Raw genomic sequence first — 144,179 nt, 5'->3', positions numbered from 1 at the left:
CATCTGTCAGTGTGCCAAGATATGCAATTACTTCATCTCTCCAAAAAAAAGTATATACTGCTTAGTGATTTAACAAAGTGTGTGTATAGACTATCTTCCTTCTACTTTAGTGTTCTAATCTGCTATCTTCATCCTCCTTGTTCCATAAGACCAACAAAAAAAAAAAATGCACCTCACTTACTTTACCTCTTATCCACCAAAACTCCAATAATCATCAGCATCACATAATCTCAATACTTCAATAATACCTCTTACGTCGATACATATAAATCTTATCATCAATATCATTTACCTTACCTCTTCTCCACAAAAACTCCAATAATCATCAACTTCACATAATCTCAATAATACCTCAATAGTACCTCTTCAATACGTCGACACATATAAACCTTATCGCCAATATCATTTCACTTCCATAACAACTCTTTCCCCTAGTCAGTCTCCTCGTACAAGTACAGATAAGATCCTAATGCAAACCTCATCATCCCATACAATCCGAAGACACACTGTCAACACACAACCTCTGTGTAATCCATCTGACCCACATCTTCTGTCCATCATTAAATAAAAGAAATGCATACATGACTTCTAACAGACTTAGTTCGAATAACTCTCAGTAATTAAGCACGATTACGGAGTGTGAATGATCATAATATTTCACAGTATGTACACCACTTCAAGAATTATGGCAAACAGAAGCAAACATGTGGAGTATTTCTTGTGTCAAGTGTCACTTCCTATTTCAATTGCTCACGAAAAATGCAGTGTAATAACTGTCAATGGTCTAAACCTAGTTTTGGTATGTCATGTCGTTAGCTTCCTTCCTATTAGCATAAATTTATACAGCTTTCATAAAACCTCCACCTCATGTGACTTCTATGAAGTTTCTTGTACTAATGTCGTTTATGTCGAATTATAGCAGTTCATTTTCCTATCTTAAAAATATAAGGCACTGAGCGTAAGCAAAACATGCAATAGCGAGTAAATATACCAGTAGAGAACAGAATGTCAACAAGTGGATGCAGCACAATTCTTACAACTAGGCTCTGCCAAGCGAACAATCTATAATTAATACAATAATGTGACCTAAACTCTATGTTCATTCACAGTATATCAGCATTTCTATATACCAAATTAAAGAGTAGTTATGACAACAAAACAGAAATGTGTAAATATGCAATCCATAAGCAAGGCAGCAAATATGTTATCTAACATAATAAACAGGTCATTAGCATCATATCAGCATAAGCAAATAAATGTTCATATGTCATGTTAATAAGTAAACATGAAGGCGCAAGCAGATAAATCACAAAGTATAACTTACATACATATCAGCACAACTAATCAGGTGACAATTACAATTTAAATAAATAAGCACAGCAGGCACATAATAAAAAAAATGACATCAGTGAAAAAGCAGTGCAGCCAAGCGATGCATAATATATACAAATAACAACCCTGTTCATTAATAATCATTGTCAAAATCAGTTAACGTACGCAAGCACGTCGATTCACAAGTAATTTCATAGAACATGAAATTTAGCACAAAGTATGAATCACGTAATCGCGAGCAGCAAATTACGTCTAAAGTACGTACCTAAGTGGAAATATGTCACCTGAAAAATAAACACAATTAATAGTTACCTTTTTAGTTTATTAGTTTCTTCTTGGAAATGATATTCTTTCTGAAATTTTCTCGATAGCAAGTCCTCTTAACGTCGGAGACACACAGAATTTACCCGAAGTTCTTAAATATTTTATAGGACCGTACCCTGAAAAATACTGAATATTAATAACATAATTCATCAAGTCACTACAGCTTTATACTGAATTTAGTCGGAGAAATTAGACTGTGTATTTGCTTACGGCTGTCAGTGCATTCGCACTGAGCGCTCTATCAGCTGTAGGCGCGTGACGTAGGAAGCAATTGTTTGCGGCCAACGACTGCCTTGTGCGGCGCGCAGACTTGACTGTTGCTTTGAGTATGTGCCGCCGCCAAAACACAGCGCGGTATCCTTGTATTCTCTGCATGTTTACATGTAGCTGTTAGTCATTCCACAAAAATTTTAACTTTAGATATATGATGTATTCCCTTAGAGCGTCGAGATTTCAGAGTTTCTACTTCAACAGTGTTATCATGAATGATTTTGCGAATTCTATATGGACCGTTATAAAGCAGAAAAAATTTGTGACACAAGCCTTTTCCTTCGAGAGACAAACGATGAGACTTAATTAACACCTTCTGACCAACTGACAAGATTTTTAAACGACCAGGATGTTTAGCTGATTTCTCTCTTCTAGCAGCCGCAGGTGCAATATTTTGCAGAGCCATGTTCACAACTTCAGAATGCCGCAGTTTCCGTGAAGGCGGAAAAGGAACGATTTCAGATATGCGATTTGTCGGTGCTTTGTTTTTTAATATCAGTATAGGCGGTAAAGAAGTTGAATCATTAGGGAGTTCATTCAGAATGTTTTGAAAAATATGAAGATACTGATCCCACGTTCTGTGATTCTGATGACAATAAAGACGACACAATTTATTGATTTCCTTCATCCATCTCTCTGAAGCGTTAGATTGAGGGTGAAAAAGTGAAATGAAAATTGGTTTAACTTTACGACGCTGTAGAGTACGAAGCCAAATTTTAGAGCGAAACTGTGATCCATTATCTGATATAACCTTATCAACATGACCAACTTCTTTAAGAAAATGTTTGATGAAAGCATTAGATACTGAATGAGCTGTTGCTTTGTTTAACGGTGTAAAACACACATATTTTGATGTCAACTCCACTGCTACGAAAATGTACGCAAAACCATTAGTAGAACGAATCACTGGACCGAACAAATCAACTGCAGCCATGTCCTTTAATTTCGCTGGAATGATAGGAAACAACGGTGCTCTGTGAGAAATTGTTGGCGGCTTAGCCTTTTGACATAATTTGCATTTGGCCAGAACAGATCGAATACGTTTTTCCATATTACTGAAGTAGCAATTTTCCCATAATTTATGAAAACATTTTCTGGGACCAAAGTGTGCATAACTGAAATGCGTATACCAAATCAGCTTATTAACCCACTCATCAGGAATACAAACTAACCAAACAGAGTTGTCGAGCGATTTTCGTTTAAAAAGAACTTTCCAGATAGATCGGAAAAAGGAGGTGTGGCCAAATCGTCCAATCTAACAAAGCGTCTAAGAAAATTACAGACACCAAGGAAACTACGAACATCACGTTTTGTGGTAGGAACAGCATAGTTACGAATAGCGTCTAATTTCTCTGGATCAAGAAGAATACCTTCTGTAGAAATAATGTGACCGAGAAATTTCATCTGAGAACGACCAAATTCAGATTTTTCCAAGTTCTCTGTAATGCCAACTCTTGCAAAATACGTAATAATGAATCCAAAATTTTGTTATGCTCACTCCAAGAACGCTCAGCAACAAGAATATCGTCAACATATGAAGCAACATTGTCACGAAGATAAACAGTTAAAATTTCTTTTAAACTACGAATGAATGCTGCAGAAAATATAGTAAGTCCAAACGGTAAATTCCAAAGTCACTTTTGGGTAAAACAGTCATATCCGGCTATTGTTTATCTACTGTCTAGATAGATTGATAGTCGAAGAGTTGTTTTGACAGATGCAAAGAATAGTAAAAGAGTAGGCAGCGGTGCAGAAAACTAAAAGGGAAATAGCACCACTACAGCTCGGGGCCCTATGCACGCTACGGCACATATTCACTTAGTGTAGTGAATCCCCTGAGGACTTTAATAGCTGCACATAATTTCCAGTTTGTGACTTAGTGGCAGATTTGGCGGAAGCCCGTACGTAAATTGATCTAACCATGCACATGGATGTATGTCATTCTTAGAATTGCGGAAGATCTTAAATTTCCGAACAGTCAAAAAGTGTTTATAGTCAAAGTTTTCTCCTCGTGGCGACAAAGACCTACCGTGTCTGTCCCAGTCCTAATGTCGATTATTGTCAAGTTCGCGCGCCTGGCGCTCTCTTGTTGCATCCCGTAAATGAAACAAATTATTTTCTTCAAACCCCTCTGCTACACTAACACGTGTCAATTTATCTGAGATCTCCTCAACTCTTTCCGATGAGTCACTTAATTGTTCTTTCTGTTTATTTACGTCTTCTGTAAATGTCGCGACTCGGGTTTCGGTGTTGTCACATTTAGTAGTTAACTGTTCATACTGTTGCGTTAAGTTATTTATTCTGTCATTTGGTACGGATTCCTCGATTCTCTCAAATATTTCTTCCTTATCGTGTGCACATTGTAAATTTAACTCTGAAAATTTTTGTACTATCACGTGATCTTTTTCTTCCTGTTCTCGGTCCTCTTCCTCTTGTCTAATCTCTACTGCAATTAATCTATTATTGTGAGAATTCAAAATCGGTTGTACTTCTTCTCTAATTTCTTTGTTTGATTCATCTTTCATGTTTTTGAAACATGTCCGTATTCGTGAACTTAACCATGTTTCCATTGTTCCCGTATCAGTTTCTAATTCAGATCGTAACTGTGATCCCACTGCTTTCATCTCGGCTTTAATTGTTCCTATTTCTGTTTCAATTGTTCCTATTTTTGAGCATAACCGTGTTGTCATTGCTTTCATTTCTGTTTTAATTTCAGATCTCAAAGTTCCCATCTCAGTTTTAATTGTTCCTAACTGTGAATCTAACAGTGTTTCCATTCGTGATCCCAAATTTAATATAGCACCCATCAACTGCTCCATATCTTCTGTCGTTAACCACGTAATCTGTGAATTTTCCGATTGAGAAAAATTTTGAAATGGTTCCGGACTATCTTCCCGACTTATTAAATTGTTTTCCACTTCATTATTCATGATACTGTTTTCCTCTGTTGGCAAGTTCGCCATGTTAACAATTTCGTCATTCTCACTATTCATCATTTTTGCCTTTTTCATCGATCGCATAATCATTATTTTAACATTGATCATTGAAATTTCAGCATATTAAAGTTGATTCATAACTAAGCTGGTGCCTTATTTAGGATTGTGAAAATGTGAGTTTGTAATCTTATGGAACACATCAAATATGGAGCCAAGATTGGGAGACTGCATACAACACTGCATTCATAAAATAACACACGAAGAACATTGAAACATATGCTAGAGCAAATTAACCACAACCAACCGATTCAATTTTCACCTAAAGAAGTTACGTTCGTAGCACAATCCTGTCCGTCATGTAATTACCACACACTGGTATACTAAATTCATACTAACTCTCTGTGAAATCTTCCCGAAAAGAATAGCTGAGGGCTACTTTGATGGTTACACCACATGCTTCACGTGGTCAACTTGGTTTACACAAAGAGCGTAACTCCACAATAGTTTTGATGATTAAAATAAATTAGATCGAAAAGCAATTTACAAAAGAAAAACCTCGAACTGGTTACTATCGTCTTACTATTAACCTGATGGGTCAAACAGTTATATAAGCATGTGGTACTGTTCTCGCAAAGTACACCTCACGTGGGTTGACCATAAAGAAAGGTTGCTATATTGAAAAATATTGTCAAGACGAGACGTTATAATCTCACGCACATTCGCATTTAAGATTGATGATCGTAGTTAGAGTTACTGATCAACGCGTGGTTCCACTTTACTCACAAAGTAGTAACAAAGCAACTACTGGAAGATATTCTGAACTTCACACTCGAATTACACTGTGTTGCAATTTACGATAACATTAGATATTTTAGAGCTAAACCTGAAATAAAGGTGGTTAAATTTTCAGTTAGGCTGAACTTAAGAAATCCACTGTCCTACGGACTTAGCAGACACGCGCTTAGCCGGAGATCTTACCACTTCAGACGCTCGTCTAGGACAGACTGACCTGGGCTCCTACCAAGCGTGCTTCCTGAGGGTGGCTCACAAATACAAACGGAAGTGGCCAGAGGGGCAGCTTCCTATACCAACATGACAACGGACGGACAGGAACATATTAAGCATAGAAACCTCTCTGCTTTTAGAAAGCGTAGCTACCTGTTCCGACGTTGGTCCTACTGTTCTCTAGCAGACAGGCTTGTCTGCTACCATCCAGCATGCAACTAGAAATACATTTGCTCATTCATTCTTTCACACAGAAGGGAAGGGGGGTGACAGTATCTTATCATATACAGTATATAAAAGAAAGCGGATATAAGTTCCGTATGAGACTGTGTGACATGAATTACATATAATCTGTGCTTTAAAGTGTAGTAGTGTGACGGATCGTTCTTGTTTATGTGTAAAAGTAACACGTTTCACTGCTCAGTCTCCTCCCAGATAGTCAGAAACACCACAGTAAAATTAGAAGAGGAATTTATGCTGTAAATGACAACAGATTTAAGAAATTAACATGAAAGGAATCCAACAGAGACCTTTCAACGTATACGTACAAATGTATAAGTACAGCTGCTTCGCGTGTCCAGAACGGGATTTTGTAAACGCCTCCAGGACAACAACATCACTTCTCAGCTCTGCAGACGGCTATCGTTTTCGCCTACAGTGGTTCGCGCTTCGCAGCAGTCTAAAGCGCTGCCAGGTGTCAGGGGTTTCCCTAAGTTGACTCCACTGCAGGAGTTCCTTAGCAGTTAAGAATAAATGTATTACAGATTCATTCATAATGTGGCAGTCTTTCTAACATCACATCTTCTGATCTATGGTTCATACAATGATTATATTTTATAGGTACCTTCAACAGCATATGTTGATGCTGACTGCAAACTGTGTTGGGAATGGAGATAGTAGCAATGAAGTAATAAATTTAAATGTCAGGCACAATGCGACAGTTTTTCACGCATCTCAGTGTTTATGACCTCATTTCTCCTGAAATATGTATGGTACCATGATATACGTTTGTAGGTGCATTGAAGGGCATCTGTGAATACTGCCTGTGAAATTTATTGCGAATACAGTTAGTAGCATAGAAGCGATTCAGGTAAGTTCAAATGTCATTTATGATGAGGTAGTTTTTCACGAATCTGATTTCTTATGGCGTCGTATCTCCTGATACGTAGGTGGTCCTTGTCCCGACAGCGAATGTTGCCTGACAGTGAGGAATAAGTGTATCGAGTTTGGTTCTACATCTACATCTACATTGAAACTCCGCAAGCCACCCAACGGTGTGTGGCGGAGGGCACTTTACGTGCCACTGTCATTACCTCCCTTTCCTGTTCCAGTCGCGTATGGTTCGCGGGAAGAACGACTGTCTGAAAGCCTCCGTGCGCGCTCTAATCTCTCTAACTTTACATTCGTGATCTCCTCGGGAGATATAAGTAGGGGGAAGCAATATATTCGATACCTCATCCAGAAACGCACCCTCTCGAAACCTGGCGAGCAAGCTACACCGCGATGCAGAGCGCCTCTCTTGCAGAGTCTGCCACTTGAGTTTATTAAACATCTCCGTAACGCTATCACGGTTACCAAATAACCCGGTGACGAAACGCGCCGCTCTTCTTTGGATCTTTTCTATCTCCTCCGTCAACCTGACCTGGTACGGATCCCACACTGATGAGCAATACTCAAGTATAGGTCGAACGAGTGTTTTGTAAGCCACCTCCTTTGTTGATGGACTACATTTTCTAAGCACTCTCCCAATGAATCTCAACCTGGTACCCGCCTTACCAACAATTAATTTTATATGATCATTCCACTTCAAATCGTTCCGTACGCATACTCCCAGATATTTTACAGAAGTAACTGCTACCAGTGTTTGTTCCGCTATCATATAATACTATCATATAATCATACAAACCGGTCGAGTGGTTTTAGCAGGAGATGTGGAGCATGCATGCTCGAGCATACATTGATCCATTTTTATAATGTGTATGGACTCCCTGTTTTACAAGTCCACTCAATTTACGGCACGTACCTTTCTTTCAAATGTGTAGCAGAAAGAGGAGCAAAACTGTTACCGTAGTTAACTGACGAAAATCCTCATATGGCACGTCCTTTGCTTACACTTGCTCTCTCGGTCCAACCACATGCACCGAGCGAGGTGGCGCAGTGGTTAGCACACTGGACTCGCATTCAGCAGGACGACGGTTCAATCCCGCGTCCGACCTTCCTGATTTAGGTTATCCGTGATTTCCCTAAGTCGCTCCAGGGAAATGCTGGGATGGTTCCTTTGAAAGGACACGGCCGACTTCCTTCCCCGTCCTTCCCTAACCCGACGAGACCGATGACCTCGCTGTCTGGTCTCTTCCCCCAAACAACCCAAACAACCCACACGCACCCGTGGCCACGGCGGTCCAGCAGGCACAGCGCTACGCTTCTGTCCTGGAGATCTCGCGTTCAACCCGGGTAGGAGCGGGTATGTTTCCTCGTTCCAGTCAGTCCAGGACGGTCCCATGTGGACTCAGATAGAGCGCCGGGCATCTTTCCCGGGGGGATGAGAGGCGGCGTGGGCGGCGGACTCGTCGCCCTCCCCTCCCAGTGGCGCCGCACTCTGCCTGCAGCCAGGCGACAAGTCCGGTCACGGCTTGAGCGCCACAGATAATTTTTTTCCCTAGTACTCCGCTTCTGTAAGCAGACCCTCTTAGTTGCGTCAAGCTGCAGCGTCCCATCACTCTAACGCGCCTCGGCACGAGTTTCACACAGTTTCGCTTTCAGAACTGATCAGTTCTCAGTTCTAAATGTTGTGATTACATCGAAACTACCGATTTGGTATTAAAAAGTGGAATGCCACTTAATGCGTCTGTTTTGGAACTACATCACTGGGAGCAGAAATTACTGTAGACCCAGTCGGAAAAGCGAAGTTCATACCCGATACGCCTGTTATTAACGTCGCTATGAAAAGAAAAAATGGTTCAAATGGCTCTGAGCACTATGGGACTTAACATCTGAGGTCATCAGTCCCCTAGAACTTATAACTACTTGAACCTAACTAACGTAAGGACAGCACACACATCCATGCCCGAGGCAGCATTCGAACCTGCGACCGTAGCGGTCGCGCGGTTCCAGACTGAAGTGTCTAGAGCCGCTCGGCCACAGCGGCTGGCATGAAAAGAAACAATACCTCATTTGTTCAGGATTTTCCCACAATTTATTTACGATGAAATAGAATTCTGGTTTTGTAAACGCATAATGAAATAGTTCAAGTGAACGTCCTATCTGAATCGCCTTGTATTTAAGACAACTGTTCAGAGATTCACTGACTGTGTACCGTAAATTACTTATAACTTAAGTGAAAGACAAGCTGGTGTTAGAATATCGAGCAAAGTTACTAACGGTGTAGTGTGCCAGAACAGCCTTCACCTCGCTTCTGGCAGCTTTCAGCGACTGCGAAGGCTGCGCGGAGTGGCCGTGCGGTTTGAGGCGTCATGTCCCGGATTGCGCGGCCCCTCCCGCCGGAGGTTCGAGTCCTCCCTCGGGCAAGGGTGTGTGTGTTGTTCTTAGCATAAGTTAGTTTAAGTAGTTTGTAAGTCTAGGGACCCATGACTCATCAGTTTGGTCCCATAGGAACTCACACACATTTGAACATTTTGACTGCGTAAGAATACCTGTAATTGTGCTGAAAAGCTGCAAGAAGCGCGTGCCGCCCACCTTCAGCCTTTGCTGACGCCAGCGACACGTGTAGCCCCTTCTGGCCGGTGTGGATTGCACCCAAAATAGTGGAGCTCCATCCCAAATGGGTTATAATAGTCGTTTAAGACAATACTAAATATTAATAGTGACCGACCGAGAGAGGCGGAGCAGTGGTTAGCACACTGGACTCACATTGGGGAGGACGACGATTCAATCCCGCGTCCGGCCATCCTGATTTAGATTTTCCGTGATCTCCTAAATCGCTCCCGGCAAATACCGGGACGGTTCCTTCGAAAGGGCACGGCCGACTTCTTTCCCCGTCCTTCCCTAATCCGATGAGACCGATGACCTTGCTATTTGGTCTCCTCCCACAAACAACCCAACCCCCAATAGTGACCGTAAGTAATCGAAATCAACGGAAATCGTAATATTGGTACCGCCCTTTAACGTTTAAACAGAAGTAGCTATGACTTACGGATATCCACAAATACCCTCGGAACTTTTTATTCGCAAAGCACTTTCGTATTTGTTATCTGTATCTTTGGTTCGCAGTGTAAGCTAGGAATGAATGATCTTTGAGTCTGTACAGTCTGGGTGGACGTAGAACCACTGGCTCGACCCCCACCAACATCGCTGCCCTATCGCAGCGAGAACAACTGCATCTTTGGCAGGTCAGTTCTCTGTAGTACACGAGCTATGCTACACGCATTGTGTATACGCTGCGAGACTGAAAGTATTCATAGCAAGTGACGGGACTGCGAGTGATTATTTATCGTCGTGATTGCCACGCACCCTCCCCCCCCCCCCCCACTACCTACAATTCTATGGACTGTTTATCTCCATGGGCCAGCTGGTGTGGCCGAGAGGTTCTAGGCCCTTCAGTCTGGAACCGCGCTACCGCTACGGTCGCAGCTTCGAATCCTGCCTCGGCCATGGATGTGTGTGATGTCCTTAGGTTTGTTAGGTTTAAGTAGTTCTAAGTTCTAGCGGACTGATGACCTCAGATGTTAAGTGCCATAGTGCTCAGAGCCATTTGAACCGTATTTTTATCTCCATGGTTCGTGTTTCTGTGACATCAAGTGGTGAAACAGTATACTCCTGACTAACCTCTGCGTCGTTTCTGCTAGAATTTGTAAGTAGCTTCATTATCGTTTAAAATCTCTAATCTTAACACGCGTTGATTATATATTCTTGCACCGAAATGAAACTCCAAACAGGTTCAAATAGGTTCAAATGACTCTGAGCACTATGGGACTTAACATCTGTGGTCATCAGTCCCGTAGAACTTAGAACTACTTAAACCTAACTAACTTAAGGACAGCACACACATCCATACCCGAGGCAGGATTCTAACCTGCGACCGTAGCGGTCTAAACAGGTAACTGGTTGGATGCAAAAATAGAAATGTAATGCAATCCGTTAAATGCGAACATTTTATGTTTAAGTTCACCATGGCTGTTCTGGAGATGTAATGAACCAACAAGTTTACTGCTACCAGTCACTGTTTATTTATATCCACAACGCGTTTCGCAGGTGGATTATACTCCTTAGTATGACACATCTATTCTACCTCATGTCGGAGGTTTACACCTTCGAAACGCATTGTGGATATAAATAAACAGTGACTGTTAACAGTAAACTTGTTTCATTCGGTAACGTAATCTGCAGATCCTCCTGAAGAGCAGGCTGTAAGACCTCGAAACGCGCCGTAAAAGAAAATAAAACGTTTCCGACACGGATAGTGGTTTGGTTTGATCTTTTACAGTACTCGTTACTGGATATATCCACGTCCGCACAGAATTGTTAATAGGAAGACTCGGCTAACGGCCGCTCTCCCACCGAGACATGAACAGGGAAGACGGCCGGCCAGCGGCACAGCAAATACCCTCCGCCGCGCGCCGTGTTTTGAGACAGATGTTTTACGAGTGCAAAGGGGCGAGCCCAGGAATGGAACCGGGGACCTGGGAGTGCGCCCCGCGCCGGGTGCCAGCGAGTCTGCGGAACAAAGGGCCCGCCGACAATGCGAGGCTGTTGACAGAGCGTCGGCGCTTTTGATGCGGCGCGCGCTACACGTGTCGGGGTAGGGGGGGCACTAAACGCCGACCCACCGGCCCGTGCGCTGCCGTGGAGTGGAGCGGGCAGCGACGCGCCGAGGCAACGCACTTTAGCCCCGCGGCTACAGGTAGCTGGCTAGCTAGCCATAACAGCGGCGGACAAGTGAATCCCTCCGCTCTCCACTTTAGCCGTCTGCTCTGCTATACATGTTCCCAAATCCTACTCAAAATTGATGTCACTGCTACGGAGCTGTAATTCAGCAGATTGCTCCTATTTCCTTTCTTGTGCATTTTCGTCACCTGCGCAACAATCCACTGTGGGGATGTTCCTGTTCCATCAAAGAATCGATGCCTACTACTCAAATGAGTGGTACTCAAATCATCTATAGAGTATCTACACCTATGGAGTGAGCGCAGTCTACTGTGCGTGTTCTCAACATCAGACCGTGCTGCTGCGCGGGATAGCCGCGCGGTTTGGGACGTCTTGTCACGGTCCACGCGGCTGCCCCCGTCGGAGGTTCGAGCCTCCCTCGGTATGGGGATGTGTGTGTCGTCCTCAGCGTAAGTTAGTTTAAGTAGTGTGTAAGCTTGTAAGTAGGCTGTTTATGTTTTCTCAGGCTGTTTATGTTTTCTCTATGTAAGTAGGCTGTTTATGTTTTCTTATTGGCAACGTTACGTAGCGCTCAATATGAAAATCACTGGCTGTGCTGTGTGCAGTCTGTGGCTAGTTTGCATTGTTGTCTGCCATTGTAGTGTTGGGCAGCGGCAGCTGGATGTGAACAGCGCGTAGCGTTGCGCAGTTGGAGGTGAGCCGCCAGCAGTGGTGGATGTGGGGAGAGAGATGGCGGAGATTTGTAATTTGTCATGAACTGATATATATATTATGACTTGTGATGATATTAAGGTAAATACATTGTTTGTTCTCTATTAATATCTTTCATTTGCTAACTATCCCTATCAGTAGTTAGTGCCTTCAGTAGTTTGAATCTTTTATTTAGCTGGCAGTAGTGGCGCTCGCTGTATTGCAGTAGCTTGAGCAGCGAAGATTTTTGTGAGGTAAGTGATTTGTGAAAGGTATAGGTTAATGTTAGTCAGGGCCCATTCTTTTGTACGAATTATTGAAAGTCAGATTGCGTTGCGCTAACAAAATATTGTGTGTCAGGTTAAGGACAGTCCTGTATAAATTGTTCAAAGGGAAGTTTCATATGTCGACCCTTAGCCGAGGATACCTCACTGGAACCTTCTGATTTTTTCTTGTAGTTTGTGTATTTAGTGTAGATTTTGTTTATTGCTAGCACGTAATTGTAGAGAGAATCTCCTTTGTAGTTGTAGCCTTTCATTGTTGTACAGTAAAACAGTTGTGGCATGCATGTAGATTTGCACCAAGTATTTCGCAGCTGCGCTTGCAATTAACTAGATATTATTTTCAGTGCTATGTCAATGTGTTCTCTTATTTTTGATCTTCAAATTGTGTTTTTCTGTGTTGTCGTGTGAAATACTGTGACAATAATGGCGTGTGAAAAACGTAATACTAGGCTCCAAAGTAAACTGAGAAATGACAGTGAAAATGAAAGCAGTGTGTGAGCGCTACCGAGTAATGAATTAGCTGATGTTCAAAGTAGTAATTTGGTAACTGTTCATAGGGAAATGGAGCAGGCGGCAAACAATGGCGTGGACAGTGAAACAATTAGTGAAGAGGGACGCATTATCGATCGATCGGTCGGCAACAGCTTGCCTCAGGAATCGGGAATGTCAGGACACAATTTTGCGAATACTGTAGACTCAGGTTTTGGGTTCTCGCCGTTTTCTCAAATAAGTCAAGACACATTTTCTGCATGTCAAAATGTCAATGTTGCCGGTGCAAATTCACTGCCGAAAAGCACTGAGGAACATGTTTCAGACACCAGTGCATTGTTATTACAGTTAATGCAACAAATGGGACAAAAGCTACAAAAGTTAGACACAACACTTGAACAAAATCAGAAACAAATGGGACAAAATCTTAAAAAGTTAGATACAGTGGAACAAAATCTTAAAAAGTTAGACACAATGGAACAAAATCAGAGACAAACACAGCAACAGCTTCAAAAGTTAGACTCATTGGAACAAACTCTTGAACAAACGCGTGAAGATTTAACTACTGAGTTACATAACATTGAATCGAAATGTCAAAAAGTCTGTAACGACGTAAAAACACAAATTTGTGAGCATTTTCAACCTATTTTTTCGCGGCATGAAAATGCATTACAGAATCACGAAGCAGCCATAAAAGAGCTGCAAACCATTGTTCATGAAAATCATGAGACCTTGTGGGCTAAATTTGACTCAGTTGCATCTACCGATTCGGTTACGCAACTTGCAAAAGCTCAGGAAAACTTAAAGGACAAAGTAGATACTCTGAAACTTGGTTCAGAAAAACACGCTGAGGAAATAAGTACAGTATCGGAGAAAGTAGCCGAACTTTCTGATCAGCTAAATAATTTATCTACGAAGGTAGATGATAATCTGAATGACGCAAAACCGGTACTCTTTAATGACACAGAACAGAGCGAACAAATTAGGAAACTGAAACAAAATCTGAATCAAATTGATACGCAACACCAAAGAGAAATCCGGGAAGTACAAGATCAGCTGACACAGGTAATACAAGAATTACGTATTTCAGAAGACACTCGCGCTCCAACACGGGAAGAGGAACTTAGAAATACGCAAAAGCCACAAAATAATAATACAGGGCATTTCGGTAATTATGAAAGAAATTGGCAAGGTACACCGAATTTTGAGATGGAACCGCCGACACGACGTAACTATGACCGAGATGCTACTCGCCGACACGATGATTTTGACTATAAGCTGTTCATTACTACACGTAAATTCAAAACGTTTAAGAATTCTGGCAACGACATTCATCCACAAGCATGGCTCCATCAATTCTCTCATTGTTTTCCTCCCAACTGGTCATTGGAGCACAGGTTAGAATTTATGTGTGGCTACTTAGAGAATGAACCAGCTGTAAGAATGCGATCGGTCATTCACGATTGCCACAGTGAAGGAGAATTTTACCATGCCTTCCTCTCAGCATATTGGTCTCAAGCTACACAAGACCGTGTAAAACATAGCATCATGATGATGAAACACTTTGAACAATCTGAATTTTCCAGTCCTGTCAAATATTTTGAAGACATGTTGCATAAGAATCAATATCTTTCAAACCCATACAGCCCCTCAGAACTCATCCGCATTTGCTTACTCAAATTGCCTGAACATTTGCAACATATTATTTTAGCAGGACGTTGCAAAGACGACATTGAAGCTTTTCAGGGACTCTTACAAGAATTAGAAATTGACACTGACAATCGCGGAACGCGAAACCAGGAACACAGCAATTACAGGTCACATCCGTCGCAATTCCGCGATGAAAGAAGTAATAACTTTACACGACAAGGCTATTCTCACAACACAAATCGTGACCAAAACAGACACCACCCGTATGACAACCGTTGGCAGAGTAGTAATAGTTACAGAGAAAGATCGCATTTCCGTAGAAATGAATATGACAGAGATAACCATAGAAATAGACAATATGGTAACCAAAACAATTATTATCAAGGGAGGCAGAATAACTTCAGACGCAACAGTTCGGCGCAGAGTTACGATTCAGGGAGAAATTCTCCACCACATGACCGACAAACAAGAAACTATGTAAACTACCGACATAACGACAGACCTGAATTCCATCAGAACTGGCGAGCTTTAAACAGAGCTGGGCCCTCTCGAGGAGGTGAATTTGTGGAAGTTAGGCCTCCTAATCCCAGTAACGACGCGCGGCAACAAAGAGACAGACAATGACTCGCACAGCAGGCAGCCGCGTGCGCCTGGTGGCTCAGAGAAAAATAACATAGACGCTAACCTTGAGAAAAATTCCAGTATTCTTTACCGACGTATACCGCCTGACAATTGCATTCAAGTTCAAACTCTGAGTACTAGGAAGAGTAAAGGTTTACACCACATTTCACATGTAAAACCATTTATTGACAGATAATCTGTCTTTTAACTTTGTCTTTGCCATAAAGCGTTTCACTTCACGTTACTAGTATGCTTTAGAAACTGTTACCATGCAACAATGTTTGAAGTTAAATATCCAGCCAAGAACCTAGGGAACATTTTTAAACAGAAATTACGAATGCATTGTTATAGTGAACAGACGACACAGTGCTGTATTTGTACATTCTTGCTTGTTAGTTGCACGATTACGTAACGACTATCAGGCTTACATACTTAGGACACATACTATATTGGTACTGCTAATGAAATTTTCATGCAACATTTTGGTTTGCTTGAGAGTGGATCCAGGATTTGAGGTGCTTTCTGTGAAATGTCAGATGACACAGTGGTTAGTTTATGTGACAGTTACACGATTTTATCACGACGCTACTAATGAGTGACAATTTACAATGTTGCTTTTGCAGTGTTTCTGTTTTATATCTGCACAGTTTTCTGAATTCTTCTGGAAAGAAAAACATGTTTTAATAGTAACTTTTATGGTATAGCAACAATGAGACAGCCTTTTTTCGTGGCACAACAATACGTTACTGTACAGTACTTTCTTCATCACGCCAATAAGCATAATAACTACGATATCTATACGCAAAGCATTTCACTTTTGTTTATCATGAGGTAAGTACATTGGCTTCTGCAGAACTTAGCTTTCAGAGGAAAATAACTACGACACTTCCACAGAGATTATCTTACAACAAGATGCACATTTAGCGCTACAGGACACGCATTTCAGTGATCAATTTTATACTTAAAACATTTATTTTTAAAGATTTTTGAATTACAAAGAAAGTTTTCCGTGATATATTTCATTCCATTGGTGTAATCTGTAACACCTGAGGGTATAATTACATTAATCCTCAGGGGGGTACATGCTTACTTTGTGTACCATGTGTGTGGCAACCACAAGGAACCCTAGCTAATATGGTATTTGCTTATACAACTTTACACATCGGTACCATATTTCTCTAACACACAAATTACACAGCTATCTGATCATGTAACTGAGAGATAAACACGTTTTTTACTACGTCAGTGACACATGTTTACGTAATTACACCATTGGATAACTTCACACTTACGAAATTGTATTTTGTCTCTACTGTGTGAACTCTTCATATTTTTTCGGAATCATTGTGATACTATGAGAGCTTTGAATGATGTATTTTGTATGAGATCATGATTTTTAAAGTACGTTTGAGGCAGCTGACACTTTTGACATGAGCAGAGAATTTTTTTAGGCTTAGAAATTATTGGAGGAAGTTACGACGATTTTGAGATTTGACTGAGGTATTATGATGTTATTATTACGACGACGATGTGTATTATGTTGTTGAGGAATGTTTATTATGCTACGTATTTCTCATGATGAAATATTGAAGAAGTGTCGACAAATATGTATATGTATAATGAGGTAAGGAATAATGAGTAGTGTTTAGGGACTCTGATTTATGAAAAGGATGTTGGAAACCAAGAAACGTACTTTAAGAGTTATGAAATGTGTGTGTATATTCGTGAATGTATTACAATGCAGACGAAAATTTTTTTTTGGACACTGTTATATCAATAGCATTTTGTTTCTACAGATTTGTAACGCAAATTCTTGACCTGTGAAATATTTTTATATGCGACTGTCTCTGTAGCGGAAACTGCTGTCGTAAATATTTCCGTAAGAAAGTTAACGGACCACCTACACATAATGCGTCGTGGGCACCCAGCTGTGTCAGACGCCTGGAGAAAAAGCCATTAGCGCGTGCCTTTCAGAGCACAGGAAAACACCTGGAGAACAAGCCATTAGGGTGTGCCTTTCATCGCTAATGCGACACCCTCGTTACTTGAAAACATATGATTACTCGCACTTTGTGCTAATTGCTGAAATGCTTATGAATTGATGGGAAATATTCGTACATCTGCACACCTGATTATGACAAGTGTCTTTCTATGAGAGTTGAGAGCTACTGACTTACGAAATGCCACATGACTATTGAATGATGTTTTTATGCTTTGGTTTGCGTAATTGCTTATTTCACTTGATATCTGGTTTCCAGCTGTGTTGCAGCATTGCTTTTATAAAATAAAATGCATTTGCTAATGTGAACACTTTCTGTCAACAGATCTATTAAATAATTATTTTATGATCCACATTCTTTAAAAAAGGAGCACTTGGAAAGGAAAGAACAATAAGAAGGAACTAGTAACTGCATACATAATATTCTTTTCAAGTACATGGTAATATTTCTTTTACAATAAGTTGTTGTGGTGCACCACTTTAATTACATAGATATTAAGATGTGAATATACATTTCCCTTATCTGCATTGTTGTTTTTACTGTATTATTTTTTCTGCTTGAGCTATGTCATGTTTAGATATAAGTTATTGCATTTGCTGTTGCTGTTTGCCAGGCATAGTGCTACTACATTTCACATTACATTACTCTGTTAAGCCAGTTTTACAACTGATTTTTTTTGTTGCTGCTCATTGGCTCATATTAGTTGTAATTTTGCATTTTATCTGTTAATTTAGATTTACTGTAGCTTGCTTTGCAATTTTCCAATTTTTTGGTCATTGCTGTTTGTGTTACTTATTTTGTGCTGCTGCATTGCCTCGTCCCTTAGTTTAGCATCTGAGCTCAGTAGATTTAAGTTAGCTTAAGAGGGGGTAGCCTCTAAGAGAATGAGTTGCGATGAATTGGAAGAAATGCATTGAGAAAATAGGTTTAGGTAGGATTTTCTTGGAAATAAATGATGAGGTAAGATAATGGAAAATAAAAATGAGGTAAGAAACGTGTGAACATATAAACACAGAAAGCATGCTTAGTTAGAATTTTTTTTGGTGGAAACAAAGGATGAAATAAGAGGAAAGATATATGAAGTTTTGGGTTGGACTGCAGTACCAAATGTTACACTGAAAACGAACCCTGTCCTTTCCTATTGGTGTTATCCCACTATGAGTTCGTGTACCCTTGAGTATTTGTTTTCTTCCTGTCTCTGTGTAGTTTCATAGAACTTTTTCTTCTTTTAATATTAAGCTACATTCACTATGATGAGGAATACTGTTATCCTCAAATATAATTGGCATTAATAATATGTTATTTACTTTGTAAAGATATTAGACATTATTCATTCTGTTTAAATGCTCATGTGTGAAGTTGATGTTTTGCAAGTTATTCTGATCTTCTATGTATGTACTCATGTCATAATTCCACTGATGTATATGTTTATTTCTATTCTTTTGTAAAGCCCCTATTACTACAAATGTTATCTGTATTATTATGTTTTTAATGATGTATTTTGTACCTTTGTTATTGTATTCTTATGTTATAAAATTGTAATTGTCACCAGTTCATGATATTATTAACTTGTTAGTTACATTTCATTGCACACGTTTCTGTTGGTCATAGTATATGGATAATATGTGAGAAGTTGGGACTGTGAGTGTTTGCACGTGTGTTAATAACTCAGCAAGGGACTGGATAACAGCATTGCTGGATCTAAGGACAATTCCAGAAACTTTGTGAGTGCACAAGTGGTGGTTTATGGACTTGCTATATTCTCCGCAAGACTCTTCGATGGTGAATGTGCACCTGCACAATCGCAACAGATGGCTGCTGGCCATTTCTACAAGGAGTGCAGTGGGTCTGCACCTCTGGTGGCCCACCAATACCACAATCTCTACCAGGACTACAATGGGTCTGCTCTGTGATGACCTACCTACCAATATTCTTCCAAACTACGACTGACTCTGCTGTGGGTTTGCTCTGTTGTGGCCCATTACCTGCATGCATGTCGAGAGTCAGCACTGTCTTTCCATTGGAAGGACAACACTACTTCTTCAAGACTGCATGGAAATCCACTACTTCTGTGTGCATTTTCTTTTACTGCTCAGACTTTGAGAAAAACACTGCTATTCTCCTGTTATGTACGATTAGGACTGTCTTTATGGACTGTGAGAAATTTTGATCTTTTGACCAACATAATATTAATAAGTGTGTGCATTTTATATCTTTGTTACTGTAATTGTGAAAAATTTTTGTCAAATCTGTATTGGCCAGTGCCCAACACCATTTGTAAAAATTTTTGTGGGGAGCATGGGGGCTATGTAAGTAGGCTGTTTATGTTTTCTCAGGCTGTTTATGTTTTCTCTATGTAAGTAGGCTGTTTATGTTTTCTTATTGGCAACGTTACGTAGCGCTCAATATGAAAATCACTGGCTGTGCTGTGTGCAGTCTGTGGCTAGTTTGCATTGTTGTCTGCCATTGTAGTGTTGGGCAGCGGCAGCTGGATGTGAACAGCGCGTAGCGTTGCGCAGTTGGAGGTGAGCCGCCAGCAGTGGTGGATGTGGGGAGAGAGATGGCGGAGATTTGTAATTCGTCATGAACTGATATATATATTATGACTTGTGATGATATTAAGGTAAATACATTGTTTGTTCTCTATTAATATCTTTCATTTGCTAACTATCCCTATCAGTAGTTAGTGCCTTCAGTAGTTTGAATCTTTTATTTAGCTGGCACTAGTGGCGCTCGCTGTATTGCAGTAGCTTGAGCAGCGAAGATTTTTGTGAGGTAAGTGATTTGTGAAAGGTATAGGTTAATGTTAGTCAGGGCCCATTCTTTTGTACGAATTATTGAAAGTCAGATTGCGTTGCGCTAACAAAATATTGTGTGTCAGGTTAAGCACAGTCTTGTAGAAATGTTCAAAGGGGAAGTTTCAAGCTTAGGGACCGATGACCTCAGCAGTTTGGTCCCATAAGACCTTACCACAAATTTCCAATTTTATTCAAACCGTGCTAATCATGTGATTTTGGAATGATAGCCGGCCGAAGTGGCCGTGCGGTTAAAGGCGCTACAGTCTGGAACCGCAAGACCGCTACGGTCGCAGGTTCGAATCCTGCCTCGGGCATGGATGTTTGTGATGTCCTTAGGTTAGTTAGGTTTAACTAGTTCTAAGTTCTAGGGGACTAATGACCTCGGCAGTTGAGTCCCATAGTGCTCAGAGCCATTTGAACCATTTTTTTTTTTTTGGAATGATATTTGCTTGTCTGCAATTTGCGGTAATAGCGAAACTTGAACATTACATGTATTCACTCTGTTTTACGTACGTCTCGGAACGTTTGACCTTTAGTAACAGCTATAGTGCAGTATTGTAGCTGCTCCTGATGTAAAAGAAAAATGTGTGAAAGGAGGACAAGTTAATTTACATAGATATGTACAACAAATGTATAATTGTAAATTTCATATTGATGTGAGGCACTTTGTATGTTGAAAAGCATTGTTAAGATAATTTCTGCGATTTTACGTCCGTGTGGTTACGAGACAAATCCTAGATACATTTGCAAGAGCGTTTGAGTAAGTTGCAAGTCAGTGTAAACATACCGGTGCAATGTTCGTATACAGATAAAATTTATACATGACAGTCTGGTTACCTTCCTCCAATTTAAGCATGTTCTGAATCTCTTGTGTGTATCGAAGTATTTCTGCATCACACGGTTTTCTGTACAGTGTCTTTGTAACGTAATTAATTAGAACAGATTCGACAATATAATCAGTGCAGTAGAAAACGCAAAAAAGTGTTGTTGACTGTCACTTCTTTTATTACTCCAAAATTTGAGCATTTATCTTGTACCTTTTACTTTTTTTGTGCCAGTAGTGTATGGCTTTACTTTCGTGATGAGATGGCTAAGAAATGTTGTAGATATTTTACTTGTCTATGAAAAAGCAGAAAAGTAAATGAAGAAAAACTAAAAACCACAATGGACAAGCACGAGAACCAAATCATTTGCTGTGTTTACTGTAACAGTTTAGTAGTTCCAAACGTGGTTTCTCTTTTTTTTTTCGTGAGATTTCGGTGCAGTCTACAGTGTCATGGTGACATAATTAGTTACAGCAGGGATTCGACAGTATGAATAAGTGCAACAGAAAACGTGAAAAAATATTGTTGGGTGCCACTTCTTAGCTCGTTACCGGATGAACGTAAATAAAATGGAATTTGAGCTACGATACTGTGGCGAAAAAGCGGAGTATCATTGCTCTTCAAGTCTGTAAGTTCCTGCTATCAAATCCTTGCGATGTCAGTAAAACGAGTTTACGAATTTCCACTGTACCGTTGCAGGCAATTTGTTTGGAGTAGCAAAGTAATAACATCCAAAATACGCCAAGGGCTATACGGGCTAAAATGCGCCGTCCCAAAATCACGTGATGAGAACAGATGTTGAGAACAGAATTCTTGATCTGTGCATCCGAATGCTCACTCCATAGGTACTTTTACTCCATGAAATTGTCCTGCGATACCACTCATATTAATACTTCAGACTACCCATATTTACACATACCTACACTTTTTCTTAAATTTTTTACGCAGATGATCTGATAGGTTTTACGCAGGGACTGAGAATATGTGTCGCAAATTCGGAAAATATGTAAAATCGAAGTTTCACTGTTTTCGTCGAAAGACGACACTTTCCAGCACCATATGTTTTACTTTTGTTTTCCGACATGTTATATTCTCAAAGCATCTCGTGACTTCGAAACACAAAATAACAATTTCTCGTAGCTACATAGTGAATGAAATTAAGTTACTGACAAACGTCAACCTCTTTGTTCCCTCGGCCCACGCATGTAGACTTTCCATCATTATTTATCCCGTAAAAAACCCGTTTCTTGAAGTTCCTCGTACCTGGATAATTGCATATTGGCTACAGTAATTTCATTTAGTCTTCGATAGTGGGATGCACAAATAATTGTTATTTCTACGCTCTACAGAATGCATAAAATATTAACTGATGAACAGTTAGAAGCTTCTTTTAATCACATCAATGCGGGATAATCTGATTGGGAGAAAGTCGAATTCTCGTTTTTGACTGAAGATTGTTCTGCTGACCTTGATGAAACTGACTGGTAAACAATGAGAACCTTCAGATGTGCCAATAGCTACAGTGAATTCTTCGGACAGTGAAGGTGTAGATGATGTATAAAATGTGAGCAGAAAGATAAGAAGAGCTGTATTGCAACCAATATCGAAGTTGGGTTTTACAATTTTCGCCAACTTCCAAAAAATGTTGAGGCAAGCAGTGTCTCAAACCGTAGGAAACTTGGCTGCAGATTCAAGATAATAGACACGTGCATCAAATGTGGACTAAATTTATGTATTGTGAAAAATATTTATTTTGAAGCTTCTCGCAAAAAGTACCGCAAAGATTTATTTACTGGCAACAGAAAATTATTAATTGCCTGAAGTTATTTTGTGACTATAATTTTCTGTCATTTATGAAGATGATTTAAAACCATCAACAAAAACCAATATTGGAAATCGTATATTTGCAAAATATTAACAATTAATACATGCACTTTACTCTTTCATATATATATGTTCTGTTGACCTTGATGAAACTGACTGGTAAACAATGAGAAGCTTCAGATGTACCAATAGCTGTGAGAACAGGACGCCTTCTACAGCGAATTATTCGGACAGTCAAGGTGTATGTGACGCATAAAATGTGAGTAGAAAGCCAAGAAGAGCTATATATATTGGTAATTCAGCAGTAGGTGTACTAATGAATAAATAGAAAATAGGAGCCCAAATAAGCTACTACGCCCAGCATTGCGAACGCATTGTTGTAGCCAAGGTAGACACGAAGCTCACGCCTACCACAGTAGCGCAAGTTAATATGCCAACTAGCTCCGCAGATGAAGAAGAGAATGAATAAATGTATAACGCGATAAAACAAATTATTCGGATAGTTAAGGGAGACGAAAATTTAATAGTCATATGGGACTGGAATGCGATAATAGGGAAAGAAAGACAAGGAAAAGTAGTGGGTGAATATGGAAAGGGGTAAGAAATGAAACAGGAAGCCGCCTGGTAGAATTTTGCACAGAGCATAACTTAGTCATAGCTAACACTTGGTTTAGGAATCATGAAAGAAGGTTGTATACGTGGAAGAGGCCTGGATACACTGGAAGATTTCAGATAGATTATATAATGATAAGACAGAGATTTAGGAACCAGGTTTTAAATGGTAAGACATTTCCAGGGGCAGATGTGGACTCTGACCACAATCTATTGGTTATGAACTGTAGATTAAAACTGAAGAAACTCCAAAAAGGTGGGAATCTTAGGAGATGGGACCTGGATAAACTGACAGAATCAGGGCTTGTAGAGAGTTTCAGAGAGAGCATAAGGGAAAGATTGACAGGAATGGGGGAAGGAAATACAGTAGAAGAAGAATGGGTAGCTTTGAGAGATGAAATAGTGAAGGTAGCAGAGGATCAAGTAGGTAAAAAGACGAGGGCTAATAGAAATCCTTGTGTAACAGAAGAGATATTGAATTTAATTGATGAAAGGAGTAAATATAAAAATGCAGTAAATGAAGCAGGTAAAAAGGAATACAAACGTCACAAAAATGAGATCGACAGGAGGTGCAAAATGGCTAAGCAGGGATGGCTAGACGACAATTGTAAGGATGTAGAGGCACATATCACCAGGGGTAAGATAGATATTGCCTACAAGAAAGTAAAAGAGACCTTTGGAGAAAAGAAAACCACCTGCATGAATATCAAGAGCTCAGATGGAAAACCAATCCTAAGAAAAGAAGGGAAAGCAGAAAGGTGGAAGGAGTACATAGAGGGTCTATGCAAGGGCGATGTACTTGAGGGAAATATGATGGAAATGGACTGGACGTAGATGAAGATGAAATGGGAGATATGATACCGCCTGAAAAAATTCACAGAGCACTGAAAGACCCAAGTCGAAACAAGGCGCCTGGAGTAGACAACATTGCATTAGAACTTTTGATAGCCTTGGGAGAGCCAGTCATGACAGAACTCTACCATCTGGTTAGCAAGTTGTATGAGACAGGTGAAATACCCTCAGACTCTAAGAAAAACGTGATAATTCCAATCCCAAAGAAAGCAGGTGTTGACAGATGTGAAAATTACCGAACTATCCGTTTAATAAGTCATGGCGGCAAAGTACTAACACGTATTCCTTACAGACGACTGGAAAAACTGGTAGAAGGCGACCTTGGGGTAGATCAGCTTTAATTCCATAGAAATATTGGAACACGAGACGCAATACTGATTCTACGACTTACCTTAGAAGATAGATTAAGAAAAGGCAAACCTACGTTTCTAGCATTTGTAGAATTAGAGAAAGCTTTTGACAATGTTGACTGGAATACTCTCTTTCAAATTCTAAAGGTGGCAGGGGTAAAATACAGGGAGCGAAATGCTATTTACAGTTTGTACAGAAACCAGGTGGCAATTATAAGAGTCGAGGGGTATGAAAGGGAAGCAGTGGTTGGGAAGGGAGTGAGACAGGGTTGTAACCTAACCCCGATGTTATTCAATCTGTATATTGAGCAAGCAACAAAGGAAAGAAACGAAAAGTTCAGAGTAGGAATTAAAATCCATGGAGAAGAAATAAAAACTTTGAGGTTCACCGATGACATTGTAGTTCTGTCAGAGACAGCGAAGGACTTGTAAGAGCAGTTGAACGGAATGGACAGTGTCTTGAAAGGAGGATATAAGATGAAGATCAACAAAAGCAAAACTAGGATAATGGAATGTAGTCGAATTAAGTTGGGTGATGCTGTGGGAATTAGATTAGGAAATGAGACACTTAAAGTAGTAAAGGAGTTTTGCTATTTGGGGAGCAAAATAACTGATGATGGTCGAAGTAGAGAGAATATAAAAAGTAGACTGGCCTTGGCAAGGAAAGCGTTTCTGAAGAAGAGAAATTTGTTAACATCGAGTGTAGATTCAAGTATCAGGAAGTCGTTTCTGAAAGTATTTGGATGGAGTGTATACACGTATGGAAGTGAAACGTGGACGATAAATAGTTTAGACAAGAAGAGAATAGAAGCTTTCGAAATGTGGTGCTACAGAAGAATGCTGAAGATTAGATGGGCAGATCACATAACTAATGAGGAGGTATTGAATAGAATTGAGGAGAAGAGGAGCTTGTGGCATAACTTGACTAGAAGAAGGGATCGGTTGGTAGGACATGTTCTGAGACATCGAGGGATCAGCAATTTAGTATTGGAGGGCAGCATGGAGGGTAAAAATCGTAGAGGGAGACCAAGAGATGAATGCACTAAGCAGATTCAGAAGGATGTAGGTTGCAGTAGGTACTGGGAGATGAAGAAGCTTGCACAGGATAGTGTAGCATGGAGAGCTGCATCAAACCAGTCTCAGGACTGAAGACCACAACAACAACAACAACAACAACAACGTAAAGAAATATGAATGCTTTAGTTGGACCACTTTTTTCGCTTTGTGATAGATGGTGCTGTAATAGTCACAAACATATGGCTCACAATTTTGCACGAACACTTGGTAACAGGTAGGTTTTTTTTAAATTTAAAACACAGAACATAGGTACGTTTGAACATTTTATTTCGGTTGTTCCAATGTGATACATGTACCTTTGTGAACTTATCATTTCTGAGAACGCATGATGTTACAGCGTGGTTACCTGTAAATACCAGCCGGCCACGGTGGCCAAGCGGTTCTAGGCGCTTCAGTCCAGAACCACGTGACTGCTACGGTCGCAGGTTCGAATCCTGCCTCGGGCATGGATGTGTCTGATGTCCTTAGGTTAGTTACGTTTAAGTAGTTATAAGTTCTAGGGGACTGATGACCTCAGATGTTAAGTCCCATAGTGCTCAGAGCCGTTTGAACCATTTTGTAAATACCACATTAATGCAATAAATGCTCAAAATTATGTCCGTCAACACAATGCATCTGGCAATACGTTTAACGACATTCCTCTCAACAGCGAGAAATTCACCTTCCGTAATGTTCGTACATGCATTGACAGTGCGCTGACGCATGTTGTCAGGCGTTTCGGTGGATCACGATGGCAAACATCCCTCAACTTTCCCCACAGAAAAAAATCCGGGGACGCCAGATCCGGTGAACGTGCGGGCCATGGTATGGTGCTTCGACGATCAATCCACCTGTCATGAAATATGCTCTTCAATACCGCTTCAACCGCACACGAGCTATGTGCCGGACATCCATCATGTTGGAAGTATATCGCCATTCTGTCATGCTGTGAAACATCATGTAGTAACATCGGTAGAACATTACGTAGGAAATCAGCATACATTAAACCATTTAGATTGCCATCGTTAAAATTGGCGCCAATTATCCTTCCTCCCATAATGCCGCACCATACATAAACCCGCCAAGGTCGCTGATGTTCCACTTGTCGCAGCCATCGTGGATTTTCCGTTGTCCAATAGTGCATATTTAAGCCGGTTTACGTTACCGCTGTTGGTCAATGACGCTTCGTCGCTAAATAGAACGCGTGCAAAAAATCTGTCATCGTCCCGTGATTTCTCTTGGGTCCAGTGGCAGAACTGTACACGACGTTCAAAGACGTGGCCATGCAATTCCTGGTGCATAGAAATATGGTACGGGAGCAATCGATGTTGATGTAGCATTCTCAACACCGACGTTTTTGAGATTCCCGATTCTCGCGCAATTTGTCTGCTACTGACGTGCGGATTAGCCGCGACAGCAGCTGAAACACCTACTTGGGCATCATTATTTATTGCAGGTCGTGGATGACGTTTCACATGTGGCTGAACACTTCCTATTTCCGTAAATAACGTTACTATCCGGCGAACGGTCCGGACGCTTGGGTGATGTCCAGGATACCGAGCAGCATACATAGCACACGCCCTTTGGGCATTTTGATCATAATAACCATACATCAACACGATATCGACCTTTTCCGCAATTGGTAAACGGTCCATTTTAACACGGGTAATGTATCACGAAGCAAATACCGTCCACACTGGCGAAATGTTACGTGGTACCACGTACTTATACGTTTGTGACTATTACAGCGTCATCTGTCACAAAGCGAAAAAAGTGCTCCAACTAAAACATTCATATTCCTTTACGTACTACACTAATATGTAATAAAAAATGGGGGTTGCTATTTAAAAAAGTGCAGCTGACATCCGTTTGACCTATAGCAGCGCCATCTAGCGGACCAACCATAGCGCCATCTGGTTTCCCCCTTCAAGCTAGACAAGTTTCGTTGTTTGTAGTTTTTTCGTTCGACGCTTATTTCGTGAGACATTTGGCCCGGTCACGATCAATGGACCACACTGTATAATGTTGTATCACGATCACTTGACAAAATTCGTTTTGTTACGTTCGTTGCAAAGCAAGAGGGCAGAGGAAGTGGCACAGCATTTAGCAGATACATTTTTGACATTTGGTGCTCCATGTATTTTACACTCTGACAACGGCAGAGAATTTGTTAATTCTGTCATAAACGAGCTGGCTGTATTTTGGCCTGAGTGTAAACTGGTTCACGGAAAACCGAGGCACAGCCAAAGTCAAGGTTCTGTTGTGCGCGCCAACGAAGACGTTGAAGAAATACTGGCTTCATGGATGCAAGACAGCATTACCACCAACTGGTCAAACGGTCTGCGCTTTGTACAATTTATGAATCGGCATATCATTCTGGTATCAAGCAAACACCTTACAAAGCTACGTTTGGCACAGAGCCACGGGTAGGGCTTATGACTTCGAGTTTGCCTCTAGATGTTATTAAGGAGATAGAACATGAAGACGATCTTAAAGAGGCTTTAAATAAAATTAATGTGGTAGCCGCAGTAAATGAGACATCCGATGAACTGGAACTATGACACGACTGAGGAGAAAGCGGTTATGCCTAGTAGCAATGGACAGATTACAGCTGCAGCCAGACAAGATGATGCAGGAGCTTTGCCCAGTACAAGTATACAGTCTCCAACAACACAGCAGCCAGTCAAAAGGATCCAGAAGCCGTAGCTAGTACGAGTGCAGAGCCTCAAATAACTCCAGCTTGGTACTAATGTCCAGAAGCTGAAGCTATTGCGAAAACACAAATATGAACAGCTAGACAAAACGCTCATGAAAACCTAAAAGGTATTTCGGGGCTCTTATCGTAGCAACATATTTTATCTCGTATATTAGTTGCCTGGTAAATACAATTTTAGAAATGAAATGACCATTTCCAAGAACTCTGATGTGGTCCTACAAAGAGACTGATAGTTTGCTGCTCTCATGTTGATTTAGATGAGTCACCAACAAGAATGTTTCTGTAATAAATAATTTTTGAACTATTTATAATAAGTTGTGATACAGTAAACTAGATATATTATTCATCATATTTAATTATTATTAATTATTTCGAAACATGGCTATGCTCATTTGTAAATAATTTTTCATTTGATGAAAGAAGAAAATATAAAAATGCAGTAAACGAAGCAGGCAAAAAGGAATACAAACGTCTCAAAAATGAGATCGACAGGAAGTGCAAAATGGCTAAGCAGGTATGGCTACAGGACAAATGTAAGGATGTAGAGGCTTATCTCACTAGGGGTAAGATAGATACTGCCTACAGGAAAATTAAAGTGACCTTTGGAGAAAAGAGAACCACTTGCATGAATATCAAGAGCTCAGATGGAAACTCAGTTCTAAGCAAAGAAGGGAAAGCAGAAAGGTGGAAGGAGTATATAGAGGGTCTATACAAGGGCGATGTACTTGAGGACAATATTATGGAAATGGAAGAGAATGTAGATGAAGATGAAATGGGAGATATGATACTGCGTGAAGAGTTTGACAGAGCACTGAAAGACCTGAGTCGAAACAAAGCTCCAGGAGTAGACAACATTCCATTAGAACTACTGACAGCCTTGGGAGAGCCAGTTCTGACAAAACTCTACCATCTGGTGAGCAAGATGTATGAGACAGGTGAAACACCCTCAGACTTCAAGAAGAATATAATAATTCCAATCCCAAAGAAAGCAGGTGTTGACAGATGTGCAAATCACCAAACTATCAGTTTAATAAGTCACAGCTGCAAAATCTAACGCGAATTCTTTACAGACGAATGGAAAAACTAGTAGAAGCTGACCTCGGGGAAGATGAGTTTGGATTCCGTAGAAATATCGGAAGACGTGAGGCAATACTGACCTTACGACTTATCTTAGAAGCTAGATTGAGGAAAGGCAAACCTACGTTCCTAGCATTTGTAGACTTAGAGAAAGCTTTTGGCAATGTTGACTGGAATACTCTCTTTCAAATTATGAAGGTGGCAGGGGTAAAATACAGGGAGCGAAAAGCTATTTACAATTTGTACAGGAACCAGATGGCAGATGTAAGAGTCGAGGGACATGAAAGGGAAGCAGTGGTTGGGAAGGGAGACAGGGTTGTAGCCTCTCACCAATGTTATTCAATCTCTATTTTGAGCAAGCAGTGAAGGAAACAAAAGAAAAATTCGGAGTAGGTATTAAAATCCATGGAGAAGAAATAAAAACTTTGAGGTTCCCGATGACATTGTAATTATGTCAGAGACAGCAAAGGACTTGGAAGAGCAGTTGAACGGAATGGATAGTGCCTTGAAAGGAGGATATAAGATGAACATCAACAAAAGCAAAACGAGGATAATGGAATGTAGTCGAATTAAATCGGGTGATGCTGCGGGAATTAGATTAGGAAATGAGACACTTAAAGTAGTGAAGGAGTTTTGCTATTTGGGGAGCAAAATAACTGATGATGGTTGAAGTTGAGAGGACATAAAATGTAGACTGGCAATGGCAAGGAAAGCGTTTCTGAAGAAGAGAAATTTTTTAACATCGAGTATAGATTTAAGTGTCAGGAAGTCATTTCAGAAAGTATTTGTATGGAGTGTAGCCATGTATGGAAGTGAAAGATGGACGATAAATAGTATGGACAGGGAGAGAATAGAAGCTTTCGAAATGTGGTGCTACAGAAGAATGCTGAAGATTAGATGGGTATATCACATAATTAATGAGGAGGTATTGAATAGAATTGGGGAGAAGAGGAGTTTGTGGCACAACTTGACTAGAAGAAGGGACCGGTTGGTAGGACATGTTCTGAGGCATCAAGGGATCACCAGTTTAGTATTGGAGGGCAGTGTGGAGGGTAAAAATCGTAGAGGGAGACCAAGAGATGAATACACTAAGCAGATTCAGAAGGATGTAGGTTGCAGTAGGTACTGGGAGATGAAGGAGCTTGCACAGGATAGAGTAGCATGGAAGAGCTGCATCAAACCAGTCTCAGGACTGAAGACCACAACAACAACAACATTAGTTGTTATGCGAGTAATAGTAAAACAAAGCAAAAATAGTAGAGCCAGCGAAACAAGTATGTGATCATAAAAATGCAAGATACCAGTGTCATCACCAAATGCCAATAAGGGAGCAGGCTCGAAAGTTTGTTAGTGGACCAATGATTGTGTCATGGATGAGTTCACATAAGGCAATAGCTTTGTAAAGTTGTAGTCACAGTAACGAGCAACTTTGTAAAAATTTCAGTAACCTAAGTCAAGGCAAGAAAATTAATTAATAAGCGCTAAAATGCAAAGGGGGAAAAAGTAATTACGGATTAATATCATGTTGTTCACTAAAATACACAGTTACCCATAAAATACATCTGTATTTTGATTAATGGTCTTGTCAGTCATATTGTGCCCCCCTGCCTAGTTTCGTCATAAAAACTTGTCATTCAACGGTGCATCCTCTGTGCAATTGTATCTCACAAATCTGGAAGATATGCAGATATATATGTATATTATCGAGCCTGTCATAATCTGTCCTGAGGACAAAAAGGTGTGTAGCTAAATGCTCTCATATGCCATATGCAACAAATAAAAAAATCACGAAAGATCATAAATACCATAAATATGTTAGAAATACCTGACGACCCAAAAAAGTCACATAAAAAAAGTCTAGCCTTTTACTATTCTGGTGTTACAATTTCAGATTTCTGTTGTGCTACTGTAGAACTGTTCATCACTGTGGGCAGTTTAACGTCGTGCCTGGGAAGATCACTTGATGTCACAGATAAGTAAAAAAAGTGTAGTGTTATAGAAATGGTACATTTTGAGAGATGTGACGCATTGCTTACTGCCGGAACTGCAAGTCGCAGTTCTGCAGAGCGGTCGAAATTCAATAAAACGCCGCTTGTTTTCCTTTACGTCTATTGCTAACTGGATTATATGTTCATAAAACGCGAGTAATTTTTCTTTTAATATCTTTTTAACCGAGTCAAACTTTGTTTCTCTCACGAAATGCGTGAAATCGAAGTTTTCAGTTTGTCAGTATCGGAAAGCACTTTGTAGCCAATATGATGCGTTCTTAATCACAGCTCGTATGTCACTAAAATTACTTCCAACATACAGTATTTACATTAGGATAAGAGAAGAAAATTCTGTGTACTTATCGACTGAAAAGAATAGTTGGAGAAACAGAGTGTACCAAGTAACTGTAACGTAGTTGACACCCAGTCGGGGAGGCATCGTTCGCCAATAGATGTATCTAAAAAACGTGTAATGGATCCGTTACCTGCATCTGAAACGCATGGAGTCCAGATTCTACATCTACATCAGGATGTTCATTTCTGGAACACAACCTACGACCAGCTTAGAGACAGAAGTGATGACACTTTCTGCAGGACCTGACCACCATTTTGCAGGACAATGCTCAAGCACATACAGTGCAAGCTGTTATTAATTTGTTTGACTGATGGGGCTGCTAAGTGCTATACCACCTACTGCACTCCCCTGACTTAAACCATCATGAGTTCATCTCGATTTATAAACTGAAGGAAACACTTCACGGCATTCGCTTCAGAACTGCTACAAATTCGTCAGGCAATAGACCGCACTGCTCGAAAAGTAAGCACAACTTGCACTGCTACGAGTATCCTACGACTTCTGCATCGCTGGCAACGGGTTATACACGATGCTGGTGACTAGTTAGAAGTTCAGTAAAACTTTGTAATACGTATATATTTTGTACGAGCTGTAAATAAATAGTTGCCGCTATTAAAGTTCTAACCCTCATATATTGAGAACAATAAGGGACACATGACTGAGCCCTGTGGGACACCATTCTTGATACCTCCCCAGTTAAAGGATTCTGCTGATCTTTGCAGACTATCTGTACTGGTAGTTTCAGCCTTCTACATTCTTACAGTTAAATATGAATTAAACCATATGTGCACTGTCCCACTCATATCACAATACTACCTAGAAAAATTTCATGATTCATACAGTCAAAAGCCTTTGAGAGATCACAAAATATCCCAGATGGTAATGTTCAGCTATTCAAAGAATTTAACACTTGATCAGTCAGAGCATATATAGCATTTTCTGTTGAAGAGCGTTTCTGAAAACCAAACTGACATTTTGTTAGTACTTCATTTTTACAAATATGTGATGCTACTCTGGAATACATTACTTTTTCAAGGATTTTGGATAAAGCTGTCATAAGTGAGATTGAGCAAGTTATTAGCATCAGGTCTATCCCCTTCTTTATGCAATGGTTTAACAACAGCATATTTCAGTCTATCAGGAAAAACACACTGTTTCAGTGAGCTACTACATATCTAGCTGAGAATCCCACTTAACAGTTGGGAACAGTTGGGAACAAGCTTTTAGTTCTCTGTTGGAAACGCCATCAATTCCATATGAGCTGTTACTTTTGACTGAATTTTTTACTTTCCCATTTTCACTAGGAGAGGTGGGTTGAAACTCAGTTTCCTCAAATAGCATAGGTATTCCCTCTTACATATACTGCCTTGCATTTTCCAGTGAATAGGTGGATCCTATTTTCTCTACAACACTTAAAACTGATTATTAAAATATTTTCTGCTTCTGACTTCTTATTAAAAAGTTTTTCATTTAGTTTGATAGAAATACAGTCTTCCTGTGCTCTCGGTTGCCCTGTTTCCCTTTTAAAAATATTCTAAATTGTTTGAATTTTATTTTCAGATATGCTAAACTTAGACATAATGCAAAGTCTTCTGGAGTTTTTAATAACTTTTCTTAATACAGTGCAGTAGTTTTTATAATGTTTCATTGTTTCTGGACCATTACTCCTTCTAGCTACAAGATACATTTCCATTTTTATCCCTTTAGTAAGCCATGGCTTTTTAGATGGTTTCTTACAATTATGTTTCGCTTTTTCCTTAGCGAAATTGTTTTCAAATATACTCACAAAGATATCAAGAAATAGGTTAAATTTTAAATTAGCATCAAGTTCCCTGTACACCTCATCCCAGTGTAACTGTTGCAAGCTTTCCCTAAAATTTCCAGTTGTTTATAGTTAATTGAATGCACTATTTTGGAGGAAAGTTTTGCATTATTGTATGGAGTAAAAGTTTTTATTTGATTAAATTTGCCTCAGTCTATAAAAACATTATCTGTCAGTGTACTGATTTTTTGTATTGCCCATGTAGGAAACTCAGTAACTGATGTCTAATTGAAAGAACCAAGTAATAATTCAGGGTCAAGCTTTCTATCAGACTCTTTCAGAAAATCTACATTGAAATTCCCTCTGTCTGACAGATAGCACAACAAAGAATCCAAGTTTTTCAAAAATTACTGAAAATTTGCTAATGGTGACATACACATGGCTAAAATTGTAAAAGTACCATTATGTAGTTTTAGCTCACACACACTTACTTCTACATGCTTGCTCTACACAAAATTTTTTAGTTTCTAAGTTTTTCACACTATGACAGATTTCAACTCATCCTCTCTCCATACTGTCTCTACTTATATGTGCTGAAAGCTTATATCGACGTACATTTACGCTTCCATATTTGTGACTATATGATGTTCAGACTGGCACAGCAGTTTCTAAATCTTCCAAACAAACAAGAAGCTCATCTACTTTATTTTTTAATCCTCTGATATTCTGATGCAATATACTAACATTATTTTTCACTGTGCTTTTATTAAAATCTTGTGACATGCTGACATTATTTTTCATTGTACTTTTATGAGAATCTTCTGATATTTTAACATCTCTAGTACCTGCCTGTCTGAGCTTCTCATTAAGCTTAATTTCATTCGATGTTGAACCATTTGACATAATTTCATTCAATATTGAATCATTGGACACTGATCTTTGCTTAAAAAAGGGGTACCCCCATGAGTTTCAGTGCCTCCCGTTAAATATTTTGCTATCATCCCAATCAATTGGCCCTTCCCTTTCCTAATAAACTGGCTGACATGTCTTGTGAAGTCCCACCTACCAATACCATCAACAGGAACCAAACCATTGCCTGAGAAAGTAGCCACCCAAAGCAGCTGATCTATATCTATACTGACCCTGCTGACAGAGGTGTTCAATTGGCTGATCATACTGCATATATGGTTCGTTGCAGATGCTATTTTTACCAGGTCACACTCAATACTGTAGCCCCGATCCCAATCAATGCTGCTTCCTACTCCACCCACTAGCACAAAATGATCCTGCTTTGTAAAACACTTGCACATTGATCCTACATCCTCTATCACTTGGCTACGACATCCACCGGGCCTGAAAAAACTTGAGGTCTGGTACATTCACCCAATTTATCCTGCACCTCTTCCATGGCTACTACCTAGCAATGGAACTTTACTCCTACTTTCTACTCTTTATGAAACAGTTGGTTTCCTGGTGAAAGTCTGTTGATCGCTGACTACATGTACATCTACCTGAGCCTCTTCCTTAGTTAACTGAGGCAGCAAGCACATATGTTATTTTTGCCAATGATGAAGCTGTCAGATATTGCTGTCTTACTGCAGTTCCTGTTCCTTGCTACCATCTCCTACCTGTCTTCACCCTTCTCCATCAATATAAAGAACAGTTATCGATGAAACACATACATCATTATATTTTAACTAAAGTTCAGTCTTGATCACAACATTTATGTTATTGAGACATAAATGTTGTGATCAAGATTGAACTTTAGTTAAAATATAATAATCTATTGATCACTGTATTCCAAAAATGTTTCCCAAAATTGTACATACATCATTATGTAATATTCTACAGTATTTATTATCTGTTACATGAAACAGTTTTTAGCTGTTAACCCATCATCAGGTACAAAGAGAAGTATGTGATGCAGTGAAATTTTATTCGATCAAATATTTTAAACAAGTGCATGTACAAAATATCTCCACTTCCAGAGATGACTAATGTTTATGTTAGAATTAGGAATAAAACAAGTGGGATTATTTCAGTGTAAATGTGATGTAAGATTATTTAACTAAGATAAAATATGTGACCCACTGACTAATGAACTATAGACAAATTACAAGAGTTGTATATAGAAGAACATAACTGAACAATAAACTTCGTTGGTATATTACAAAGAAGTGGTTGAACAAAATAATCTTGTCTTTAATTGATCCTAAATTACAAACAGAGGAGATAAATAAAAATGATATTAAGCAGATGAGAGAAGCAGCTGTGGTTATGCAAATTAATAATTTTAACCACATTGAGAGAAATTATAGTAACTGAAATAAAGGAAAAGGGGCATGTGAGTAAAAGGGGTAATTACAACATGGCCTGGATGGGATTATGAGTAGTATCTGCAGTTAGGAGTGGCGGGTAAAGGAAATGTATCTGATCATTCAGTACTAAACCTGGGCTGAAGGACATGTGTTTATTAATTTCCATTCTTTCTAGGTTGTTCATCTTCTTTCCTTTAAGGATGTGATGTAATCTTTCATGTTTTACCTTCTAACTATGCCATTCTTTAAGCAGGTGGTATGTAAAAGTAGAACCTCCTTTTCTAAGTTTCCAGATTCTGTGGTGTTCTTTCAAGCGGGTAGATACTGCCCTGCCACACTGACCTATACAGAATTTGCCACAGTTACAATTAATTTTATCGATTCCACTCATTCCAAAAGTTGGACTGCTGTCTTGACCATTGGGAAAAAAGTGTCCAACAGTGTTGTACACATAAAACAATGTACTTACGTTCCTGGATTTAAGCTTTCTGTCTACATCAAGCGAGACTTTTCCTAAGCATGGAATTGTTCACCATGTATTGCATTCTTAAGGTGGCGGGGCAAGGATAGGGTGAAGAAAAGAGTAAACCAATTGTTTCTGCTTCTTGTACGTTATGGACTCCACTAAGGTACAATGACAGCCACTGTTTGATGTTATTTGTTTGATTGCATTTAATTCCATTTGGAAGTCGTCTTCATTCATAGAGATGGATATTAGGTGATGTATCATAGAATGAAAGACAACACGTTTACGGGGCACCGGTCGTTGAGAACTGATCGGTATTATTATATATGTGGTGGCAGGTTTCCTATAAATCTTGAAAGTATGAATACAGTCACTGATGTCTATCGTTAGATTCAAATAATTTATGCAGTTACTGCCAAACTCCATTGTGAATTTTGTAGTGTTGTGTTTAGAATTTAGTTACTTGGGAAAGTTTTGAAGTTGTCTGGTAGTGCCTGTCCATAAGCACAACACATTATCAACATACGTAAACCAGAATGCAACCTTGGAAGAGAGTGGATTATTTTCCAAAAACTGTGTTTCAACATTGTCCATGAAGATTTCAACAAAGACGGGACGGAGGGGGGATCCCATTGCTAGGCCATTCAACTGTCTGCATATCCTATCATTGAAACGGAAATAATTTTGTGTTAAACCGGTTTCTGTAGCTGGTCTTTTGTCATCTGTGACGAGCAGAGTAACTCCTGATTCATCTATGAAGTCTATGACAATGTTTAAACACTCCTGAATGGCTGTATTAGCGAATACGTTGCTAACATCAAAAGAAACGACATGGGATCTGCATGTATTTTAACTTGATCACTGAGTACGCTGAATTACGTAGGCCATGACTAAGTTTGAAATTGGTTTTGATCTTGATCAGGTCATTTAACTCTCTGGCTAACTCGTAACATGAAGTTGAGAATGGAGGCAGCACAGGACAAATTGGGACATTATCTTTACGGAGTTAAGGAAGGGCCATAAAGCGTGGAAGCTACTGGATTCATGCTGGTAAGGAAGTAGGCATATGAGTCTCATATTATACTTTTAACACAGTTAGAAAACGCTTCTAATTTTATCATTATAGGATCGTGTGAGGTCTTTCTTTATCTGTTGGAAGTTGATTGCATCCAAGAAATCTTTCACTTTGTTAACATAGTCAAATTTGTTCATTAAGATAACAGCATTTCCTTTGTTTGATAGGACTGCTATGATATTAATATCAATAATTTGTTTTTTGAAATTGTTTAATACTTGCTGTTCTGTAGCTGGTGGGGCACTAGACACGAGGTGGGCAATAGACATGAGGTTGTGTATTTGCAGTTCATGGCCTACGAGGTGTTTAGTGGAGATGTCCTCACCTAATGCACATTCTAGGTTTTTTTTATTATTACCAGTTTTTTTCGGAGGCTGTTTGTGGAGGAGCATATTTGAAACCTTTTCCCAGTACAGTGAGCTCTTCACTAGTCGTTTACAAGTCCGAAATATTAGTTACAAGATCTGCAAATTTTAACCTTTTAATATGTTTTGAATGTGGTTTACCACTGAATAATTTATTAATTTTATCCTTCCGTCTTTCTTACATGGTATGCATATCTTCCTGTTTCACTTCACTGTCCAACATATCGAACAACTGCTGCGTGTAACAGGGCCGAATTCATATGTGCTCACTTGATCAAAAGTGCTGAATCATTATTTAATTTCTTCTTTGATCTAAGTTTTTGTGCGACGTCTACTTCCTTTTCAGAAGCAGCAGTCTGCGATTTTACTCTTACACACGCATAGTTCGGATAGATATTCTTCTGGATACACTGACTGTTGAACCAAATATGTTGACTAGCCTTTGCTTTTTGTTTTATTAACATCTAGTACATGACGTATAATTGTGCTATGTTGCCGCATTAAATTGTATTGGGTGACATTCTCACAGACTACCTAGATAAATCCAGAATTAACCCGGTTGTCACAGATGACACAAGATTAGCTCAGAAACTTGTCTAATATAAAAATATTGTTTAGTTTTAGTGATAGGATACACAAATAGTTGGATGGACGAGCAATGGGATTCTCCCTGAGCCCAATCATTGCTGAAATCATCATGGACAATTCTGAAACACAGCTTTTGGAAAATAATCCACTCTCTTCCAAGGGTGGATACTGGTTTATGTATGTTGATGATGTGTTGTGCTTATGTACAGGCATTGCCAGACAACTTCAAAAACTGCACAAGTAACTAAATTCTAATCACAGAAATATAAAACTCAAAATGGAGTTTGGTGGTAACTGCATAAATTGTTCTGATCCAACCATAGACATCAGTGGCTGTATTCATACGTCCAAGATTTATAGGAAACCTAACACCACAGATATAGTAATGTCGCCCAATTCTCAATACCCAGTGACCCATGAACATGTTTTGGGTAGGTGCTTGGTTCGCAGCGTTTTTCTGCGAGTTTAATAAACACAGCTGATACACGTAACACAGATTTTAATCACAATGATATATCCTCCTTCACTATTTACAACAGTCTCCCAACGCTGAGGTAACTTTTAGATTCAACAAGTGTAGAAATCACGTGATTTAGAGGTGAAGAACTTGTCGAGCCATGTTCGGAGCGTATTTTCGACCGGAAAGGAAGTTCCTTGAAGGCTATTCGATAGACAGCGGAAATGGGGAAAAGCTGAGTGCGGAATGACTTCCCAACCCGACTCCTGTGCAGTGTTATTAGCCGGCAGCAGAATGCGGGCGGGTGTTATCGTTTCTTCACGCAGTCTTCCCGCTCGCTGTTCACCCATTTTCTAGCGTCCACAGTTCCATTCTCTGTCACGACAAAAGGACAATATCTTAAGTCGTATAGCAACAGTGAATTATCAATATAAAATGACAATTGATAAATAAACCCATAGCAAGCGGAATATCTTCATGCAAAACAAAAACGTTAAGGACTTACGCACCAACATAAAAATAATAGCACACTGCAGGCGACAAAGGCGACAAAGGATGACACACAACATATACAACTCCTTTATAGATCCATACCAATGGGCAGTCCAAGACAGAACAGCGGACGTTATTCCGAGAATGTTGCAAGAAGAATACCCAAAGGACAGGACGTCTACACTCGGACACAGACTAGACAGAACCATCACAATGAATGGCGGCAGTAATGATACAGAAACCGAAACACCGTGAAGTAATGCAGAAGTAGAACATGAAGTAGACAGAAAACAAGGTAACAAATGGTTCAAATGACTCTGAGCACTATGGGACTTAACTTCTGAGCTCATCAGTCCCCCAGAACTTAGAACTACTTAAACCGAACTAACCTAAGGACATCACAAACATCCATGCCCGTGGCAGGATTCGAACCTGCGACCGTAGCGGTCTCGCGGTTCCAGACTGTAGCGCCTAGAACCGCCCGGCTACTGTGGCCGGCGAAAACAAGGTAACACAAAACACTAAGTTAGCTACAAAAATACGTTGAATAATATTAGAGAAAGAGATATATACAAACACGACCATCGGTATACAGAAAACTACGAATAAAGACAACGCTGGTGATAAATGAATAGCTCGATGATCCCATTCATACATCTGCCTTCCTGACAAGTCCCACCCTAAAGAATTGGCACCAAGAAGTATTACAATAACGATCTTAAAAATGTATTTCTTAGTAATTTGTACACAGTGACCAGCATTGGTTGTCTGAAGGTCGCTTTAAAAATGTGCCTAATTAAGAGCATTCGCCACATTTTATGTATAAAAGTGATCGGCTTTTGTAGCCTATGGGTCACTTAAAAAGTGTAACTAATTTTCGAAGCTAACCCTGAATACATCGTATCTAGTAAAATTATGGTAAAACTTGTGACGTCAAATCGAATGGCAACGACCAGCTGCAAACTCCGAGCCTTCCCTTGCGACCGTTGACTGTGGCGGGGAACCATCTTACTTATTCCTTCCTATCTTCTGTTATTTTACTCTAAATTAGTAAAATTTTTACCTAATACGGCCTGTATACTTTAAGTAATTTGCAGTTTACATCTTAACTCACTGTTATTACTTTGACATTTCTATGCTGGAAAGAATATTTGCTTGCAGTAAGGAACAGTTTATGTTATTACACGAAAATGTACAATCTGTTTTAAAATACTAGGTAACAAGTGTTTATATATACGACAAATGAAATTAAAAGAGGCAAAAATTTGCCATACGTTAGAGCGCATGGTCTGATAACAAGTACGAGGGCCGTTCACTGAGTCATGTAACACTTTTTTTTTCTAAAAGCAGGTTGGTTTTCAGAATTAAATTCACTCTGCAACGGAATGCGCGCTGATCGGAAACCTTCTGGCAGATTAAAACTGTGTGATGGACTGAGAGTCGAATTCGGGATCTTTGCCTTTCGCGGGCAAGTGCTCAAGTTTGGAAGGTAGGAGACGAGGTACTGGCGGAAGTAAAGCTGTGACGACGGGTTGAAACTTCTTTATTTAAATGAGTGTGTCTGCACTTAAAAAATGGTTCAAATGGCTCCGAGCACTATGGGACTTAACATATGTGGTCATCAGTCCCCTAGAAGTTACAACTACTTAAACCTAACTAACCCTAATCTAAGGACATCACACACATCCATGCCCGAGGCACGATTCTACCCTGCGACCGTAGCGGTCACGCGGTTCCAGACTGAAGCGCCTAGAACCGCACGGCCACAACGGCCGGCTGTCTGTACTTAAATTGCAGAATGACAGAAGATTAAACTTCTACGTTATTTGATTTTGAAACAGCTGAGTAAAACTGAACGTACTGAACCTACTTTCTCTTTACTTTTTCTTATCATGTCAACACTGACCCACGATATTCAAGTGTAACGCAATCCGACTGCTCAAAAAATTACAACCTGACTTGAAATAATTAATTCAAAAGAATGGCACTGACTAAAAAGAAATCTTAACAATAACCTATACATTTGATGAAGCACTTTCCTCACAAAAATGTTTATTACGCAAACTACTGCAATACAGAGAGTGTCAATACTGCCAGCTAAATAAAAGATTCTAACTACTAAAGCCACTAACTACAAATAGGCATGTGGTTAGCAAAGGAAAGATTTTGTTGCAAGACAAATCATGTATTTTTTTTTTTACCTTAATAATGTGACATCCAGTTGAAACACGAATATAAATCGTCATTGACATGCAGTGCAAAGATATATAATCATGAATAACTTCCAATCTCCAAGTCGGATACGTCCAGACCGTTAGCCTACGCTAACACTTCAGACCTCTACCCTCCATCAATGCTAACTTCTCACATTTAACATCCATCACTGTTACGTCTGGCACAGTCGGCCCCTGCCAGGCAGACTACACTCAAGACACCTCTGTGTACCGTATAACATACACAAGCACTTGCAGGCGCAACCAAGAGGAAAACAATTCTTCAAAACAAACAGAACTTGCTAGAGACTAATGCGAACCTTTTTCTGCAGAGGCCGCCTCACAGACACAGGGAAAGTTGGAGTACTCCGCCGACCTCCGCTGGCTTTATAAGGCCAGCGCAGCAGCAGTACAGCCAGTTCCTCGCTGAGCTAAGACCAGCTCCGACGGACCTCAACCGACACTCTAGATGAATGGTCTTGTTTTTGTGTGTATATAGTGATTGTTCGAGAGGTGTAGCTCAGTTTCAATAAACTACATTACACTGAGTGTTCTACAATACTGAGTATTCTTCAATCACTGCAGGCTGTTCACCTCCAACTGCTCAATAGTACTTCCATCACTGTTGGTGACTAACTTCCAACTTCCCAACAGTACTGGCGATTAACTTCCAACAACGAGTCCGACCAGCCACAAAGAAAGCACAGTCAGAGATCCAATGCAAATAGCTCCACAGCGCTGGCAACACAGAAGGAGCCGACGTACAGGGTCTTTAGTCGTACTCGGGTAGCTCCGTCGGTGGAGCACTTGCCTGCGAAAGGCAGAGGTCCCGAGTTCGAGTCGCAGTCAATCAGTTTTATATGCCAGGAGGTTCCAGGTTTTTTTTCAGACTTCCATTACGCTATATTATTCCCCGCTCTTTTGGCTACAAAACCCTGTTTTCCAACATAATCTCCGCTCAATGCGACGGCCTTACGCCACCTTACTGGGAGGGCCCGTATGCCCGCATGGTACCACGCTGCTGATCGACGTCGAGGCCAACGTCTTTCTGCATCAGTAACGTCTCCAAGTACTGCTCCCCGTGAAGCGCATCATTCCTTACGCCGAACAGATGGAAGCTGGAAGGTGTGAGATGTGGGCTGTAGAGAGTATGAGGAGGAACAGACCAGTGAAGTTTTGTGAGCCGCTCTCAGTCCCACAGGCTTGTGTGACGCGTTGCGTGTCATGGCGAACGAAAAGTTCGTTTTCATTTTTGTGCCGACGAACACGCTTCAGTGTCCCGAGGGTAGCGCAGTGCTTTCCAGATCGTTGCGCTGTGAGGGAGGACATCAAACAGATTAACCCTTTCAGGGTCCCAAAAGACCGTCGCCATGACGTTACCAGCTGCGGCTGCGGCTTTGAACTTTTTCTTTGGAGGAGAGGTGCCGTGGCGGTACTTTACTGATTGCCGTTTTGTTCCCGGTTCGAAGTGATGAACCCATGTTTCATCGCCTGTGGCGATGTTCGACAAAAAGCTGTCACGATCGGCTTCGCGACGCGCAAGCAATTCAGCAGAGATGGTCCTTGGTTGCTCTTTATGGTCGTCTGTTGGGCGGCGCGGAACCCAGGGGCACTCACCTTTGAGTATCCCACCTGGTGGGCGAGTGTGTCAGCACTACCAGCAGAGACGTCCTGTTCAACAGAGACGTCTGGTTCCGCACCGCCGTTTCTGATCATCTCGAGTGAGAGTGTCCGCACGTTCCAACGTTGTAGGGGGTCACACCTGTGGGCTGCCGACCGGCGTGCGGCAGATCGGAGAGGCTTGAGCGACCTTCTTGTGATGATGGCAGGCGCCTAGCCCAACGATTCCCAGTGCTTTGGTCCACTGCCAGACCTCTGTAGACATTCTGCAAGCGCCCATGGGTGTCTGCGATAGTTTCCCGCAGAAAGAAAACTCAATGACAGCCCTCTGCTTGGGACCCATCTCTGTTATGACGTCGTTTTGAAGGCTAAGTATAGCGCCGCCACCTGTCGGAACTTCATGAAACTGCAGGAGCTGAAGCGGGAATATTCCACTACGTCCCGCAACAAATTTCGCATATTTTCAATTAAAATTGGCCGACAGAATAAATGTGTTGCGTTGCTTATTGAATGCCCGTCGTAACACTAAGTCGAGCCTAGACTTTAAATAGCTGCTAACTCCACCTTGGATACATCATGCCTCAGTGCGTAGTGGATCTGTTACGAATTTATACACAGTATGTTACACACACTGTATTTACGTTCAGAGTCGAATGCGAGCCCTTCTGGCCTTGCAGTTTTCATAGAGACGACGTACTCTGCGAAAAGCCTCACTCAGCCAGATCTTAATACACAGTGGTTGACAAAGGAACTGAAGCAGCCATAACACACGTTCGAATGCCAATGTAACTTCGTACATCTGCTCACCATCGACGGGTATGCCGACTATTACAGTTGCAATTTCCTGTGCCTGGCAGATCTGCCATCAGAGTGTTCTAGTGTGCTTCGTGTCTAGGGTTGTTGCCAGGGATGCTACGGCATACAAGTGGTGTGAACAGCGTGAGATTTTGAATGATCAGAGACAACGTTATCAGCCCCTGTCAGAGTTTGAAATGGGCCCCATTGTTGGTCTCTACTTGGCTGGCAGGTTGAAACTTCCAGTATCCAGATTTATGGGGAACACGGACGTGGCAGTGACTCGATGCTGGACTGCATGGTAACGTGACGGCAGGCACATTCGCCGTCGAGGTTCCGATGGACCACGTCTGAGTACCACACGGTAGGACCGTCGTCTCATGAACCGAAGACTTCGTAACCCCCCTTCACAGCTGCGCCTGCCGTCCGAAAACAAGCGACAGACACGGTTCAACATTGTGTGTCACTCTGCACCACTGGATCCCCACTAGCAGCAATCAGGCTAGTGATGTACTGATCCGGGCGGCGACTGCCGTTGACACCACAACGCAAACAGCTGCGTTATAACTCGTGCCGTGACCGGAAAGCATGTCCTGCTGATGAATGAGGCCGCAGTGTATTCAACGACAAATCGTGGTTCTGCACTGCCCCAAATGACCAACAAGCATTGCGGGAACCTGTGGAGAGGAACCACACATCCGGTGTTCTGGAGATGCACAGTGGCGTTGCTCCAGGCTTCTCAGTGTGCACAGCCATCGAACATTACTTGAGGTCACGGCCGGTAGTGACTGGGGGAACTCTGATAGTACGATGGTACATCACGGATATCCCACACTTACCTCTCAGACAACAGTATGATGACGCCATCTTCCAGCACCGCAATGCTCGTCCACTCGTGCAACGCTTCTTTGAGAACTGCCTGTGTGATGCTGAGGCGCTCCTCTGGCGATCAACATCGACAGATGTCCCACGATAGAACATGTGCGAGGTCAGCAAAGACATCAGCTCCGTTCCAGTGCCATTATCGAGTACAGGTATGCGGAGCTACCGTTACAACAGTTGTGGGCTCCAGCTTGCCCAACGGTTTTAGGAGGTGTACCGGTATGAAATGAGTGTTAAGATACAAATGTGTCGATAGCGAACATTTGTTGTGAACGAGCCTTAATTTTTTTTTGTTTGGTTCGTATTACATCTGTCAAAGATATTTAGTATACATCCAGTCATGGAACAAACAACATCATATGTTTCCGACGTGTTAACAATGTCGAATTTTGTAGCAGAAAGTGATGATTTGCGGAAAGCATTAATTTTTTGCTTTCATTTGAAAAAAGAAGTGCTGCAGAGTCGCCTCGAATGCTTGTCGAGGCATATTGTGATCATGCTCTATCAGAAGCAACATGCAAAAGATGGTTTCAACGGTTCAGAAATAATGATTTTGATGTAAGAAATGAAGAACGTGCAAGACCACCAAAAAAGTTCGAAGACGCCGAATTGCAAGCAATATTGGATGAAGATGATACTTTGTGTTAGAAGCAAATGGCAGCAATGCTAAATGTTGCACAACAAACAATTTCTGACCGTTTGAAAGCTATGTGAAAGATCCAAAAGTGTGGAAAATGGGTGCCACATGAATTGAATGAAAGACAGGTGGAAAACCGAAAATCCGTTTGTCAAATTTTGCTTCAAAGACATGTAAGAAAATCAATTTTGCATCGAATTGTTACTGGCGATGAGAAATTGATTTATTTTAAGAATCCTAAACGGGAAAAATCATGGGTTAATCCGGGAAAACCATCAACATCGACTGCAGAACCAGATCAATTCGGCAAGAAGACAATGCTCTGTGTTTGGTGGGATCAGAATGGTGTGGTGTATCATGAGCTTCTAAAACCCGGTGAAACTGCCAATACCAAAGACAACTATTGATCAATTTGAACTACGCATTGATCGAAAAACGACCACAATGGGCCAGAAGACATGGCAAAGTAATTTTTTTACACGACAATGCACCTGCACACAAAGCAAAACTGGTTCAGGATGCAATCAACACACTTGACTGAGAGCTGCTACCCCACCCGCCGTATTCACCAGACTTGGCCCCTTCCGACCACCATTTGTTTTCATCAATGGGACACGCATTGGCTGAGGAACACTTCGATTCCTACGAAGAAGTCGAAAATTGGGTGTCTGATTGGTTTGCTTCAAAAGACGAACATTTCTATTGGCGTGGTGTCCACAAATTGCCAGAAAGGTGGTCAAAACGTACAGAAAGCAATGGTAAGTACTTTTAATAAAATGTTTTTACTTTTCAATTCAAAAGCAGTGTTTCATTTTCACAAAAAAAAACGCTCATTTGATTCCGGTACACCTGGTATGACGACACCCCTCCCAACCGAATCAGTCCATTCCATCTAGGCCAGAGGGTTGCAACATCATACTGATAAGTGGGCTCATACTGACAAGCTCTTTTTGAATTCGATTCGTACTCGATTTTGTAATCACTAAAATAACAACACATACCCTCTCAACCACTGAGGCTCCTTATCGTTTTATCCTGCCCTTCTGGGTGCTAATGTTTTTTTATATTCTTAGACAAAGTACGCTCAGGTAACGAAAAGCTATATGCCCGTATACAGAGTGAGGTAGCTCCGCGTACACAGGGTACAAAAGGGCACTGCACTGTCGGAGCTGCCATAGGCACTCCCGTGATTCATGTGAAAGAGTTTCCGAAGTGATTATAACTGCACGACGGCAATTAACAGACTTTGAAGGCGGAATGACAGTTGCAGTTAGACGCATGGGACGTTTTCTTTGGAAAATCGTTAGGGAATTGAATATTCCGAGATCCACAGTGCCAAGAGTGTGGCGCGGATGCCTAGTTTCAGGTACTACCACAGACAACGCAGTGTGGCCGACGGCCTTCACGTAACGATCGAGAGCAGCAGCTTCTGCGTAGAGTTGTCAGTGCTAACAGACAAGCAACACTGCGTGAAACAGCCGCAGAAAACAATGTGGGGCGTGCGACGAAAGTATCCGTTAGGACAGTGCAGCGAAATTTGGTGTTAAGGGGCACCAGAACGCCCTATACTTGCAATGTTAAAATAACGCTTATAAATTACATCTTTCCTCACAAAGTATTTGAGGCAGGAAGTTGAACTTTTTACAGATTATTTATTGGAATATGGACTACAACTTAACACAGGGATTTTACAAAATTTTAGTTCAGTTATTAAAGATGATTTTTTTTTCAATTGTAATGAAAATTCACAACATTTTTTTGCAATTTTTTATTTTTATATTCAAAAATATACAGTTTTTTTGGAAAAAGGCTGTGTTGAATTATGCAGAAGGTACTGTGTAACATTTACTGAAAGTTTGAAACAAATATGTTTGGAAGATCCTTAGAAAACATGTAATTAGTATGAGAAAATAAAGTTTTGGGAATCGAGCGACAAAGATTGGATTAACTTTTTAGTGCATTCCAGGTCCATAGGATGGATTATCTTCATCCTCTGCAAACTCCTCCTCCAGCTTCCTCTTGTTCCTCCTCCTTTTTACTCTTGCTTGTATTTCTAGACTCTTTACAGCCCTGTCTGCAGCCCGAAGGCGTTCCTTGTCTAAAGCAAGCATCGCTCGTTTTTGTGTCCGTAGATTTTGCTACCATTTTCTTCAGTTGCAATTACTGCAACACTGTTCCAAAAGGTGGTCATGTATGAACACTTATCACATTTCAGTTGTATTTCACTAGCAAGTCCTACGTGCTTTATTATGGAGAGTTCCAGACCAACTTCACTACAATGAATACATCTTACACAGTTTGAAAAAATTCCTTTGAGAACCGACCTATCAAATATTTCATTCACATCCGATTCGCCCATAAAACATTCATAGTTTTCACTCATTTAACCAAGCTTCTTCTGTGAAGTATTTTCTTTCCCGCTTTGACTGCTATGGACAGGTGTACTTGAGAGGTTAGGTTCACTCACTTGGTTATCGTCTTTATTGTTTACAGTAATAACACATACCTTTGGCTTTCCAACATTTCTCCTTTTCTTAAAAGCCTTCAGAGGATTTCTAATAACTTTACTTTTACTCATTATTATACTTCAACAAAACAGAGACTTAAGAAACAGAATTAATTACGAATATTTTCGAGATAACGACAGAGTAAATAAACATGAAACAATCGACAATCACACCAGCGATATATATTGAACCATCACAGGTTAGCCACAACACATACTTTATCTGACATCGCTAAAATGTACCTGATGAACACGGACGTTAATAATAACACCATTTGACAGCAGTTTAACAGCGCCACAGTGGGTCACGCCCATGTAGAACACATTTCCAAAAAAAATTTAAAAATAGTTGTAGTCTACGGAATTGAATAAATTATATATCTATTAAAAGGTAATAGTCTGCAGATTCAGAAAACGCAAAAAAGTAAAAATTGAACTTTTCATGATTTTGAGCCTTTCCGGAGCCCCTTAATGTGTTACGGCAGCAGACGATTGATGCAAGTCCCTTGGGTAACAGCACGACATCTGCTGAAGCCCTTCCCCTGGACTCGCGACCATTTCGGTTGGACCCTAGACCGCCGGGAAACTGTGGCCTGGTGAGGTGAGTGACGAATTTAGTTCGTAACAGCTCTTAGTACAGTTCCAAGGTGGCACAGACCCCGCAAACGCGTGGATCCGAGTTGTCAGCAAAGCGCTGTGGAAGCTGGTGGTGACTGCATAATGGTGTGAGCTCGGCTAGCGTGGAATGGAGTGGGTCCTCTGGTACAGCTTGTAACCTCGCCACAAAAAAACTTCCGTAACCTCCTAATAGTAAAAACAATATAATTATTTATATATACGAAGACAGTAACTTGTTCTCGAAAGAACAGTTACTGCTGATGACCGTGCAGCTTTTCCCTGGAATAAATGATGACTAACTGACAACCTAAGCTGCCGACAGCTGTTGTTGATGTACCTCGATGTGGACAGCTGAAAACGTGTGCCCCGACCGGGACTCGAACCCGGGATCTCCTGCTTACATGGCAGACGCTCTATCCATCTGATCCACCGAGGACACAGATGAATAGCGCGACTGCAGGGATTTATCCCTTGCACGCTTCCCGTGAGAGGTATATCAACAACACCTGTCGGCAGCTTAGGTTGTCAGTTAGTCATCATTTATAATTATTTATTTCATTGACATTCAGCGTAACCTCCCAATAAATGAATTCCGTAACCTACCAATAATACAATGTGACTAATCTCTCAATAAAATTGTGGCTCACTTATAACCTTTCAATAATTGAGTATGAATTGAAACTGGTAAATTTTGGACGTCAGCAGCGCTGCATCATGGCCCTGAATGATCATTCTAAATAAAAATGAAAATTCTTACCTCAATTAAGTCGCCGGATAACGCGTATATATCTGCTCCTATAAGAAATTTTTCTGGCACGGCTCAGTGCAATGGTAGCCGATAGATTTGTCATGTATAAAAAGAAACAACTGATTTTTCTTTGCAATAATCGGGATGACCGTAGATTGCAGAAATTAGTAAATTCTTTAAATTGAGATGAATAATTGTCAAAAGTTAATTTTTATAAGAAATATTATTATTAAGAGATTTTTTAAAAACATTTGCATGGGACTTCATATCAAAATAGTACATATACGCGAGGCTGCTTTTACCTTACATTACAACGCTCAGGCACCGCCATCGCTCCATACGACCGGCTCAGCCAACTCCATACACCACACACGACTGATCGCTACTACTTACTCCTACTGCCACACAGTTCCTACTGCATACAACACTGCTCTCTGGTCTGAGATTCTCTTACAGCTTACATCTCACATATCGCAGGCAGCGCGCGAGCAATCCATCGAAATTACATCTGCTCGAGTGCGCTAGCAACAAATTGTTACAAGTTGAACCAACCATTCAGTGGGAATGGTTGCGATCGGCTACCTGGAGACCATCTGGAGCCATTTGTGGACTTCGTGTTCCCTAAGAAGATTGCTGCTTTCATAGATCAAAGTGCGCCATGTCTATGAGCCACAGTTATTCGCGATTGGTTTGAAGAAGATTGTGGATAATTCGAGCGGTTGATCTGGACGCCCGTCAAACATTTGTGGGACATAACTGACAAGTTAGTTCGTGCCCAAGATCCTGCACCGCCAACACATTCGCAATTATGGACGGGCATACAGGCAGATTGCCTCAATATTTCTGTAGGAGACTTGCAAAGGCTTGTTGAGTCTATGCTACGTCGAGTTGTTGCGCTACGCCGGGCAAAAGGAGGCCCGACACGGTATTTGGGAGGTGTCCTGTGGCTTCAGCCACCTCAGTGTATTTTTTTTAATCGATTTTGACCGCCTAGGGACCGCGTTAAACAACTATTTTTCAATGTACATTTCTCCTATTGCGCTCCTCCTCTTTTCTCTTCTGCCAATATGTCTTCATCCTCTCTCTGTGCTGCTCCCTTCGGTCTTCTGTCCACACTGTTCCTCCAGTTCTTCTCTTCTTCACTTCAAATCCTTCAAAACGTTGAATTTTGTCTCTCATTAAGTCTCTGTTGGTTATATCATCTTCTCCTATACCCATCTCCTCTAAGTCTGCTTTGACTTCTTTGAACCAGGTAATTTGGGTTCTGGGGCTCTTGTCAAAAAGCATGAATATTTTCTTTGTCAGCCTTTCATCATTCATTCTTTTCAAATGGGCGTAAAAGCTTACTCTTCTCTTCCTCATAGTATCACCCACTTTCTCAATTTTGTCATACACTTCTCTATTACTTCTAAGCTTCCAAGTCCCATTCTCAAACCTCGGCCCAAGTACTCTTCTAATGATTTTTCGCTCCTTTTTTGCTATAGCTTCCATTTCCTTGTTAGTGTTCATTGCTAAACATTCAGATGCATACAGACACTCTTGCTTAATCACAGTGTTGTAGTGCCTTATTTTTGCGTTAATTGATACTGACTTCTTGTTGTACACATTCTTTGTTAGCTGGAATGCCATTTCCATTTTTCTTGTTCTTGTTTTATTTCCTTCTTTATCTGAAGCAATGGGCTGGATGATTTCCCCTAAATATTTCAAATTAGAAACCTTCTCTATCTGGCCATACTTTGTAATCATATTGTTCGGTGCCTCTTTTACATTGGTTAGGTACTCTGTCTTTTCAAAGGAGATTTTCAGTCTTGCTTTTTCTGCTGTTTCATTCAGAATATTGATCTGTTTGACTGCTTCTTCCAAACTTCCTGCCAGAATCACTAAGTCATCAGCAAAAGCGAGGCAATCTACTTCTAATCCATCCTTTATTCTTTCTAATCTGATTTTTTGTATTCCTTCTTCAGTCGTTTTCTTCCTCCACTCTCTAATAACTTTTTTTAACACACAGTTGAATAGGGTAGGTGACAACCCATCTCCTTGTCTTAATCCTGTTCTGATTTTGAATGGTCTGGATACCTCACCACGGAACTTTACTTTTGCATAGGTATCCGTAAGTGTTTGTCTGCTCCAAACTCACTAAGGATGTTAACCAAGGTTGTTCTGTCAACGGAGTCGTACGCCTTCTTGAAGTCAACAAACGTGATAAAGATGTCTTTTCCTCTTAATCGTCTATATTTAATAATTAACTTCAAGTTTAAAATTTGCTCCACACAAGATCTTCCCTTCCTAAAGCCTGCTTGGTATTCACCTATTTCTTGATCAAGTTGTTTCTCCAATCTGTTTTGTAGGGCCTTAGATAGAATTTTATACGTTACCGGAAGTAAAGATATCCCTCTGTAGTTATTTGCATAGGTTTTATCCCCTTTCTTGAAGATGGGGTGGATTAATGCAGTTTTCCATTCTTCCGGTATACGTTCCGTTCTCCAAATCTCATTGATTATTCCCAGTAGTTTTTCTTGAGTTGTATTATCCACACTTTTCTACATTTCTGCAATTATCATGTCTTCCCGTGGTGCTTTATTGTTCTTAAGGTTTTTAATGATTTCTCTGATTTCTATGAGGCATGGGGGTTCAGAATTATTGTTTACTGTGTTTGGGATGTTGGCTGGTAATTTTTCAATAGGTTACTGACAGTTGAGGAGTTGTTCAAAATATTTTGCTAATATTTCACAATTTTCTTCATTATTCATTGCCAGTTTTCCACTGGTATCTTAAAAACACAGATTTGGTGCTACATATTTTTGTAGTTTCTGTCTGAATGTGCTGTAAAAGGATCTGTTATTGTTTCTCTTAAAATCTTTATCCATTTGTGTAAGTTGGTTCTTTTCAAATAGTCTTTTTACTGATCTAATGAGTTTTGCTGCAGAAGATCTTTGCTGTTTGAACTCCAGGTAGTCCTTATCACTTTTGGTTGAGTGCCATTTCTTCCATGCCTTCATCCTTTGTTCTATTGCTTCCTCACATATCTCATCCCACCATTCGTGTTTCTTTCTCTTTTTCATTTTTGCGACTTCTTGAGCAGATCTTATCATTTCTTCTTTTATATCTTCCCATTTATCCCAACATATAACTATGTTTTGACAGAATTCTTCTCTTTTCTCTTTCAAGATGTTTGCGTCTATCTTTTGAGTTTTCCTGTTTTGTATTTGTTTCTTTCTTTGTGGTATGAAAGAAACAAATACAAAACAGGAAAACTCAGAAGATAGACGCAAACATCCTGAAAGAGAAAAGAGACGAATTCTGTCAAAACATAGTTATATGTTAGTGTTTACAATATACACCTCAGTGTATATTGTAAACACTAACGGTCCTATAACCCTTGCGGTATAAGCGAAATTACGCACGTCGATTTTGTTACTATTTTGTATCGAGCACTTAACTGGACCGTAAAAGGTCGACTGTGGGAATATGAGGTCATTGCTTCATATAAAGAGCGACACGGCTGGTGCGTGACGTCAGAAGGTGCCAGGTGTGTGAGCGAGGCGGCCTGCCCCGTGCGTGGCTTATCTGCGCGAGCATCGCGCCTAATTACGGCGGCCGATGATGACGGCTCCATCGCGACGGCGCAGCGTGTGGGCGGTCGGTGGCGGGCGTCGGCCTAAAAGGGCGGCGGGCGGCGGGACGAGTCCCCATAAAGGGAGGAGGGAAAGGGCGAAAAAGTAAGAGGCGAGCGCCGGGCAAGGCAGCGCGGCGGCGGTTTATTGGAGGCAGTAAAGCAGACGGCATTCCTCCGGTAAAAGCCTCGACCCGCGCCGCGGCGGGGGCGGCAGCACGCGTCACCACCTGAGAGAGAGAGAGAGAGAGAGAGAGAGAGAGAGAGAGACAGCTGCCACCGCGACACGGCGGCTACCGGGCCGAGCTGGTGGCGAGCTGAGGGTGGGTGGGGGTGCGGGTGCGGGGGTCACGCCGGCTGACCGAGAGATCCGTCCGTGCCTCCGCTTCTGCCACCTTGCTACAGATGGTACTGCGCGGCAGCTGTCTAGCCAATAAAGACACCGCGTGTACACAGCTGGAACGTCGTCTGAGGCAGGTAATGTGAGGAATCCCTCACGGTTCCAGTCACACAAGTTTACATCTACCTACGTATGTTCCCCACACACCGAATTACCGTGTGTGCTCAAGGGTACTTCGTGTACCACCATCAGTTTTTGTTGTGTACATAGTTCCGCGTAGTTAGCGCGTACACAACATTCACAATAGAGCACAACAGCGCAGGCGCAGCGCTCGTCCGTCTCCGCACTACGAGATGGCGCTGTCTTAGAGACGCACCAAATTCTGCTCCCGCCGATCCGCGTATTAATACGTAACGCAGCCAATGAGATTGCTGCTAACGTAGAACCGTTTCTCCTCGCGGATCACACTCGCGCAGTGATACCTGAACGCGCGAGGTATTATAACGAGTGTACAGACCTCAGATTAGCCAGTCTGCATTTGTCTGTACCAGTGTATAGTCAAGTTTCAGTCTGCGCCTAATAAGATTACCATATTCCTGTACATAGCCATGAAGATAAATGAATAGACACTTTGTCAAGTATCAGAGATATGTGAGAATAAGATTAATGTACCAAGATCAAAGGTACTTCAGATTGTCAGTTGTAAACAGCATCCAGAATCACATTAAGTAATTTCTATGCGTTTCATTATTTTAATAAATGTGTGTGAAAATTAATAAACTTCTGTTTAAAGTTGGTCATCGTCAATCTGCTACTCTAAGCGTGCAAGAGGCATTTCTATCATCTGACCTAAAGGCAGAAGATAAACACGCCACGATAAGACCACGAGACATATTTCTGACACTTGCCTACTTCGTTAGAGCGACAAGTCAAATAATCTGATGGTGTGTGTACCGAAGGTCTTACAGTACGCACACCACAGTTTTGACTAGCTGTGAACGCTGGAAAATAGAGAACCAGGTGGAGAAGTGGGAACATTTCCGACATATCCTTCTGCCTGAGTTCAATAAACGGATGACAGCAGCGGAGGTAGCCAGAAACATGAGGCCGTATATGGGGATAATGCCACTGGACAGAGCACAGCAAGAAAATAGTTTTCTACTTTTAATGACGATAGGCTGTGGCTCTGAGCACTATGGGACTTAACATCTGAGATCAACAGTCCCCTAGAACTTAGAACTACTTAAACCTAACTAACCTAAGGACATCACAAACATCCATGCCCGAGGCAGGATTCGAACCTGCCACCGTAGCGGTCGCGCGGTTCCAGACTGAAGCGCCTAGAACCGCTCGGCCACACCGGCCGGCTAAGAACGATAGTTTTGATATTACGGCTCTCGAAGTTACCCTCTGCCAGGCGCTTAAAAGTGATTTGCAGAGTATCCATGTACATGTACATGTAGAAGTTCACGAAGACGTTTGGGAATTGATGAACATCGTTCAAATGCATTAATCGACGGTGATCCACGTCAGTAATGTACTAGAGAACTGGCAATTTTTTTAATGAATTGCGATCATTCCACCAGTGTGCGACATTTGCATGCAATATGTGTATGAATACCGCATGCTCTGAGTCAATATCACAAAAATCTGCGGATAGCCAAGTATTCACCTCTACTTGATCGTCAACAATTAGCTCGTCAACAACAACGACTATTCCTATAATGTATCGTTGCTGGTGACCAGAAATGGTGCGTTTATGCTGACATAAGGATAAGAAAAAATGGCTGAGCCCAAACAAAACTTTCCGTACGGAGATCTGCGCGCATCCGCACAAGACAGCATTAGGCATCCAGTGGAACAGCGACGGTGGGGTGTCTACGAACTGCTTCTACACCTACATTCTACATTTATACTCCGCAAGCGACCCAAAGGTGTGTGGCGGAGGGCATTTTACGTGCCACTGTCATTACCTCCCTTTCCTGTTCCCAGAGGTGTACCCATTGTTGCTGACATCTATTGTCAACGGCTGAGGCGTCTTGCAGGCGCAGTCCAAGAACACAGAGGAAGAAGACTGCGTGGTGTGATGCTACTCACGGTCACATTCTGATACACTCACAAAAAGACTTTGCAGGAGTTTGGTTGGCAAGTTATTCCGCACACACCTTATTCAACGGATCGTCCGCCCTCAGATTTTCACCTCTTCCGCTCTCTATCCAGCAACCTCCAAGGAACTTTATTTCTGGAAGAAAATGTGCTGCCGGCCGGGGTGGCCGAGCGGTTCTAGGCGCTACAGTCCGGAACCGCGCGACCGCTACGGTCGCAGGTTCGAATCGTGCCTCGGGCATGGATGTGTGTGATGTCCTTAGGTTAGTTAGGTTTAAGTAGTTCTAAGTTCTAGGGGACTGATGACCTCAGAAGTTAAGTCCCATAGTGCTCAGAGCCATTTGAACCATTTTTGAAATTCCCGTAGAGTTGTTCGGTCACATTCGCCGTGTTAGGTCGGACATTATCGTGGAAAAAACACAACACACTCTAACCATTGAATCACTTATAGCATTTTGTCCGTAAATCTCGCAGATTTGCCGATGACTTTCCTTTGGTTTAACATTCCTTGCATTTAGAAAACGAATCAGAGTTCTTATTTGACACGCGGCGGCATTTTCAATTACGGCTGACATTATAAAGAAGCACTACAAAGCACACGTCGGCAGCAGCGATCTGAAAATGGCGTACATGTCTCCTCCTCGAGTCAGAGTAACTGCCGCGGATAGAAACAGAAACGGAACTTACTTTGTGGAAGACCCTCGTAACTGAAGAAAAAACGTTGCATACCTTAAATGGCTACAAGTCAAGACAACAGAAATCAAAGATGAATATAAAAGACTAACAACTGAAGCGCGGTTCTAGGCGCTCAGTCCGGAACCGCGCGACTGCTATGGTCGCAGGTCCGAATCCTGCTTCGGGCATGGATGTGTGTGATGTCCTTAGGTTAGTTAGGTTTAAGTAGTTCTACGTTCTAGCGGACTGATGACCTCAGAAGTTAAGTCCCATAGTGCTCAGAGCCATTTGAACCATTTGAAAATGTGCTCCGGATATGTCTCGACGAGTTCTTCTTAAAACCACTGTGATTTCTACAGTCGCTGCCTCGAAAAGATACCGAGGCTTTGTAGACTGTTGTAAATAGTAAGGGAGAATATATCACTGATGAATAAAGTCTCTGTTACGTGCATCTGTTGTAAACGTAGCGAGAAAGGCTACAACCCGATACATAATTATAAAAATTCGTAGAAATAAGAAAAATAATCTATTTATCTTGTGCAGTTCAAAATTCCGTACTTTCTTCAAAATTTTAGTCAGAAGCATTTGTGTAACATACGAAGCATCATTATTTACCAGGTAACACTAAGTGAAAAGTTTCTTACCACTTACTACACTCCTGGAAATTGAAATAAGAACACCGTGAATTCATTGTCCCAGGAAGGGGAAACTTTATTGACACATTCCTGGGGTCAGATACATCACATGATCACACTGACAGAACCACAGGCACATAGACACAGGCAACAGAGCATGCACAATGTCGGCACTAGTACAGTGTATATCCACCTTTCGCAGCAATGCAGGCTGCTATTCTCCCATGGAGACGATCGTAGAGATGCTGGATGTAGTCCTGTGGAACGGCTTGCCATGCCATTTCCACCTGGCGCCTCAGTTGGACCAGCGTTCGAGCTGGACGTGCAGACCGCGTGAGACGACGCTTCATCCAGTCCCAAACATGCTCAATGGGGGACAGATCCGGAGATCTTGCTGGCCCGGGTAGTTGACTTACACCTTCTAGAGCACGTTGGGTGGCACGGGATACATGCGGACGTGCATTGTCCTGTTGGAACAGCAAGTTCCCTTGCCGGTCTAGGAATGGTAGAACGATGGGTTCGGTGACGGTTTGGATGTACCGTGCACTATTCAGTGTCCCCTCGACGATCGCCAGTGGTGTACGGCCAGTGTAGGAGATCGCTCCCCACACCATGATGCCGGGTGTTGGCCCTGTGTGCCTCGGTCGTATGCAGTCCTGATTGTGGCGCTCACCTGCACGGCGCCAAACACGCATACGACCATCATTGGCACCAAGGCAGAAGCAACTCTCATCGCTGAAGACGACACGTCTCCATTCGTCCCTCCATTCACGCCTGTCGCGACACCACTGGAGGCGGGCTGCACGATGTTGGGGCGTGAGCGGAAGACGGCCTAACGGTGTGCGGGACCGTAGCCCAGCTTCATGGAGACGGTTGCGAATGGTCCTCGCCGATACCCCAGGAGCAACAGTGTCCCTAATTTGCTGGGAAGTGGCGGTGCGGTCCCCTACGGCACTGCATAGGATCCTACGGTCTTGGCGTGCATCCGTGCGTCGCTGCGGTCCGGTCCCAGGTCGACGGGCACGTGCACCTTCCGCCGACCACTGGCGACAACATCGATGTACTGTGGAGACTTCACGCCCCACGTGTTGAGCAATTCGGCGGTACGTCCACCCGGCCTCCCGCATGCCCACTATACGCCCTCGCTCAAAGTCCGTCAACTGCACATACGGTTCACGTCCACGCTGTCGCGGCATGCTACCAGTGTTAAAGACTGCGATGGAGCTCCGTATGCCACGGCAAACTGGCTGACACTGACGGCGGCGGTGCACAAATGCTGCGCAGCTAGCGCCATTCGACGGCCAACACCGCGGTTCCTGGTGTGTCCGCTGTGCCGTGCGTGTGATCATTGCTTGTACAGCCCTCTCGCAGTGTCCGGAGCAAGTATGGTGGGTCTGTCACACCGGTGTCAATGTGTTCTTTTTTCCATTTCCAGGAGTGTACATACAGAACTGAAGGCTACATTATCCAGCCGAAGTATCTCCATATTATTTCGTCAGACCATGATGTGGCCAAGATTTTCACTAGGATATGGTCGTTTTAATTTCACAGCATAGAGCTCTATAGTTTTATCCTTCTAGGAAGAGTACATCACACCCTCTGTGACTATGAGGACTAAAATCGCGTTACGTTTTTACGTCAATATCTACCTCTATATCTAAATGGATACTCTGCAAATTATACGTAAATGCCGGGCACACGGTTCATCGAGCTACCTTCATACTAATTCTCTATTATTGCACTTCTCAACAGCTCGTGGAAAAGAAGGACACCTATATCTTTCCGTGCGAGCTCTGATTTTACTTATTTGATTATGAACATCGTTCCTCCCTGTGTAGGTCGGCGACAACAAAATATTTTCGCATTCGGAGGAGAAATTTGGTGATTGGAATTTCGTGATAAGATTCCTCCGCAACGAAAAACTTTGTTTTAATGATGCTCATCCCAGACACTGTATCATTTAAGTGACACTCTCTCCCCTATTTCGCGATAATACAAAACGTGCTGCTCTTCTTTGAAGTTTCTCAAAGTACTCCGTCAGTCCTATCTGGTAAGGTTCCCACACTGCGCAGCAGTGTTGTAAAAGACGGCGGACAAACGTAGTGTAGGCAGTCTCGTTAGTAGATCTGTTACATTTTCTAAGTGTATTACCAATAAAACGCAGTTTTTGGTTAGCCTTCCCCACAACATTTTGTATGTGTTCCTTCCAATTTAAGTTGTTCGTAATTGTAATTGCTAGGCATTTAGTTGAATTTATGGTCTTTAGATTTGACTGATTCATCGTGTAACCGAAGTTTAACGGATATATTTTAGTGCTTATATCGATGACCTCACACTTTTCGTCATTTACGATCAGTTGCCAATTTCCGCACTAAACGGGTATCTTATCTAAATCATTTTGCAATTCGTTTTGATTTTCTGATGACTTCACTAGACAATAAACGATTGCATTATCTGCAAACAACCTAAGACGGCTGCTCCAATTGTCTCCTAAATCGTTTATACAGGTAAGGAACAGTAGAGGGCCTATAAAACTATCTTGGGGAATGTCAGAAATCACTTCTGTTTTACTCGATGAACTTTCGTCAGTTACTACGAAATGTGACCTCTCTGACAGGCAATCACGAATCCAGTCGCATAACTGAGACGATATTCCATAGCCACGCAATTCGATTTCAAGCCACTTGGGAGGTATGGTGTCAAAAGCCTTCTGGAAATCTACAAATACGGAATCAATTTGAAATTAATTGTCGTTATCACTCAGCACTTCGTGTGGGCAAAGAGCTAGCTGTGTTTCACAGGAACTATGTATTCTAACTTCGTGGTCACTATATGTCAGTAGACTGTTTTCTTTCACGTGATTCACAGTGTTCGAGCACAATATGTTTTAGAAAATCCTGCTGCATATCGACGCTGATGACGTGGCCTTTAATTAAGTGGATTAATCCTACTACCTTTCTTTAGTATTGGTGTGACCTGAGCAAGGTTCGAGTCTTCGGGCACGGATTTTTCTTCGAGTGAGCGGTTGTATATCATTGTTAAGTACGGACCTCTGCGGATTTCAACACATATTTTCGCCAACATATCGACGATTAATTGAAGTCTCCACTAACTGTAGTTGTATGAGTGGGGTACTTGTTTGAAATTAGACTGAAGTTCTCTTTGAACCTTTCATCAATTGTATAATCTGATTCTGAGGTCGGCAAAGGGATCCAGTTATTATTATATTCCGATCTCCATACTTACTCACAGGAACTATCTACTTCAGCTTCGCTACAAGATAAATTACTTCTGACAGCAACAATCAAGCCACCGCAAACTTTATTTAGCCCATCCTTCTGAACACCGGTAGGACCCGCTCAAAAATGGCGGCTGAACGTATCTCCGGCTTTAACAAGCTTTCAATGCCTATAACGATTTGAGCATCAGAACTTTTATTGCGCTTCGAGCTCTGGCACTTTCCCAACACAGTTAAGAAGATTTACAACTGTTATACCGATGGTTCCTAGATGTACGGTCTTCCTGTGTCCGACCTGCGCCTTTTGAGACTGAAGCCCTTTTTATGTCCCGGGGACCCCTCGATTACGTCATCAGGGGTGCAAGGGTGCTGGAAAAAGACTCCCGAACAGCTAATCAGAGGGCACTCGGCGCTGTGGATGTTTTTCAGCGTAGAGCACACGGGCTCACAGGCTACGTCCAGTCGCTAAACCATACCACAATATCATATCTGCGACTTGTCGAGTAGTAGATATTCACTGGTAAGCAGTGACGGAAGAGAGAAAATGTAAATGTGCTATGCCTTTTGTACGTACAAACAGAGCAATAACAGTAAACACATAAGTGAATTTGAGATTGAAGGAAGGTAAACCATCGTGATACATACGCAGAGTGGACAGTGCTGTACAATAAAGCACACAAACACGACGAAAATTAAACGTAGCCTGCAACACGACTCGAACCACACAACTGTCTGCATATTTCCTAACGGTAGGCAGAGTACTGTGAGCAAGACATCGCAACACCCGACCGACGCGATCGATGGAGCGCCAATGCAACGAATGTGCTAATATCCGCAAACAATCGTCGCGCAGCACTTCCTGTAAACACGTGTTTATTTCGGGAAGTTTGCCCTCCGGATCCACGATTATTGCATTTATTTTTCTCGCTTCGGTGAGTACTACCAGTTTCTCAAAGTATTCGACACTTATTTTGAACACCCTGTATGTTGCTGTTGTTGTTGTGGTCTTCAGGCCTGAGACTGGTTTGATGCAGCTCTCCATGCTACTCTATCCTGTGCAAGCTTCTTCATCCCCCAGTACCTACTGCAACCTACATCCTTCTGAATCTGCTTAGTGTATTCATCTCTTGGTCTCCCTCTACGATTTTTACCCTTCACGCTACCCTCCAACACTAAATTGGTGATCCCTTCGTGCCTCAGAACATGTCCTACCAACCAGTCCCTTCTTCTAGTCAAGTTGTGCCACAAACTCCTCTTCTCCCCAATCCTATTCAACACCTCCTCATTAGTTATGTGATCTACACATCTAATCTTCAGCATTCTTCTGTAGCACCACACTTCGAAAGCTTATATTCTCTTCTTGTCCAAACTATTTATCGTCCACGTTTCACTTCCATACATCGCTACACTCCATATAAATACTTTCAGAAACGACTTCTTGACACTTAAATCTATACTCGATGTTAACACATTTCTCTTCTTCAGAAACGCTTTCTTGCCATTGCCAGTCTACATTTTATGTCCTCTCTACTTCGACCATCATCAGCTTTTTTGCCTCACAAATAGCAAAACCCACTTACTACTTTAAGTGTCTCATTTCCTAATCTAATTCCCTCAGCGTCACCAGACTTAATTCGACTACATTCCATTATCCTCGTTTTGCTTTTGTTGATGTTCATCTTATATCCTCCTTTCAAGACACTGTCCATTCCGTTCAACTGCTCTTCGAAGTCCTTTGCTGTCTCTGACAGAATTACAACGTCATCGGCAAACCTCAAAGTTTTTATTTCTTCTCCATGGATTTTAATACCTACTCCGAACTTTTCTTTTGTTTCCTTTACTGCTTGCTCAATATACAGATTGAATAACATCAGGGACAGGCTACAACCCTGTCTCACTCCCTTCCCAACTACTGCTTCCCTTTCATGCACCTCTTCTCTTATAACTGCCATCTGGTTTCTGTACAAATTGTAAATAGCCTTTCGCTCCCTGTATTTTGTCCCTACCACCTTCAGAATTTGAAAGACAGTATTCCAATCAACACTGTCAAAAGCTTTCTCTAAGTCTACAAATGCTAGAAACGTAGGTTTGCCTTTCCTTAATCTAGCTTCTAAGATAAGTCGTAGGGTCAGTATTGCCTCACGTGTTCCAACATTTCTACGGATTCCAAACTGATCTTCCCCGAGGTCCGCTACTACCAGTTTTTCCATTCGTCTGTAAAGAATTCTCGTTAGTATTTTGCAGCTGTGACTTATTAAACTGATAGTTCGGTACTTTTCACATCTGTCAACACCTGCTTCCTTTGGGATTGGAATTATTATATTCTTCTTGAAGTCTGTGGGTATTTCGCCTGTCTCATACATCTTGCTCACCAGATGGTAGAGTTTTGTCAGAACTGGCTCTCCCAAGGCTGTCAGTAGTTCTAATGGAATGTTGTCCACTCCTGGAGATTTGTTTCGACTCAGGTCTTTCAGTGCTCTGTCAAACTCTTCACGCAGTATCATATCTCCCATTTCATCTTCATCTAATGGTTCAAATGGCTCTGAGCACTATGGGACTCAAGTGCTGAGGTCATTAGTCCCCTAGAACTTAGAACTAGTTAAACCTAACTAACCTAAGGACATCACAAACATCCATGCCCGAGGCAGGATTCGAACCTGCGACCGTAGCGGTCTTGCGGTTCCAGACTGCAGCGCCTTTAACCGCACGGCCACTTCGGCCGGCTCATCTTCATCTACATTCTCTTCCATTTCGATAATATTGTCCTCAAATACATCGCCCTTGTATAGACCCTCTATATACTCCTTCCACCTTTCTGCTTTCCCTTCTTTGCTTAGAACTGGGTTTTCATCTGAGCTCTTGATATTCATACAAGTATTTCTCTTTTCTCCAAAGGTCACTTTAATTTTCCTGTAGGCAGTATCTATCTTACCCCTAGTGAGATAAGCCTCTACATCCTTACATTTGTCCTCTAGCCATACCTGCTTAGCCATTTTGCACTTCCTGTCGATCTCATTTTTGAGACGTTTGTATTCCTTTTTGCCTGCTTCATTTACTGCATTTTTATATTTTCTCCTTTCATCAATTAAATTCAATATTTCTTCTGTTACCCAAGGATTTCTACTAGCCCTCGTCTTTTTACCTATTTGATCCTCTGCTGGCTTTACTATGTCATCCCTCAAAGCTACCCATTCTTCTTCTACTGTATTTCTTTCCCCCATTTCTGTCAATTGTTCCCTTATACTCTCCCCGAAACTCTGTACAACCTCTGGTTTAGTCAGTTTATCCAGGTTCCATCTCCTTAAATTCCCACTTTTTTGCAGTTTCTTCAGTTTTAATCTACAGTTCATAACCAATAGATTGTGGTCAGAGTCCACGTCTGCCCCTGGAAATGTCTTACAATTTAAAACCTGGTTCCTAAATCTCTGTCTTACCATTATATAATCTATCTGAAATCTTCCAGTGTCTCCATGCTTATTCATGTATACAACCTTCTTTTATGATTCTTGAACCAAGTGTTAGCTATGATTAAGTTATGCTCTGTGCAAAATTCTACCAGGTGGCTTCCTCTTTCATTTCTTCCCCCCCAAGATATATTCAACTACTACGTTTCTAATTTAATAGTCTTGAGTGACTGGAATTCGATAGTAGGAAAAGGAAGAGAAGGAACACCCTGTATATTAGAAATAAATCCCCAAATAGCTCGTCAGATTGCCTTTCATAAGTTAAACGATTCCCATTTAGTTTTTCTTACTCATAATACTATAAGGCGAAAAGTTCACTATAATCTATAGTGTATCAATGGAGTATTTTCAAAAAGAGATTGTGAATCAGCATGGCTTAAACGTTTATAAGTAAAGCTTCAGGCTAGAGTATAGAGTTTGCATATTTATTCTGTTACTTAGCACTGTTACATTCCTATTTTCATAGGCGTTTGCCAAAGCGTTACTCATTCAGTCAGGTCTCTAATAAGACTGCTATTTAGTTTCCAGCTAGTGTCTACAATAGTCGTCTTGCTTCCCTTTGTTTTAGGTAAGGCTGTATCTGCTCTACCTCACAGATATTTCGCAAAGTACTTACACACATGGTTATTTGCTCATCAGTTAAATTTCATACCTTACGGAAGGTTGATTCTTTCGTCCCCTGCAACAATTCATACCCCGGCCAAACTGCATTTAATTACTTACTTCGGCCCTAACTCCGACTTCCCTGTATGAACCCGCCCTTAAACCACAGAGCACGCAGTACCAGTCTGTTCACCACAACCTACTCGTACTAAGGAACAGCAACTGGTTACTGATACGTCCTGCAGCTGGGTCGGCGTAAGCTGATGTCCCCGACAGCTGCAGTCTGCTTTCCTCATCCAGCGACGTGACGCTATGGTGTGTGCGTGGCAACGCCTCCGTGTTGTCACAGGTCTGTACACGGCTGCCGTTTTCTCCTGCAGTCGTCAGCGCTTCGCAGTTGAAAGTTAGCAACGGTGTGGCCAACTGTCACGGATTTTCTTACAACGTCGCAGCTATAGTTACTTATAAAATAGCATTATTACTAACACAGAGAAATACACTCCTGGAAATTGAAATAAGAACACCGTGAATTCATTGTCCCAGGAAGGGGAAACTTTATTGACACATTCCTGGGGTCAGATACATCACATGATCACACTGACAGAACCACAGGCACATAGACACAGGCAACAGAGCATGCACAATGTCGGCACTAGTACAGTGTATATCCACCTTTCGCAGCAATGCAGGCTGCTATTTTCCCATGGAGACGATCGTAGAGATGCTGGATGTAGTCCTGTGGAACGGCTTGCCATGCCATTTCCACCTGGCGCCTCAGTTGGACCAGCGTTCGTGCTGAACGTGCAGACCGCGTGAGACGACGCTTCATCCAGTCCCAAACATGCTCAATGGGGGACAGATCCGGAGATCTTGCTGGCCAGGGTAGTTGACTTACACCTTCTAGAGCACGTTGGGTGGCACGGGATACATGCGGACGTGCATTGTCCTGTTGGAACAGCAAGTTCCCTTGCCGGTCTAGGAATGGTAGAACGATGGGTTCGATGACGGTTTGGATGTACCGTGCACTATTCAGTGTCCCCTCGACGATCACCAGTGGTGTACGGCCAGTGTAGGAGATCGCTCGCCACACCATGATGCCGGGTGTTGGCCCTGTGTGCCTCGGTCGTATGCAGTCCTGATTGTGGCGCTCACCTGCACGGCGCCAAACACGCATACGACCATCATTGGCACCAAGGCAGAAGCGACTTTCATCGTTGAAGACGACACGTCTCCATTCGGCCCTCCATTCACGCCTGTCGCGGCACCACTGGAGGCGGGCTGCACGATGTTGGGGCGTGAGCAGAAGACGGCCTAACGGTGTGCGGGACCGTAGCCCAGCTTCATGGAGACGGTTGCGAATGGTCCTCGCCGATACCCCAGGAGCAACAGTGTCCCTAATTTGCTGGGAAGTGGCGGTGCGGTCCCCTACGGCACTGCGTAGGATCCTACGGTCTTGGCGTGCATCCGTGCGTCGCTGCGGTCCGGTCCCAGGTCGACGGGCACGTGCACCTTCCGCCGACCACTGGCGACAACATCGATGTACTGTGGAGACCTCACGCCCCACGTGTTGAGCAATTCGGCGGTACGTCCACCCGGCCTCCCGCATGCCCACTACACGCCCTCGCTCAAAGTCCGTCAACTGCACATACGGTTCACGTCCACGCTGTCGCGGCATGCTACCAGTGTTAAAGACTGCGATGGAGCTCCGTATGCCACGGCAAACTGGCTGACACTGACGGCGGCGGTGCACAAATGCTGCGCAGCTAGCGCCATTCGACGGCCAACACCGCGGTTCCTGGTGTGTCCGCTGTGCCGTGCGTGTGATCATTGCTTGTACAGCCTTCTCGCAGTGTCCGGAGCAAGTATGGTGGGTCTGACACACCGGTGTCAATGTGTTCTTTTTTCCATTTCCAGGAGTGTAGATCCAGAATATAAATAAGATGTCTTTCATTTCATAGCAGTCAGACAATAACGCACTATGGGACTTAACTTCTGAGGTCATCAGTCCCCTACAACTTAGAACTACTTAAACCTAACTAACCTAAGGACATCACACACGTCCATGCCCGAGGCAGGATTCGAACCTGCGACCGTAGTGGTCGCGCGGTTGCAAACTGTTCCAACTCTGGTGTTCCGTTGTTTGGGTAACGTGTCATAGCGTGTGTAACACGTCGTACTCAGTGTATTGTGTCATAATTGGGAGGACAGTAACCATTTGGATTTCCGTCAGTGTCATTTTGTTGATACAAGGCAGACCGCACCCGGCGTGTCCTGTATATTGCAGGGTCGCGTCATTGCTTGCGTCACAGAACTGACGTCTCCGTCTTGTGAGTAGCGCCCCGACAAACCTTTACACGCAGCTGCGAGAAATAACTCCCACCGCAATTGTAATTGCAGTTTTCGCCATTGTCATTATTACTGCTTGACACAAAGGTGAACATTTGAAGCTGTTTGTGTTTTCGTCTAATCGAATCGAAGAAACAGGTTCTGTCCCCTTACTCCTACCTATGTGGTTTTGTGGCAGCTGATTACCACAATGTGTTTCATTGGATTATGTATTTTCATTGGGCACTGGACTATGATAAACGTCAGAAGTCTCAGCTACCCGAGGTGCCAATGACGTGTCATTCCTAACCTCTTGCTTTCCTGCGTTTCATTCTATTTCTATGCTACCTATCTGATCATTAAAGTGACTTTGGATATTTCCTTGCCATTTAGGCAAATCTTGTGTGAAAGTTTTTTGTGTAAGTCCTAATACATCTTCAGCAGCCTGTGCAGAAGTGCTCTGTTCGGCATACATTTTGGTAACAGTTTGCTGCACGGCTTTCTGTAAATCTGACTCTAATCTTTCTGTAATTAGCTCGTACTTTTCCTTCAAAAATCCATCTAATTTTCTATCATAATCAGGAAAGAGGTCTTCTACTTGGGTTACTACGTGTGCGAGGATGGATTTCAAAGTATGTGCTAGTCGCAAAGTACTAAGGATCCCAATCAGTTCGTCTACGGATTCAGAAAACCTCTAACAGAGATCTCATTAGTTATGGTTTCTAGATCAGCTCACAACTCGTTACTCACGTGACTAGCAACCGCGCCCTTTATAGCTAGCCACGATATCTAGTTTTGTAAAAGTAACGTGATAGAATCTGGTTCCACACGAGAAGGTTCAGCAACAGCCACGTCTGTAGCCTGCGACGCAATTTCTATCGCCGCATTTGTGACGTTATTTAAATTTTCACTGGTGAATTCACCCTGTGGTACCTGAATAGACTCACTTTCTGGATGTGAAGAAGTCGTTATGCTGAACTGCTGACGGGTATAACTATACTACCATGAAACAGAGTTAGTCGAATCTGTTAAACATCGTAACGCTGCCAACATATAAACAGCTTACAGACGGTATTGTGCGCACCTCAACACTACGAAATACTTCTTTGCAAGACGTTAATGGCTGCTACAACATGCGCGCGCCTTATTATAAATATCCGCCATCCTTTGGCCTTCTCTTACAAAGTATACAATAATTAAATAATAATTATACGTTTTACCAATGACTAAATTTTTTACTCTTAAAGCCTCAAGTATACAAATTTTACAAAATGGTTCAAATGGCTCTGAGCACTATGCGACTTAACTTCTGAGGTCATCAGTCGCCTAGAACTTACAACTAATTAAACCTAACTAACCTAAGTACATCACACATATCCATGCCCGAGGCAGGATTCGAACCTGCGACCGTAGCGGTCGCTCGGCTCCACGCTGTAGCGCCTAGAACCATACGGCCACTCCGGCCGGCCCCAAAATTTTACAACTACAGAAACCAGAATTATGTGTAATGACTAATGTACTATCTTACGTCGTGTAGTCGCCGCTAACAAACATTTCTTCACAAGTATTTATTAATTGTGTTATTTCATTTTATATTCCTTCCTTCGAATTCGTTGCTAATTTCCAGTAAATGTCGTTCCCTTGTGATGATTATGAACATGTCAGTATTAATATGAGCATCTCATTGGATTACATGAAAAAGAAACAGCAGTGAAATGGGTATCTTCTGAAATAAAATTACATGTGTAACATATTACTGATCTACTCTGATAATCGGACAAGCGGTCACCTGTCTAACTCGGCGTAATTAGAATCGGGCGAGTTAAATTGACGAAAGGTTTACGGATTAAAAATTGTAAGACATGAAATAGTATTCTCTCGGAATAACTGTGTTGGTTTCGTGTTTTCGTCACCGTGAAGATTTGTAATACGTCAAGCGCACTAATTTGATTCGCACTGGGCAATCTGACTTTTTTTAATCAAATGGCATGCAGGTTCCGCACGGTCTAGGGCGTCTTGTCACGGTCCGCGTCGCTCCCTCCGTCGGAGGTTCGAATCCTCCCTCAGGCATGGGTGCGTGTGTTGCCCTTAGTGTAAGTTAGTTTAAGTTAGATTAAGTAGTGTGTAAGCTTAGGGACCGGTGAGCTTAGCAGTTTGATCCCATGAGACCGTACCACAAATTTCCACCATGCAAGTTCTGAGCATTCAATACAATTCGTAGCTCTCTTGGCGAGATGGCCGCAATGGCGACTAAACACATATCGGCCAAGCCGGTTATTCGCGCTCATACAGCAAGACTCACGCACATTTCCACTGTGGAAACTGTCCGTAACGTATTAGAGAGATTAATGTTAAGAAATAACACAGAAGAATAATTACTTGAGAGAAATCAATAATTAACCGCACTTATATGTATTTACAATGATACATATATCTTAACAGACCAAGGCCAGGAGGGGGAAAGGTAACGAAGGATGTGACAGGAAGAAGGACAGACAAAACATAGGAATCACATTTCCAAGTTATTGAAAATTATAGCCCTTCTTTCAGATTTTGAAACATAATGCACTCATGTTTTATAAATAACACTCCTTTCCTTGTCATTAAGGGCTCAGTGCATAATTAATTCATAATATTGGGTAAAAGTAATTTTACTTGCGCAAGAAGAACAAGAAGAAATACTGATATATCGTTGCAGGAACATTAAGACAGAAATGAAAATGGGGCATAGACATTTGCAAGCATCTTATGAAAATACCTACAGGCTTGTGGTGAAGGAAGCTAAATCCACGAGTTTAGAGTGAGCAGTAGATTTCAGCAAGCTAGTTAACAGATTATGCCCGACAGAACCCACCTAAACTTCAAACGAGCAAATGCAAAGGGTAAAAAATATATCAAGAAGTCCACGAGCTTATATTTTTACGACCTAGATTATTACAATTTTACAATTCTGTTAAGTAACATATCACATTTGTGTGAAGACTGTTCCGGTACAACCTTCGAAAAATATTATAAGGTCCAATAGCTTGCGTGGCGGATACCACCAATCCTTACATTAAGGAAGACCTTATTCATCTTTTAACTAGTGTTGATCACCTTCGTTTTCGTTTTCTCTGTGCTTAAGAGGCCGGCCGCATTGGCCGAGCGGTTCTAGGCGCTTCAGTCCGGAACCGCGCTGCTGCTACGGTCGCAGGTTCGAATCCTGCGTCGGGCATGGATGTGTGCGATGTCCTTAGGTTAGTTAGGTTTAAGTAGTTCTAAGTCTAGGGGACTTATGACCTCACATGTTAAGTCCCATAGTACTCAGAGTCATTTGCCCTTACGAGGGAAATCTGTTTTTGCCACACTATGACGATATGAAGCATTAGTATGACCTGCATGTTGACGTGAGGTAATACACTGACGCGAAAAAACATCGCAACTCCGAGAAGGAGTTGTGCGACATAAACGAAAGTGGGTAGGCGTCTTTCTGCATAAGAAAGATTACGTCTGTTCATATTTCGTGGCAGCCGCTTAAGGACGCAAATCAGATTTGCTTTACATACTCATTGTAAGGGTCATGAGCGTTAGTTACGTTTGAGATTGGACGTGGTGAGTGGATGTTAATCAAGAATGCCCGTAAAGCGACAAAGACGCCATTATCAACACCGCACTGAGTTTGACCGAGGTTGTGTAATAGGGCTACAAGAAGCTTTGTGTTCCTTCCGCGATATTGGTGAAAGACTTGGCAGGAATGCAGCCACAGTACACGCCTCCTGGTAGCTGTGGCCACGGGAATGTATGGTCGCAGTAAGGCCGGGCTCCGGACTGCCACGTGGCTGTGTCGAGAGGGAAGACCAGCGTGTGCGGAGGATGGCTCTTGCGCACAGTACAGCATCTGCAGCAGCAATCGGAGCAGCAGTTGGCACCACAGCGACACAGCGAGCTGTTACAAGTCGATTACTTCAAGGACAGTCCTGTAGCGTGCATTCAACTGACTTCAAACCACCGTCATTCGCGACTTCAGTGTTGTCAAGCGAGAGCTCATTGGAGGTCGGAGTGTACGTCTGTTGTGTTTTCCGATGAAAGCTGGATCTGCCTCGGCCCCAGTGATGGCCGTGAGTCGGTTATGAAGCAGCCAGTTGAGGGCCTGCACCCAACCTGTCTGCGTCCTGGACACATTCACTTACTCTTGGAGTTATGGACTGGGATGCGATTCGCACATTTGTACGTTAATATGGGGATCCGATTTGTTGGGTTGCCATTCATGAACAGCATTCCAGGGTTTTTTTTCCAACAGGATAACACTTGCCCCCATTCCGCTGTTGTAACCCAATATGGGAATTACAGAAGCGTCCGATTCCACCCATCTACTTTGATTCATGACGTCACCAATATGGCGGAAACGACCATTCTCAATGTCTCCCATATGGAGTCTATGACGTCATTACACAAACAGTACAACAAATACGAAAATACATATAAAACCAACAAACACATCTCCCTCCAAAAATATAATCAAACTAACTGGACCTGCGTGGGAAATTGGGGGTTTTGGGGTGGGGGCAAACTAATTATAAACACATACAGACACACACTATGTAAAGTACTGGTTCTCCACTTCTAAAAAATTTTTTTTAAATAATAAAACATGACCTATACAAGGAATCTAATTACCCCTGTTAGTCATGAACGAAAAAAAAATTAGGTAACTCAGTATAATTATTATATAGATGTGATAAATCACTTTAACGGGGGGCCAAATGAACAATTACAGTCAATATAATTCCAATAAACCTCCAAAAGTAAAAACAAATTATTGTAGGGACCTACATAGACAAAGCACATCTGCTAGATGCCCACGAAATACGTAATTTTGCTTTGAAGCTGACAGCCAATGAGAAAATAGGTGCAGTTTTCAAGCAGTAATGGCGGACAGCATCAGCGGGTAATACAAGTAATTTTATGGTAGCTAATTTTACTACACAAAAAATAAAATATGTACTCCCTCCAAAAGAAGTTACAAACAAACATTAAAATAAAATTATAATGAGCAGCAAAATGTCTGAGAAAAATTTTGAAAGAAAATTATTAATTCACCTTTAATTTGGCGGGTTTTCAACACTGTCAACAAGACGAAATAATGGAAAGAATATTTACTGGGACTAAACAAAATTGAGGTTTTGTGACAGTATTTTTAAAATACTTAATTTAACTGCAATTGTCTTTAATTTTGAAATGAGAGAGAGAGAGAGAGAGATCGTAATAGTTTTCTTTTAAAGTCTTAACTGTTGCTGCAGGCAGTGGGATGACGTCAACGGTGGTCCGCGCGGACGACGTGTGAAGTTAATCCTCGTTCGTGGCGAGAAGATAATGATGGATCGTCCTGTTTCTTCAATATTCCAGTTGCGGCGGTGGCCCACGTCTCCGTTGTAGTCGAATCAGCTGGCAGCACGATAATAATAGTTCGAGTATGTGCGTTGTCGTCGCGCGCGACGTTTGCTTATTAAAAATTTATTAATCACGCGGTGCGGGTAGGTCGGAATTATGCAATGTCTTTAGTATTTACGATATATAGCCGGTTAATGCCAATACTTCGCATAATTCATTCACCGTGTGGCACAGGAAAACAGTCACATGTGTTTATCACTGTAACAGTCCGTTAAACATCAGCTCATTTTACGACGTCGTCTTTAAGACAGTTTGGATGATATAATAAATGTTTCTTGATCAAATCACAGCACTGTTCTTACACTTGACATTTTGGTTTGTTCCACTTTCACGCAGTTCTAACAGTTAGTGTCTCCGCACGACAATGGTGTCTGATTCATGGCTAGATGTCACAAGTTCACACAGTTTATAAAATCGTCACCGCAAACACTCGATGTACTTCTCAGGTTTTACTGTTCACTTAATAACGCACGATCTCCTATTAACACAGCGGACGCACTGTAATTAGTTGTTCATCCGCGTATCACCGTCTTTCACGCCGAACTTTGCAACGTTTTACACCCGCGAACCGACCACGAAACCCAACAACTCGCACGCTCTCTATCAATAATCGTTTTCTCTCTCTCTGACACGTTACTTCTCCGAGCCTAACCAAAGATTTACAAAGCATATAGAACCAGAACATTCATATTCATACAATATAAAATATAAAACAGTAGCAAAATGAATGAAGAAACAATGTGACGTTTTAACAAATAAAGAATAATTGAAATAAATGATACATACGTACTATATGACAAGGTAATGCACAACAGAAAAAAAAAAAAATATCGACTTTCGGGGAAAGCAATGTCTTTACAACTACAATCCCAAACCACACAAAACGACGACATAAAAATCCCACAAAATTCCCAAATTCCGCTACACTTACAATATCGACAGGAATTGGCCACTTCCCTTCACCTACATAGTTCAACCGCAATTGTCGATATCACAAAACCAACTCCTAAAACAACAAAAATTGGATTTGGACACTGGACACTTCCCTTGACCTATATAGGTCAACAGCAGCTCACGATACCAAAACACACATAGCTACGACGACAAATTGGAATCGGTCGCTTCCCATGACCTACATAGTTGAAATACAACCGACGATATCCAAAAAATTGAAATCTAGTACTTCACCTAAGATACATAAATTAACCACAAGTGCCGATACCAAAACATCAACCACCAACACATGCAGTAAATAACACCACCCCAACAACATATAAAAACCCCACCGAACATCATAACACGCAAATAATAGACCCAAAAAAACCATCTACACAAAAAAGTTCCGGCGCTACACCCCAATGTCTCTGTCTCTCTCTCTCTCTCTTTCTCTGTCACACACACACACACACACACACACACACACACACACACACACACACACACACATTTAAACAAAAAAGAACACAGCCAAAACGAACCCTCAACTTGCATATTCTGCTTGCATACGCCGCATTCCACTATCTTCGCCATAAGCCCCAAAAGTTACAGAAACTTAATGGCGGGCATGTCGTCCCTCATTTCTGCCCACAGACACGCACTAGTAAACTTAAAAGTCATATCCATACCTAACAAAAGAAGCCACAAATTGAATTAAATGACTTACCGCACGACAAATAGGAAACAAATAACATCAAGCGACACCGCAATAACGTAAACACAACGGAAACTTAATTATTAACTTACTGAAAATAATTTCCATTCTTCCACAACAGTCATGACCGATAAATGCACACTTCAAGCACCGGCTCCCAAACGAACCCAATACACCTCATAACACGCGGACCATACCCACACCACCAGAGGACGCCACCAACCCCAACAAGAGGACATCTACAAACACAACACACTCATCAACTAAACTCCGCGCCGTCATGACGTCACATACCCTTACGTCACTGGTCAAAGCCGACGGGTGGGATCGGACACCCCCGTTGACCCCCCACCATGCTCTACTGAGTGTCGACATGTTGACTTGGCTGCTCGATCACCAGATCTGTCTCTAATCGAGCACATTTGGGATATCATCGGACGAAAACTCCACCGTCATCCACAAACAGCATTAATCGTCCCTGAATTGACAGACGCAGGTCAAACATACGTAGAAATGCATCCCAGAAACTGACACCCGGCACTTGTACATCACAATGCATCCACCTTTGCATGCTTGCATTCAACATTCTGGCTCTTACAGTGGTTGTTAATGTGCCAGAATTCCACATTTGGGATGGCTTGCGTCGAACGTGCTTGGTATCTTGCAGTGTTAATCAACTAAATATGTTACCTAGACAAGTGTATTCCCGAATTTTCGCTGTTCTATATGAATTATTTTTTGGTTTTGCCCTTTTTTCGTCAGAGTATGTTAACAAAGGAAAATGGCGAGACAGTGACCTGCGGGCGGGGCGCCCTGGCCGCCGGTACGGGAGCGGCTGCTTCTTGCACGGCTCAGCAGCCACAGCGGAGAGCCGAGTCGGAGGCGCAGGCGAGCCGCCGGTTCCCACGGCAGTGCAGGTGTTAAACGCGAGCTGCGGGAACAGCGCGCCCGCGTTTGGTCCCTCCACTCACAAAACTCCTTCGCTCTGAATGGCATCTTACCTTTGTCACGTTCGGATGAGGAGCTAATTTACACTGTTCGTGGAGAGGAGCCGGCCGATGTGGCCGAGTTGTTCTAGGCGCTACAGTCTGGAACCGCGCGACCGCTATGGTCGCAGGTTCGAATCCTGCCTCGGGCATGGATGTGTGTGATGTCCTTAGGTTAGTTAGGTTTAAGTAGTTCTAAGTTCTAGGGGACTGATGACCTCAGATGTTAAGTCGCGTAGTGCTCAGAGCCATTTGAACCATTTTTCCTGGAGAGGAGTTTATCAAGAACGTACAGCAGATCATAAATCTTTTCCATAAAAATATTCTTAGATCACGATCGCGGTTTCATTGAAAAAGGGTCAGAAAAAATTGTAGCAAAAACGTATGAAAGGAAGGCTAACAGCTGTGAGCAAAGTATCTTGCGCTACGAGGAGAGACCTTTATTTAATGCAAAATACTAAACCAGTTCAAGCCTTAAAAACGAACCGAGAGTAGTATTGTAAACCTCTTCAGCGCGTCACTAGACCAGCAAAAACCACGCAGAAGAAAGTGAAGGAATAGTGTGGACTCATACGCAAATACTATTATTTTGGCACACTCGTTACAGGGTGTTTATGAAAGTAACCTTTATTTGTGGGAAGCGTAAATAACTTACAGGAAACTTGTTACAGCACTAAATCCAAGTTTTATTGCCGCCTAACACTGTTAGTTTCCGGCGTTCCTGCTAGGTGCAGAGCGTGCGCAGTGTTCTTTATCGTTTCAGGTATACAAGTCCGCAGAGAGAAGTCTGGACTGAACATCGCAAGCCACAGCCTCAAGGACAAACTGTTGTTAATTGTTACAGCCGTTTCACCTAAACTGGCCGTGCATCTCGCAGAGCGTTGGGTCATGCTCGGCCACCAATCTCTGGCACAGCAATGGAACAAGTTTCAGCAGTCCTATATTCGTAGTCCGAATAAATCAACGAGACGTGCCAGCTCAGAGCTGAATACGCCTAGTGTTACAGAGTGGATGGTATTACGCAAACGCCTGGCTTTGCAGCCCTGCAAACTGGAAGCGTTGCAAGCTTTATCAGAAAGTGACAAAGGAAAACGAGCTGAGTTATGAATAGAAATATTTAACAGAATGCAAACTGAAGATGATTTTGTTAATAAAATTGTATTCGTTGACGACTCGCCGTGTCTGCGCTAACTGAGCACAAACCACGTCACGTAGTCGAATATGTATGGGACTTGCCTGAGACGAAAGTATTCCCCACTGTAAGCTGTAACAAGATTTATGGTCCTTAGTGTTTTGGCGAGTCAACTGTGACTGGCGTGTCACACCTGGACAGCCCTGAACATTATCTGATGCCTCAATTACAACACAATGTGGGCACAGAATTTACACTCCTGGAAATGGAAACAAGAACACATTGACACCGGTGTGTCAGACCCACCATACTTGCTCCGGACACTGCGAGAGGGCTGTACAAGCAATGATCACACGCACGGCACAGCGGACACACCAGGAACCGCGGTGTTGGCCGTCGAATGGCGCTAGCTGCGCAGCATTTGTGCACCGCCGCCGTCAGTGTCAGCCAGTTTGCCGTGGCATACGGAGCTCCATCGCAGTCTTTAACACTGGTAGCATGCCGCGACAGCGTGGACGTGAACCGTATGTGCAGTTGACGGACTTTGAGCGAGGGCGTATAGTGGGCATGCGGGAGGCCGGGTGGACGTACCGCCGAATTGCTCAACACGTGGGGCGTGAGGTCTCCACAGTACATCGATGTTGTCGCCAGTGGTCGGCGGAAGGTGCACGTGCTCGTCGACCTGGGACCGGACCGCAGCGACGCACGGATGCACGCCAAGACCGTAGGATCCTACGCAGTGCCGTAGGGGACCGCACCGCCACTTCCCAGCAAATCAGGGACACTGTTGCTCCTGGGGTATCGGCGAGGACCATTCGCAACCGTCTCCATGAAGCTGGGCTACGGTCCCGCACACCGTTAGGCCGTCTTCCGCTCACGCCCCAACATCGTGCAGCCCGCCTCCAGTGGTGTCGCGACAGGCGTGAATGGAGGGACGAATGGAGACGTGTCGTCTTCAGCGATGAGAGTCGCTTCTGCCTTGGTGCCAATGATGGTCGTATGCGTGTTTGGCGCCGTGCAGGTGAGCGCCACAATCAGGACTGCATACGACCGAGGCACACAGGGCCAACACCCGGCATCATGGTGTGGGGAGTGATCTCCTACACTGGCCGTACACCACTGGTGATCGTCGAGGGGACACTGAATAGTGCACGGTACATCCAAACCGTCATCGAACCCATCGTTCTACCATTCCTAGACCGGCAAGGGAACTTGCTGTTCCAACAGGACAATGCACGTCCGCATGTATCCCGTGCCACCCAACGTGCTCTAGAAGGTGTAAGTCAACTACCCTGGCCAGCAAGATCTCCGGATCTGTCCCCCATTGAGCATGTTAGGGACTGGATGAAGCGTCGTCTCACGCGGTCTGCACGTCCAGCACGAACGCTGGTCCAACTGAGGCGCCAGGTGGAAATGGCATGGCAAGCCGTTCCACAGGACTACATCCAGCATCTCTACGATCGTCTCCATGGGAGAATAGCAGCCTGCATTGCTGCGAAAGGTGGATATACACTGTACTAGTGCCGACATTGTGCATGCTCTGTTGCCTGTGTCTATGTGCCTGTGGTTCTGTCAGTGTGATCATGTGATGTGTCTGACCCCAGGAATGTGTCAATAAAGTTTCCCCTTCCTGGGACAATGAATTCACGGTGTTCTTATTTCAATTTCCAGGAGTGTATTTTCCAGCAAGATGGCGCGCCACTACATTGCCGTCATGAAGTTATTGCGAATCTCTGTAGGAATGTGCCGACCTGGATTCGACGTGCTGGAACAACATCGTGGACACCAAGATTAGCTGATTTGACCCAATGGACTGCTGTGTACGAGGTTACACCGAAGAATGGAAAACGCCCACGAGCTGCAACAACGCATAACACAAGCAGTTCCCTCCACAGATCAAGACTTGCCTCACAGGGTTTGCCAGGAAAATAATTAGAGATGGTACATTTGTCGTCTTGCAAAAGGTAGCCACACTGAACATTTGCAGATAAAACTTGAAGATACACTGCTCCATTGCAGTATCAAATATTTCTAAAACTTATTTACCCTTTTGCCAGTTAAAGGTTACTTTTGTATAACTGATTTATATACACCATATATAAATAACCTACAACTAACTGTATGTAAGGCTGATAAAGTTTCATTACATCTACAATCCTAAATCAATTTAAATGTAAAAAACTGGTACAATGAATATCATTTACAGTGTCTGGGTTTAACGGTCAACTACGCAGTGTCCTTGAGACATGAATGCATGTGTGAAGGAACAGGAACTGCCGCAATATACAACTGTATTAAAAACAAGAAATGTATTCAAGTTCCACCCGTGATGTCAGGGTCGACTTTGATTACCTCAGTGGTGACGCTGAGAGGCCGACATGGAGGTTCTGATTGTTTGGCATGTGGTATTGTGGTGAGAGGTGTTAAGGATGATTTGAAACCAAAAGAAACGTTGAGGATTTTGGAAGAGAGGTCAGTGTGGAAGTTGGACATCAAGGACTTTAGAAATACAGAGTCTTTTCTTCGGATGATTTGTTGGATATGGGAACTTGGTATAATTTTTTTGATTTCGGAGGTCAGAGATTTGGGTTTTGAGGACTTTTATGTCTGTATTGGAGAGGATGTAAGTGTGAATGGTAGGGGAAGATATTGGAGCGCGGCCTTGTGTCTATAAGCTGAATGTCGTTGGACTGGATTTGCGTTTTTTTATCCCTTTTTTCCTGTGGAGGTGAGAGAGATGATGGCTTCTTTTAACGACTGTTGGAGGGAAGGATGTTTGTGCGATCTGCAGTGGCAGAATATGACGTTGGCGATGGTTACTTGAGAGTTGCGCAGATTCTTCAGCACGGCATGCAATGGCTGGTGAAGGATGCTCGATGAAGTGATGCTTGTGATGTCATCTGTGGCAGCTGTTGCACAGCAGTGGTGGATGTCGTGATTGACTGAGTTGTGGCTGAAAGAGAAAATATAGGAGCACTGGAGACGAAGAGGGATGCATGGGTTTCTGTAACAGTGGGAGAGGATACTGTCGGAACCGCAGGGTAGGGGTAGGGGCGTGGCTCAGAGGACGTGCTCCATGTGGTAACGGTGGAAGCAGTAGAAGGACAGGTATAGATGATAGCTGTTGTGGGATGATCCGTGATGGCAGACACTGATGAGCGGCATTGATTGGTGTGGGCGGCTGCCGAAGCGGCGCTGGGATGACGGTGGGGGCTGTAGTGGAGTTGTGGACGATGCCTCTGATGTGACAGGGATGGAAGCAGCTATGTCACGGGTGATTCGGGGATGAGAAACAGGTGGAGATGGCGGCGGCGGCGAGATGGAGAGGCGGCAAGGACGATGCCACACAAAATATGAAGAAGAAAACACAAACACACACAGCAGCGGCTGTCTCGATGACGCAAATAACACTCAGATGGAAGTCTCAGCGACAAAAGCAAACTACACAGACGAACAGGTTCTGGCGCAAAGCCTAGGGAGTACCTGTATCAGTCTATGCAACAAGAAGGACAGCAACAAGCGAACTAGTGCTATGCAGTACTTCAAACGATCTAGTCAGCTGCTGCTGGGGAAAGCTGCAGCTTGCCTTTTTTTTTCTTTATTGTTATTTCATCCCCCCCCCCTCCCCATGCCCCTCATGGGTGGAGATGCGTGGACCGGCAGTCTTCATCCAGCAAATCTGAACACTAACTTTGATACACAACAAGCAGCAGGGAGACATATATACTATGAATTTAAAATAATTTGAAAAGGTGATGCGAACAGGAAAAATATAAACAACATAATGCTGTCACCATAAAGAGATAAAAATGTGGACAGATAGTGCAGTTAAGAACACTTCAGCAATACTTGAGGATCACTAAGTACTGAGAAGAAAACACTGAAAAACACTGAACACAACAGAAGATACACTGAAAATTAAAAACGGAGCACCATGAACTTTCACTAAAACTGGAAAAGGACCTGCCCTGTGGCAATAGTTTGTAGATGAAAAGAAGGGTGGGTATCCAGGGAAAGAGGAGAGTGGTGTTAATTAGGACTGAGGACTGGTAAGAGGTAGTGACAGGACAGGCGTGGCTTTGGGGTACAAGGAGAGAGGGGTAACTGGACATGGGATCTATAGATTGGATAGGAAAAGTGGGTGGATGATGCGACAGGAAAGGGGAAAAGGAGAAGGGTGAGGAGGAGGAGGGAGCCGTTGGGAGAGGGGGGAGGGAAGAGTGGGGAAGGTAGGTTGGGTTCAGAGTTGGTAGGACGGATATACACTGGAATAGGGTTCGCGGTCTGGAAGAGGGAGACGGTTGAAATTTCTTTGGGAGAGGATGTGGAGGGTACGCAGGTGAAGAGTAGGCTGGATATGTAAGTAGAGACACGGCAGCACACTAGGACTGGAAAGGAAAGGGGTCACAATAGGATTGTAGGAGTTGAGTCTATAGATGGCGTAGGTTATTTGGAGATGTTCAGTGTGAATGAGGAAAGGTGAGACCTTTATTAGTTGATAAGGGAAACTTGTGGGAGACGGTAAGTGGATACAGAAAGCAAGGCAGAGAGCACAGCGTTAGAGGATTTGAAGGAACTTATAGAACATGAGAGGGGCGGATATCTATGCAGCATTTGCAGAGCAAAGGATGAGGCAGCATGTGAAGGGTAGTGGGTGAGGGGGTGGGGGGTGGGGGAGGGGTGTGTAGTCCCTATGTTCAGCCAGTTAGTAGTTTTAGTCTATTGTGGGCTTTCTGTTGGTTAGTTAGTAGGTGAGGTTTCCACTTAAGTTGCCAGTCGAAAGTTAGTTCAAGGTATTTTAGTGTTTTAGTTAGCTGGATGGGATGGTATAGCGTCCTATACTTATTGCCTGGGTTTTGGGGGGGGTGAATCTTAAGGAGCCATTGGTTACACCAGGAGGTAGACTGATTGACGTGACTTTGGAGGAATCGCTGGGATTTCTGGAGTGTAGGACAGAGTGTGAGGGAAGTGGTGTCACCAGCATACTGAAGGAGGTGGCTGGAAGGAGGTGGTTTGGGCATATCTGCATTGTATGAGAGATAGAGGAGAGGGGAAAGAATGGAACCATGAGGCACTCCTACAGGGAGGGGGGAGGGGGGGGGGGGGGTCGGAAGTACAGGAATTGGTGTTGTTAACAATGACAGAGAGGAAGATGCAATCAGATCAACATAGTTGATTGGAAGTGAATAACTGTGAAGTTTGAAAAGGAGACTGGAATGCCTTATATGGTCATATGCTTTCTCTAGGTCAAGGGAGATAAAGATGGTGGAGTTACAGTTGTTGAGCTGTTGGGGGAGAAGATGGGTGAGGTTCAGGAGTTAATCATCAGCAGAGAAGGAGGAACAGAAGCCACACTGGGTAACAGGAAGCAGACAGTGTTGACAAAGTTGGTGTTGGCGCTGATGGCGGTGGTTGTGTCAGGAGAGGACGGATTGCAAGTCTTGCCTAAACACTGAGGTGACACAGGTAGGGTGCTATGAGGACGTATCAGAGGGAGTTGTGTTTGGTTCGAGGAAAAGTTTGGTTTTGGAGGTCAGGATAGTAGCCTGTGATATTTAGGGTTCCAAGAGTGATGAGAAACGAGATAGGGCATTCTTTTAAGGGACGATAGGTAATACAGTCGTGGCCAGGAGATGTGTTGCGTTTTCTTTGAAGTACTTGTCTTAGGTCCTGTACTGTGATTGGGATCTTCAATTCTGTTTCTAGTATGTTGTTGTAGTACAGACAGCTGGGAGCTGGGAATGGGCGTGTTGTATCTGTGCGTTCAAGGACAGGAGGGAATTAGAAGTTGTCAAAGCGAGGAACATCATGGTTGGAGAAGATGTCAGAGAGATCGGATGCAAAATTGATTGGCTTTGCTCAGGTCGGCAGGTAAGGGAAGGCTGCTGTGAAGGATCGGGTTGTGAGGGATGGGACTGATGCCAGTAAGTTGGTTGAAATCCTTCTGGTACTTGAAAGAGTTAACAGGGAGTGTGGCACTGAGTCTGACACATCTCTGGCGCCAGTCTCAGCATTTTTTGGCATTAAATAAATTTCTAACGTGTCGCTGTATTTGCTGGTGGTGTGTGAGTGTTTCCTGTTCATGAGTCTGGAGGAAGGAGTGGTATAAGCGACGTCATTCACAGAGAAGGGTTACAGCTTTTGGTAGGAGAGTGGGGCAGTGAGGATGTATGGCTTTAGTAAGGATATACGTGGAGGTAGCATCTGAAGAGGTCTGTTGCAGGAAGACAGTAGCGTGGAGGATATCATTGGATTGCTGGAAGGTTAGGGAGTCGCTTCCAATCTGGATATCTATTGATTACCATTCCATTTGGCATGGGAGTAGTTGTGGACGACTTTTGGACAGATGGCATTCATGGGAATAGGGAAGTGTGTAGGATGTGGTAGGGATGTCAGGTAGGTGGTCACTTCCAATTGGATCAAAGACTTCTGCAGTAAGGCATCCAAGAAGGTTGGGAGATGCTAGGACAATGTCAGAGGTAGTGTTGGTTTCAGGACAGGCGTGCTGTGGGATGGGGAGAATGTCACCTTGCTGGGATCTGGTAAACTGACGCCACCGCCAGACTTCTACTGGGGATCTACTACACATATTGAGGCCAGTGGCAATAATACAGGAGGAAAAGGTACGGTCGAGGTGGGTGAGGAAATCGTAGGGGATGGGATAGTTGGGTCAGATGTAGAGGATAGCACAGGTAACAGTGAAGGTTTAGAAGAAGAGGCTAACGATAAGTACCACATTGATTTCTGCGGTTATTTCACGCAGTGTTGCTTCTCTGTTAGCACTGACAACTCTACGCAAACGCCGCTGCTCTCGGTCGTTTAATGAAGGCTGTCGGCCATTGCGTTGTCGATTCGGGAGGTGATGCCTGAAATTTGGTATTCTCGAGCACACTGTTTGACACTGTGGATCTGGGAATATTGAATTTCCTAACGAATTCCAAAATGAAGTGTCTATCTCCAACTACCATTCCGCGTTCAAAGTCTGTCATTTCGAGTCGTGCGGCTACAATCACCTCAGTAATCTTTTCACACGAACCAGCTGAGCAGAACACGAATGACAGTTCCGCCAATGCAGTGCCCTTCCTCTCGTATACCTTGTGTGCGCGATGCTACGGCCATCTCTACATGTGCACATCGTTAACACGTGACTTTTCTCACTTCAGTGTAAAGTTAAATATAAAGGGAGGTAACTAAAAGACAGGTAAGTTATATTCACTTACGTAAGTTCCAGTAGATGGCAATTTGTTTTGACTTACATACAACTGTTTTACATTACATCTAAATATATGCAAGCTGCTTATAAAGTGGCACTAAATATTCAAATATTCATGTTCAGTGTGGGGGCAGACCAGATAGTGTTGACCAAAATATCTACGTAACTGAAAGTATTAGCCATGTGACGATGAACGCAGTAGTCCGAAACCGGTTACGGCACGAAGATAACAACTTTAAAAATTATATGTGGTTGGTTGAAATACTGACCACCTAATGAATATAATTTTACCGTGGTATCCATTCGAGTAATCACTAATTGCTAGGATTTTATGCCATTCACTACGCCTTGTAATATGATGATAGTATCAGTGACGTACCGTCTACATAATGAATCGTTACTACCCAGAACAGCAAAAAAGGAAAGAAGACTAGAGTTTAACATCCTATCGACTTTGACGTCATCAGAGACAGAACACGGAGTCTGAATATTTCAAGCACGAGAAATGGAATCGGCCACGTCCTTTTCGAAGGAACCGTCCAGGTATGTGCCTGGATCGACTTAGGGAAATCACGGAAATCCTAGATCTGGATGGCCAAATGTGGATTTTAACTGTCGTCGTCCCGAGTGCGAATGCGGTGTGCTGACCATTGCATCAGTTGGTAGCCATAATGGAGCGAGATTTAAACAAGCTGCTTTCAGAACCACTAATGGAGGTGTGAGCTAGAAACCCAGCGAAGCAGCTCCTCCGGTGACACCTATATCTTAGTATCATATAGACGACCACTGAGACTGAAGTACTCATATTTACACTTATCAATAATTCTAAGAAGTGTTATAACATCTTTAACTTTGTCACACACCGTTGGGTGGCTTGCGGAGTATAAATGTAGATGTAGATGTAGATGAAAATGGCTCTGAGCACTATGGGACTTAACATCTGTGGTCATCAGTCCCCTAGAACTTAGAACTACTTAAACCTAACTAACCTAAGGACATCACACACACCCATGCCCGAGGCAGGATTCGAACCTGTGACCGTAGCAGCACCACGGCTCCGGACTGGAGCGCCTAGAGTCGCACGGCCACCGCGGCCGGCTGATGTAGATGAATTCAGTTTACCGGCCGGAGCGCCCGAGCGGTTCAAAGCGCTACAGTCTGGAACCGCGTGACCCCTGCAGTCGCAGGTTCGAATCCTGCCTCGGGCATGGGTGTGTGTGATGTCCTTAGGTTAGTTAGGTTTAAGTAGTTCTAAGTTCTGGGGGACTGATGACCTCAGAAGTCCCATAGTGCTCAGAGCCATTTGAACCATTTTTTTGAATTCAGTTTATTGTAGTTAGCGATATTGTGATCGATTGTAAGGCTCCTTTATTCTATTGCAATATTAGTGCTAAGATTTGCGACACTATGCAACGCAATTATATGGCCGGGTGTTTGAAAATCAGTGAAGTGAAATCAAAATTTCTGCGCAGCTGACGGCTGATTTTCATTTTGGTGAAAAGAGTTCACACAGCGGCTGCCGAACAACAGCTGTGAACACAGCCACAAATTAGTCCCTCGAGACCTTCCAGTAAAGTGGCATTACTGGCTGGGAAATCACATCCTGAGCTGCTGGGCCGCCTCGCGCAAATCATTCTGCTTCACGCCTGGTCATCACCTTGCGCATCCTTCCACCAAAGGACTGCAGATGCCTGGAATGTCGACCAGAAGTAGGTCTAAACTTTAAGGAATCACTTCACCAAACTTCCGTACTGCGTTAACCGCCAGTAGTCAAAACTGAATGTTTATCGTCAGTGTGCTAGCAAGTGACATACATTATCTTATATTGGGATTGATCTTGACAGTTTTCGGGCGAACTGTTTTCACACGAGATACCAGGTGTACCGGTATGAAATGAGCGTTAAGATACAAATGTGTCGATAGGGAACATTTGTTGTGAACGAAACTTAATTTTTTTTGTTTGGTTGGTATGACATCTATCAAAGATATTTAGTATACATCAAGTCATGGAACAACCAACATCATATGTTTTCATCGTGTTAACAATGTCGAATTTTGTACCAGAAAGTGATGATTTGCGGAAAGCATTAATTTTTTGTTTTCATTTGAAAAAAAGTGCTGCAGAGTCACATCGAATGTTTGTCGAGGCATATGGTGATCGTGCTCTATCAGAAGGAACATGCAAAAAATGGTTTCAATGGTTCCGAAATAATGATTTTGATGTAAGAAATGAAGATCGGGGAAGACCACCAAAAAAGTTCGAAGATGCCGAATTGCAAGCAACATTGGATGAAGATGATACTTTGAGTCAGAAGCAAATGGCAGCAATGCTAAATGTTGCACAACAAACAATTTCTGACCGTTCGAAAGCTATTGGAAAGTTCCAAAAGTGTGGAAAATGGGTGCCACATGAATTGAATGAAAGACAGATGGAAAACCGAAAACCCGTTTGTCAAATTTTGATTCATAGACATGAAAGAAAATCAATTTTGCATCGAATTGTTACTGGCGATGAAAAATGGATTTATTTTAAGAATCCTAAACGGGAAAAATCATGGGTTAGTCCGGGAAAACCATCAACATCGACTGCAGAACCAGATCGATTCGGCAAGGACACAATGCTCTGTGTTTGGTGGTATCAGAAAGGTGTGGTGTATCCTGAGGTTCTAAAACCTGGTGAAATTGTGAATACTAATCGCTACAGACAACTAATGATCAATTTGAACTATGAATTGATCGAAAAAGACCAGAATGGGCCAGAAGACATGGCAAAGTAATTTTTTAACACGACAGTGCACCTGCATACAAAGCAAAACTGGTTCAGGATACAATCAAAACACTTGGCTGGGAGCTGCTACCCCACCCACCGTATTCACCAGACTTGGCCCCTTCCGACTACCATTTGTTTTCATCAATGGGACACGCATTGGCTGAGGAAAACTTCGATTCCTTCGAAGAAGTCGAAAATTGGGTGTCTGATTGATTTGCTTCAAAAGACGAACATTTCTATTGGCGTGGTGTCCACAAATTACCAGACAGGTGGTCAAAATGTGTAGAAAGCAATGGTCAGTACTTTGAATGAAATGTTTTTACTTTTCAATTCAATGTTAGTGTTTCATTTTCACAAAAAACACTCATTTCATACCGGTACACCTGGTATTCAAAATTGTATTTCAACATTCTGCGAATGGCATCTATCCTGTGTCACTTCACGAGTTAAAGTTTCGGATGCAACTGGCTTGGTTAAAAGAGAATGAAGCAGCGGAGTCCAGTTTCTATTCTGCATTCTACTTTTTTTCTTTGTGCAAAGCACATGCAGGAGAGCCGCAGTCGCTTTCCACTCTACTGCTCGCTTTCGACCATTTTGAGACCGTAGTGTACCCCGTGTAAACACTAATAGCGCGAAAACGTATTGCTACAAAAATTGTCGAGCAACAGTGGCTGGCATTGTTGCCGAACGTGTGGTCGCGATGAATGTCGATAGCAGTACTGCCAAGTTATATTGCCGAGCTTTGTTGCCAGCAGTATGCAATTTTAATGGACCATGTGAACGTGCCTTCAAGAAAATATTATTGTGTCACGAAAGAAGTGGCTTAGACCGATACCTGAGTACTGTTCATCACTCTGCCGCGCTTACAAAGTAGCATTGGTACAGGAGACAGAGGAGATGCAACGAAGGACGGAGCGGTTCGTCACGAGGTCGCTTAATCGGCGCGAGGGCGTTGCTGAGACTCTCAAGAAACTACAGTCGCAGGGGCTACAAGAGTGGCGTTGTGTATCATGGGGAAGTTTGCTATCGAAACTCCGAGAGTGAAAATTTCACGAAGCCTCCAGTTACAACTTGCTTCCTCCCACTTGCGTCTAGTGGATGATGACAACGAGGATAAAATGACAGGTAATGCGGAGCTCCGGCGACATCCATTCCTCCCACGAGCCATTCGCGAATGGAACAGGGAAGGTGGGAGCAGGTAGTGAGTGGTGCCGGAAGTACGCTCCACCACACGCCGCCAGGGGGCTTGCCGGGTACAGACGTGGCACGCGGAACGTCCAGCGGAGTGCGTGGCGGTTTCCAGTGCGCCGCGCCAGCCGCCTCTGGGAAGACCTGCCCGCGCCACACACCGCGGTTGAGACACCGCCGGCTGTGGTCCGGCGTGACCGACAGCCGGGCGGCCTGTTTGCACAGCGCCGGGCGGTAATTAACGCTCGCCGGCCGTAATGAGTTCGTCACGTGGGGAGGCCGACCCCCGAGCCGCTGGTGCGCGTCCGTCACACCGGCAGGAATGGAACGACTCGCAGAAAGCACAATTCTCGATTCCGTCCGTTCACTCTGACCAGTGACGTCATAGCAGACCCCGCAATGCAACGCAAACCCGATTTCAAAATGGCCACCAGTGATGTTATCCGTTTCCATGGCGCCGAAATACAAACATGTAGTACAGAATCACTAAATTTTTAATAACATGCAGGGCTTAACCCTTTGTTTCCTGACATAAGAAAATTTTTACTTTTTAACATTTTCTTTGCAGAATTTATGCTATTGTGGCCTCAAATGACGGTAGGATTTTTTGTAAAATTTTATTTTATTTTTTGCAACTTTTTTCTCTCCTGGTACTCAGAAGTACTGTCAGACTCCATGGACAGAATCACAACATGCGCAGAAAAATGCTCCAATTTTTATAACTTGTACTTTATTCCACATAAATATTAAATATTTTTACATTAGAAAATTAACAGAAATATGATATTTCTGATTTTTTTTAAATTTCGCATAAATTTATTCTAGCGCAACTTCACAATACATAGTAACTTGGCTATACATTTTTGACAGTATATACATATCACATATTTAGTGATACCTCATGAAATTGTAGGAAACAGTTCTTTTTCTCATTGCAGCACAAATACACTTTACATGTACTACATTGTGAATGTGGTCTCGACTGAATTTTATTTTCTGCACACATTTCGCATCGTCCTCTTTTACAACTGAACACTACAAAATGATTTCCTCGGTTGCCAAGACGTACATCCTTCGGAACAGAAAAGTTATCCTTCCTTCTCTTTGGGAGAGTTATTTCATCTTTACCAGAGTTTCTCTTTTTGAGATTTGGCACTTGCTGTTCATTCATTAGCCCTAGTGCCACAGCACGCCTGAATTCCAGCAGTGGCAGTGCCCCATGTAGATCACTGAAAATGACGTAAGCATTGACAAAAGCAATTTCTATTGCTCCCCAGAAGAGACGGTGCCACCATTTCTTTGATCGCTTGTCAAGACCATAAGTTGAACGTAATCTGTCTGTATGATCCACACCACCCATCTTTTTATTGTAATCACATACAATAACTGGACATGGTATAGTCATACTAGTTCCATCTTTCCGTTTTCTTGTCACTACGCTCTGTTCGGTGCTATGGAAGTTTGACGCAAAATACACTACTTTATTTTCCTTCCATTGAAATACTGTTAGTTCTAAAGATGACACTCTGTGATTTGATTTAGACATTTTTCTTTAGGTAAATTCCCTGGCAAGCCTTTCCTGTTTTTTCTAATTGTTCCACAGGCAAATGTATTTACGGATTTCTGTGTGAGAAAAAGTGGACAGAACAACTAGTGAGAGATAACGCGTTGCTGCTACAATAAAGTGTTCGCACAACCTGACGGTACTAATAAGTCCGCCTTATGTTTTCCACTTTATCTCATTCACATGTAACGTAATGCTTCAAACTGTTATAAAAAAAAACAAAGAAGGTAAGTACGTACAATGGAAAACTCAACGGAAGTTTCAATAAATTGCGCACAAATTCAGGCAACACCATGCAAACAAGCACATACAATCTTCTGTTTTCACAGCAGCGCGCGAAAAACAATTTCAAGCTCTGACCGCCAGAGAGGTCTATGTATTGCACAATAACAACTATGAAACAGTAGAGCAGAGTTACTGTTACGCACCGACAGGCTCTCAGATCACGAAACAGCTCCACGAGAAAATAATGAGAGTCAAAACTTACTGGTACTTTTAAGTACCGTCAGGCAACAAAGGGTTAAGTGATAACCGTTTACGACGTACCGCAGAGGCGTAGAGGAAGTCGAGACGAACAGTTTGTACTGGCACCTGCGGTCTGTAGAGCCGGCAGACAGCCGCGTATTGGCCGCCTACGCTACAGAACACACAGGCCGCATGAGCTTTTGTCAGAGATTATCCTTGGAAATTAGAAACACCTCGTTTCTCGAACAGGTAACGTGGAAGGTGCGTCAAATACCCTCCGCCACACACTGTAAGGTCTACTGCAGAGTGTAGATGTGACTGTAGATAAGCGTGTAATCCTGTTTATCGCCATTATCCAATTACCTCTGATGCCTTAGGCAATCCGTGGCCATCACGAAATAGACTGCAGTAAGCGTACAAAAAGGCAACAGTATCTCTGTAACATCCTGCTCATTACTATTAGTGGGGCAAGAGAGTAAGGTAAACCAGCTGGATACTCACTCATACGTCAGAATAGAATTAAATGTGTATGGGAACCAGTGTGATGAATGCAGCAGCATGAACAGAATGGGTAAGATATGAAATTATCGAAATCGAAATCAGTGACATTACAGAATATACGAACTCTTCATTGGCCAATGGTTATCGTAAGTGCGTAAACTGAATTATACTTTCCATCATACGACAAAGAATGCTGACTCCGTACACAGGGTGTTTATTAGGGAAGGACAGGAGATGCGTGTTAAGGAGGATTATACAAATCTATGTGCTTGCCATCTGATCTGAAGTACGATAACAATGGCTTCTACACTTCACTTTCCCACTGTATTAGAGACTTAGGTAACCTCTTTGTTTTAAGCAGGCACTTCATCACGAACTGGTACCACACTCACTGAACGCTGGTATGTCAGTGCAAGGGAGACGACAGGTTACATCCCAACCGCCAATACAGCTATTACACATGTTCTGAAAATGTTCGAGAACAAATGTAAGGTAAAGTACTAACTGTTGTTGCTTATTAACACTCTTGCAATTCGGTTGGTGCGTCAGTTTAAAAGAACAGATGGTTTTGATGAACAGAAGTTACTAGGTTGCGGCGTCGACTTGCTCGTATAGTAAAAGAGGCGATTGCTGTGCGAAACACAGCGCCGTCAGTTGTTTTCCTTGCTTCTAATCACATATGACCGCACGCATTACGCTACTAGTAGATAATAGATTAAGTGAAGAAATAAAGATAAAACTCAAAGACACGTTCCCCATACGCGTTGGTCTTACTGAACAAAAGAGTACTCTGCCGCATTGGCCTCTTACCTAGCTGTGATTCATCGTGACTCTTTCACCCAGCCCCAGTCCCAAGCGGCTGCAAAGAAGCGCAGGTGACTTCAATACATAGGAACGCTAAAAACGGACCAGCAGAATTACAGACCAATAGCGCTGCCATCGGTTTGCTGCAGAATCCTTCAACATATTCTCAGTTAGAATATAATAAACTTTCTTGAGGCTGAGAAGCTCATTTCCAAGAATCAGCACAGTTTCACAAAGCATCGCTCGTGCGAAACTGAGCTTCCCCTTTTCTCACGTGATATCCTGCTAACTATGGATGAAGGGCAACAGCAAATTTCATGAAACTTCCTGGCAGATTAAAACTGTGTCCCCGACCGAGACTCGAACTCGGGCACACAGTTTTAATCTGCCAGGAAGTTTCATATCAGCGCACACTCCGCTGCATAGTGAAAATCTCATTCTAGCAAATTTCATGTTTCTAGATTTCCGGAAAGCTTTGGTTCAAATGGCTCTGAGCACTATGGGACTTTTGAGGTCATCAGTCCCCTAGAACTTAGAACTACTTAAACCTAACTAACCTAAGGACATCACACACACACATGCCCGAGGCAGGATTCGAACCTGCGACCGCGGCGGTCGCGCGGTTCCAGACTGTAGCGCCTAGAACCGCTCGGCCACTCCGGCCGGCTTCCGGAAAGCTTTGAAACGGTGACCTATTGCAGGCCGTCAACGAAAGTACGAGCGTATGGAATAAGTTCACAGATACGTGAGTCGCTTGAAGACTTCTTAAATAATAGAACCTAGTATGTAGGCCTGGACGCCGAGTGTTCATCAAAGACAAGAATATCATCAGGAGTGCCCCAGGGAAGTGTGATAGGATCGCTGTTATCCTCTATATACATAAATGATGTGGCGGACAGGGAGGATGGCAATCTGCAGTTGTTTGCTTGTGATGCCGTGGTGTACGGCGAGGTCTCGACGTTTGAGTGATTGTAGGAAGATAGAAGACGACTTAGACTTAATTTCCACTTGGTGTGATGAATGACAGCTAGCCCTAAACGTGGAAAGGTGTAAGTTAACGCGGATAAGTAGGAACATCAAACCTGTAATGTTCGGAAACTGTATTACTAGTGTCCTGTTTGACACATGTTTGACACAGGGAAGTCGTTTAAATATCTGGACGTAGCGTTGCAAAGCGGTAAGAGGTGGAAAAAGCATGTGAGAACTTGGTAGGGAAGGCAAATGGTCGACATCGCTTTGTTGGGAGAATTTTCGGAAAGAATGGTGTAAAGGAGACCGGATGTTGGACGCTGATGTGACATATTCTTGAATACTGCCCGAGTGTTTGGGATCCCTACCAGGTCAGATTGAAGGAAGACATCGAAGCAATTCAGAGGCGGCCTGCTAGATTTGTTACTGGCAGATTATAACAGCACGCAAATGTTACTGAGTTGCCACGGAACTCAAATGGCAGCCGGCAGGGTAACTCAGCGTGTTCGGTCAGAGGATTAGCTGCCCTCTGTAATAAAAAAACTGAGTTAATGGATGAACGACGAACTGAAACGGTTGTCTTGCGAGCCGGTCAGAGGTGATGCAACGAACGAAAACGAACAAAATGAAATTAAAAAAATAAAAACAAAAATTTAAAAAAATGGTCAGCGCGACAGAATGTCAATCTTAAGGGCTCGGGTTCGATTCCCAGCTGATTCGGAGATTTTCTCCGCTCAGGGACTGGGTGTTGTGTTGTCCTAATCATCATCATTTCATCCCCATGCACCCGTAAGTCACCGAAGTGGCGTCAAATCGAAAGACTTGCACCTAGCGAACGGTCTACCCGACGGGAGGTCCTACTCACACGACTTTTCTTTGGAGTGAAGACGTCGTTCTTTTCGAGAAACACTATTAAGAAAATTTAGAGAACCGGTATCTGAAGCTAACTCTCGAACGATTCTATTGCCGCGAACATACATTGCGCATAAGGATCACGAACATAAGATACGAGAAATAAAGGCTCATACGGAGGCATACAGACAGTCGTTTTTCTCCCGCTCTACTTTTGAGTGGAACAGGAAAGGAAATGACAAGTAGTGGTACAGGATTTCCTCCGCCACGCACCGTACGGTAGCTGCGGTGTATCTATGTAGATGTAGAACTGGTGAAGTCAGTGTACATAGGAGACGATCACTCGTTTGTCTCTCTCGTGGGAGATCGTCGTGCGAATGTTGACAAACCGGAACTGCTGGCAAACGCTTCAAGATGGACGTCAGCTCTCCTCGGGACAGCCTGTGGAAGCAATATACCAAGGCAGCGAACTGCGTGGACGGGACTAGACACTACATCACGGAACAGTCATTCTCGCCACGCTTCATACTCGAACAGAACGGGAAGAAATCCCAACGCGACCCGCAGTGGAAAGTACCCTCTGCTGTGCACTTCAGAGGGGTCTGCAGACTTTGCGCCAGTGTTTTCCTTCAGGCCCGTGACGTGGGCAACGGCTCCCGCGTACCTCTCCGTGGCATTCCCTCGGGCCCTCCAGCCAGCCCGTGTTTTTCCCACACACGGAGGACAGACAATGCGACGCTTTGTGGCACCACCAGTCAGTCACACACGGCCAGCCGCAGGCGAACACGCGCCACTGACTCACTCCGTGCGGGCCGCGCACTCGTCCCCTGTCTGCCGCTCTCCTGGGCTTCCACTGCACAAATATCCGACAAACAGCCTCTGCCAGTATCTGCGGTCACACGGGCCGTACATTGCGCGAACACGGCGTGAAGACTATTAATAAAACGACAAAGAAGATCGCAGAGTGTCTCAGGTTGACAAAGGAAAAAAAGGGGACCCACTTGTAATGTCGGGGGTGTACGGCATAGCATGCACATGTGGATTATGTTGGAATGCTGCACGATCAGTCAACACCAGGATCGCAGAACATAAGTTGCATTGCGGGTTGGAGGCAGGTAGAGGAATCGGTCGTGGCAGAGCAAGTGCTGTGTGAGGCCGACCACGTAGTAAAATTTGCCGACACGGAAGTTCTGGCTGTGGAGAAGAACTATAAGACCCGCTTGTTCAGAGAAGCTATAGAAACGCGCAAACACGAGAACAGCTTCAGCAAGAAAGAAGAAAGCCTCAAGGTGAACGGATCCTGGATTCCCGTGCTGCAGCGAACCACCGTTGCAGGTAGCACGAGGTGTACCGCACCGGAAATGACCACGGAAAAGCCCGCGGACACGTAGTCCGCGGCCGCGAGCTCGGCTCCAGTCCACCACCAGCAATGGATGGCGAATCTCTGACAGTGCCAGCCACTCGTGCTTCAGAAAAACCATCAAACAAACGTCGGCCAAAGAACCTGGAATAGAAGTAGTCCATGGAAAATGAGCTAACCGCCTATAGCTGACCGCCTATAGACAAACGGCCTGTTGGCCAGCAGGCAGTTTGTCTGCAGGCGGTCAGCTAGTTAGCTCATTTTCCATGCACCATTTAAACGATTTTTTTATCGAAATGATGTGCGAGGAGTCATTTTACAGGATATGTAAAAATGATTAGTGCTAACATCGATGAACACATTATCATTTTATTCCTACTCATGCAACTACACTTAAAAACAAGTGTTTTATATATTTTTACTGGTTACCAGTTTTACATCGAAATTCCTCAATACATTCGAATGAGTTATCCAGGAGAAATGATTTTAAATTACATTTAAAAGTTGCTTCTTTATCTGTCAGACATTTTATGTTATTAGGCAAATGATCAAAAAATTTTATTGTGCATACTGAACTCCTCTCTGAGTCTCTTAAAGCTTTAATAATTGACAGCCTGCCGTGGTGGCCGTGCGGTTCTAGGCGCTTCAGTTCGGAACCACGCGGCTCCTACGGTCACAGGTTCGAATCCCGCCTCGGGCATGGATGTGTGTAATTACCTTAGGTTAGTTAGGTTTAAGTAGTTCTAAGTTCTAGGGGACTGATGACCTCAGATGTTAAGTCCCATTGTGCTTAGAGCCATTTGAACCACTTTCAATAATTGGCAATAAACGTCATTTTTGCCCCCCTAGTGTTGTACGCATGTACATCACGGTTCTTCTCAAACTGTGATGGATTATTTATGACGAATTTCGTTAGGGAAAATATGGTTTGTGACGGTGCAGTTAATATGTCTAGATTCTTGAAGAGGAATCTACATGATGTCTGTGGGTTAACACCATATATTATTCTCACCCCTTGGCTCTGAGCACTATGGGACTTAATATCTGAGGTCATCAGTACCCTAGACTTAGAACTACTGAAACCTAACTAACCTAAGGACAGCACACACATCCATGCCCGAGGCAGGATTCGAACCTGTGACCGTAACAGCTGCGTGGTTCCGGACTGAAGCGCCTAGAACCGATCGGCCACAACGACCGCCTCTCACTCCTCGCTTTTGTACAAGTGATAAATTGCCCTAGAAAATTATTCCGTGCATTATTGAGTGGAAATATGCAAATTATGTCAGGAGATTATTACATGTGTTTACAAGATTAGCAATTACACGAAGAGCAAAAGTAGCTGAACTTAATTGTTTGAGAAGCTGGGTAATATGCTTATTGCAGTTCAAGTTTTAATCAAAATGTACACCCAAAAGTATGGAGCTTTCTACCCTACTTACTGACGCCTCCTCATATGCTACATTAGTTGTTGGTGTGACTCCACTTATTGTATAGATCTGAATGTAGTGTGTTTCTTCAAAATTTAGGAACAGTCCATTTTCAGAGAACGACTTAATAATTCTTTGCAATACATCATTTATTAACACTTCTGTTCTTTCCTCCCTAATGGAATTTATTATAACACTAGTGTCGACTGCGAAAAGTACCAATTCTGCGTGTTGAATGTTAAGTGGAAAGTCATTCACAGAAAAAGGGTGGTCCATTGATCGTCACCGGGCCAAATATCTCATGAAATAAGCGTCAAACGAAAAAACTACAAAGAACGAAACTTGTCTAGCTTGAAGGGGGAAACCAGATGGCGCTATGGTTGGCCCGCTACATAGCGCTGCCATAGGTCAAACGGATATCAACTGCGTTTTTCAAAATAGGAAACCCCATTTTTATTACATATTCGTGTAGTACGTAAAGAAATATGAATGTTTTAGTTGGACCACTTTTTTCGCTTTCTGAGAGATGGCGCTGTAAAAGTCACAAACATATGGCTCACAATTTTAGACGAACAGTTGATAAGGGTAGGTTTTTTTAAATTAAAATACAGAACGTAGGTACGTTTGAACATTTTATTTCGGTTGTTCCAGTGTGATACATGTATCTTTGTGATTACCTGTAAGTACCATATTAATGCAATAAATGCTCAAAATGATGTCCGTCAGCCTCAACGTATTTGGCAATACGTGTAACGACATTCCTCTCAACAGCGAGTAATTCGCCTTCCGTAATGTTCGCACATGCAAGGACAATGCGCTGACGGATGTTGTCAGGTGATGTCGGTGGATCACGATGGCAAATATCCTTCAACTTTCCCCACAGAAAGAAATCCGGGGACGTCAGATTCGGTGAACGTGCGGGCCACGGTATGGTGCTTCGACGACCAATCCACCTGTCATGAAATATGCTATTCAGTACCGCTTCAACCGCACGCGAGCTATGTGCCGGACATTCATCACGTTGGATGTACATCGCCATTCTATCATGCATTGAAACATCTTGTAGTAACATCGGTAGAACATTATGTAGGAAATCAGCATACATTACACCATTTAGATTGCCATCGATAAAATGGGGGCCAATTGTCCTTCCTCCCATAATTCCGCACCATACATTAGCCCGCCAAGGTCGCTGATGTTCCACTTGTCGCAGCCATCGTGCATTTTCCGTTGCGCAATAGTGCATATTATGCCGGTTTACGTTACCGCAGTTGGTGAATGACGCTTCCTTGCCAAATAGAACGCGTGCAAAAAATCTGTCATCGTCCCGTAATTTCTCTTGTGCCCAGTGGCAGAACTGTAGACGACGTTCAAAGTCGCCGCCATGGAATCCCTGATGCATAGAAATATGGTACTGGTGCAATCGATGTTGATGTAGCATTCTCAACACCGACGTTTTTGAGATCCCCGATTCTCGCGCAATTTCTCTGCTACTGATGTGCGGATTAGCCGCGACAGCAGCTAAAACACCTACTTGGGCATCATCATTTGTTGCAGGTCGTGGTTGACGTTTCACATGTGGCTGAACACTTCCTGTTTCCTTAAATAACGTAACTACCCGGCGAACGGTCCGGACATTGGATGATGTCGTCGAGGATACCGAGCAGCATACATAGCACACGCCCGTTGGGCATTTTGATCACAGTAGCCATACATGAACAAGATATCGACCTTTCCGCAATTGGTAAACGGTTCATTTTAACACGGGTAGTGTATCGCAAAGCAAATACCGTCCGCACTGGCGGAATGTTACGTGATACCACGTACTTATACGTTTGTGACTATTACAGCGCCATCTATCACAAAGTGAAAAAAGTGGTCCAAGTAAAACATTCTATTTCTTCACGTACTACACGAATGTGTAATAAAAAGGGGGGGTTCCTATTTAAAAAAACGGATTTGATATCCGTTTGACCCATTGCAGCGCTATCTAGCGGGCCAACCATAGCGCCATCTGGTTTTCCCCTTCAAGCTAGACGAGTTTCGTTCTTTCTAGTTTTTTCGTTTGACGCTTATTTCGTGAGATATTTGGCCCGGTCACTATCAATGGACCACCTTGTATAAGGAATACGAGTGAACCAAGAACTGATCGCTGCGTTACTCCGTTTGTGATTTTTACCCCAGTCATTTACCCGAGTGATTAAAATTTTCTGCCTTTCCGACATTGTCTCTATTATTCAGCATAACCTCTACGCATAAATCTGACAATCCTTGAGTTTTTCCTAATGACACCAGCAACACCATTCTTCGTGGCCGGAAACTGAACCCAGCTACTTTTACGACGAGAGTATTGTCTTCTGTCAGAACCTACGATAAACGCTAGGCGGTTTACTGGCGCGCTTCTCTTTGGTATGCTACAGTTTGGCGGCATGGCTTGGCACTAACGAGCAAGGCAGGCCACTGCCGCGCACCAGATAGCGCCCGGAAACAAAGGCCGACGCCAAGTCGATGACCGAAAATACCGCAGAGAGCGAACCGATACGACTCTGAGTAACCTGAGCCCCAGTCAGAATTGTCTTACACGCCATCACACAAACCAACACTTTTCCAGGTACAGAAATGCGAGGTTTATATTTACGTAACATCAGTGGTCTTCCATTGGTCCCACGGCCAGTGATTGCTATCAGGGATGTGGAAAGAGGCCGAAGGTATACGTGTAATTTAACTCCTATACACTGAAAAGATATCACGTTACTGTATTAGATTTCTAATTATAAGTTAGCCTAAAACGTTAAATGTAAGAGTTTGTCTGAACATACCCTTTACTGGAGCTCTTTATTGGAGTTTAAGGAGTAATCCAACAGAAAGTTCTTTAATTTAATCTGAAACCCGACTACATTAACTACGCGACATTTAAATTGCTCTCGTACGTGTATACTCGTGTGCACTCATATATATATATTATTATAAATTTGTATGGATTCTTTATATTTGCTACAAGATCTCTCTGTTTGACGTTACAAATGAACAATTTTTTTTTAATAAAGCCTGAATTAAACACTGACAAAATCAGTTTTGTTATAAATGCTATTTACTCCTAAGTAACAGACAGGAGGATAAATGTATAGAACAAAAGCGTTCCATGGGTTACCTGGCGATTTATGTACTCTCACTCAGCTTGTAGAGGTTCATCGCTTCCAGTTTTTATGGGAATCTGGTAAGACACTGATCGCATACGTAAATAAAGGGATCGTTATGAGGTAACGCCCAATACATATGCAACACACCTAACACACAGGTAACCCGGGCAGGATGTCAATTGATCAGAACTACTAGGAAAAATACGCTAATCTATTTAGTACTGGAGGGCCGCATGGAGGGTAAAAATCGTAGAGGGAGACCAAGAGATGAATACACTAAGCAGATTCAGAAGGATGTAGGCTGCAGTAGGTACTGGGAGATGAAGAGGCTTGCACAGGATAGAGTGGCATGGAGAGCTGCATCAAACCAGTCTCAGGACTGAAGACCACAACAACAACAACTATACTTAGTTACGATATTCTGCATTAACATACGTTAGTTTTAGAGCTCTACAATCGAGGAATAACCCAGAATGGGTCGCATAGGTGTTCTATATGCAGTCTCTTCGATAGATGAGCCACGCTTTCCTAGAATTCTTCCAACCAACAGAAGTCTACCATTTCCCTTCTCTACACATCTCCTTCCGTGCTCGTTCCATTTCGTACCACTCTGCGACGTTATGCCCATATGTTTACTAGACGTCACCGTGTGAACCAGAACACTACTAATGCTGTATCCGAGCGCTATAGGATTGCTTATCCTAGTCATCCGCGTGAATTTACATTTTTCTAAATTTCATTTCAAATAGAAAGTGTGTTTAAGTCGTCCTGCACCCTCCTACAGTCACTCAACGACGACATCTTTCGATACGCTGCAGCGTGATGAGCCAACCGTGGCAGACAGTTGCTCATCCTGTGCGTCACACAGTTTATGACCCTATATATGACAAGGCACGTCGCTTAAAGTGTTATACACTACTGGCGATTAAAATTGCTACACCAAGGAGAAATGCAGATGATAAACGGGTATTGATTGGAGAAATATATTACACTAGAACTGACATGTGATTACATTTTCACGCAATTTGGGTGCATAGATTCTGAGAAATCAGTAGCCAGAACAACCACCTCTGACGGCAATAACGGCCTTGATACCCCTGGGCATTGAGTCCAACAGAGCTTGGATGGCGTGTACAGGTGCAGCTGCCCATGCTGCTTCAACACCATACCACAGTTCATCAAGAGTAGTGACTGGCGTATTGTGACGAGCCAGTTGCTCGGCAACCATTGACCAGACGTTTTCAATTGGTGAGACATCTGCAGAAACTGCTGGCCAGGGCAGCAGTCGAACATTTTCTGAACCCAGAAAGGCCCGTACAGGACCTGCAACATGCGGCCGTGCATTATCCTGCTGAAATGTGGGGTTTCGCAGGGATCGAATGAAGGGTAGAGCCACGGGTCGTAGCACATCTGAAACGTAACGTCCACTGTTCAAAGTGCCGTCAATGCGAACAAGAGGTGACCGAGACGTGTAACCAATGGCACCCCATACCATCACGCCGGGTGATACGCCAGTATGGCGATGGCGAATACACGCTTCCAATGTCAGTTCACCGCAATGGCGCCAAACACGCATGCGACGATCATGATGCTGTAAACAGAACCTGCATTCATCCGAAAAAATGAAGTTTTGCCATTCGTGCACCCAGGTTCGTCGTCGAGTACACCATCGCAGGTGCTCCTGTCTGTGATGCAGCGTCAAGGGTAACCGCAGCCGCGGTCTCCAGGCTGATAGTCCATGCTGCTGCAAACGTCGACGAACTGTTCGTGCAGGTGGTTGTGGTCTTGCAAACGTCCCCATCTGTTGACTCAGGGATCGAGACGTGGCTGCACGATCCGTTACAGCCATGCGGATAAGATGCCTGTCATCTCGACTGCTAGTGATACGAGGCCGTTGGGATCCAGTACAGCGTTCCGTATTACCCTCCTGAACCCACCGATTCCATATTCTGCTAACAGTCACTGGATCTCGACCAACGCGAGGAGCAATGTCGCGATACGATAAACCGCAATCGCGATAGGCTACAATCCGACCTTTATCAAAGTCGGAAACGTGATGGTACGCATTTCTCCTCCTTACACGAGGCATCACAACAACGTTTCACCAGGCAACGCCGGTCAACTGCTGTTTCTGTATGAGAAATCGGTTGGAAACTTTCCTCGTGTCACCACGTTGTAGGTGTCGCCACCGGCGCCAGCCTTGTGTGAATGCTCTGAAAAGCTAATCATTTGCATATGACAGCGTCTTCTTCCTGTATGTTAAATTTCGCGTTTGTAGCACGTCACCTTCGTGGTGTAGCAATTTTAACGGCCAGTAGTGTAGATACTGCGACACGTCACGGGAGCGTCGGACGCGAAGGCCGTTGTCAGCCGGGGTGCAGCGCTTCACTTTCGCACGGGCCGGCGTGGCGACGTTATTTTCCTCACACTAGTGTTGCTGCCGGGTGGGAAAGCGGAGCGGCGGCAGGGTACAAGTGTAGGAGAGTGCAGGCAGGCTGGCGGGCAGCGAGGCGCTGTCCGGGCAGCCAGGGGGCGCTAATTGGTCGCGACAACACGGCCGCGCGGCTCGGCCCGGCTCCGGCACACACAGTTACGCGGCCACAGACGGCGCTGCGGGCCGTGGAATGCTGCGCCGCGGCGGCGGGCTGCAACGATGCCAATACTCGGGGAGGGGTCTGGCGGCTGCTGCGCCAGCTCCGGTCGCTTCTCGCCCACCTCCGCTAGTGGATCACTAGGCACTCGCTCCTGGACACACTCCACGAGCAATTCTAGGAACTAGTGTCAATAATTATACTGAACTAGTACAGCGCGTTTCTAATTGTTTATTTGACCTTTGGTATCTAACTGTACTTTAACGACCTGAAACGTAAATAACTGACACAGAGTACAAAATATAAATTGATAACACAACAGAATCCTGGAGAAATGCGGACACGGAGATATGAGGACAGCAGGGTTTGCCGGAGATTTGCGGAAACCACGTGTGCTGCCAGGTAGACTGGGTACCAGTCCTTCGGCATGAGGGACGGCCTTTCTCGAGTTCGGGGTGTCCCCAAGTCTCCCCTTTCGAGCCATCATGTTCGCACCTTTCCCCAACACTCTCAGTACATAAGGGGCCCACACACCATCAATATTTATTAACAGTACCATTATGACAGTCCTTATACACAGAATGTTCCACCCAACTCTGCCACCTCATTTACTTCCAAAAAGAAACAAAATGTGAAAAATGCAATCGACCAGAGATGCACCTATGTCAGGGGCGCTGACAATGGGCAGGAATGCACAATCCATAAATTTAACCAAACATCACTTTGAACACAAAACTATGTTTGTCTTTTTTATGGTGCATGTGTCTTTTTGCTTCGTAAATGAAAACCAGGAATACAATTAGTGACAGAAGACTTGTTTTCAGTGTTCTAAGCCTCATACCTTACGGAATACGTAAACTTTAAATGATGCCAATGGCGCCACAGTTTCTGCAATAACGCGCGAACAAGAGCTTCCTATAACAGGACTTAGGACACTCCAGGCAACGCGCATTACAGCATTACGGCAGAAACTCTGTCAAAATTTCCATTATTTAAAGTTGAAGTATTCCAAGAGGTATGAGGTTTAGAGCAATGAAACCATTTCTGCTGTCACTAATTCTTCCTCTAGTTTCCATTTCGATACAAAAAAATGTACGTATGCCATTTGTAAAACCTAACAGAGCTGATTGGTTGGTTGATCGATTTCGTGGAGGAGACCAAACAGCGCGTCATCGGTCCCATCGGATTAGGGAAGGGTCGGGAAGGAAGTCGGATGTGCCCTTGTGAAGGAACCGTCCCGGCATTTGCCTGAAACGGTTAAGGGAAATCACGTAAAACCTAAATCAGGATGGCCAGCCCCGTGTTTGAACCATCGTCCTCCAGAATGACACTGCGCCACCTCGCTCGGTAACAGTGTTGAAAGTGACGTCTGTTTAGTAACAGGAATTGTCCATTCCAGCCCATTGTGTGAGCCCCTGACATTGGTGGAATCCTGGCCAATTGCATTTCTTACATTCTGTCTCATTTCGGAAGTATATGAGGTGGCAGTGTTAGGGGCGACACCCTGTAGATCGTAGACACCGCCACACAAGCAACAGAGACGTCAGTATTTTCATTTAGTAACGCGATGTTAAGTAGTCAAGTTTTCGAAGAACGATTAAACATCGCTGTTGCTATTTCATTAACTGTGACCGTAAAAAAAGGAATAAAGGAAGAAAAATAGATACGTGAATGGTTGAGATAAAAGAATGCCGTAATCCACGTCAAGTTGCTCACTGAAATCTCACGTCTTTAGGTTTATAAGAACTTATTAAATGATTTGACGGGACCCGCCAGGGTAGCCGAGAGCACTAACGCTCTCTTTCCTGGACTCGGGTGGGCGCGCCGGCCTAGGATCGAATCCGATCGGCGGATTAACGACGAGGGCCGGTATGCCGGCCAGCCTGGATGTGGTTTTAGGCGGTTTTCCACATCCCACTAGGTGAATACCGAGCTGGTCCCCACGTTCCGCCTCTGTTACACAATTCACAGACATTTGAAAACGGTCGCACTATTCCACCACGGCTTGCACTAGACGCAGACAGCTGGGGTACACTAATTCCGTCCCGGGGTGGGGGTGGGGGTGGGGGGGGGAGGTCTGGGGTGGCGGCAGGAAAGGCATCCGGCCACCCTCTGCAACTAACGCTGCCAAATTAAGAGTAACACGGCCGACCCCTAGTGACGCGGGACCAAGACCCCAACAAAGAAAGAAAGAATTAAATGATTTCACAGGACAAAACAGCATGGTAATCAGAGAAAAAGTGCTGAAGGAAGCAGAGGAATAACAGAAATTTCTGTTGTAATATCAGCAAACCCAGGAGTAGAATTGTCGTGAAAACCCGCAAAGCAATTATTTCTGTCATGGCCTAACATCTTTAATTATTTAAACAAAAGTAAAGAAACAATTTTTTATGTTTTGGATTATTATTTTGTAAGGCATGAAGATCAGTGCCAGTGTAGAGTAATATGCAAATGTAAACAAATAAGTATAGAATCCTTAAATAAATAAATAAATAAATATATATATATATATATATATATATATATAAATAATGATCGGCACGTAATTATTCCATAGTCATACGTGATAATTTCGTGAGACTGACGTACATTTTGCACAGTAGCAGTTACTGCATGAATACGATGTACTGTTCGAACTGGAAGCGGTTTTCTGCATCTACAATGTGGAATGGATCTGTGACTTAATTCCACAAGCTAAGACTGTCTTTCAAAATTTTAAATGAAAACAGTGTCGAATGGAATCATAACCACACATTCCAACGTGTCGTATATAAGGGTCACTCAAATGAAAATCCTGCACACGCTACAACAGGAACATGGAATGGTTCCACTCTAAAGTGATCACTACACACGTTAATGCACTTATCTAGCTGAGGGACGAGACGGTAATTCCCGTTTCGGAGAACGCACCCGGCCGCTGGCGGACCCATAACCGCACCCACTCATGCACTTCCTCGCCTGAGACCACACGGCGAAAGATCCGGGCTGTACGCAGGGTGGTGCGGTCTTTCTGAATCAAATCGCTGAAGTGCAGCCCTCGTCCGACAGGCAGTGTTGGGGCGGGAGTTATCGTGCGACAGGGTGATCCTGTCCAAGAGCGTTCCTGGGTGTTGCGACTTCATGGCGCGCCGCAGTTTCAGGAAAGTGTCTTCATAGCTTTGCGCATTGACTGTGGTTCCACGTTTGAGGAACTCGACGAGCAGAGGATCGCTGCAAATGGAGAAGAAGATCGTCATGAACTTATCGGAACTTGTGTGAACAACTTTGGATCCCTTTGGCGGAAGAGATAAGGGTTGTTTCCACTGTTGGCTTTGCCGTCTGCCCTCGGTCTGTTGGAATGTTGTCGGACGGGATCATCCTGTTGCACAGTAACGCCCGCCCCCACCCTGACAGGCGGATGAAGGCTGAGCTTCAGTGGCCTTGGTGAGGAAGCATCCCAACATTCTGCGTACAGCCCGGCTCGCTCACCCTGTGGTTTTCACATCTTTGGCGACGTGAAGGAGAAAATGCATAGACGTCGGCTTCAGTCGGACGAAGAACTGCACTAGGGGGCGCGGCCGTGGGTTCGTCAACGGCCGATCGCATTCTGTTTCTGTTTACGAACAGCCCATGCAGTTCTCGAAAACACGCCATATTACCAAAAATTATTTGCCAACTATCTTCGAGGGGTCTTTGTTAGACCCCCACTAAGTTGCGGGGTGCCTGTAGCTGAGGCCATCTACCCCTCCCCCGACGGTGTCTAAGCCGCCTATGATCGATTCTAGCTCTGGCCTCTGCAGATGGTAGAGCGCGTCATCAATTGCGCGGATTTTCTCTCTTTTTTTTGCCTTCTTCATTTGTTTTTCTTTACCCAGCATTATATTTCTTTCTCTGTCGCTGATGTATGTTCCACAAAATTTCATACTAATAGTGAATATTACAAAAATAAAATGCAGATAAATAAACGCCAACAACGCCTTCCACTTCCGTTAATTCCTGCCCCCCCCCCCCCCACTTCAATGTGCTCCACAGGCTCGGTGGTGGTGAGGGGGACGCTGTTGCCAGGCCTTCGCTCCCTGAGCCCCCAACGGTCCACTAGCCAAGAAAAAAATTAGTGGTAACGTGCGTGCTTGCCTCCCACGCACTGGACCCGGGCTGGATTCCCAGCCGGCTCGGAGGTTTTCTCCGCTCGTGGACTGGGTGTTGTGTTGTCCTCATCATCATTTCATGCTCATCATCGGCCGCAAGTCGCCCAGTGTGGTGCCGACTAAAATAAGACTTGCACTTGGCGCCCGAACCCGAATGGGACACGCCTGCCAACAATGCCAAACGACCATTTCATTTTCATCATTAATGTTTAGTCTATTTTAGGTAAAATATTTTGCATCTTCTTCGTTTCTGTGACCATATTGCCCGTAGTTGTTCTTTGATTACTGGAGGTATTTTATATCCGTCCGTACATCTACAATAAAGTGCTTATCTTCGTCACCAAGCGCATTCGTTTTTTGTTTTTTCCTTTGACGCCCTACCTCCCCCGCCTCCGCCCCCCCCCCCGTCAACCTGCTCCCCAGCTCCCCATTTATGTCTTCAACTCCATCGGTACTCCTTTTTTATTTATTTACATACTAAATAAGTACATAGTAACATAATGAAACGTATGATACACGTATGACAAATCACAGAGGAAGTGAATATTCTTAGATCAAATCAAAACCAAAAACTGGGAACATTGCTCACACGAAAATACAAACACACACTTTTAAGCACAAGTACCCAAACTAACAATGGCGGTGCTATATTGTGGTATTTCACGTCAAGATGTATGTAGTGCAGCAAAAAATAGAAGGGCCAGACGATGGATGGTATGCCTCAAAAAACGTGCAAGCGGGTAACACTTCGTGGTGTGAGGGGAGATCGCACACAAAATACGGTAAGCGAAAATCAAATTTCTATAGAGTATCAAAAATTTCAACAAGTATTCAGTAGTAAAGCAACTGCGCAACCATTCGCAGAGAGTGGCGAGTATAGAATCACGTTCAGTCACCGTGCAAAAGTTTATGTCGGTCAGTCAGGCACGAATGTGGCAATAAACTTACCGGAAAGTGCTAGAAGGTGGAGATTAAGCAAGCAAGATGCTACGTTTGCCAGTCACCTTGTACTAGAAAATCACACACGTGACATAGAATGTCAAGTTTTACTGTGTTCAGAAAAGCAGAAACATGACGCTATTGGAAATATTGGAAACCAACAAACATATGACAAAGACTGCCAGCTTAGCGTTAAAGAATCGATGCCAATTGTTTTTTCCTCAATGAAATTAAGTTTTAGTTACAGATACTAGGTAAAAATTGTAAATTCAACTTTATTTCTCATCAGTCGTTAAATATATCTCCTCATAAGAAACTTTGTTTCTCTTTTTTTTTTAATATTGAATGGGGCGCCTCCACGCCCACACCAACGTGGTGACCAAACCAAAAGTTCTACTGTCACCTCCGTAAACATGTTAGTTTTTGAATCAGGCGTCACAGGATGCGGGCTGTGATCAGGAGATAGAAGTGGTCGAAAACGATCGAAGGGTAGCGGTTGTAAGGGCAGAGGAAAAAAAGTGCCAAGGGAAAAAAAAAACCTCTGCGACAGTAGGACGGGTAGTAAGGGCGGTAGCGGCTTGCTATCTGCGACAGTGCATGCAAGGTGTGGTTGTGTTAGTTCGACGTATCGTGCATCGTTGCCTTTACCGTTGTTGGAGCTTGTTGCGGCGCTTGCTGCTGTTGCTGCGTCCCTGCAACAGTTCAAGGTCGTTGTACATTAGTGGGCGATCGGTCATAGATCGGCTCACAGACGGTGTAGGGGGTGTGTGTGGTTGGTTTGCGTGCTGTGTACAGTACGGTTTCCCTGCGGTTGCCTGTTTTTCGGCTAGTCGCACATCTGGGTTTCCAGTAATAACTGTGTTGCAGGGGCTCGCCAGTACTGTCGTGTTAGCGTTCTATGGACCATAGATGTTTAGTTCCTAGCCAGTAATGTCTTTGGTCTGTTAAGCTTCCATCTATGGTTGTGGTCGTAGTTACCCAGAGAAAGGATAAACGGGTTGCACGAGTGTCTCGTGTTATTGCACAGTCGTGTGGAGAGTTTTTGGAATACCTGCAAGATGGTATCTAGCCGATATTCCCGGTGAAGGTCCGCGATGCGTGTGTAGCGCGGAGCGTTGCTCATGATTTTGAGTACTTTGTTCTGTATGAGCTGCAGACGGCGCAGGCGAGTTGGCCCAGCGTATCCCCAGACAGGGGCTGCGTACGTCATCAGGGGTCTGATAAGTGTCATGCACATGGACCTAGACACCCTCCTGTTTAGTGTGCTACGCCTGTTAAGCATAGGGTAGAGTTGTTTGAGCCTCGCGTTAGCTTTGTTGGTCACGTGTTGAATGTGGTCCCCCCAGAGTAGTTTCCTGTCCAGCCAGACACCGAGGTATTTGACCATCTCGCGGAAACGTATTGGGCGTGTGTGTAGTGTTATTGGGTTGCAGTGCTGATGTTTGCGCAGTTGCTTCGATCGTCTAGTGAATAGAACGGCCTCGCACTTGTCGACGTTTACTCTAACACGCCATTTCACCAGCCAAGGCTCCGCCGTTCTGAGTGCAGTCTGTAGTCGTGAGCCGGCCGAAGTGGCCGTGCGGTTAAAGGCGCTGCAGTCTGGAACCGCAAGACCGCTACGGTCGCAGGTTCGAATCCTGCCTTGGGCATGGATGTTTGTGATGTCCTTAGGTTAGTTAGGTTTAAGTAGTTCTAAGTTCTAGGGGACTGATGACCTCAGAAGTTAAGTCCCATAGTGCTCAGAGCCATTTGAACCATTTTTGTAGTCGTTAGTTAATGTTAGACGGCTTCCAATCTTGCGCAAGGATGGCAGTGTCATCCGCGTAGATTGCTACCGTCGTGTTATGTGTAGCTGGGAGGTCGTTAATGTAGAGGTTAAACAGTAAGGGCCCTAGGATACTTCCTTGGGGTACTCCTGCCTGTATACCATGTCGTGTCGATTGTTTGCCCTGCACGTCGGTGTTGAAACTCCTGTCCATAAGATATGAATGTATGAGACGTACGAGCCCGTCGGGGAACCCTGCGTCGCTGAGTTTGCGTATTAGGCCGTTGTGCCATAGACGATCGAAGGCCTTTTCGATGTCCAGGAACACCGCCCCAGTTGCCTTGTTTGTGTTGTATCCGTGTGTTATGTATTCAACGACGCGGAGGAGTTGTTGTGTTGTTGAGTGGTGATTCCTGAAACCGAATTGCTCCGGTCTCAGGGTGTCGTTTCTGATGCAGTGCCTGGTGAGTCGTTTTAATATTACCTTCTCAACGATCTTGCTGAGCGCGCTCAGCAGACTGACGGGTCGGTAATTTTGTGGGAGGGAGTGGTCTTTCCCCGGCTTCCTGAACATCAGGACCTTGGTTTTCTCTTTAGGTTTCCTTACGACAGCCAGTTATAGGGCAATCACCTTCTCCGTCTCTCTGTCTGTGTGTCACTGCCTCTGTCCGACTGTCGGAAACCCCTTTTCCCAGGAACACGTGGAAGTATCAACTTGAACTTTGTGCCACATACTAAGGTCTAGGATCCCTTGGCGGTGTAAAAAATTGATGCTCTAAGTCAATGCATTTGTGTCGCGTATTGTGATACTCGCAAACTCCCTCATCAAAATCTATCAGATACTTCCCTTTGGCCTAAAATCATGAAAACCGGAAGAAGCAAAGTTCCACAACATAACTGACGAAAAAAATCATAAAATTGTTAATTCGTAATTATGTCACACGTAAAAAATATTTCTTTTGTCATTTGTTATCCGACTTCAGACTTAAAAATAAAACACCATCGAAATTCTTGGAACCCCTCGGAACGACATCTTGCTGGTATCAATGTCGATAACAGGCAAAAATCATCGATATTCTCGGTTTCCAGAATGGATGGACTGTCTATATACGAGTAGATAATTAAGTTTTTACGAAACTCTCAGAGCGCGGTTCCTAATGGCACCTCACTGGGAAGTTTAACCTTTGGCCCGAAAAAGGCATGTTCTTTGAGAATTTTTTCTCTGAATGTGTTATAGATATCAGTGTCAAATTTAGTCAAAATGTTTATTGATATTACCTCTACAAACTGGAACTTTTTCGACCGGAAGTGTCGAAGAGCAAAGGCGGAAGTGCCGTCGGAACGAAACAAAATTTCGACGTAGACCTCCACGCGCGGTATGTCACAGGTCAGCCGGCTCGTCTGAAACCAAAATTGAGTTGACGTTAGCGAAGTATATGAGATTCTTTAGGAGTTGCACCTCGCTTAAGTTATTTGGACCATAAGAAACAAACTGGCGGCCATTTCAAAAAAATAGGGTTTTTTCATCGATTTTGCGACTTCGTCGGCCAGGTAAAAATATTTATAGTTGATGCGTCGGAATAAAAGTGGTACAACTCCTAATTAGCTACGTCGGAAACAAAGAATCGAGCCAATCGGTTCAGTAGATTTGAAGTTACCATACTGCGCGACAAAAAAAAAGTCATTTCGAGATAAACGCGTTTGAAGTTTTGACTACATATAAATGCAATATTATGCAACTTACGTTCAATCTGCTATTCCGGGTCCATAAAATAGTCCTTCCTCTTCCTCATAGAGGGCGTTCTGCTCGATCTGGGCCATCCTGCGCTGCTCCAGAGCCGCTCGTACGGCCGGTGACAAGCGGTTTTCGGCCGCTTGAATTCGGTGGTCGTGCGAATGCTTGGAGAATTGCGTCGAATAGAGTCCCAGGGTGACGTCCATCGTTGTCATGGTCTTCAGAATTGCTGAATACCCTTCGTTGAAGCAGCTCACTGCCAGGAAAGTCGCAATCTCCACAGTCTTCGCACCAGAATGCAAATGCTTGGGGGCGAGCTTCCAAACACACGCGTTCAAACTTTCATTTGAATTTTGTGTGTTTCCTCCCAAGCACCGATACGATAACTCGTCCTCCTAAAGAAAAAAAAACTGGTGCTTGAAAAAGGCCGATTTCAGACAGGTGCATTTTTTTGTTCAACCGCGAATAAGAAACATTTCAGTTCCGTATTCGGAAAAACCGTTTCAGGGGTGTAATCTAAACACTTTTCTGGATCCAAAAATGCAATTTTAAAAAATCGATTTTTTGAACCAAAAGTTAGTAAACCTCCGCTTAATTGAACTATTTGTGTGCGACCTAAAACACTGTAATACCTTGTAAGGTGGTCATGCCAATTTGATTCTGTATGTTGCCGATGTGCGCGTCAGAGAACAAGTTGTGTTGCTGTTAAGCAATCTTCGGTCTTGTGGTGGCACAGCCTTTGCCTCTGCGCAGTCTGATACATTCTCAGTTTAAGTGTGGTCGGCGATGGACGTATTCAGTAGTGCGGTGTTGACTTGTGACTGTATCTGTTAGACAAAGAAAGGTTTACTGTTAAAGACATCAAGGATGAGTATTGTGGAGGGCGAAAAGGATATATATTTTGAATAATGCTGTTATTTTTGAAGAGATCAAGATTGAGGTAAGACTGCAGCACTGCGATGCTGGGAATGATTATTGTCAGCTAGTTAACTTGCTCAGAGCTGAGACAAAGACCTCCCCACTGCCTGAGTCATGCATTAACATGTTAATTGATTAAGCTGTTTGAGTTTTATAGACATTCTCTGTTAAAATTGTACCCTCTCTAAATCATTCTTCACTTTGTTAATGATACTACTGTTCAGACCTATGTTATGTGTGAAGGTCACGCAAAGTATTGCTCTGTCCTTTTGAATATACACTTCATTCTCAAATCGTTGTCTTGGCATATCATTTGATAGGCATAGTTACTCTCCCCACCCCACTGTTTCTCATTACGCGTCACCACTTGCAGCAGTTCGAATATGTACTTAGCAATAGAAATCTAACTTCGCCGCTGCTGCTTGCTGTCTGCTATCGTGATTTCGAGAAATCTGCAACAATGTTGTCAAGATGCGAGGTAAGTGGAAATTTTGATTAGGACCAGATAATTGCTTTCCGTCAGTTGCGCATTTAATATAAAGAGAAGTTGCATTCAGAACAGTTCAAATTAGGTCCTGTCTAGTCGTAGATTGGCATACGAGTTTAAGTTGGATAACAAACAATGGTTCAAATGGCTTTAAGCACTATGGGACTTAACATCTAACTTAAGGACATCACATACATCCATGCCCGAGGCAGGATTCGAATCTGCGACCGTAGTTGGATAACAGTTTGTGCGTATAAAGTTTGGTAATGTACGTAGACTTTTATAGAGTGGGAGGTAAAGTTGGGCTAAATTTCAGAAAGAAACAAATATAGTGGGGACGATACATCTTTCCTACGCAAACACTCTACGTGCCAACATTTTTGTATCTTCTGTACAAATAATACCTGCGTAAGTCGCACGTCATTTTATCTCTATTTGCGACATTCAGTTCTCATCCGACGACAGCCTAAGAAGCTGACAGCTGGTTTGTGAAACATAGTATTTGGGAACATTGCGAAGTGTTTCATACGTAATGTTACTATCGTGTTGTGCCAAGCGCCGAAGGAACATTTAATTAACGTCCTCAGTACATTTAGTAGTCGACTGATTTTCATCTGGGAAGCAAATCGAATTCTAAATGTGTTTCATTACGGGCCACTGACGATGATTTACGTTAGTACAGTGAAACGCTTTTGGAATTATCCTGTAGTTGACAAGACGTATTTAAAATACGTTTTATGAATTTGGTATCGCATTTTATAATTTGAAGCACACGAGGGACTAACCTGCCAGCATCCCCCTCCCCATTCACCCTTTACAGCTAGTGGAGCAGGAACGCGTTCCGGAACACGGCCGGCGAGAACGGCCTCGTCCCAGCGGCAGTGCACAGCGGAAGGGTTCAGGTGAGCCGGAGGTGGTGGGCTCCCCGCTTCCGGGGTCAGGTATATACAGACTGCCCGGGGCCGGAGGAAGGAAGGGTTGGGGCGGCTGCAGCAGCGGCGGCGGCAAACAGTAAACACCGCCACTCACCTGCCGCCTGGCCCGGAAAGCCGGTGTAAAAGCCGAGCCGCGCGGCCGAAACGGGGGCACCGACACGCGGGAGGCTGTGTGGTCGCGTCGGCAGCGGGGGCGGCGGGGGCGGCGGCGGCGGCGTTTAATTGGAAGCGAGCGGAGCCGCGCAGCGAGGAGCGCGTGTGGTCCCGCTACTCGCCACTCCCTGCTCCTACTCGCCGGCAGAGCCAGCGCCCGGCAGGAGCCAGCGCGTCGCTGGACCAGCGGCTCGCGCACCTGCTGTGGGCAGGCGCGAAGTCTGGCGCCTCTGTCGATGAGACGAGTCAGAGTGACGGTTGGGCCTACGTGTGGGGGACACCTGAATTCTACTGTGTAATGAGGTGACAAAACTCATGGGACAGCGATATACACGTATAGAGATGGAGGTAATACGGCGTATACAAGCTAAGAAAGGTCAGTGTATTGGCGGAGTTGTCATTTTTACTCACGTGATTCACATGGAAAGGTTTCCGACGTGATTATGGCAGCAGGACGGGAATTGACAGACTTTGTACGCGGAATGGTAGTTTGAGCCAGACGCATGGAGAGTTCATTTCGGAAATCGCTAGGGTATTCATTATTCTCAGATCTACAGTATCAAGATTGTACCGAGAACACGACATTTCAGGAATTACCTCTCACCATCAACAAGGCAGAGGTCGACAGCCTTCACTTGGCGACCGAGAGCAGCAACGTTTTCGGAGAGTTGTCAGTGCTAACAGACAAGCAACACTGCGTGAAATAACCTCAGAAATGAATGTGGGACGCACGGCGAAGGTATCCGTTAGGAGAGTGCGGCGAAATCTGGCATTAGTGGGCTATGCCAACAGAGGACCGATGCGCCTTTGGTAACAGCACGCGAGATAACCTGCAGCGCCTCCCCTGCGCTTGCAACCTGGTCAGACGAGTCCCGGTTTGAGCTGGTGGCAGCGTTCGAGTGTGTTGTAGACCCCACGAAGCCGTGGACACAATTTGTCAACAAGGCACTGCGCACGCTGGTGGTGGCTCTATAGTGGTTCAAACGGTTCAAATGGCTCTGAGCACTATGGGAATTAACATTTATGGTCATCAGTCCCCTAGAACTTAGAACTACTTAAACCTAACTAACCTAAGGACAGCACACAACACCCAGTCATCACGAAGCAGAGAAAATCCGTGACCCCGCCGGGAATCGAACCCGGGAACCCGGGCGTGGGAAGCGAGAACGCTACCGCACGACCACGAGCTGCGGACTTGTTCTCCATAATGGTGTGAGCTATGTTTGCATAGAATGCATCGAGTTCTTTGGGTCAAACGAAACGATCCTTGGTTGTAAATGCTTATGTTAGGCTACATGGAGACATTTTGCAGCCATTCACGGATTTCATGTCCCCAAACAACTACGTATATTTATGGATGGATCACTAGGGCACAACTGTTCGCGATTCGTATGAAGAACATTCCGAACAACTCGAGCGAATGATTTGGCCTCCCGGATGGCTCTACATGATCCTCATCGATCATTTATGGGACATAATCAAGTGGTCAGTTCGTGCACAAAATCCTGCACCGGCAACACTTTCACAATCGCCGGAGGGCTGTACAGACAGCGTGGCTCAGTATTTCAGCAGGGGGCTTTCAACGACTTGTTGAGTCCACGCCACGTCAAGTTACTTCACTAAGCAGGGCAAAAGGAGGTCTGAGACGATACTGGGAGGTGTCCCGTGACCTTTTTCACCTCAGTGTGCACTGTGTGATCGAAAGTATCCTGATACCTCGGTGTAACGCCAAACTGACCGCCAGATGTCAGGAGAGGCGCTCCCGCCTGTATGAGAGGAGGCCAGGAGTGCTGTGCTGTCAGCAGGGGAGCAGTGGCAGCGGAATGCGCTGGTCAGCAGCGCTCAGGGGCTTCAAACGTGGAGCAGTCGTTCGATTTCAGCAGAGTACCAAGGCCGCCACGAACATCTGAACCCTTCTAAAGCTGCTCACTTCGGCTGTTGACCATGTGTTTGTGATGAAATGATAATTAAATCAAGACCCTAAGCTGTCGACAGGCGTTGATATACATCTACAGGGACAGTTGAATATGTGTTCCCCAACCGTGACTCGAACCCGGGATCTCCTACTTACATGGCAGACGCTCTATTCATCTGAGCCACCGAGGGCACAGAGGATAGTGTGACTGCACGGACAGATCCCTTGCATCCCCCTCGTGAGGCCCACATTCGCAACTTAATGTCCACACACTACATTCGTAGTACCACTGCCCATTACACTCATTACTCGTGGCAGACAATCTTACCAAGTCCCATAAGAGTTCGGGCAATGGGTGTGCATCCAGCATGGAAAAATAAGGTCAGTGCCCGGTTAGCCTTAACTACATGTAGACGGTCCATTGACCTTCGTCTTCTGTGCTGGATGCACACGCATTCCCCGAACTCTTACGGAACTAGGTAAGATTGTCTGCCGCGAGTAATGAGTGTAATGCGTAGGGGTACTAAGAATGTAGTGTGTGGACATTAAGTTGTGAATGTGGGTCTCACGGGCAGGGTATAAGGGATCAAACCCTACAGTCGCACTATCCTCTGTGCCCACGGTGGCTTAGATGGATAGAGCGTCTGCCATGTATGCAGGACATCCCGGGTTCAAATCCCGGTCGGGGCACACATTTTCAATTGTCCCCGTTGATGTATATCAACGCCTGCCGACAGCTTAGGGTCTTCATTTAAATATCATTTCATTCTAACAGAGGGGCATGTTCAACGACGGTATCTGTTCTTTCGGACATGTCCGAAAGAACAGATACCATCTTCATAAACTTGATTATGAAGTGGAAAAGTGAAGGAAGAACCACAGCTAAACCAAGACCAGGCGGATCACATACTAGTGGACAGGGAGCGGTGATGAGTGATTGTGAAAAAAAAAGAAAGTTCGCAAATTCCAAAGTGCGTCACTTGACCCCATAGCTGTCGCCCACAACACTCGGGCACATCGGACGATTCCCTCTCATGTTATACTCGTATGCTCGTTCCGTTTTTCTAGTCATGTCGTGAACCTGGTTCTGTACCTGTGTCGACGAGATACGGGCCTGTGACTTTGTCCTTACAGGTAAGTGTACGATTCGGGAGTCGTTCTAAAAGCACAGAATATACTGTACTACTGTAACGAGACGCGCATTTCTGCCTACGCAGACCTCTTTTCATGTATGGTACCAACAGCGAACAGGAACGGTCGTTTTCTGTTTTTAGGATTCTGAAATGTTTGACAAAACTAATTGTCCCGCCACGGGTCAGGTTCGTAGTGTAATATGGTTTCCGTACGCAGAAAAATTGGCCATGTGCGAGCAGGCCCCTCGCACTGAGGGTTCCATAAACACTTCACTAGGTACATGAGACGCGCATTTCTGCCTACGCAGACCTCTTTTCATGTATGGTACCAACAGCGAACAGGAACGGTCGTTTTCTGTTTTTAGGATTCTGAAATGTTTGACAAAACTAATTGTCCCGCCACGGGTCAGGTTCGTAGTGTAATATGGTTTCCGTACGCAGAAAAATTGGCCATGTGCGAGCAGGCCCCTCGCACTGAGGGTTCCATAAACACTTCACTAGGTACATGAGATGCGCATTTCTGCCTACGCAGACCTCTTTTCATGTATGGTACCAACAGCGAACAGGAACGGTCGTTTTCTGTTTTTAGGATTCTGAAATGTTTGACAAAACTAATTGTCCCGCCACGGGTCAGGTTCGTAGTGTAATATGGTTTCCGTACGCAGAAAAATTGGCCATGTGCGAGCAGGCCCCTCGCACTGAGGGTTCCATAAACACTTCACTAGGTACATGAGACGCGCATTTCTGCCTACGCAGACCTCTTTTCATGTATGGTACCAACAGCGAACAGGAACGGTCGTTTTCTGTTTTTAGGATTCTGAAATGTTTGACAAAACTAATTGTCCCGCCACGGGTCAGGTTCGTAGTGTAATATGGTTTCCGTACGCAGAAAAATTGGCCATGTGCGAGCAGGCCCCTCGCACTGAGGGTTCCATAAACACTTCACTAGGTACATGAGACGCGCATTTCTGCCTACGCAGACCTCTTTTCATGTATGGTACCAACAGCGAACAGGAACGGTCGTTTTCTGTTTTTAGGATTCTGAAATGTTTGACAAAACTAATTGTCCCGCCACGGGTCAGGTTCGTAGTGTAATATGGTTTCCGTACGCAGAAAAATTGGCCATGTGCGAGCAGGCCCCTCGCACTGAGGGTTCCATAAACACTTCACTAGGTACATGAGACGCGCATTTCTGCCTACACAGACCTCTTTTCATGTATGGTACCAACAGCGAACAGGAACGGTCGTTTTCTGATTTTAGGATTCTGAAATGTTTGACAAAACTAATTGTCCCGCCACGGGTCAGGTTCGTAGCGTAATATGGTTTCCGTACGCAGAAAAATTGGCCATATGCGAGCAGGCCCCTCGCACTGAGGGTTCCATAAACACTTCACTAGGTACATGAGACGCGCACTTCTGCCTACGCAAACCTCTTTTCATGTATGGTACCAACAGCGAACAGGAACGGTAGTTTTCTGTTTTTAGGATTCTGAAATGTTTGACAAAACTAATTGTCCCGCCACGGGTCAGGTTCGTAGTGTAATATGATTTCCGTACGCAGAAAAATTGGCCATGTGCGAGCAGGCCCCTCGCACTGAGGGTTCCATAAACACTTCACTAGGTACATGAGATGCGCATTTCTGCCTACGCAGACCTCTTTTCATGTATGGTACCAACAGCGAACAGGAACGGTCGTTTTCTGTTTTTAGGAATCTGAAATGTTTGACAAAACTAATTGTCCCGCCAAGGGTCAGGTTCGTAGTGTAATATGGTTTCCGTACGCAGAAAAATTGGCCATGTGCGAGTAGGCCCCTCGCACTGAGGGTTCCATAAACACTTCACTATGTACATGAGACGCGCATTTCTGCCTACGCAGACCTCTTTTCATGTATGGTACCAACAGCGAACAGGAACGGTCGTTTTCTGTTTATAGGATTCTGAAATGTTTGACAAAACTAATTGTCCCGCCACGGGTGAGGTTCGTAGTGTAATATGGTTTCCGTACGCAGAAAAATTGGCCATGTGCGAGCAGGCCCCTCGCACTGAGGGTTCCATAAACACTTCACTAGGTACATGAGACGCGCATTTCTGCCTACGCAGACCTCTTTTCATGTATGGTACCAACAGCGAACAGGAACGGTCGTTTTCTGTTTTTAGGATTCTGAAATGTTTGACAAAACTAATTGTCCCGCCACGGGTCAGGTTCGTAGTGTAATATGGTTTCCGTACGCAGAAAAATTGGCCATGTGCGAGCAGGCCCCTCGCACTGAGGGTTCCATAAACACTTCACTAGGTACATGAGACGCGCATTTCTGCCTACGCAGACCTCTTTTCATGTATGGTACCAACAGCGAACAGGAACGGTCGTTTTCTGTTTTTAGGATTCTGAAATGTTTGACAAAACTAATTGTCCCGCCACGGGTCAGGTTCGTAGTGTAATATGGTTTCCGTACGCAGAAAAATTGGCCATGTGCGAGCAGGCCCCTCGCACTGAGGGTTCCATAAACACTTCACTAGGTACATGAGACGCGCATTTCTGCCTACGCAGACCTCTTTTCATGTATGGTACCAACAGCGAACAGGAACGGTCGTTTTCTGTTTTTAGGATTCTGAAATGTTTGACAAAACTAATTGTCCCGCCAAGGGTCAGGTTCGTAGTGTAATATGGTTTCCGTACGCAGAAAAATTGGCCATGTGCGAGTAGGCCCCTCGCACTGAGGGTTCCATAAACACTTCACTAGGTACATGAGACGCGCATTTCTGCCTACGCAGACCTCTTTTCATGTATGGTACCAACAGCGAACAGGAATGGTCGTTTTCTGTTTTTAGGATTCTGAAATGTTTGACAAAACTAATTGTCCCGCCACCGGTCAGGTTTGTAGTGTAATATGGTTTCCGTACGCAGAAAAATTGGCCATATGCGAGCAGGCCCCTCGCACTGAGGGTTCCATAAACACTTCACTAGGTACATGAGACGCGCATTTCTGCCTACGCAGACCTCTTTTCATGTATGGTACCAACAGCGAACAGGAACGGTCGTTTTCTGTTTCTAGGATTCTGAAATGTTTGACAAAACTAATTGTCCCGCCACGGGTGAGGTTCGTAGTGTAACATGGTTTCCGTACGCAGAAAAATTGGCCATGTGCGAGCAGGCCCCTCGCACTGAGGGTTCCATAAACACTTCACTAGGTACATGAGACGCGCATTTCTGCCTACGCAGACCTCTTTTCATGTATGGTACCAACAGCGAACAGGAACGGTCGTTTTCTGTTTTTAGGATTCTGAAATGTTTGACAAAACTAATTGTCCCGCCAAGGGTCAGGTTTGTAGTGTAATATGGTTTCCGTACGCAGAAAAATTGGCCATGTGCGAGCAGGCCCCTCGCACTGAGGGTTCCATAAACACTTCACTAGGTACATGAGACGCGCATTTCTGCCTACGCAGACCTCTTTTCATGTATGGTACCAACAGTGAACAGGAACGGTCGTTTTCTGTTTTTAGGATTCTGAAATGTTTGACAAAACTAATTGTCCCACCAAGGGTCAGGTTCGTAGTGAATATGGTTTCCGTACACAGAAAAATTGGCCATGTGCGAGCAGGCCCCTCGCACTGAGGGTTCCATAAACACTTCACTAGGTACATGAGACGCGCATTTCTGCCTACGCAGACCTCTTTTCATGTATGGTACCAAGACGAACAGGAATGGTCGTTTTCTGTTTTTAGGACTCTGAAATGTTTGACACAACTAATTGTCCCGCCACGGGTCAGGTTCGTAGTGTAATATGGTTTCCGTACGCAGAAAAATTGGCAATGTGCGAGCAGGCCCCTCGCACTGAGGGTTCCATAAACACTTCACTAGGTACATGAGACGCGCATTTCTGCCTACGCAGACCTCTTTTTATGTATGGTACCAACAGCGAACAGGAATGGTCGTTTTCTGTTTTTAGGATTCTGAAATGTTTGACAAAACTAATTGTCCCGCCACGGGTCAGGTTCGTAGTGTAATATGGTTTCCGTACGCAGAAAAATTGGCCATATGCGAGCAGGCCCCTCGCACTGAGGGTTCCATAAACACTTCACTAGGTACATGAGACGCGCATTTCTGCCTACGCAGACCTCTTTTCATGTATGGTACCAACAGCAAACAGGAACGGTCGTTTTCTGTTTTTAGGATTCTGAAATGTTTGACAAAACTAATTGTCCCGCCACGGGTCAGGTTCGTAGTGTAATATGGTTTCCGTACGCAGAAAAATTGGCCATGTGCGAGCAGGCCCCTCGCACTGAGGGTTCCATAAACACTTCACTAGGTACATGAGACGCGCATTTCTGCCTACGCAGACCTCTTTTCATGTATGGTACCACCAGCGAACAGGAACGGTCGTTTTCTGTTTTTAGGATTCTGAAATGATTGACAAAACTAATTGTCCCGCCACGGGTCAGGTTCGTAGTGTAATATGGTTTCCGTACGCAGAAAAATTGGCCATGTGCGAGCAGGCCCCTCGCAATGAGGGTTCCATAAACACTTCACTAGGTACATGAGACGCGCATTTCTGCCTACGCAGACTTCTTTTCATGTATGGTACCAACAGCGAACAGGAACAGTCGTTTTCTGTTTTTAGGATTCTGAAATGTTTGACAAAACTAATTGTCCCGCCACGGGTCAGGTTCATAGTGTAATATGGTTTCCGTACGCAGAAAAATTGGCCATGTGCGAGCAGGCCCCTCGCACTGAGGGTTCCATAAACACTTCACTAGGTACAAGAGACGCGCATTTCTGCCTACGCAGACCTCTTTTCATGTGTGGTACCAACAGCGAACAGGAACGGTCGTTTTCTGCTTTTAGGATTCTGAAATGTTTGACAAAACTAATTGTCCCGCCACGGGTCAGGTTCGTAGTGTAATATGGTTTCCGTACGCAGAAAAATTGGCCATGTGCGAGCAGGCCCCTCGCACTGAGGGTTCCATAAACATTTCACTAGGTACATGAGACGCGCATTTCTGCCTACGCAGACCTCTTTTCATGTATGGTACCAACAGCGAACAGGAACGGTTGTTTTCTGTTTTTTGGATTCTGAAATGTTTGACAAAACTAATTGTCTCGCCAAGGGTCAGGTTTGTAGTGTAATATGGTTTCCGTACGCAGAAAAATTGGCCATGTGCGAGCAGGCCCCTCGCACTGAGGGTTCCATAAACACTTCACTAGGTACATGAGACGCGCATTTCTGCCTACGCAGACCTCTTTTCATGTATGGTACCAACAGCGAACAGGAACAGTCGTTTTCTGTTTTTAGGATTCTGAAATGTTTGACAAAACTAATTGTCCCGCCACGGGTCAGGTTCGTAGTGTAATATGGTTTCCGTACGCAGAAAAATTGGCCATATGCGAGCAGGCCCCTCGCACTGAGGGTTCCATAAACACTTCACTAGGTACATGGGACGCGCATTTCTGCCTACGCAGACCTCTTTTCATGTATGGTACCAACAGCGAACAGGAATGGTCGTTTTCTGTTTTTAGGATTCTGAAATGTTTGACAAAACTAATTGTCCCGCCAAGGGTCAGGTTCGTAGTGTAATATGGTTTCCGTACGCAGAAAAATTGGCCATGTACGAGCAGGCCCCTCGCACTAAGGGTTCCATAAACACTTCACTAGGTACATGAGACGCGCATTTCTGCCTACGCAGACCTCTTTTCATGTATGGTACCAACAGCGAACAGGAACGGTCGTTTTCTGTTTTTAGGATTCTGAAATGTTTGACAAAACTAATTGTCCCACCAAGGGTCAGGTTCGTAGTGTAATATGGTTTCCGTACGCAGAAAAATTGGCCATGTGCGAGCAGGCCCCTCGCACTGAGGGTTCCATAAACACTTCACTAGGTACATGAGACGCGCATTTCTGCCTACGCAGACCTCTTTTCATGTATGGTACCAACAGCGAACAGGAATGGTCGTTTTCTGTTTTTAGGATTCTGAAATGTTTGACAAAACTAATTGTCCCGCCACGGGTCAGGTTCGTAGTGTAATATGGTTTCCGTACGCAGAAAAATTGGCCATGTGCGAGCAGGCCCCTCGCACTGAGGGTTCCATAAACACTTCACTAGGTACATGAGACGCGCATTTCTGCCTACGCAGACCTCTTTTCATGTATGGTACCAACAGCGAACAGGAACGGTCGTTTTCTGTTTTTAGGATTCTGAAATGTTTGACAAAACTAATTGTCCCGCCAAGGGTCAGGTTCGTAGTGTAATATGGTTTCCGTACGCAGAAAAATTGGCCATGTGCGAGCAGGCCCCTCGCACTGAGGGTTCCATAAACACTTCACTAGGTACATGAGACGCGCATTTCTGCCTACGCAGACCTCTTTTCATGTATGGTACCAACAGCGAACAGGAACAGTCGTTTTCTGTTTTTAGGATTCTGAAATGTTTGACAAAACTAATTGTCCCGCCAAGGGTCAGGTTCGTAGTGTAATATGGTTTCCGTACGCAGAAAAATTGGCCATGTGCGAGCAGGCCCCTCGTACTGAGGGTTCCATAAACACTTCACTAGGTACATGAGACGCGCATTTCTACCTACGCAGACCTCTTTTCATGTATGGTACCAACAGCGAACGGGAACGGTCGTTTTGTGTTTTTAGGATTCTGAAATGTTTGACAAAACTAATTGTCCCACCAAGGGTAAGGTTCGTAGTGTAATATGGTTTCCGTACGCAGAAAAATTGGCCATGTGGGAGCAGGCCCCTCGCACTGAGGGTTCCATAAACACTTCACTAGGTACATGAGACGCGCATTTCTGCCTACGCAGACCTCTTTTCAATTATGGTACCAACAGCGAACAGGAACGGTCGTTTTCTGTTTTTAGGATTCTGAAATGTATGACAAAACTAATTGTCCCGCCAAGGGTCAGATTCGTAGTGTAATATGGTTTCCGTACGCAGAAAAATTGGCCATGTGCGAGCAGGCCCCTCGCACTGAGGGTTCCATAAAGACTTCACTAGGTACATGAGACGCGCATTTCTGCCTACGCAGACCTCTTTTCATGTATGGTACCAACAGCGAACAGGAACGGTCGTTTTCTGTTTTTTAGGATTCTGAAATGTTTGACAAAACTAATTGTCGCACCAAGGGTCAGGTTCGTAGTGTAATATGGTTTCCGTACGCAGAAAAATTGGCCATGTGCGAGCAGGCCCCTCGCACTGAGGGTTCCATAAACACTTCACTAGGTACATGAGACGCGCATTTCTGCCTACGCAGACCTCTTTTCATGTATGGTACCAACAGCGAACAGGAACCGTCGTTTTCTGTTTTTAGGATTCTGAAATGTTTGACAAAACTAATTGTCCCGCCACGGGTCAGGTTCGTAGTGTAATATGGTTTCCGTACGCAGAAAAATTGGCCATTTGCGAGCAGGCCCCTCGCACTGTGGGTTCCATAAACACTTCACTAGGTACATGAGACGCGCATTTCTGCCTACGCAGACATCTTTTCATGTATGGTACCAACAGCGAACAGGAACGGTCGTTTTCTGTTTTTAGGATTCTGAAATGTTTGACAAAACTAATTGTCCCGCCACGGGTCAGGTTCGTAGTGTAATATGGTTTCCGTACGCAGAAAAATTGGCCCTGTGCGAGCAGGCCCCTCACACTGAGGGTTCCATAAACACTTCAGTAGGTACATGAGACGCGCATTTCTGCCGACGCAGACCTCTTTTCATGTATAGTACCAACAGCGAACAGGAACAGTCGTTTTCTGTTTTTAGGATTCTGAAATGTTTGACAAGACTAATTGTCCCGCCAAGGGTCAGGTTTGTAGTGTAACATGGTTTCCGTACGCAGAAAAATTGGCCATGTGCGAGCAGGCCCCCCGCACTGAGGGTTCCATAAACACTTCACTAGGTACATGAGACGCGCATTTCTGCCTACGCAGACCTCTTTTCATGTATGGTACCAACAGCGAACAGGAACGGTCGTTTTCTGTTTTTAGGATTCTGAAATGTTTGACAAAACTAATTGTTCCGCCAAGGGTCAGGTTCGTAGTGTAATATGGTTTCCGTACGCAGAAAAATTGGCCATGTGCGAGCAGGCCCCTCGCACTGAGGGTTCCATAAACACTTCACTAGGTACATGAGATGCGCATTTCTGCCTACGCAGACCTCTTTTCATGTATGGTACCAACAGCGAACAGGAACGGTCGTTTTCTGTTTTTAGGATTCTGAAATGTTTGACAAAACTAATTGTCCCGCCAAGGGTCAGGTTCGTAGTGTAATATGGGTTCCGTATGCAGAAAAATTGGCCATGTGCGAGCAGGCCCCTCGCACCGAGGGTTCCATAAACACTTCACTAGGTACATGAGACGCGCATTTCTGCCTACGCAGACCTCTTTTCATGTATGGTACCAACAGCGAACAGGAACGGTCGTTTTCTGTTTTTAGGATTCTGAAATGTTTGACAAAACTAATTGTCCCGCCAAGGGTCAGGTTCGTAGTGTAATATGGTTTCCGTACGCAGAAAAATTGGCCATGTGCGAGCAGGCCCCTCGCACTGAGGGTTCCATAAACACTTCACTAGGTACATGAGACACGCATTTCTGCCTACGCAGACCTCTTTTCATGTATGGTACCAACAGCGAACAGGAACGGTCGTTTTCTGTTTTTAGGATTCTGAAATGTTTGACAAAACTAATTGTCCCGCCAAGGGTCAGGTTCGTAGTGTAATATGGTTTCCGTACGCAGAAAAATTGGCCATGTGCGAGCAGGCCCCTCGCACTGAGGGTTCCATAAACACTTCACTAGGTACATGAGACGCGCACTTCTGCCTACGCAGACCTCTTTTCATGTATGGTACCAACAGCGAACAGGAACGGTCGTTTTCTGTTTTTAGGATTCTGAAATGTTTGACAAAACTAATTGTCCCGCCAAGGGTCAGGTTCGTAGTGTAATATGGTTTCCGTACGCAGAAAAATTGGCCATGTGCGAGCAGGCCCTTCGCACTGAGGGTTCCATAAACACTTCACTAGGTACATGAGACGCGCATTTCTGCCTACGCAGACCTCTTTTCATGTATGGTACCAACAGCGAACAGGAACGGTCGTTTTCTGTTTTTAGGATTCTGAAATGTTTGACAAAACTAATTGTCCCGCCAAGGGACAGGTTCGTAGTGTAATATGGTTTCCGTGCGCAGAAAAATTGGCCATGTGCGAGCAGGCCCCTCGCACTGAGGGTTCCATAACCACTTCACTAGGTACATGAGACGCCCATTTCTGCCTACGCAGACCTCTTTTTATGTATGGTACCAACAGCGAACAGGAACGGTCGTTTTCTGTTTTTAGGATTCTGAAATGTTTGACAAAACTAATTGTCCCACCAAGGGTAAGGTCCGTAGTGTAATATGATTTCCGTACGCAGAAAAATTGGCCATGTGCGAGCAGGCCCCTCGCACTGAGGGTTCCATAAACACTTCACTAGGTACATGAGACGCGCATTTCTGCATACGCAGACCTCTTTTAATGTATGGTACCAACAGCGAACAGGAACGGTCGTTTTCTGTTTTTAGGATTCTGAAATGTTTGACAAAACTAATTGTATCACCAAGGGTCAGGTTCGTAGTGTAATATGGTTTCCGTACGCAGAAAAATTGGCCATGTGCGAGCAGGCCCCTAGCACTGAGGGTTCCATAAACACTTCACTAGGTACATGAGACGCGCATTTCTGCCTACGCAGACCTCTTTTCATGTATGGTACCAACAGCAAACAGGAACGGTCGTTTTCTGTTTTTAGGATTCTGAAATGTTTGACAAAACTAATTGTCCCGCCATGGGTCAGTTTCGTAGTGTAATATGGTTTCCGTACGCAGAAAAATTGGCCATATGCAAGCGGGCCCCTCGCACTGAGGGTTCCATAAACACTTCACTAGGTACATGAGACGCACATTTCTGCCTACGCAGACCTCTTTTCATGTATGGTACCAACAGCGAACAGGAACGGTCGTTTTCTGTTTTTAGGATTCTGAAATGTTTGACAAAACTAATTGTCCCGCCAAGGGTCAGGTTCGTAGTGTAATATGGTTTCCGTACGCAGAAAAATTGGCCATGTGCGAGCAGGCCCCTCGCACTGAGGGTTCCATAAACACTTCACTAGGTACATGAGACGCGCATTTCTGCCTACGCAGACCTCTTTTCATGTATGGTACCAACAGCGAACAGGAACGGTCGTTTTCTGTTTTTAGGATTCTGAAATGTTTGACAAAACTAATTGTCCCGCCAAGGGTCAGGTTAGTAGTGTAATATGGTTTCTGTACTCAGAAAAATTGGCCATGTGCGAGCAGGCCCCTCGCACTGAGGGTTCCATAAACACTTCAGTAGGTACATGAGACGCGCATTTCTGCCTACGCAGACCTCTTTTCATGTATGGTACCAACAGCGAACAGGAATGGTCGTTTTTTGTTTTTCAGGATTCTGAAATGTTTGACAAAACTAATTGTCCCGGCAAGGGTCAGGTTCGTAGTGTAATATGGTTTCCGTACGCAGAAAAATTGGCCATGTGCGAGCAGGCCCCTCGCACTGAGGGTTCCATAAACTCTTCACTAGGTACATGAGACGCGCATTTCTGCCTACGCAGACCTCTTTTCATGTATGGTACCAACAGCGAACAGGAACGGTCGTTTTCTGTTTTTAGGATCCTGAAATGTTTGACAAAACTAATTGTCCCGCCAATGGTCAGGTTCGTAGTGTAATATGGTTTCCGTACGCAGAAAAATTGGCCATGTGCGAGCAGGCCCCTCGCACTGAGGGTTCCATAAACACTTCACTAGGTACATGAGACGCGCATTTCTGCCTACGCAGACCTCTTTTCATGTATGGTACCAACAGCGAACAGGAACGGTCGTTTTCTGTTTTTAGGATTCTGAAATGTTTGACAAAACTAATTGTCCCGCCAAGGTTCAGGTTCGTAGTGTAATATGGTTTCCGTACGCAGAAAAATTGGTCATGTGCGAGCAGGCCCTCGAACTGAGGGTTCCATAAACACTTCACTAGGTACATGCGACGCGCATTTCTGCCTACGCAGACCTCTTTTCATGTATGGTACCAACAGCGAACCGCAACGGTCGTTTTCTGTTTTTAGGATTCTGAAATGTTTGACAAAACTAATTGTCCCGCCAAGGGTCAGGTTCGTAGTGTAATATGGTTTCCGTACGCAGAAAAATTGGCCATGTGCGAGCAGGCCCCTCACACTGAGGGTTCCATAAACACTTCACTAGGTACATGAGACGCGCATTTCTGCCTACGCAGACCTCTTTTCATGTATGGTACCAACAGCGAACAGGAACGGTCGTTTTCTGTTTTTAGGATTCTGAAATGTTTGACAAAACTAATTGTCCCGCCATGGGTCAGTTTCGTAGTGTAATATGGTTTCCGTACGCAGAAAAATTGGCCATGTGCGAGCAGGCCCCTCGCACTGAGGGTTCCATAAACACTTCACTAGGTACATGAGTCGCACATTTCTGCCTACGCAGACCTCTTTTCATGTATGGTACCAACAGCGAACAGGAACGGTCGTTTTCTGTTTTTAGGATTCTGAAATGTTTGACAAAACTAATTGTCCCGCCAAGGGTCAGGTTCGTAGTGTAATATGGTTTCCGTACGCAGAAAAATTGGCCATGTGCGAACAGGCCCCTTGCACTGAGGGTTCCATAAACACTTCACTAGGTACATGAGACGCGCATTTCTGCCTACGCAGACCTTTTTTCATGTATGGTACCAACAGCAAACAGGAACGGTCGTTTTCTGTTTTTAGGATTCTGAAGTGTTTGACAAAACTAATTGTCCCGCCAAGGGTCAGGTTCGTAATGTAATATGGTTTCCGTACGCAGAAAAATTGGCCATGTGCGAGCAGGCCCCTCGCACTGAGGGTTCCATAAACACTTCACTAGGTACATGAGACGCGCATTTCTGCCTACGCAGACCTCTTTTCATGTATGGTACCAACAGCGAACAGGAACGGTAGTTTTCTGTTTTAAGGATTCTGAAATGTTTGACAAAACTAATTGTCCCGCCACGGGTGAGGTTCGTAGTGTAATATGGTTTCCGTACGCAGTAAAATTGGCCATGTGCGAGCAGGCCCCTCGCACTGAGGGTTCCATAAACACTTCACTAGGTACATGAGACGCGCATTTCTGCCTACGCAGACCTCTTTTCATGTATGGTACCAACAGCGAACAGGAACGGTCGTTTTCTGTTTTTAGGATTCTGAAATGTTTGACAAAACTAATTGTCCCGCCACGGGTCAGGTTCGTAGTGTAATATGGTTTCCGTACGCAGAAAAATTGGCCATGTGCGAGCAGGCCCCTCACACTGAGGGTTCCATAAACACTTCACTAGGTACATGAGACGCGCATTTCTGCCTACGCAGACCTCTTTTCATGTATGGTACCAACAGCGAACAGGAACGGTCGTTTTCTGTTTTTAGGATTCTGAAATGTTTGACAAAACTAATTGTCCCGCCACGGGTCAGGTTCGTAGTGTAACATGGTTTCCGTACGCAGAAAAATTGGCCATGTGCGAGCAGGCCCCTCGCACTGAGGGTTCCATAAACACTTCACTAGGTACATGAGACGCGCATTTCTGCCTACGCAGACCTCTTTTCATGTATGGTACCAACAGTGAACAGGAACGGTCGTTTTCTGTTTTTAGGATTCTGAAATGTTTGACAAAACTAATTGTCCCACCAAGGGTCAGGTTCGTAGTGCAGTATGGTTTCCGTACGCAGAAAAATTGGCCATGTGCGAGCAGGCCCCTCGCACTGAGGATTCCATAAACACTTCACTAGGTACATGAGACGCGCATTTCTGCCTACGCAGACCTCTTTTCATGTATGGTACCAACAGCGAACAGGAACGGTCGTTTTCTGTTTTTAGGATTCTGAAATGTTTGACAAAACTAATTGTCCCGCCACGGGTCAGGTTCGTAGTGTAACATGGTTTCCGTACGCAGAAAAATTATCCATGTGCGAGCAGGCCCCTCGCATTGAGGGTTCCATAAACACTTCACTAGGTACATGAGACGCGCATTTCTGCCTACGCAGACCTCTTTTCATGTATGGTACCAACAGCCAACAGGAACGGTCGTTTTCTGTTTTTAGGATTCTGAAATGTTTGACAAAACTAATTGTCCCGCCAAGGGTCAGGTTCGTAGTGTAATATGGTTTCCGTACGCAGAAAAATTGGCCATGTGCGAGCAGGCCCCTCGCACTGAGGGTTCCATAAACACTTCACTAGGTACATGAGACGCGCATTTCTGCCTACGCAGACCTCTTTTCATGTATGGTACCAACAGTGAACAGGAACGGTCGTTTTCTGTTTTTAGGATTCTGAAATGTTTGACAAAACTAATTGTCCCACCAAGGGTCAGGTTCGTAGTGTAATATGGTTTCCGTACACAGAAAAATTGGCCATGTGCGAGCAGGCCCCTCGCACTGAGGGTTCCATAAACACTTCACTAGGTACATGAGACGCGCATTTCTGCCTACGCAGACCTCTTTTCATGTATGGTACCAACAGCGAACAGGAATGGTCGTTTTCTGTTTTTAGGATTCTGAAATGTTTGACAAAACTAATTGTCCCGGCACGGGTCAGGTTCGTAGTGTAATATGGTTCCGTACGCAGAAAAATTGGCCATGTGCGAGCAGGCCCCTCGCACTGAGGGTTCCATAAACACTTCACTAGGTACATGAGACGCGCATTTCTGCCTACGCAGACCTCTTTTCATGTATGGTACCAACAGCGAACAGGAATGGTCGTTTTCTGTTTTTAGGATTCTGAAATGTTTGACAAAACTAATTGTCCCGCCACGGGTCAGGTTTGTAGTGTAATATGGTTTCCGTACGCAGAAAAATTGGCCATATGCGAGCAGGCCCCTCGCACTGAGGGTTCCATAAACACTTCACTAGGTACATGAGACGCGCATTTCTGCCTACGCAGACCTCTTTTCATGTATGGTACCAACAGCGAACAGGAACGGTCGTTTTCTGTTTTTAGGATTCTGAAATGTTTGACAAAACTAATTGTCCCGCCACGGGTCAGGTTCGTAGTGTAACATGGTTTCCGTACGCAGAAAAATTGGCCATGTGCGAGCAGGCCCCTCGCACTGAGGGTTCCATAAACACTTCACTAGGTACATGAGACGCGCATTTCTGCCTACGCAGACCTCTTTTCATGTATGGTACCAACAGCCAACAGGAACGGTCGTTTTCTGTTTTTAGGATTCTGAAATGTTTGACAAAACTAATTGTCCCGCCAAGGGTCAGGTTCGTAGTGTAATATGGTTTCCGTACGCAGAAAAATTGGCCATGTGCGGGCAGGCCCCTCGCACTGAGGGTTCCATAAACACTTCACTAGGTACATGAGACGCGCATTTCTGCCTACGCAGACTTCTTTTCATGTATGGTACCAACAGCGAACAGGAACAGTCGTTTTCTGTTTTTAGGATTCTGAAATGTTTGACAAAAGTAATTGTCCCGCCACGGGTCAGGTTCATAGTGTAATATGGTTTCCGTACGCAGAAAAATTGGCCATGTGCGAGCAGGCCCCTCGCACTGAGGGTTCCATAAACACTTCACTAGGTACATGAGACGCGCATTTCTGCCTACGCAGACCTCTTTTCATGTATGGTACCAACAGTGAACAGGAACGGTCGTTTTCTGTTTTTAGGATTCTGAAATGTTTGACAAAACTAATTGTCCCACCAAGGGTCAGGTTCGTAGTGTAATATGGTTTCCGTACACAGAAAAATTGGCCATGTGCGAGCAGGCCCCTCGCACTGAGGGTTCCATAAACACTTCACTAGGTACATGAGACGCGCATTTCTGCCTACGCAGACCTCTTTTCATGTATGGTACCAACAGCGAACAGGAATGGTCGTTTTCTGTTTTTAGGATTCTGAAATGTTTGACAAAACTAATTGTCCCGCCACGGGTCAGGTTTGTAGTGTAATATGGTTTCCGTACGCAGAAAAATTGGCCATATGCGAGCAGGCCCCTCGCACTGAGGGTTCCATAAACACTTCACTAGGTACATGAGACGCGCATTTCTGCCTACGCAGACCTCTTTTCATGTATGGTACCAACAGCGAACAGGAACGGTCGTTTTCTGTTTTTAGGATTCTGAAATGTTTGACAAAACTAATTGTCCCGCCACGGGTCAGGTTCGTAGTGTAACATGGTTTCCGTACGCAGAAAAATTGGCCATGTGCGAGCAGGCCCCTCGCACTGAGGGTTCCATAAACACTTCACTAGGTACATGAGACGCGCATTTCTGCCTACGCAGACCTCTTTTCATGTATGGTACCAACAGCCAACAGGAACGGTCGTTTTCTGTTTTTAGGATTCTGAAATGTTTGACAAAACTAATTGTCCCGCCAAGGGTCAGGTTCGTAGTGTAATATGGTTTCCGTACGCAGAAAAATTGGCCATGTGCGAGCAGGCCCCACGCACTGAGGGTTCCATAAACACTTCACTAGGTACATGAGACGCGCATTTCTGCCTACGCAGACCTCTTTTCATGTATGGTACCAACAGTGAACAGGAACGGTCGTTTTCTGTTTTTAGGATTCTGAAATGTTTGACAAAACTAATTGTCCCACCAAGGGTCAGGTTCGTAGTGTAATATGGTTTCCGTACACATAAAAATTGGCCATGTGCGAGCAGGCCCCTCGCACTGAGGGTTCCATAAACACTTCACTAGGTACATGAGACGCGCATTTCTGCCTACGCAGACCTCTTTTCGTGTATGGTACCAACAGCGAACAGGAATGGTCGTTTTCTGTTTTTAGGATTCTGAAATGTTTGACACAACTAATTGTCCCGCCACGGGTCAGGTTCGTAGTGTAATATGGTTTCCGTACGCAGAAAAATTGGCCATGTGCGAGCAGGCCCCTCGCTCTGAGGGTTCCATAAACACTTCACTAGGTACATGAGACGCGCATTTCTGCCTACGCAGACCTCTTTTCATGTATGGTACCACCAGCGAACAGGAACGGTCGTTTTCTGTTTTTAGGATTCTGAAATGATTGACAAAACTAATTGTCCCGCCACGGGTCAGGTTCGTAGTGTAATATGGTTTCCGTACGCAGAAAAATTGGCCATGTGCGAGCAGGCCCCTCGCACTGAGGGTTCCATAAACACTTCACTAGGTACATGAGACGCGCATTTCTGCCTACGCAGACTTCTTTTCATGTATGGTACCAACAGCGAACAGGAACAGTCGTTTTCTGTTTTTAGGATTCTGAAATGTTTGACAAAACTAATTGTCCCGCCACGGGTCAGGTTCATAGTGTAATATGGTTTCTGTACGCAGAAAAATTGGCCATGTGCGAGCAGGCCCCTCGCACTGAGGGTTCCATAAACACTTCACTAGGTACATGAGACGCGCATTTCTGCCTACGCAGACCTCTTTTCATGTATGGTACCAACAGCGAACAGGAACGGTCGTTTTCTGTTTTTAGGATTCTGAAATGTTTGACAAAACTAATTGTCCCGCCAAGGGTCAGGTTCGTAGTGTAAAATGGTTTCCATACGCAGAAAAATTGGCCATGTGCGAGCAGGCCCCTCGCACTGAGGGTTCCATAAACACTTCACTAGGTACATGAGACGCGCATTTCTGAATACGCAGACCTCTTTTCATGTATGGTACCAACAGCAAACAGGAACGGTCGTTTTCTGTTTTTAGGATTCTGAAATGTTTGACAAAACTACATGTCCCGCCACGGGTCAGGTTCGTAGTGTAATATGGTTTCCGTACGCAGAAAAATTGGCCATGTGCGAGCAGGCCCCTCGCACTGAGGGTTCCATAAACACTTCACTAGGTACATGAGACGCGCATTTCTGCCTACGCAGACCTCGTTTCATGTATGGTACCAACAGCGAACAGGAACGGTCGTTTTCTGTTTTTATTATTCTGAAATGTTTGACAAAACTAATTGTCCCGCCACGGGTCAGGTTCGTAGTGTAATATGGTTTCCGTACGCAGAAAAGTTGGCCATATGCGAGCAGGCCCCTCGCACTGAGGGTTCCATAAACACTTCACTAGGTACATGGGACGCGCATTTCTGCCTACGCAGACCTCTTTTCATGTATGGTACCAACAGCGAACAGGAATGGTCGTTTTCTGTTTTTAGGATTCTGAAATGTTTGACAAAACTAATTGTCCCGCCAAGGGTCAGGTTCGTAGTGTAATATGGTTTCCGTACGCAGAAAAATTGGCCATGTACGAGCAGGCCCCTCGCACTGAGGGTTCCATAAACACTTCACTAGGTACATGAGACGCGCATTTCTGCCTACGCAGACCTCTTTTCATGTATGGTACCAACAGCGAACAGGAACGGTCGTTTTCTGTTTTTAGGATTCTGAAATGTTTGACAAAACTAATTGTCCCACCAAGGGTCAGGTTCGTAGTGTAATATGGTTTCCGTACGCAGAAAAATTGGCCATGTGCGAGCAGGCCCCTCGCACTGAGGGTTCCATAAACACTTCACTAGGTACATGAGACGCGCATTTCTGCCTACGCAGACCTCTTTTCATGTATGGTACCAACAGCGAACAGGAATGGTCGTTTTCTGTTTTTAGGATTCTGAAATGTTTGACAAAACTAATTGTCCCGCCACGGGTCAGGTTCGTAGTGTAATATGGTTTCCGTACGCAGAAAAATTGGCCATGTGCGAGGAGCCCCTCGCACTGAGGGTTCCATAAACACTTCACTAGGTACATGAGACGCGCATTTCTGCCTACGCAGACCTCTTTTCATGTATGGTACCAACAGCGAACAGGAACGGTCGTTTTCTGTTTTTAGGATTCTGAAATGTTTGACAAAACTAATTGTCCCGCCAAGGGTCAGGTTCGTAGTGTAATATGGTTTCCGTACGCAGAAAAATTGGCCATGTGCGAGCAGGCCCCTCGCACTGAGGATTCCATAAACACTTCACTAGGTACATGAGACGCGCATTTCTGCCTACGCAGACCTCTTTTCATGTATGGTACCAACAGCGAACAGGAACAGTCGTTTTCTGTTTTTAGGATTCTGAAATGTTTGACAAAACTAATTGTCCCGCCAAGGGTCAGGTTCGTAGTGTAATATGGTTTCCGTACGCAGAAAAATTGGCCATGTGCGAGCAGGCCCCTCGCACTGAGGGTTCCATAAACACTTCACTAGGTACATGAGACGCGCATTTCTACCTACGCAGACCTCTTTTCATGTATGGTACCAACAGCGAACGGGAACGGTCGTTTTGTGTTTTTAGGATTCTGAAATGTTTGACAAAACTAAGTGTCCCACCAAGGGTAAGGTTCGTAGTGTAATATGGTTTCCGTACGCAGACAAATTGGCCATGTGGGAGCAGGCCCCTCGCACTGAGGGTTCCATAAACACTTCACTAGGTACATGAGACGCGCATTTCTGCCTACGCAGACCTCTTTTCAATTATGGTACCAACAGCGAACAGGAACGGTCGTTTTCTGTTTTTAGGATTCTGAAATGTATGACAAAACTAATTGTCCCGCTTAGGGTCAGATTCGTAGTGTAATATGGTTTCCGTACGCAGAAAAATTGGCCATGTGCGAGCAGGCCCCTCGCACTGAGGGTTCCATAAACACTTCACTAGGTACATGAGACGCGCATTTCTGCCTACGCAGACCTCTTTTCATGTATGGTACCAACAGCGAACAGGAACGGTCGTTTTCTGTTTTTAGGATTCTGAAATGTTTGACAAAACTAATTGTCCCACCAAGGGTCAGGTTCGTAGTGTAATATGGTTTCCGTACGCAGAAAAATTGGCCATGTGCGAGCAGGCCCCTCGCACTGAGGGTTCCATAAACACTTCACTAGGTACATGAGACGCGCATTTCTGCCTACGCAGACCTCTTTTCATGTATGGTACCAACAGCGAACAGGAATGGTAGTTTTCTGTTTTTAGGATTCTGAAATGTTTGACAAAACTAATTGTCCCGCCACGGGTCAGGTTCGTAGTGTAATATGGTTTCCGTACGCAGAAAAATTGGCCATGTGCGAGCAGGCCCCTCGCACTGAGTGTTCCATAAACACTTCACTAGGTACATGAGACGCGCATTTCTGCCTACGCAGACCTCTTTTCATGTATGGTACCAACAGCGAACAGGAACGGTCGTTTTCTGTTTTTAGGATTCTGAAATGTTTGACATAACTAATTGTCCCGCCACGGGTCAGGTTCGTAGTGTAATATGGTTTCCGTACGCAGAAAAATTGGCCATTTGCGAGCAGGCCCCTCGCACTGTGGGTTCCATAAACACTTCACTAGGTACATGAGACGCGCATTTCTGCCTACGCAGACCTCTTTTCATGTATGGTAACAACAGCGAACAGGAACGGTCGTTTTCTGTTTTTAGGATTCTGAAATGTTTGACAAAACTAATTGTCCCGCCACGGGTCAGGTTCGTAGTGTAATATGGTTTCCGTACGCAGAAAAATTGGCCCTGTGCGAGCAGGCCCCTCACACTGAGGGTTCCATAAACACTTCAGTAGGTACATGAGACGCGCATTTCTGCCGACGCAGACCTCTTTTCATGTATGGTACCAACAGCGAACAGGAACAGTCGTTTTCTGTTTTTAGGATTCTGAAATGTTTGACAAAACTAATTGTCCCACCAAGGGTCAGGTTCGTAGTGTAATATGGTTTCCGTACGCAGAAAAATTGGCCATGTGCGAGCAGGCCCCTCGCACTGAGGGTTCCATAAACACTTCACTAGGTACATGAGACGCGCATTTCTGCCTACGCAGACCTCTTTTGATGTATGGTACCAACAGCGAACAGGAATGGTCGTTTTCTGTTTTTAGGATTCTGAAATGTTTGACAAAACTAATTGTCCCGCCACGGGTCAGGTTCGTAGTGTAATATGGTTTCCGTACGCAGAAAAATTGGCCATGTGCGAGGAGCCCCTCGCACTGAGGGTTCCATAAACACTTCACTAGGTACATGAGACGCGCATTTCTGCCTACGCAGACCTCTTTTCATGTATGGTACCAACAGCGAACAGGAACGGTCGTTTTCTGTTTTTAGGATTCTGAAATGTTTGACAAAACTAATTGTCCCGCCAAGGGTCAGGTTCGTAGTGTAATATGGTTTCCGTACGCAGAAAAATTGGCCATGTGCGAGCAGGCCCCTCGCACTGAGGGTTCCATAAACACTTCACTAGGTACATGAGACGCGCATTTCTGCCTACGCAGACCTCTTTTCATGTATGCTACCAACAGCGAACAGGAACAGTCGTTTTCTGTTTTTAGGATTCTGAAATGTTTGACAAAACTAATTGTCCCGCCAAGGGTCAGGTTCGTAGTGTAATATGGTTTCCGTACGCAGAAAAATTGGCCATGTGCGAGCAGGCCCCTCGCACTGAGGGTTCCATAAACACTTCACTAGGTACATGAGACGCGCATTTCTACCTACGCAGACCTCTTTTCATGTATGGTACCAACAGCGAACGGGAACGGTCGTTTTGTGTTTTTAGGATTCTGAAATGTTTGACAAAACTAACTGTCCCACCAAGGGTAAGGTTCGTAGTGTAATATGGTTTCCGTACGCAGACAAATTGGCCATGTGGGAGCAGGCCCCTCGCACTGAGGGTTCCATAAACACTTCACTAGGTACATGAGACGTGCATTTCTGCCTACGCAGACCTCTTTTCAATTATGGTACCAACAGCTAACAGGAACGGTCGTTTTCTGTTTTTAGGATTCTGAAATGTATGACAAAACTAATTGTCCCGCTTAGGGTCAGATTCGTAGTGTAATATGGTTTCCGTACGCAGAAAAATTGGCCATGTGCGAGCAGGCCCCTCGCACTGAGGGTTCCATAAACACTTCACTAGGTACATGAGACGCGCATTTCTGCCTACGCAGACCTCTTTTCATGTATGGTACCAACAGCGAACAGGAACGGTCGTTTTCTGTTTTTAGGATTCTGAAATGTTTGACAAAACTAATTGTTCCGCCAAGGGTCAGGTTCGTAGTGTAATATGGTTTCCGTACGCAGAAAAATTGGCCATGTGCGAGCAGGCCCCTCGTACTGAGGGTTCCATAAACACTTCACTAGGTACATGAGACGCGCATTTCTGCCTACGCAGACCTCTTTTCATGTATGGTACCAACAGCGAACAGGAACGGTCGTTTTCTGTTTTTAGGATTCTGAAATGTTTGACAAAACTAATTGTCCCGCCATGGGTCAGGTTCGTAGTGTAATATGGTTTCCGTACGCAGAAAAATTGGCCATGTGCGAGCAGGCCCCTCGCACTGAGGGTTCCATAAACACTTCACTAGGTACATGAGACGCGCATTTCTGCCTACGCAGACCTCTTTTCATGTATGGTACCAACAGCAAACAGGAACGGTCGTTTTCTGTTTTTAGGATTCTGAAATGTTTGACAAAACTAATTGTCCCGCCATGGGTCAGTTTCGTAGTGTAATATGGTTTCCGTACGCAGAAAAATTGGCCATGTGCGAGCGGGCCCCTCGCACTGAGGGTTCCATAAAAACTTCACTAGGTACATGAGACGCACATTTCTGCCTACGCAGACCTCTTTTCATGTATGGTACCAACAGCGAACAGGAACGGTCGTTTTCTGTTTTTAGGATTCTGAAATGTTTGACAAAACTAATTGTCCCGCCAAGTGTCAGGTTCGTAGTGTAATATGGTTTCCGTACGCAGAAAAATTGGCCATGTGCGAGCAGGCCCCTCGCACTGAGGGTTCCATAAACATTTCACTAGGTACATGAGACGCGCATTTCTGCCTACGCAGACCTCTTTTCATGTATGGTACCAACAGCGAACAGGAACGGTCGTTTTCTGTTTTTAGGATTCTGAAATGTTTGACAAAACTAATTGTTCCGCCAAGGGTCAGGTTCGTAGTGTAATATGGTTTCCGTACGCAGAAAAATTGGCCATGTGCGAGTAGGCCCCTCGCACTGAGGGTTCCATAAACACTTCACTAGGTACATGAGACGCGCATTTCTGCCTACGCAGACCTCTTTTCATGTATGGTACCAACAGCGAACAGGAACGGTCGTTTTCTGTTTTTAGGATTCTGAAATGTTTGACAAAACTAATTGTCCCGCCATGGGTCAGGTTCGTAGTGTAATATGGTTTCCGTACGCAGAAAAATTGGCCATGTGCGAGCAGGCCCCTCGCGCTGAGGGTTCCATAAACACTTCAGTAGGTACATGAGACGCGCATTTCTGCCTACGCAGACCTCTTTTCATGTATGGTACCAACAGCAAACAGGAACGGTCGTTTTCTGTTTTTAGGATTCTGAAATGTTTGACAAAACTAATTGTCCCGCCATGGGTCAGTTTCGTAGTGTAATATGGTTTCCGTACGCAGAAAAATTGGCCATGTGCGAGCGGGCCCCTCGCACTGAGGGTTCCATAAACACTTCACTAGGTACATGAGACGCACATTTCTGCCTACGCAGACCTCTTTTCATGTATGGTACCAACAGCGAACAGGAACGGTCGTTTTCTGTTTTTAGGATTCTGAAATGTTTGACAAAACTAATTGTCCCGCCAAGTGTCAGGTTCGTAGTGTAATATGGTTTCCGTACGCAGAAAAATTGGCCATGTGCGAGCAGGCCCCTTGCACTGAGGGTTCCATAAACACTTCACTAGGTACATGAGACGCGCATTTCTGCCTACGCAGACCTCTTTTCATGTATGGTACCAACCGCGAACAGGAACGGTCGTTTTCTGTTTTTAGGATTCTGAAATGTTTGACAAAACTAATTGTCCCGCCACGGGTCAGGTTCGTAGTGTTATATGGTTTCCGTACGCAGAAAAATTATCCATGTGCGAGCAGGCCCCTCGCACTGAGGGTTCCATAAACACTTCACTAGGTACATGAGACGCGCATTTCTGCCTACGCAGACCTCTTTTCATGTATGGTACCAACAGCGAACAGGAACGGTCGTTTTCTGTTTTTAGGATTCTGAAATGTTTGACAAAACTAATTGTCCCGCCAAGGGTCAGGTTCGTAGTGTAATATGGTTTCCGTACGCAGAAAAATTGGCCATGTGCGAGCAGGCCCCTCGCACTGAGGGTTCCATAAACACTTCACTAGGTACATGAGACGCGCATTTCTGCCTACGCAGACCTCTTTTCATGTATGGTACCAACAGTGAAAAGGAACGGTCGTTTTCTGTTTTTAGGATTCTGAAATGTTTGACAAAACTAATTGTCCCACCAAGGGTCAGGTTCGTAGTGTAATATGGTTTCCGTACACAGAAAAATTGGCCATGTGCGAGCAGGCCCCTCGCACTGAGGGTTCCATAAACACTTCACTAGGTACATGAGACGCGCATTTCTGCCTACGCAGACCTCTTTTCATGTATGGTACCAACAGCGAACAGGAATGGTCGTTTTCTGTTTTTAGGATTCTGAAATGTTTGACAAAACTAATTGTCCCGCCACGGGTCAGGTTCGTAGTGTAATATGGTTTCCGTACGCAGAAACATTGGCCATGTGCGAGCAGGCCCCTCGCACTGAGGGTTCCATAAACACTTCACTAGGTACATGAGGCGCGCATTTCTGCCTACGCAGACCTCTTTTCATGTATGGTACCAACAGCGAACAGGAATGGTCGTTTTCTGTTTTTAGGATTCTGAAATGTTTGACAAAACTAATTGTCCCGCCACGGGTCAGGTTTGTAGTGTAATATGGTTTCCGTACGCAGAAAAATTGGCCATATGCGAGCAGGCCCCTCGCACTGAGGGTTCCATAAACACTTCACTAGGTACATGAGACGCGCATTTCTGCCTACGCAGACCTCTTTTCATGTATGGTACCAACAGCGAACAGGAACGGTCGTTTTCTGTTTTTAGGATTCTGAAATATTTGACAAAACTAATTGTCCCACCACGGGTCAGGTTCGTAGTGTAACATGGTTTCCGTACGCAGAAAAATTGGCCATGTGCGAGCAGGCCCCTCGCACTGAGGGTTCCATAAACACTTCACTAGGTACATGAGACGCGCATTTCTGCCTACGCAGACCTCTTTTCATGTATGGTACCAACAGCGAACAGGAACGGTCGTTTTCTGTTTTTAGGATTCTGAAATGTTTGACAAAACTAATTGTCCCGCCAAGGGTCAGGTTCGTAGTGTAATATGGTTTCCGTACGCAGAAAAATTGGCCATGTGCGAGCAGGCCCCTCGCACTGAGGGTTCCATAAACACTTCACTAGGTACATGAGACGCGCATTTCTGCCTACGCAGACCTCTTTTCATGTATGGTACCAACAGTGAACAGGAACGGTCGTTTTCTGTTTTTAGGATTCTGAAATGTTTGACAAAACTAATTGTCCCACCAAGGGTCAGGTTTGTAGTGTAATATGGTTTCCGTACACATAAAAATTGGCCATGTGCGAGCAGGCCCCTCGCACTGAGGGTTCCATAAACACTTCACTAGGTACATGAGACGCGCATTTCTGCCTACGCAGACCTCTTTTCATGTATGGTACCAACAGCGAACAGGAATGGTCGTTTTCTGTTTTTAGGATTCTGAAATGTTTGACACAACTAATTGTCCCGCCACGGGTCAGGTTCGTAGTGTAATATGGTTTCCGTACGCAGAAAAATTGGCCATGTGCGAGCAGGCCCCTCGCACTGAGGGTTCCATAAACACTTCACTAGGTACATGAGACGCGCATTTCTGCCTACGCAGACCTCTTTTTATGTATGGTACCAACAGCGAACAGGAATGGTCGTTTTCTGTTTTTAGGATTCTGAAATGTTTGACAAAACTAATTGTCCCGCCACGGGTCAGGTTCGTAGTGTAATATGGTTTCCGTACGCAGAAAAATTGGCCATATGCGAGCAGGCCCCTCGCACTGAGGGTTCCATAAACACTTCACTAGGTACATGAGACGCGCATTTCTGCCTACGCAGACCTCTTTTCATGTATGGTACCAACAGCAAACAGGAACGGTCGTTTTCGGTTTTTAGGATTCTGAAATGTTTGACAAAACTAATTGTCCCGCCACGGGTCAGGTTCGTAGTGTAATATGGTTTCCGTACGCAGAAAAATTGGCCATGTGCGAGCAGGCCCCTCGCACTGAGGGTTCCATAAACACTTCACTAGGTACATGAGACGCGCATTTCTGCCTACGCAGACCTCTTTTCATGTATGGTACCACCAGCGAACAGGAACGGTCGTTTTCTGTTTTTAGGATTCTGAAATGATTGACAAAACTAATTGTCCCGCCACGGGTCAGGTTCGTAGTGTAATATGGTTTCCGTACGCAGAAAAATTGGCCATGTGCGAGCAGGCCCCTCGCACTGAGGGTTCCATAAACACTTCACTAGGTACATGAGACGCGCATTTCTGCCTACGCAGACTTCTTTTCATGTATGGTACCAACAGCGAACAGGAACAGTCGTTTTCTGTTTTTAGGATTCTGAAATGTTTGACAAAACTAATTGTCCCGCCACGGGTCAGGTTCATAGTGTAATATGGTTTCCGTACGCAGAAAAATTGGCCATGTGCGAGCAGGCCCCTCGCACTGAGGGTTCCATAAACACTTCACTAGGTACATGAGACGCGCATTTCTGCCTATGCAGACCTCTTTTCAATTATGGTACCAACAGCTAACAGGAACGGTCGTTTTCTGTTTTTAGGATTCTGAAATGTTTGACAAAACTACTTGTCCCGCTTAGGGTCAGATTCGTAGTGTAATATGGTTTCCGTACGCAGAAAAATGGCCATGTGCGAGCAGGCCCCTCGCACTGAGGGTTCCATAAACACTTCACTAGGTACATGAGACGCGCATTTCTGCCTACGCAGACCTCTTTTCATGTATGGTACCAACAGCGAACAGGAACGGTCGTTTTCTGTTTTTAGGATTCTGAAATGTTTGACAAAACTAATTGTTCCGCCAAGGGTCAGGTTCGTAGTGTAATATGGTTTCCGTACGCAGAAAAATTGGCCATGTGCGAGCAGGCCCCTCGTACTGAGGGTTCCATAAACACTTCACTAGGTACATGAGACGCGCATTTCTGCCTACGCAGACCTCTTTTCATGTATGGTACCAACAGCGAACAGGAACGGTCGTTTTCTGTTTTTAGGATTCTGAAATGTTTGACAAAACTAATTGTCCCGCCATGGGTCAGGTTCGTAGTGTAATATGGTTTCCGTACGCAGAAAAATTGGCCATGTGCGAGCAGGCCCCTCGCACTGAGGGTTCCATAAACACTTCACTAGGTACATGAGACGCGCATTTCTGCCTACGCAGACCTCTTTTCATGTATGGTACCAACAGCAAACAGGAACGGTCGTTTTCTGTTTTTAGGATTCTGAAATGTTTGACAAAACTAATTGTCCCGCCATGGGTCAGTTTCGTAGTGTAATATGGTTTCCGTACGCAGAAAAATTGGCCATGTGCGAGCGGGCCCCTCGCACTGAGGGTTCCATAAACACTTCACTAGGTACATGAGACGCACATTTCTGCCTACGCAGACCTCTTTTCATGTATGGTACCAACAGCGAACAGGAACGGTCGTTTTCTGTTTTTAGGATTCTGAAATGTTTGACAAAACTAATTGTCCCGCCAAGTGTCAGGTTCGTAGTGTAATATGGTTTCCGTACGCAGAAAAATTGGCCATGTGCGAGCAGGCCCCTCGCACTGAGGGTTCCATAAACACTTCACTAGGTACATGAGACGCGCATTTCTGCCTACGCAGACCTCTTTTCATGTATGGTACCAACAGCGAACAGGAACGGTCGTTTTCTGTTTTTAGGATTCTGAAATGTTTGACAAAACTAATTGTTCCGCCAAGGGTCAGGTTCGTAGTGTAATATGGTTTCCGTACGCAGAAAAATTGGCCATGTGCGAGCAGGCCCCTCGCACTGAGGGTTCCATAAACACTTCACTAGGTACATGAGACGCGCATTTCTGCCTACGCAGACCTCTTTTCATGTATGGTACCAACAGCGAACAGGAACGGTCGTTTTCTGTTTTTAGGATTCTGAAATGTTTGACAAAACTAATTGTCCCGCCATGGGTCAGGTTCGTAGTGTAATATGGTTTCCGTACGCAGAAAAATTGGCCATGTGCGAGCAGGCCCCTTGCACTGAGGGTTCCATAAACACTTCAGTAGGTACATGAGACGCGCATTTCTGCCTACGCAGACCTCTTTTCATGTATGGTACCAACAGCAAACAGGAACGGTCGTTTTCTGTTTTTAGGATTCTGAAATGTTTGACAAAACTAATTGTCCCGCCATGGGTCAGTTTCGTAGTGTAATATGGTTTCCGTACGCAGAAAAATTGGCCATGTGCGAGCGGGCCCCTCGCACTGAGGGTTCCATAAACACTTCACTAGGTACATGAGACGCACATTTCTGCCTACGCAGACCTCTTTTCATGTATGGTACCAACAGCGAACAGGAACGGTCGTTTTCTGTTTTTAGGATTCTGAAATGTTTGACAAAACTAATTGTCCCGCCAAGTGTCAGGTTCGTAGTGTAATATGGTTTCCGTACGCAGGAAAATTGGCCATGTGCGAGCAGGCCCCTTGCACTGAGGGTTCCATAAACACTTCACTAGGTACATGAGACGCGCATTTCTGCCTACGCAGACCTCTTTTCATGTATGGTACCAACCGCGAACAGGAACGGTCGTTTTCTGTTTTTGAGATTCTGAAATGTTTGACAAAACTAATTGTCCCGCCACGGGTCAGGTTCGTAGTGTAATATGGTTTCCGTACGCAGAAAAATTATCCATGTGCGAGCAGGCCCCTCACACTGAGGGTTCCATAAACACTTCACTAGGTACATGAGACGCGCATTTCTGCCTACGCAGACCTCTTTTCATGTATGGTACCAACAGCGAACAGGAACGGTCGTTTTCTGTTTTTAGGATTCTGAAATGTTTGACAAAACTAATTGTCCCGCCAAGGGTCAGGTTCGTAGTGTAATATGGTTTCCGTACGCAGAAAAATTGGCCATGTGCGAGCAGGCCCCTCGCACTGAGGGTTCCATAAACACTTCACTAGGTACATGAGACGCGCATTTCTGCCTACGCAGACCTCTTTTCATGTATGGTACCAACAGTGAACAGGAACGGTCGTTTTCTGTTTTTAGGATTCTGAAATGTTTGACAAAACTAATTGTCCCACCAAGGGTCAGGTTCGTAGTGTAATATGGTTTCCGTACACAGAAAAATTGGCCATGTGCGAGCAGGCCCCTCGCACTGAGGGTTCCATAAACACTTCACTAGGTACATGAGGCGCGCATTTCTGCCTACGCAGACCTCTTTTCATGTATGGTACCAACAGCGAACAGGAATGGTCGTTTTCTGTTTTTAGGATTCTGAAATGTTTGACAAAACTAATTGTCCCGCCACGGGTCAGGTTTGTAGTGTAATATGGTTTCCGTACGCAGAAAAATTGGCCATATGCGAGCAGGCCCCTCGCACTGAGGGTTCCATAAACACTTCACTAGGTACATGAGACGCGCATTTCTGAATACGCAGACCTCTTTTCATGTATGGTACAAACAGCGAACAGGAACGGTCGTTTTCTGTTTTTAGGATTCTGAAATGTTTGACAAAACTAATTGTCCCGCCAAGGGTCAGGTTCGTAGTGTAATATGGTTTCCGTACGCAGAAAAATTGGCCATGTGCGAGCAGGCCCCTCGCACTGAGGGTTCCATAAACACTTCACTAGGTACATGAGACGCGCATTTCTGCCTACGCAGACCTCTTTTCATGTATGGTACCAACAGTGAACAGGAACGGTCGTTTTCTGTTTTTAGGATTCTGAAATGTTTGACAAAACTAATTGTCCCACCAAGGGTCAGGTTTGTAGTGTAATATGGTTTCCGTACACATAAAAATTGGCCATGTGCGAGCAGGCCCCTCGCACTGAGGGTTCCATAAACACTTCACTAGGTACATGAGACGCGCATTTCTGCCTACGCAGACCTCTTTTCATGTATGGTACCAACAGCGAACAGGAATGGTCGTTTTCTGTTTTTAGGATTCTGAAATGTTTGACACAACTAATTGTCCCGCCACGGGTCAGGTTCGTAGTGTAATATGGTTTCCGTACGCAGAAAAATTGGCCATGTGCGAGCAGGCCCCTCGCACTGAGGGTTCCATAAACACTTCACTAGGTACATGAGACGCGCATTTCTGATTACGCAGACCTCTTTTTATGTATGGTACCAACAGCGAACAGGAATGGTCGTTTTCTGTTTTTAGGATTCTGAAATGTTTGACAAAACTAATTGTCCCGCCACGGGTCAGGTTCGTAGTGTAATATGGTTTCCGTACGCAGAAAAATTGGCCATATGCGAGCAGGCCCCTCGCACTGAGGGTTCCATAAACACTTCACTAGGTACATGAGACGCGCATTTCTGCCTACGCAGACCTCTTTTCATGTATGGTACCAACAGCAAACAGGAACGGTCGTTTTCGGTTTTTAGGATTCTGAAATGTTTGACAAAACTAATTGTCCCGCCACGGGTCAGGTTCGTAGTGTAATATGGTTTCCGTACGCAGAAAAATTGGCCATGTGCGAGCAGGCCCCTCGC

The sequence above is a fragment of the Schistocerca piceifrons genome, chromosome 8 (genome assembly GCF_021461385.2).
Source record: "Schistocerca piceifrons isolate TAMUIC-IGC-003096 chromosome 8, iqSchPice1.1, whole genome shotgun sequence".
NCBI classification, from domain to species: Eukaryota; Metazoa; Arthropoda; class Insecta; order Orthoptera; family Acrididae; genus Schistocerca; species Schistocerca piceifrons.
Note: the sequence above shows the minus strand (reverse complement) of the source record.